Source organism: Camelus bactrianus, chromosome 34 (assembly GCF_048773025.1).
Source record: "Camelus bactrianus isolate YW-2024 breed Bactrian camel chromosome 34, ASM4877302v1, whole genome shotgun sequence".
Classification (NCBI taxonomy): domain Eukaryota; kingdom Metazoa; phylum Chordata; class Mammalia; order Artiodactyla; family Camelidae; genus Camelus; species Camelus bactrianus.
In genome coordinates this window covers 23628741-23772919 of record NC_133572.1, presented here as the reverse complement: position 1 = coordinate 23772919, position 144179 = coordinate 23628741, and positions in this window count along the sequence as shown.

The window sequence follows — 144179 nt, the reverse complement described above, 5'->3', positions numbered from 1 at the left end:
ATGGGGAGGTACTAGCTCCAACTCGGTTTTACAGTGAAAACTGCAGGAACTTCAAACCGGCACTTGGAAACAAATTGAGAAAGCAGAGAAAAAGTGTCCCCTGCAACCCGTTCCCTTGGTGCTAGATGAACGAACGTCTCTCCACTTGCTCAGTTCTGAGAGATAAGTGTGTGTGAAAGCCGTCTTTAACCTAGCTTGTTGGGAACACAAAGTTTCTTTTCAGTTGCAAACTCCATTCCATACATATATATGGGGAGGTACTAGCTCCAACTCGGTTTTACAGTGAAAACGGCAGGAACTTCAAACAGGCACTAGGAAACAGACTGAAAAAGCAGAGAAAAAGTGTCTCCTGCAACCCGTTCCCTTGGTGCTAGATGAACGAACGTCTCTCCACTTGCTCAGTTCTCAGAGATAAGTGTTGTGTGAAAGCCATCCTTCACCTAGCTTGTTGGGAACACAAATTTTTTTTTCAGTTGAAAACTCCATTCCATACATATATATGGGGAGGTACTAGCTCCAACACGGTTTTACAGTGAAAACTGCAGGAACTTCAAATCGGCACTAGGAAACAGACTGAGAAAGCAGAGAAAAAGTGTCTCCTGCAACCCGTTCCCTTAGTGGTAGATGAACGAACGTCTCTCCACTTGCTGAGTTCTGAGAGATAAGTGTGTGTGAAACCCGTCCTTCAACTAGCTTGTTGGGAACACAAAGTTTCTTTTCAGTTGCAAACTCCATTCCATACATATATATGGGGAGGTACTATCCCCAACTCGGTTTTACAGTGAAACGGCAGGAACTTCAAACAGGCACTAGGAAACAGACTGAGAAAGCAGAGAAAAAGTGTCTCCTGCAACCCGTTCCCTTGGTGCTAGATGAACGAACGTCTCTCCACTTGCTCAGTTCTGAGAGATAAGTGTGTGTGAAAGCCCCCCTTCACCTAGCTTGTTGGGAACACAAAGTTTCTTTTCAGTTGCAAACTCCATTCCATACATATATATGGGGAGGTACTAGCTCCAACTCGGTTTTACAGTGAAAACAGCAGGAACTTCAAACCGGCACTAGGAAACAGACTGAGAAAGCAGAGAAAAAGTGTCTCCTGCAACCCGTTCCCTTGGTGCTAGATGAACGAACGTCTCTCCACTTGCTCAGTTCTCAGAGATAAGTGTGTGTGAAAGCCGTCCTTCACCTAGGTTGCTGGGAACACAAATATTCTTTTCAGTTGCAAACTCCATTCCATACATATATATGGGGAGGTACTAGCTCCAACACGGTTTTACAGGGAAAACTGCAGGAACTTCAAATCGGCACTAGGAAACAGACTGAGAAAGCAGAGAAAAAGTGTCCCCTGCAACCCGTTCCCTTGGTGCTAGATGAACGAACGTCTCTCCACTTGCTCAGTTCTGAGAGATAAGTGTGTGTGAAAGCCGTCCTTCACCTAGCTTGTTGGGAACACAAAGTTTCTTTTCAGTTGCAAACTCCATTCCATACATATATATGGGGAGGTACTAGCTCCAACTCGGTTTTACAGTGAAAACGGCAGGAACTTCAAACAGGCACTAGGAAACAGACTGAGAAAGCAGAGAAAAAATGTCTCCTGCAACCCGTTCCCTTGGTGCTAGATGAACGAACGTCTCTCCACTTGCTGAGTTCTGAGAGATAAGTGTGTGTTAAATCTGTCCTTCAACTAGCTTGTTGGGAACACAAAGTTTCTTTTCAGTTGCAAACTCCATTCCATACATATATATGGGTAGGTACTAGCTCCAACACGGTTTGACAGTGAAAACTGCATTAACTTCAAACCGGCACTAAAAAACAGACTGAGAAAGCAGAGAAAAAGTGTCTCCTGCAACCCGATCCCTTGGTGCTAGATGAACGAACGTCTCTCCACTTGCTCAGTTCTGAGAGATAAGTGTGTGTGAAAGCCGTCCTTCACCTAGCTTGTTGGGAACACAAAGTTTCTTTTCAGTTGCAAGCTCCATTCCATACATATATATGGGGAGGTACTAGCCCAAACTCGGTTTGACAGTGAAAACTGCAGGAACTTCAAACCGGCACTAGGAAACAGACTGAGAAAGCAGAGAAAAAATGTCTCCTGCAACCCGTTTCCTTGGTGCTAGATGAACGAACGACTCTCGACTTTCTCAGTTCTCAGAGATAAGTGTGTGTGAAAGCCGTCCTTCACCTAGCTTGTTGGGAACACAAAGTTTCTTTTCAGTTGCAAACTCCATTCCATACATATATATGGGGAGGTACTAGCCCCAACTCGGTTTTACAGTGAAAACTGCAGGAACTTCAAACCGGCACTAGGAAACAGACTGAGAAAGCAGAGAAAAAATGTCTCCTGCAACCCGTTCCCTTGGTGCTAGATGAACGAACGTCTCTCCACTTGCTCAGTTCTCAGAGATAAATGAGTGTGAAAGCCGTCCTTCACCTAGCTTGTTGGGAACACAAATATTCTTTTCAGTTGCAAACTCTATTCCATACATATATAAGGCGAGGTACAAGCCCCAACTCGGTTTTACAGTGAAAACTGCAGGAACTTCAAACCGGCACTAGGAAACAGACTGAGAAAGCAGAGAAAAAATGTCTCCTGCAACCCGTTCCCTTGGTGCTAGATGAACGAACGACTCTCGACTTTCTCAGTTCTGAGAGATAAGTGTGTGTGAAAGCCGTCCTTCACCTAGCTTGTTGGGATCACAAAGTTTCTTTTCAGTTGCAAACTCCATTCCATACATATATATGGGGAAGTACTAGCTCCAACTCGGTTTTACAGTGAAAACTGCAGGAACTTCAAACCGGCACTAGGAAACAGACTGAGAAAGCAGAGAAAAAGTGTCTCCTGCAACCCGTTCCCTTGGTGCTAGATGAACGAACGTCTCTCCACTTGCTCAGTTCTGAGAGATAAGTGTGTGTGAAAGCCGTCCTTCACCTAGCTTGTTGGGAACACAAAGTTTCTTTTCAGTTGCAAACTCCATTCCATACATATATATGGGGAGGTACTAGCCCTAACTCGGTTTTAAAGTGAAAACTGCAGGAACTTCAAACCGGCACTAGGAAACAGACTGAGAAAGCAGAGAAAAAGTGTCTCCTGCAACCCGTTCCCTAGGTGCTAGATGAACGAACGTCTCTCCACTTGCTCAGTTCTGAGAGATAAGTGTGTGTGAAAGCCATCCTTCATCTAGCTTGTTGGGAACACAAAGTTTCTTTTCAGTTGCAAACTCCATTCCATACATATATATGGGGAGGTACTAACTCCAACACGGTTTGACAGTGAAAACTGCAGGAACTTCAAACCGGCACTAGGAAACAGACTGAGAAAGCAGAGAAAAAGTGTCTCCTGCAACCCGTTCCCTTGGTGCTAGATGAACGAACGACTCTCGACTTTCTCAGTTCTGAGAGATAAGTGTGTGTGAAAGCCCTCCTTCAAATAGCTTGTTGGGAACACAAAGTTTCTTTTCAGTTGCAAACTCCATTCCATACATATATATGGGTAGGTACTAGCTCCAACACGGTTTGACAGTGAAAACTGCATTAAATTCAAACCGGCACTAAGAAACAGACTGAGAAAGCAGAGAAAAAGTGTCTCCTGCAACCCGTTCCCTTTGTGCTAGATGAACGAACGACTCTCGACTTTCTCAGTTCTGAGAGATAAGTGTGTGTGAAAGCCGTCCTTCACCTAGCTTGTTGGGAACACAAATTTTCTTTTCAGTTGCAAACTCCATTCCATACATATATATGGGGAGGTACTATCTCCAATACGGTTTTACAGTGAAAACTGCAGGAACTTCAAACCGGCACTAGGAAACAGACTGAGAAAGCACAGAAAAAGTGTCTCCTGCAACCCGTTCCCTTGGTGCTAGATGAACGAACGTCTCTCGACTTGCTCAGTTCTGAGAGAAAAGTGTGTGTGAAAGCCGTCCTTCACCTAGCTTGTTGGGAACACAAAGTTTCTTTTCAGTTGCAAACTCCATTCCATACATATATATGGGGAGGTACTAGCCCCAACTCGGTTTTACAGTGAAAACGGCAGGAACTTCAAACCGGCACTAGGAAACAGACTGAGAAAGCAGAGAATATATGTCTCCTGCAACCCTTTCCCTTGGTGCTAGATGAACGAACGTCTCTCCACTTGCTCAGTTCTCAGAGTTAAGTGTGTGTGAAAGCCGTCCTTCACCTAGCTTGTTGGGAACACAAAGTTTCTTTTCAGTTGCAAACTCCATTCCATACATATATATGGGGAGGTACTAGCTCCAACACGGTTTTACAGTGAAAACGGCAGGAACTTCAAACCGGCACTAGGAAACAGACTGAGAAAGCAGAGAAAAAGTGTCTCCTGCAACCCGTTCCCTTGGTGCTAGATGAACGAACGTCTCTCGACTTTCTCAGTTCTGAGAGATAAGTGTGTGTGAAATCCTTCCTTCAACTAGCTTGTTGGGAACACAAAGTTTCTTTTCAGTTGCAAACTCCATTCCATTCATATATATGGGTAGGTACTAGCTCCAACACGGTTTGAATTGAAAACTGCATTATCTTCAAACCGGCACTAAGAAACAGACTGAGAAAGCAGAGAAAAAGTGTCCCTGCAACCCGTTCCCTTGGTGCTAGATGAACGAACGTCTCTCGACTTGCTCAGTTCTGAGAGATAAGTGTGTGTGAAAGCCGTCCTTCACCTAGCTTGTTGGGAACACAAAGTTTCTTTTCAGTTGCAAACTCCATTCCATACATATATATGGGGAGGTACTAGCCCCAACTCGGTTTTACAGTGAAAACTGCAGGAACTTCAAACCGGCACTAGGAAACAAACTGAGAAAGCAGAGAAAAAATGTCTCCTGCAACCCGTTCCATTGGAGCTAGATGAACGAACGACTCTCGACTTTCTCAGTTCTGAGAGATAAGTGTGTGTGAAAGCCGTCCTTCAACTAGCTTGTTGGGAACACAAAGTTTCTTTTCAATTGCAAACTCCATTCCATACATATATATGGGGAGGTACTAGCTCCAACTCGGTTTTACAGTGAAAACTGCAGGAACTTCAAACCGGCACTAGGAAACAGACTGAGAAAGCAGAGAAAAAGTGTCTCCTGCAACCCGTTCCCTTGGTGCTAGATGAACGAACGTCTCTCCACTTGCTCAGTTCTGAGAGATAAGTGTGTGTGAAAGCCGTCCTTCACCTAGCTTGTTGGGAACACAAAGTTTCTTTTCACTTGCAAACTCCATTCCATACATATATATGGGGAGGTACTAGCTCCAACTCGGTTTTACAGTGAAAACTGCAGGAACTTCAAACCGGCACTAGGAAACAGACTGAGAAAGCAGAGAAAAAGTGTCTCCTGCAACCCGTTCCCTTGGTGCTAGATGAACGAACGTCTCTCCACTTGCTCAGTTCTGAGAGATAAGTGTGTGTGAAAGCCGTCCTTCACCTAGCTTGTTGGGAACACAAAGTTTCTTTTCAGTTGCAAACTCCATTCCATACATATATATGGGGAGGTACTAGCCCCAACTCGGTTTTACAGTGAAAACTGCAGGAACTTCAAACCGGCACTAGGAAACAGACTGAGAAAGTAGAGAAAAATTGTCTAATGCAACCCGTTTCCTTGGTGCTAGATGAACGAACGTCTCTCAACTTGCTCAGTTCTGAGAGATAAGTGTGTGTGAAAGCCGTACTTCACCTAGCTTGTTGGGAACACAAAGTTTCTTTTCAGTTGCAAACTCCATTCCATATATATATATGGGGAGGTACTAGCCCCAACTCGATTTTACAGTGAAAACTGCAGGAACTTGAAACCGGCACTAGGAAACAGACTGAGAAAGCAGAGAAATTATGTCTCCTGCAACCCGTTCCCTTGGTGCTAGATGAACGAACGACTCTCGACTTTCTCAGCTCTAAGAGATATGTGTGTGTGAAAGCCGTCCTTCACCTAGCTTGTTGGGAACACAAAGTTTCTTTTCAGTTGCAAACTCCATTCCAAACATATATATGGGGAGGTACTAGCTCCAACTCGGTTTTACAGTGAAAACTGCAGGAATTTCAAACCGGCACTAGGAAACAGACTGAGAAAGCAGAGAAAAAGTGTCTCCTGCAACCCGTTCCCTTGGTGCTAGATGAACGAACGTCTCTCCACTTGCTCAGTTCTGAGAGATAAGTGTGTGTGAAAGCCGTCCTTCACCTAGCTTGTTGGGAACACAAAGTTTCTTTTCAGTTGCAAACTCCATTCCATACATATATATGGGGAGGTACTAGCCCCAACTCGGTTTTACAGTGAAAACTGCATTAACTTCAAAACGGCACTAGGAAACAGACTGAGAATGCAGAGAAAAAGTGTCTCTTGCTACCCGTTCCCTTGGTGCTAGATGAACGAACGACTCTCGACTTTCTCAGCTCTGAGAGATAAGTGTGTGTGAAAGCAGTCCTTCACCTAGCTTGTTGGGAACACAAAGTTTCTATTCAGTTGCAAACTCCATTCCATATATATATATGGGGAGGTACTAGCTCCAACTCGGTTTGACAGTGAAAACTGCAGGAACTTCAAACCGGCACTAGGAAACAGACTGAGAAAGCAGAGAAATTATGTCCCCTGCAACCCGTTCCCTTGGTTCTTGATGAAAGAACGACTCTCGACTTTCTCAGTTCTGAGAGATAAGTGTGTGTGAAAGCCGTCCTTCACCTAGCTTGTTGGGAACACAAAGTTTCTTTTCAGTTGCAAACTCCATTCCAAACATATATATGGGGAGGTACTAGCTCCAACTCGGTTTTACAGTGAAAACTGCAGGAATTTCAAACCGGCACTAGGAAAGAGACTGAGAAAGCAGAGAAAAGTGTCTCCTGCAACCCGTTCCCTTGGTGCTAGATGAACGAACGTCTCTCCACTTGCTCAGTTCTGAGAGATAAGTGTGTGTGAAAGCCGTCCTTCACCTAGCTTGTTGGGAACACAAAGTTTCTTTTCAGTTGCAAACTCCATTCCATACATATATATGGGGAGGTACTAGCCCCAACTCGGTTTTACAGTGAAAACTGCATTAACTTCAAACCGGCACTAGGAAACAGACTGAGAATGCAGAGAAAAAGTGTCTCTTGCAACCCGTTCCCTTGGTGCTAAATGAACGAACGACTCTCGACTTTCTCAGCTCTGAGAGATAAGTGTGTGTGAAAGCAGTCCTTCACCTAGCTTGTTGGGAACACAAAGTTTCTATTCAGTTGCAAACTCCATTCCATACATATATATGGGGAGGTACTAGCTCCAACTCGGTTTTACAGTGAAAACTGCAGGAACTTCAAACCGGCACTAGGAAACAGACTGAGAAAGCAGAGAAAATGTGTCTCCTGCAACCCGTTCCCTTGGTGCTTGATGAACGAACGTCTCTCCACTTGCTCAGTTCTGAGAGATAAATGTGTGTGAAATCCGTCCTTCAACTAGCTTCTTGGGAACACAAAGTTTCTTTTCAGTTGCAAACTCCATTCCATACATATATATGTGTAGGTACTAGCTCCAACACGTTTTGACAGTGAAAACTGCGTTAACTTCAAACCGGCACTAAGAAACAGACTGAGAAAGCAGAGAAAAAGTGTCCCCTGCAACCCGTTCCCTTGGTGCTAGATGAACGAACGTCTCTCCACTTGCTCAGTTCTGAGAGATAATTGTGTGTGAAAGCCGTCCTTCACCTAGCTTGTTGGGAACACTAAGTTTCTATTCAATTGCAAACTCCAATCCATACATATATATGGGGAGGTACTAGCTCCAACCCGGTTTTACAGTGAAAACTGCATTAACTTCAAACCGGCACTAGGAAACAGACTGAGAAAGCAGAGAAAAAGTGTCTCCTGCAACCCGTTCCCTTGGTGCTAGATGAACGAACGTCTCTCCACTTGCACAGTTCTGAGAGATAAATGTGTGTGAAATCCGTCCTTCAACTAGCTTGTTGGGAACACAAAGTTTCTTTTCAGTTGCAAACTCCATTCCATACATATATAAAGGGAGGTACTAGCCCCAACTCGGTTTTACAGTGAAAACTGCAGGAACTTCAAACCGGCACTAGGAAACAGACTGAGAAAGCAGAGAAAAAATGTCTCCTGTAACCCGTTCCCTTGGTGCTAGATGAACGAACGACTCTCGACTTTCTCAGTTCTGGGAGATAAGTGTGTGTGAAAGCCGTCCTTCACCTAGCTTGTTGGGAACACAAAGTTTCTTTTCAGTTGCAAACTCCATTCCATACATATATATGGGGAGGTGCTAGCCCCAACTCGGTCTTACAGTGAAAATTGCAGGAACTTCAAACCGGCACTAGGAAACAGACTGAGAAAGCAGAGAAAAAGTGTCCCCTGCAACCCGTTCCCTTGGTGCTAGATAAACGAACGTCTCTCCACTTGCTCAGTTCTGAGAGATAATTGTGTGTGAAAGCCGTCCTTCACCTAGCTTGTTGGGAACACAAAGTTTCTATTCAATTGCAAACTACATTCCATACATATATATGGGGAGGTACTAGCTCCAACTCGGTTTTACAGTGAAAACTGCATTAACTTCAAACCGGCACTAGGAAACAGACTGAGAAAGCAGAGAAAAAGTGTCTCCTGCAACCCGTTCCCTTGGTGCTAGATGAACGAACGTCTCTCCACTTGCACAGTTCTGAGAGATAAATGTGTGTGAAATCCGTCCTTCAACTAGCTTGTTGGGAACACAAAGTTTCTTTTCAGTTGCAAACTCCATTCCATACATATATAAAGGGAGGTACTAGCCCCAACTCGGTTTTACAGTGAAAACTGCAGGAACTTCAAACCGGCACTAGGAAACAGACTGAGAAAGCAGAGAAATAATGTCTCCTGTAACCCGTTCAATTGGTGCTAGATGAACGAACGACTCTCGACTTCCTCAGTTCTGAGAGATATGTGTGTGAAAGCCGTCCTTCACCTAGCTTTTTGGGAACACAAAGTTTCTTTTCTGTTGCAAACTCCATTCCATACATATATATGGGGAGGTACTAGCCCCAACTCGGTTTTACAGTGAAAACTGCAGGAACTTCAAACCGGCACTAGGAAACAGACTGAGAAAGCAGAGAAAAAATGTCTCCTGCAACCCGTTCCCTTGGTGCTAGACGAACGAACTACTCTCGATTTTCTCAGTTCTGAGAGATAAGTGTGTGTGAAAGCCGTCCTTCACCTAGCTTGTTGGGAACACAAAGTTTCTTTTCAGTTGCAAACTCCATTCCATACATATATATGGGGAGGTACTAGCTCCAACTCGGTTTTACAGTGAAAACTGCAGGAACTTCAAACCGGCACTTGGAAACAAATTGAGAAAGCAGAGAAAAAGTGTCCCCTGCAACCCGTTCCCTTGGTGCTAGATGAACGAACGTCTCTCCACTTGCTCAGTTCTGAGAGATAAGTGTGTGTGAAAGCCGTCTTTAACCTAGCTTGTTGGGAACACAAAGTTTCTTTTCAGTTGCAAACTCCATTCCATACATATATATGGGGAGGTACTAGCTCCAACTCGGTTTTACAGTGAAAACGGCAGGAACTTCAAACAGGCACTAGGAAACAGACTGAAAAAGCAGAGAAAAAGTGTCTCCTGCAACCCGTTCCCTTGGTGCTAGATGAACGAACGTCTCTCCACTTGCTCAGTTCTCAGAGATAAGTGTTGTGTGAAAGCCATCCTTCACCTAGCTTGTTGGGAACACAAATTTTTTTTTCAGTTGAAAACTCCATTCCATACATATATATGGGGAGGTACTAGCTCCAACACGGTTTTACAGTGAAAACTGCAGGAACTTCAAATCGGCACTAGGAAACAGACTGAGAAAGCAGAGAAAAAGTGTCTCCTGCAACCCGTTCCCTTAGTGGTAGATGAACGAACGTCTCTCCACTTGCTGAGTTCTGAGAGATAAGTGTGTGTGAAACCCGTCCTTCAACTAGCTTGTTGGGAACACAAAGTTTCTTTTCAGTTGCAAACTCCATTCCATACATATATATGGGGAGGTACTATCCCCAACTCGGTTTTACAGTGAAACGGCAGGAACTTCAAACAGGCACTAGGAAACAGACTGAGAAAGCAGAGAAAAAGTGTCTCCTGCAACCCGTTCCCTTGGTGCTAGATGAACGAACGTCTCTCCACTTGCTCAGTTCTGAGAGATAAGTGTGTGTGAAAGCCCCCCTTCACCTAGCTTGTTGGGAACACAAAGTTTCTTTTCAGTTGCAAACTCCATTCCATACATATATATGGGGAGGTACTAGCTCCAACTCGGTTTTACAGTGAAAACAGCAGGAACTTCAAACCGGCACTAGGAAACAGACTGAGAAAGCAGAGAAAAAGTGTCTCCTGCAACCCGTTCCCTTGGTGCTAGATGAACGAACGTCTCTCCACTTGCTCAGTTCTCAGAGATAAGTGTGTGTGAAAGCCGTCCTTCACCTAGGTTGCTGGGAACACAAATATTCTTTTCAGTTGCAAACTCCATTCCATACATATATATGGGGAGGTACTAGCTCCAACACGGTTTTACAGGGAAAACTGCAGGAACTTCAAATCGGCACTAGGAAACAGACTGAGAAAGCAGAGAAAAAGTGTCCCCTGCAACCCGTTCCCTTGGTGCTAGATGAACGAACGTCTCTCCACTTGCTCAGTTCTGAGAGATAAGTGTGTGTGAAAGCCGTCCTTCACCTAGCTTGTTGGGAACACAAAGTTTCTTTTCAGTTGCAAACTCCATTCCATACATATATATGGGGAGGTACTAGCTCCAACTCGGTTTTACAGTGAAAACGGCAGGAACTTCAAACAGGCACTAGGAAACAGACTGAGAAAGCAGAGAAAAAATGTCTCCTGCAACCCGTTCCCTTGGTGCTAGATGAACGAACGTCTCTCCACTTGCTGAGTTCTGAGAGATAAGTGTGTGTTAAATCTGTCCTTCAACTAGCTTGTTGGGAACACAAAGTTTCTTTTCAGTTGCAAACTCCATTCCATACATATATATGGGGAGGTACTAGCTCCAACTCGGTTTTACAGTGAAAACTGCAGGAACTTCAAACCGGCACTAGGAAACAGACTGAGAAAGCAGAGAAAATGTGTCTCCTGCAACCCGTTCCCTTGGTGCTTGATGAACGAACGTCTCTCCACTTGCTCAGTTCTGAGAGATAAATGTGTGTGAAATCCGTCCTTCAACTAGCTTCTTGGGAACACAAAGTTTCTTTTCAGTTGCAAACTCCATTCCATACATATATATGTGTAGGTACTAGCTCCAACACGTTTTGACAGTGAAAACTGCGTTAACTTCAAACCGGCACTAAGAAACAGACTGAGAAAGCAGAGAAAAAGTGTCCCCTGCAACCCGTTCCCTTGGTGCTAGATGAACGAACGTCTCTCCACTTGCTCAGTTCTGAGAGATAATTGTGTGTGAAAGCCGTCCTTCACCTAGCTTGTTGGGAACACTAAGTTTCTATTCAATTGCAAACTCCAATCCATACATATATATGGGGAGGTACTAGCTCCAACCCGGTTTTACAGTGAAAACTGCATTAACTTCAAACCGGCACTAGGAAACAGACTGAGAAAGCAGAGAAAAAGTGTCTCCTGCAACCCGTTCCCTTGGTGCTAGATGAACGAACGTCTCTCCACTTGCACAGTTCTGAGAGATAAATGTGTGTGAAATCCGTCCTTCAACTAGCTTGTTGGGAACACAAAGTTTCTTTTCAGTTGCAAACTCCATTCCATACATATATAAAGGGAGGTACTAGCCCCAACTCGGTTTTACAGTGAAAACTGCAGGAACTTCAAACCGGCACTAGGAAACAGACTGAGAAAGCAGAGAAAAAATGTCTCCTGTAACCCGTTCCCTTGGTGCTAGATGAACGAACGACTCTCGACTTTCTCAGTTCTGGGAGATAAGTGTGTGTGAAAGCCGTCCTTCACCTAGCTTGTTGGGAACACAAAGTTTCTTTTCAGTTGCAAACTCCATTCCATACATATATATGGGGAGGTGCTAGCCCCAACTCGGTCTTACAGTGAAAATTGCAGGAACTTCAAACCGGCACTAGGAAACAGACTGAGAAAGCAGAGAAAAAGTGTCCCCTGCAACCCGTTCCCTTGGTGCTAGATAAACGAACGTCTCTCCACTTGCTCAGTTCTGAGAGATAATTGTGTGTGAAAGCCGTCCTTCACCTAGCTTGTTGGGAACACAAAGTTTCTATTCAATTGCAAACTACATTCCATACATATATAAAGGGAGGTACTAGCCCCAACTCGGTTTTACAGTGAAAACTGCAGGAACTTCAAACCGGCACTAGGAAACAGACTGAGAAAGCAGAGAAATAATGTCTCCTGTAACCCGTTCAATTGGTGCTAGATGAACGAACGACTCTCGACTTCCTCAGTTCTGAGAGATATGTGTGTGAAAGCCGTCCTTCACCTAGCTTTTTGGGAACACAAAGTTTCTTTTCTGTTGCAAACTCCATTCCATACATATATATGGGGAGGTACTAGCCCCAACTCGGTTTTACAGTGAAAACTGCAGGAACTTCAAACCGGCACTAGGAAACAGACTGAGAAAGCAGAGAAAAAATGTCTCCTGCAACCCGTTCCCTTGGTGCTAGACGAACGAACTACTCTCGATTTTCTCAGTTCTGAGAGATAAGTGTGTGTGAAAGCCGTCCTTCACCTAGCTTGTTGGGAACACAAAGTTTCTTTTCAGTTGCAAACTCCATTCCATACATATATATGGGGAGGTACTAGCTCCAACTCGGTTTTACAGTGAAAACTGCAGGAACTTCAAACCGGCACTTGGAAACAAATTGAGAAAGCAGAGAAAAAGTGTCCCCTGCAACCCGTTCCCTTGGTGCTAGATGAACGAACGTCTCTCCACTTGCTCAGTTCTGAGAGATAAGTGTGTGTGAAAGCCGTCTTTAACCTAGCTTGTTGGGAACACAAAGTTTCTTTTCAGTTGCAAACTCCATTCCATACATATATATGGGGAGGTACTAGCTCCAACTCGGTTTTACAGTGAAAACGGCAGGAACTTCAAACAGGCACTAGGAAACAGACTGAAAAAGCAGAGAAAAAGTGTCTCCTGCAACCCGTTCCCTTGGTGCTAGATGAACGAACGTCTCTCCACTTGCTCAGTTCTCAGAGATAAGTGTTGTGTGAAAGCCATCCTTCACCTAGCTTGTTGGGAACACAAATTTTTTTTTCAGTTGAAAACTCCATTCCATACATATATATGGGGAGGTACTAGCTCCAACACGGTTTTACAGTGAAAACTGCAGGAACTTCAAATCGGCACTAGGAAACAGACTGAGAAAGCAGAGAAAAAGTGTCTCCTGCAACCCGTTCCCTTAGTGGTAGATGAACGAACGTCTCTCCACTTGCTGAGTTCTGAGAGATAAGTGTGTGTGAAACCCGTCCTTCAACTAGCTTGTTGGGAACACAAAGTTTCTTTTCAGTTGCAAACTCCATTCCATACATATATATGGGGAGGTACTATCCCCAACTCGGTTTTACAGTGAAACGGCAGGAACTTCAAACAGGCACTAGGAAACAGACTGAGAAAGCAGAGAAAAAGTGTCTCCTGCAACCCGTTCCCTTGGTGCTAGATGAACGAACGTCTCTCCACTTGCTCAGTTCTGAGAGATAAGTGTGTGTGAAAGCCCCCCTTCACCTAGCTTGTTGGGAACACAAAGTTTCTTTTCAGTTGCAAACTCCATTCCATACATATATATGGGGAGGTACTAGCTCCAACTCGGTTTTACAGTGAAAACAGCAGGAACTTCAAACCGGCACTAGGAAACAGACTGAGAAAGCAGAGAAAAAGTGTCTCCTGCAACCCGTTCCCTTGGTGCTAGATGAACGAACGTCTCTCCACTTGCTCAGTTCTCAGAGATAAGTGTGTGTGAAAGCCGTCCTTCACCTAGGTTGCTGGGAACACAAATATTCTTTTCAGTTGCAAACTCCATTCCATACATATATATGGGGAGGTACTAGCTCCAACACGGTTTTACAGGGAAAACTGCAGGAACTTCAAATCGGCACTAGGAAACAGACTGAGAAAGCAGAGAAAAAGTGTCCCCTGCAACCCGTTCCCTTGGTGCTAGATGAACGAACGTCTCTCCACTTGCTCAGTTCTGAGAGATAAGTGTGTGTGAAAGCCGTCCTTCACCTAGCTTGTTGGGAACACAAAGTTTCTTTTCAGTTGCAAACTCCATTCCATACATATATATGGGGAGGTACTAGCTCCAACTCGGTTTTACAGTGAAAACGGCAGGAACTTCAAACAGGCACTAGGAAACAGACTGAGAAAGCAGAGAAAAAATGTCTCCTGCAACCCGTTCCCTTGGTGCTAGATGAACGAACGTCTCTCCACTTGCTGAGTTCTGAGAGATAAGTGTGTGTTAAATCTGTCCTTCAACTAGCTTGTTGGGAACACAAAGTTTCTTTTCAGTTGCAAACTCCATTCCATACATATATATGGGTAGGTACTAGCTCCAACACGGTTTGACAGTGAAAACTGCATTAACTTCAAACCGGCACTAAAAAACAGACTGAGAAAGCAGAGAAAAAGTGTCTCCTGCAACCCGATCCCTTGGTGCTAGATGAACGAACGTCTCTCCACTTGCTCAGTTCTGAGAGATAAGTGTGTGTGAAAGCCGTCCTTCACCTAGCTTGTTGGGAACACAAAGTTTCTTTTCAGTTGCAAGCTCCATTCCATACATATATATGGGGAGGTACTAGCCCAAACTCGGTTTGACAGTGAAAACTGCAGGAACTTCAAACCGGCACTAGGAAACAGACTGAGAAAGCAGAGAAAAAATGTCTCCTGCAACCCGTTTCCTTGGTGCTAGATGAACGAACGACTCTCGACTTTCTCAGTTCTCAGAGATAAGTGTGTGTGAAAGCCGTCCTTCACCTAGCTTGTTGGGAACACAAAGTTTCTTTTCAGTTGCAAACTCCATTCCATACATATATATGGGGAGGTACTAGCCCCAACTCGGTTTTACAGTGAAAACTGCAGGAACTTCAAACCGGCACTAGGAAACAGACTGAGAAAGCAGAGAAAAAATGTCTCCTGCAACCCGTTCCCTTGGTGCTAGATGAACGAACGTCTCTCCACTTGCTCAGTTCTCAGAGATAAATGAGTGTGAAAGCCGTCCTTCACCTAGCTTGTTGGGAACACAAATATTCTTTTCAGTTGCAAACTCTATTCCATACATATATAAGGCGAGGTACAAGCCCCAACTCGGTTTTACAGTGAAAACTGCAGGAACTTCAAACCGGCACTAGGAAACAGACTGAGAAAGCAGAGAAAAAATGTCTCCTGCAACCCGTTCCCTTGGTGCTAGATGAACGAACGACTCTCGACTTTCTCAGTTCTGAGAGATAAGTGTGTGTGAAAGCCGTCCTTCACCTAGCTTGTTGGGATCACAAAGTTTCTTTTCAGTTGCAAACTCCATTCCATACATATATATGGGGAAGTACTAGCCCCAACTCGGTTTTACAGTGAAAACTGCAGGAACTTCAAACCGGCACTAGGAAACAGACTGAGAAAGCAGAGAAAAAGTGTCTCCTGCAACCCGTTCCCTTGGTGCTAGATGAACGAACGTCTCTCCACTTGCTCAGTTCTGAGAGATAAGTGTGTGTGAAAGCCGTCCTTCACCTAGCTTGTTGGGAACACAAAGTTTCTTTTCAGTTGCAAACTCCATTCCATACATATATATGGGGAGGTACTAGCCCTAACTCGGTTTTAAAGTGAAAACTGCAGGAACTTCAAACCGGCACTAGGAAACAGACTGAGAAAGCAGAGAAAAAGTGTCTCCTGCAACCCGTTCCCTAGGTGCTAGATGAACGAACGTCTCTCCACTTGCTCAGTTCTGAGAGATAAGTGTGTGTGAAAGCCATCCTTCATCTAGCTTGTTGGGAACACAAAGTTTCTTTTCAGTTGCAAACTCCATTCCATACATATATATGGGGAGGTACTAACTCCAACACGGTTTGACAGTGAAAACTGCAGGAACTTCAAACCGGCACTAGGAAACAGACTGAGAAAGCAGAGAAAAAGTGTCTCCTGCAACCCGTTCCCTTGGTGCTAGATGAACGAACGACTCTCGACTTTCTCAGTTCTGAGAGATAAGTGTGTGTGAAAGCCCTCCTTCAAATAGCTTGTTGGGAACACAAAGTTTCTTTTCAGTTGCAAACTCCATTCCATACATATATATGGGTAGGTACTAGCTCCAACACGGTTTGACAGTGAAAACTGCATTAAATTCAAACCGGCACTAAGAAACAGACTGAGAAAGCAGAGAAAAAGTGTCTCCTGCAACCCGTTCCCTTTGTGCTAGATGAACGAACGACTCTCGACTTTCTCAGTTCTGAGAGATAAGTGTGTGTGAAAGCCGTCCTTCACCTAGCTTGTTGGGAACACAAAGTTTGTTTTCAGTTGCAAACTCCATTCCATACATATATATGGGGAAGTACTAGCTCCAACCCTGTTTTACAGTGAAAACTGCAGGAATTTCAAACCGGCACTAGGAAACAGACTGAGAAAGCAGAGAAAATGTGTCTCCTGCAACCCGTTCCCTTGGTGCTAGATGAACGAACGTCTCTCCACTTGCTCAGTTCTGAGAGATAAGTGTGTGTGAAAGCCGTCCTTCACCTAGCTTGTTGGGAACACAAAGTTTCTTTTCAGTTGCAAACTCCATTCCATACATATATATGGGGAGGTACTAGTCCCAACTCGGTTTTACAGTGAAAACTGCAGGAACTTCAAACCATCACTAGGAAACAGACTGAGAAAGCAGAGAAAAAGTGTCTCCTGCAACCCGTTCCCTTGGTGCTAGATGAACGAACGTCTCTCCACTTGCTCAGTTCTGAGAGATAAGTGTGTGTGAAAGCCGTCCTTCATCTAGCTTGTTGGGAACACAAAGATTCTTTTCAGTTGCAAACTCCATTCCATACATATATATGGGGAGGTACTAGCTACAACACGGTTTGACAGTGAAAACTGCAGGAACTTCAAACCGGCACTAGGAAACAGACTGAGAAAGCAGAGAAAAAATGTCTCCTGAAACCCGTTCCCTTGGTGCTAGATGAACGAACGACTCTCGACTTTCTCAGTTCTGAGAGATAAGTGTGTGTGAAAGCCGTCCTTCACCTAGCTTGTTGGGAACACAAAGTTTCTTTTCAGTTGCAAACTCCATTCCATACATATATATGGGAAGGTACTAGCTCCAACTCGGTTTTACAGTGAAAACTGCAGGAACTTCAATCCGGCACTAGGAAACAGACTGAGAAAGCAGAGAAAAAGTGTCTCCTGCAACCCGTTCCCTTGGTGCTAGATGAACGAACGTCTCTCCACTTGCTCAGTTCTGAGAGATAAGTGTGTGTGAAAGCCCTCCTTCACCTAGCTTGTTGGGAACACAAAGTTTCTTTTCAGTTGCAAACTCCATTCCATACATATATATGGGGAGGTACTAGCCCCAACTCGGTTTGACAGTGAAACTGCAGGAACTTCAAACCGGCACTAGGAAACAGACTGAGAAAGCAGAGAAAAAATGTCTCCTGCAACCCGTTCCCTTGGTGCTAGATGAACGAACGACTCTCGAATTTCTCAGTTCTGAGAGATAAGTGTGTGTGAAAGCCGTCCTTCACCTAGCTTGTTGGGAACACAAAGTTTCTTTTCAGTTGCAAACTCCATTCCATACATATATATGGGGAAGTACTAGCTCCAACTAGGTTTTACAGTGAAAACTGCAGGAATTTCAAACCGGCACTAGGAAACAGACTGAGAAAGCAGAGAAAAAGTGTCTCCTGCAACCCTTTCCATTGGTGCTAGATGAACGAACGTCTCTCCACTTGCTCAGTTCTCAGAGATAAGTGTGTGTGAAAGCCGTCCTTCACCTAGCTTGTTGGGTACACAAAGTTTCTTTTCAGTTGCAAACTCCATTCCATACATATATATGGGGAGGTACTAGCCCCAACTCGGTTTTACAGTGAAAACTGCAGGAACTTCAAACCGGCACTAGGAAACAGACTGAGAAAGCAGAGAAAAAGTGTCTCCTGCAACCCGTTCCCTTGGTGCTAGATGAACGAACGTCTCTCCACTTGCTCAGTTCTGAGAGATAAGTGTGTGTGAAAGCCGTCCTTCATCTAGCTTGTTGGGAACACAAAGATTCTTTTCAGTTGCAAACTCCATTCCATACATATATATGGGGAGGTACTAGCTCCAACACGGTTTGACAGTGAAAACTGCAGGAACTTCAAACCGGCACTAGGAAACAGACTGAGAAAGCAGAGAAAAAGTGTCTCCTGCATCCCGTTCCCTTGGTGCTAGATGAACGAAAGACTCTCGACTTTCTCAGTTCTGAGAGATTAGTGTGTGTGAAAGCCGTCCTTCACCTAGCTTGTTGGGAACACAAAGTTTCTTTTCAGTTGCAAACTCCATTCCATACATATATATGGGAAGGTACTAGCTCCAACTCTGTTTTACAGTGAAAACTGCAGGAACTTCAAACCGGCACTAGGAAACAGACTGAGAAAGCAGAGAAAAAGTGTCCCCTGCAACCCGTTCCCTTGGTGCTAGATGAACGAACGTCTCTCCACTTGCTCAGTTCTGAGAGATAAGTGTGTGTGAAAGCCGTCCTTCATCTTGCTTGTTGGGAATCACAAAGTTTCTTTTCAGTTGCAAACTCCATTCCATACATATATATGGGGAGGTACTAGCTCCAACACGGTTTGACAGTGAAAACTGCAGGAACTTCAAACCGGCACTAGGAAACAGACTGAGAAAGCAGAGAAAAAATGTCTCCTGAAACCCGTTCCCTTGGTGCTAGATGAACGAACGACTCTCGACTTTCTCAGTTCTGAGAGATAAGTGTGTGTGAAAGCCGTCCTTCACCTAGCTTGTTGGGAAAACAAAGATTCTTTTCAGTTGCAAACTCCATTCCATACATATATATGGGAAGGTACTAGCTCCAACTCGGTTTTACAGTGAAAACTGCAGGAACTTCAATCAGGCACTAGGAAACAAACTGAGAAACAGAGAAAAAGTGTCCCCTGCAACCCGTTCCCTTTGTGCTAGATGAACGAACGTCTCTCCACTTGCTCAGTTCTGAGAGATAAGTGTATGTGAATGCCCTCCTTCACCTAGCTTGTTGGGAACACAAAGTTTCTTTTCAGTTGCAAACTCCATTCCATACATATATATGGGGAGGTACTAGCTCCAACTCGGTTTTACAGTGAAAACTGCATTAACTTCAAACCGGCACTAAGAAACAGACTGAGAAAGGAGAGAAAAAGTGTCCCCTGCAAACCGTTCCCTTGGTGCTAGATGAACGAACTTCTCTCCACTTGCTCAGTTCTCAGAGATAAGTGTGTGTGAAAGCCGTACTTCACCTAGCTTGTTGGGAACACAAAGTTTCTTTTCAGTTGCAAACTCCATTCCATACATATATATGGGGAGTTACTAGCCCCAACTCGGTTTGACAGTGAAACTGCAGGAACTTCAAACCGGCACTAGGAAACAGACTGAGAAAGCAGAGAAATAATGTCCCCTGCAACCCGTTCCCTTGGTGCTAGATGAACGAACGACTCTCGACTTTCTCAGTTCTGAGAGATAAGTGTGTGTGAAAGCCGTCCTTCACCTAGCTTGTTGGGAAGACAAAGTTTCTTTACAGTTGCAAACTCCATTCCATACATATATATGGGGAAGTACTAGCTCCAACTCGGTTTTACAGTGAAAACTGCAGGAATTTCAAACCGGCACTAGGAAACAGACTGCGAAAGCAGAGAAAAAGTGCTTCCTGCAACCCGTTCCCTTGGTGCTAGATGAACGAACGTCTCTCCACTTGCTCAGTTCTGAGAGATAAGTGTGTGTGAAAGCCGTCCTTCACCTAGCTTGTTGGGAACACAAAGTTTCTTTTCAGTTGCAAACTCCATTCCATACATATATATGGGGAGGTACTAGCCCCAACTCGGTTTTACAGTGAAAACTGCAGGAACTTCAAACCGGCACTAGGAAACAGACTGAGAAAGCAGAGAAAAAGTGTCTCCTGCAACCCGTTCCCTTGGTGCTAGATGAACGAACGTCTCTCCACTTGCTCAGTTCTGAGAGATAAGTGTGTGTGAAAGCCGTCCTTCATCTAGCTTGTTGGGAACACAAAGATTCTTTTCAGTTGCAAACTCCATTCCATACATATATATGGGGAGGTACTAGCTCCAACACCGTTTGACAGTGAAAACTGCAGGAACTTCAAACCGGCACTAGGAAACAGACTGAGAAAGATGAGAAAAAATGTCTCCTGCAACCCGTTCCCTTGGTGCTAGATGAACGAACGACTCTCGACTTTCTCAGTTCTGAGAGATAAGTGTGTGTGAAAGCCGTCCTTCACCTAGCTTGTTGGGAACACAAAGTTTCTTTTCAGTTGCAAACTCCATTCCATACATATATATGGGAAGGTACTAGCTCCAACTCGGTTTTACAGTGAAAACTGCAGGAACTTCAAACCGGCACTAGGAAACAGACTGAGAAAGCAGAGAAAAAGTGTCCCCTGCAACCCGTTCCCTTGGTGCTAGATGAACGAACGTCTCTCCATTTGCTCAGTTCTGAGAGATAAGTGTGTGTGAAAGCCGTCCTTCAACTAGCTTGTTGGGAACACAAAGTTTCTTTTCAGTTGCAAACTCCATTCCATACATATATATGGGGAGGTACTAGCTCCAACTCGGTTTTACAGTGAAAACTGCAGGAACTTCAAACCGGCACTAGGAAACAGACTGAGAAAGCAGAGAAAAAGTGTCTCCTGCAACCCGTTCCCTTGGTGCTAGATGAACGAACGTCTCTCCACTTGCTCAGTTCTGAGAGATAAATGTGTGTGAAATCCGTCCTTCAACTAGCTTGTTGGGAACACAAAGTTTCTTTTCAGTTGCAAACTCCATTCCATACATATATATGGGTAGGTACTAGCTCCAACACGGTTTGACAGTGAAAACTGCATTAACTTCAAACCGGCACTAAGAAACAGACTGAGAAAGGAGAGAAAAAGTGTCCCCTGCAAACCGTTCCCTTGGTGCTAGATGTACGAACGTCTCTCCACTTGCTCAGTTCTCAGAGATAAGTGTGTGTGAAAGCCGTCCTTCACTTTGCTTGTTGGGAACACAAAGTTTCTTTTCACTTGCAAACTCCATTCCATACATATATATGGGGAGGTACTAGCCCCAACTCGGTTTGACAGTGAAACTGCAGGAACTTCAAACCGGCACTAGGAAACAGACTGAGAAAGCAGAGAAAAATGTCTCCTGCAACCCGTTCCCTTGGTGCTAGATGAACGAACGACTCTCGACTTTCTCAGTTCTGAGAGATAAGTGTGTGAGAAAGCCGTCCTTCACCTTGCTTGTTGAGAACACAAAGTTTCTTTTCAGTTGCCAACTCCATTCCATACATATATATGGGGAGGTACTAGCCCCAACTCGGTTTTACAGTGAAAACTGCATTAACTTCAAACCGGCACTAGGAAACAGACTGAGAAAGCAGAGAAAAAGTGTCTCCTGCAACCTGTTCCCTTGGTGCTAGATGAACGAACGTCTATCCACTTGCTCAGTTCTGAGAGATAAGTGTGTGTGAAAGCCGTCCTTCACCTAGCTTGTTGGGAACAGAAAGTTTTTTTTCAGTTGCAAACTCCATTCCATACATATACATGGGGAGGTACTAGCCCCAACTCGGTTTTACAGTGAAAACTGCAGGAACATCAAACCGGCACTAGGAAACAGACTGAGAAAGCAGAGAAAAAATGTCTCCTGCAACCCGTTCCATTGGTGCTAGATGAACGAACGACTCTCGACTTTCTCAGTTCTGAGGGATAAGTGTGTGTGAAAGCCCTCCTTCACCTAGCTTGTTGGGAACACAAAGCTTCTTTTCAGTTGCAAACTCCATTCCATACATATATATGGGGAGGTACTAGCTCCAACTCGGTTTTACAGTGAAAATTGCAGGAACTTCAAACCGGCACTAGGAAACAGACTGAGAAAGCAGAGAAAAAGTGTCTCCTGCAACCCGTTCCCTTGGTGCTAGATGAACGAACGTCTCTCCACTTGCTCGGTTCTGAGAGATAAATGTGTGTGAAAGCCGTCCTTCAACTAGCTTGTTGGGAACACAAAGTTTCTTTTCAGTTGCAAACTCCATTCCATACATATATATGGGTAGGTACGAGCTCTAACACGGTTTGACAGTGAAAACTGCAGGAACTTCAAACCGGCACTAGGAAACAGACTGAAAATGCAGAGAAAAAATGTCTCCTGCAACCCGTTCCCTTGGTGCTAGATGAACGAACGTCTCTCCACTTGCTCAGTTCTCAGAGATAAGTGTGTGTGAAAGCCGTCCTTCACCTAGCTTGTTGGGAACACAAATATTCTTTTCAGTTGCAAACTCCATTCCATACATATATAAGGGGAGGTACAAGCCCCAACTCGGTTTTACAGTGAAAACTGCAGGAACTTGAAACCGGCACTAGGAAACAGACTGAGAAAGCAGAGAAAAAATGTCTCCTGCAACCCGTTCCCTTGGTGCTAGATGAACGAACGACTCTCGACTTTCTCAGTTCTGAGAGATAAGTGTGTGTGAAAGCCGTCCTTCACCTAGCTTGTTGGGATCACAAAGTTTCTTTTCAGTTGCAAACTCCATTCCATACATATATATGGGGAAGTACTAGCTCCAACTCGATTTTACAGTGAAAAATGCAGGAACTTCAAACCGGCACTAGGAAACAGACTGAGAAAGCAGAGAAAAAATGTCTCCTGCAAACCGTTCCCTTGGTGCTAGATGAACGAACGTCTCTCGACTTGCTCAGTTCTGAGAGATAAGTGTGTGTGAAAGCCGTCCTTCACCTAGCTTGTTGGGAACACAAAGTTTCTTTTCAGTTGCAAACTCCATTCCATACATATATATGGGGAGGTACTAGCCCCAACTCAGTTTTACAGTGAAAACTGCATTAACTTCAAACCGGCACTAGGAAACAGACTGAGAAAGCAGAGAAAAAGTGTCTCCTGCAACCCGTTCCCTTGGTGCTAGATGAACGAACGTCTCTCCACTTGCTCAGTTCTGAGAGATAAGTGTGTGTGAAAGCCGTCCTTCATCTAGCTTGTTGGGAACACAAAGTTTCTTTTCAGTTGCAAACTCCATTCCATACATATATATGGGGAGGTACTAGCTCCAACACGGTTTGACAGTGAAAACTGCAGGAACTTCAAACCGGCACTAGGAAACAGACTGAGAAAGCAGAGAAAAAGTGTCTCCTGCAACCCGTTCCCTTGGTGCTAGATGAACGAACGTCTATCCACTTGCTCAGTTCTGAGAGATAATTGTGTGTGAAAGCCGTCCTTCACCTAGCTTGTTGGGAACACAAAGTTTCTTTTCAGTTGCAAACTCCATTCCATACATATATATGGGGAGGTACTAGCCCCAACTCGGTTTTACAGTGAAAACTGCAGGAACATCAAACCGGCACTAGGAAACAGACTGAGAAAGCAGAGAAAAAATGTCTCCTGCTACCCGTTCCATTGGTGCTAGATGAACGAACGACTCTCGACTTTCTCAGTTCTGAGGGATAAGTGTGTGTGAAAGCCCTCCTTCACCTAGCTTGTTGGGAACACAAAGCTTCTTTTCAGTTGCAAACTCCATTCCATACATATATATGGGGAGGTACTAGCTCCAACTCGGTTTTACAGTGAAAATTGCAGGAACTTCAAACCGGCACTAGGAAACAGACTGAGAAAGCAGAGAAAAAGTGTCTCCTGCAACCCGTTCCCTTGGTGCTAGATGAACGAACGTCTCTCCACTTGCTCAGTTCTGAGAGATAAATGTGTGTGAAATCCGTCCTTCAACTAGCTTGTTGGGAACACAAAGTTTCTTTTCAGTTGCAAACTCCATTCCATACATATATATGGGTAGGTACGAGCTCCAACACGGTTTGACAGTGAAAACTGCAGGAACTTCAAACCGGCACTAGGAAACAGACTGAAAATGCAGAGAAAAAATGTCTCCTGCAACCCGTTCCCTTGGTGCTAGATGAACGAACGTCTCTCCACTTGCTCAGTTCTCAGAGATAAGTGTGTGTGAAAGCCGTCCTTCACCTAGCTTGTTGGGAACACAAATATTCTTTTCAGTTGCAAACTCCATTCCATACATATATAAGGGGAGGTACAAGCCCCAACTCGGTTTTACAGTGAAAACTGCAGGAACTTGAAACCGGCACTAGGAAAGAGACTGAGAAAGCAGAGAAAAAATGTCTCCTGCAACCCGTTCCCTTGGTGCTAGATGAACGAACGACTCTCGACTTTCTCAGTTCTGAGAGATAAGTGTGTGTGAAAGCCGTCCTTCACCTAGCTTGTTGGGATCACAAAGTTTCTTTTCAGTTGCAAACTCCATTCCATACATATATATGGGGAAGTACTAGCTCCAACTCGGTTTTACAGTGAAAAATGCAGGAACTTCAAACCGGCACTAGGAAACAGACTGAGAAAGCAGAGAAAAAGTGTCTCCTGCAACCCGTTCCCTTGGTGCTAGATGAACGAACGTCTCTCGACTTGCTCAGTTCTGAGAGATAAGTGTGTGTGAAAGCCGTCCTTCACCTAGCTTGTTGGGAACACAAAGTTTCTTTTCAGTTGCAAACTCCATTCCATACATATATATGGGGAGGTACTAGCCCCAACTCAGTTTTACAGTGAAAACTGCATTAACTTCAAACCGGCACTAGGAAACAGACTGAGAAAGCAGAGAAAAAGTGTCTCCTGCAACCCGTTCCCTTGGTGCTAGATGAACGAACGTCTCTCCACTTGCTCAGTTCTGAGAGATAAGTGTGTGTGAAAGCCGTCCTTCATCTAGCTTGTTGGGAACACAAAGTTTCTTTTCAGTTGCAAACTCCATTCCATACATATATATGGGGAGGTACTAGCTCCAACACGGTTTGACAGTGAAAACTGCAGGAACTTCAAACCGGCACTAGGAAACAGACTGAGAAAGCAGAGAAAAAGTGTCTCCTGCAACCCGTTCCCTTGGTGCTAGATGAACGAACGTCTATCCACTTGCTCAGTTCTGAGAGATAATTGTGTGTGAAAGCCGTCCTTCACCTAGCTTGTTGGGAACACAAAGTTTCTTTTCAGTTGCAAACTCCATTCCATACATATATATGGGGAGGTACTAGCCCCAACTCGGTTTTACAGTGAAAACTGCAGGAACATCAAACCGGCACTAGGAAACAGACTGAGAAAGCAGAGAAAAAATGTCTCCTGCTACCCGTTCCATTGGTGCTAGATGAACGAACGTCTCTCCACTTGCTCAGTTCTCAGAGATAAGTGTGTGTGAAAGCCGTCCTTCACCTAGCTTGTTGGGAACACAAATATTCTTTTCAGTTGCAAACTCCATTCCATACATATATAAGGGGAGGTACAAGCCCCAACTCGGTTTTACAGTGAAAACTGCAGGAACTTGAAACCGGCACTAGGAAAGAGACTGAGAAAGCAGAGAAAAAATGTCTCCTGCAACCCGTTCCCTTGGTGCTAGATGAACGAACGACTCTCGACTTTCTCAGTTCTGAGAGATAAGTGTGTGTGAAAGCCGTCCTTCACCTAGCTTGTTGGGATCACAAAGTTTCTTTTCAGTTGCAAACTCCATTCCATACATATATATGGGGAAGTACTAGCTCCAACTCGGTTTTACAGTGAAAAATGCAGGAACTTCAAACCGGCACTAGGAAACAGACTGAGAAAGCAGAGAAAAAGTGTCTCCTGCAACCCGTTCCCTTGGTGCTAGATGAACGAACGTCTCTCGACTTGCTCAGTTCTGAGAGATAAGTGTGTGTGAAAGCCGTCCTTCACCTAGCTTGTTGGGAACACAAAGTTTCTTTTCAGTTGCAAACTCCATTCCATACATATATATGGGGAGGTACTAGCCCCAACTCGGTTTTACAGTGAAAACTGCATTAACTTCAAACCGGCACTAGGAAACAGACTGAGAAAGCAGAGAAAAAGTGTCTCCTGCAACCCGTTCCCTTGGTGCTAGATGAACGAACGTCTCTCCACTTGTTCAGTTCTGAGAGATAAGTGTGTGTGAAAGCCGTCCTTCATCTAGCTTGTTGGGAACACAAAGTTTCTTTTCAGTTGCAAACTCCATTCCATACATATATATGGGGAGGTACTAGCTCCAACACGGTTTGACAGTGAAAACTGCAGGAACTTCAAACCGGCACTAGGAAACAGACTGAGAAAGCAGAGAAAAAGTGTCTCCTGCAACCCGTTCCCTTGGTGCTAGATGAACGAACGACTCTCGACTTTCTCAGTTCTGAGAGATAAGTGTGTGTGAAAGCCGTCCTTCACCTAGCTTGTTGGGAACACAAAGTTTCTTTTCAGTTGCAAACTCCATTCCATACATATATATGGGGAAGTACTAGCTCCAACTCGGTTTTACAGTGAAAACTGCAGGAACTTCAAACCGGCACTAGGAAACAGACTGAGAAAGCAGAGAAAAAGTGTCTCCTGCAACCCGTTCCCTTGGTGCTAGATGAACGAACGTCTCTCCACTTGCTCAGTTCTGAGAGATAATTGTGTGTGAAAGCCCTCCTTCAAATAGCTTGTTGGGAACACAAAGTTTGTTTTCAGTTGCAAACTCCATTCCATACATATATATGGGTAGGTACGAGCTCCAACACGGTTTGACAGTGAAAACTGCATTAACTTCAAACCGGCACTAAGAAACAGACTGAGAAAGCAGAGAAAAAGTGTCCCCTGCAACCCGTTCCCTTGGTGCTAGATGAACGAACGTCTCTCCACTTGCTCAGTTCTCAGAGATAAGTGTGTATGAAAGCCGTCCTTCAACTAGCTTGTTGGGAACACCAATATTCTTTTCAGTTGCAAACTCCATTCCATACATATATATGGGGAGGTACAAGCCCCAACTCGGTTTTACAGTGAAAACTGCAGGAACATGAAACCGGCACCAGGAAACAGACTGAGAAAGCAGAGAAAAAAGGTATCCTGCAACCCGTTCCCTTGGTGCTAGATGAACGAACGACTCTCGACTTTCTCAGTTCTGAGAGATAAGTGTGTGTGAAAGCCGTCCTTCACCTAGCTTGTTGGGAACACAAAGTTTCTTTTCAGTTGCAAACTCCATTCCATACATATATATGGGGAGGTACTAGCTCCAACTCGGTTTTACAGTGAAAATTGCAGGAACTTCAAACCGGCACTAGGAAACAGACTGAGAAAGCAGAGAAAAAGTGTCTCCTGCAACCCGTTCCCTTGGTGCTAGATGAACGAACGTCTCTCCACTTGCTCAGTTCTGAGAGATAAATGTGTGTGAAATCCGTCCTTCAACTAGCTTGTTGGGAACACAAAGTTTCTTTTCAGTTGCAAACTCCATTCCATAGATATATATGGGTAGGTACGAGCTCCAACACGGTTTGACAGTGAAAACTGCAGGAACTTCAAACCGGCACTAGGAAACAGACTGAAAATGCAGAGAAAAAATGTCTCCTGCAACCCGTTCCCTTGGTGCTAGATGAACGAACGTCTCTCCACTTGCTCAGTTCTCAGAGATAAGTGTGTGTGAAAGCCGTCCTTCACCTAGCTTGTTGGGAACACAAATATTCTTTTCAGTTGCAAACTCCATTCCATACATATATAAGGGGAGGTACAAGCCCCAACTCGGTTTTACAGTGAAAACTGCAGGAATTTGAAACCGGCACTAGGAAACAGACTGAGAAAGCAGAGAAAAAAGTTCTCCTGCAACCCGTTCCCTTGGTGCTAGATGAACGAACGACTCTCGACTTTCTCAGTTCTGAGAGATAAGTGTGTGTGAAAGCCGTCCTTCACCTAGCTTGTTGGGATCACAAAGTTTCTTTTCAGTTGCAAACTCCATTCCATACATATATATGGGGAAGTACTAGCTCCAACTAGGTTTTACAGTGAAAAATGCAGGAACTTCAAACTGGCACTAGGAAACAGACTGAGAAAGCAGAGAAAAAGTGTCTCCTGCAACCCGTTCCCTTCGTGCTAGATGAACGAACGTCTCTCGACATGCTCAGTTCTGAGAGATAAGTGTGTGTGAAAGCCGTCCTTCACCTAGCTTGTTGGGAACACAAAGTTTCTTTTCAGTTGCAAACTCCATTCCATACATATATATGGGGAGGTACTAGCCCCAACTCGGTTTTACAGTGAAAACTGCATTAACTTCAAACCGTCACTAGGAAACAGACTGAGAAAGCAGAGAAAAAGTGTCTCCTGCAACCAGTTCCCTTGGTGCTAGATGAACGAACGTCTCTCCACTTGCTCAGTTCTGAGAGATAAGTGTGTGTGAAAGCCGTCCTTCATCTAGCTTGTTGGGAACACAAAGTTCTTTTCAGTTGCAAACTCCATTCCATACATATATATGGGGAGGTACTAGCTCCAACACGGTTTGACAGTGAAAACTGCAGGAACTTCAAACCGGCACTAGGAAACAGACTGAGAAAGCAGAGAAAAAGTGTCTCCTGCAACCCGTTCCCTTGGTGCTAGATGAACGAACGTCTATCCACTTGCTCAGTTCTGAGAGATAAGTGTGTGTGAAAGCCGTCCTTCACCTAGCTTGTTGGGAACAGAAAGTTTCTTTTCAGTTGCAAACTCCATTCCATACATATATATGGGGAGGTACTAGCCCCAACTCGGTTTTACAGTGAAAACTGCAGGAACATCAAACCGGCACTAGGAAACAGACTGAGAAAGCAGAGAAAAAATGTCTCCTGCATCCCGTTCCATTGGTGCTAGATGAACGAACGACTCTCGACTTTCTCAGTTCTGAGGGATACTTGTGTGTGAAAGCCCTCCTTCACCTAGCTTGTTGGGAACACAAAGCTTCTTTTCAGTTGCAAACTCCATTCCATACATATATATGGGGAGGTACTAGCTCCAACTCGGTTTTACAGTGAAAATTGCAGGAACATCAAACCGGCACTAGGAAACAGACTGAGAAAGCAGAGAAAAAGTGTCTCCTGCAACCCGTTCCCTTGGTGCTAGATGAACGAACGTCTCTCCACTTGCTCAGTTCTGAGAGATAAATGTGTGTGAAATCCGTCCTTCAACAAGCTTGTTGGGAACACAAAGTTTCTTTTCAGTTGCAAACTCCATTCCATAGATATATATGGGTAGGTACGAGCTCCAACACGGTTTGACAGTGAAAACTGCAGGAACTTCAAACCGGCACTAGGAAACAGACTGAAAATGCAGAGAAAAAATGTCTCCTGCAACCCGTTCCCTTGGTGCTAGATGAACGAACGTCTCTCCACTTGCTCAGTTCTCAGAGATAAGTGTGTGTGAAAGCCGTCCTTCACCTAGCTTGTTGGGAACACAAATATTCTTTTCAGTTGCAAACTCCATTCCATACATGTATAAGGGGAGGTACAAGCCCCAACTCGGTTTTACAGTGAAAACTGCAGGAACTTGTAACCGGCACTAGGAAACAGACTGAGAAAGCAGAGAAAAAAGGTCTCCTGCAACCCGTTCCCTTGGTGCTAGATGAACGAACGACTCTCGACTTTCTCAGTTCTGAGAGATAAGTGTGTGTGAAAGCCGTCCTTCACCTAGCTTGTTGGGATCACAAAGTTTCTTTTCAGTTGCAAACTCCATTCCATACATATATAAGGGGAAGTACTAGCTCCAACTCGGTTTTACAGTGAAAAATGCAGGAACTTCAAACTGGCACTAGGAAACAGACTGAGAAAGCAGAGAAAAAGTGTCTCCTGCAACCCGTTCCCTTGGTGCTAGATGAACGAACGTCTCTCGACATGCTCAGTTCTGAGAGATAAGTGTGTGTGAAAGCCGTCCTTCACCTAGCTTGTTGGGAACACAAAGTTTCTTTTCAGTTGCAAACTCCATTCCATACATATATATGGGGAGGTACTAGCCCCAACTCGGTTTTACAGTGAAAACTGCATTAACTTCAAACCGTCACTAGGAAACAGACTGAGAAAGCAGAGAAAAAGTGTCTCCTGCAACCCGTTCCCTTGGTGCTAGATGAACGAACGTCTCTCGACTTGCTCAGTTCTGAGAGATAAGTGTGTGTGAAAGCCGTCCTTCACCTAGCTTGTTGGGAACACAAAGTTTCTTTTCAGTTGCAAACTCCATTCCATACATATATATGGGGAGGTACTAGCCCCAACTCGGTTTTACAGTGAAAACTGCATTAACTTCAAACCGTCACTAGGAAACAGACTGAGAAAGCAGAGAAAAAGTGTCTCCTGCAACCCGTTCCCTTGGTGCTAGATGAACGAACGTCTCTCCACTTGCTCAGTTCTGAGAGATAAGTGTGTGTGAAAGCCGTCCTTCATCTAGCTTGTTGGGAACACAAAGTTTCTTTTCAGTTGCAAACTCCATTCCATACATATATATGGGGAGGTACTAGCTCCAACACGGGTTGACAGTGAAAACTGCAGGAACTTCAAACCGGCACTAGGAAACAGACTGAGAAAGCAGAGAAAAAGTGTCTCCTGCAACCCGTTCCCTTGGTGCTAGATGAACGAACGACTCTCGACTTTCTCAGTTCTGAGAGATAAGTGTGTGTGAAAGCCGTCCTTCACCTAGCTTGTTGGGAACACAAAGTTTCTTTTCAGTTGCAAACTCCATTCCATACATATATATGGGTAGGTACTAGCTCCAACACGGTTTGACAGTGAAAACTGCATTAACTTCAAACCGGTACTAAGAAACAGACTGAGAAAGGAGAGAAAAAGTGTCCCCTGCCAACCGTTCCCTTGGTGCTAGATGAACGAACGTCTCTCCACTTGCTCAGTTCTCAGAGATAAGTGTGTGTGAAAGCCGTCCTTCACCTAGCTTGTTGGGAACACAAAGTTTCTTTTCAGTTGCAAACTCCATTCCATACATATATATGGGGAGGTACTAGCCCCAACTCTGTTTGACAGTGAAACTGCAGGAACTTCAAACCGGCACTAGGAAACTGACTGAGAAAGCAGAGAAATAATGTCTCCTGCAACCGTTCCCTTGGTGCTAGATGAACGAACGACTCTCGACTTTCTCAGTTCTGAGAGATAAGTGTGTGTGAAAACCGTCCTTCACCTAGCTTGTTGGGAACACAAAGTTTCTTTTCAGTTGCAAACTCCATTCCATACATATATATGGGGAAGTACTAGCTCCAACTCGGTTTTACAGTGAAAACTGCAGGAATTTCAAACCGGCACTAGGAAACAGACTGAGAAAGCAGAGAAAAAGTGTCTCCTGCAACCCGTTCCCTTGGTGCTAGATGAACGAACGTCTCTCCACTTGCTCAGTTCTGAGAGATAAGTGTGTGTGAAAGCCGTCCTTCACCTAGCTTGTTGGGAACACAAAGTTTCTTTTCAGTTGCAAACTCCATTCCATACATATATATGGGGAGGTACTAGCCCCAACTCGGTTTTACAGTGAAAACTGCAGGAACTTCAAACCGGCACTAGGAAACAGACTGAGAAAGCAGAGAAAAAGTGTCTCCTGCAACCCGTTCCCTTGGTGCTAGATGAACGAACGTCTCTCCACTTGTTCAGTTCTGAGAGATAAGTGTGTGTGAAAGCCGTCCTTCATCTAGCTTGTTGGGAACACAAAGATTCTTTTCAGTTGCAAACTCCATTCCATACATATATATGGGGAGGTACTAGCTCCAACACGGTTTGACAGTGAAAACTGCAGGAACTTCAAACCGGCACTAGGAAACAGACTGAGAAAGCAGAGAAAAAATGTCTCCTGCAACCCGTTCCCTTGGTGCTAGATGAACGAACGACTCTCGACTTTCTCAGTTCTGAGAGATAAGTGTGTGTGAAAGCCGTCCTTCACCTAGCTTGTTGGGAACACAAAGTTTCTTTTCAGTTGCAAACTCCATTCCATACATATATATGGGAAGGTACTAGCTCCAACTCGGTTTTACAGTGAAAACTGCAGGAACTTCAAACCGGCACTAGGAAACAGACTGAGAAAGCAGAGAAAAAGTGTCTCCTGCAACCCGTTCCCTTGGTGCTAGATGAACGAACGTCTCTCCACTTGCTCAGTTCTGAGAGATAAATGTGTGTGAAATCCGTCCTTCAACTAGCTTGTTGGGAACACAAAGTTTCTTTTCAGTTGCAAACTCCATTCCATACATATATATGGGTAGGTACTAGCTCCAACACGGTTTGACAGTGAAAACTGCATTAACTTCAAACCGGCACTAAGAAACAGACTGAGAAAGGAGAGAAAAAGTGTCCCCTGCAAACCGTTCCCTTGGTGCTAGATGAACGAACGTCTCTCCACTTGCTCAGTTCTCAGAGATAATTGTGTGTGAAAGCCGTCCTTCACATAGCTTGTTGGGAACACAAAGTTTCTTTTCAGTTGCAAACTCCATTCCATACATATATATGGGGAGGTACTAGCCCCAACTCGGTTTGACAGTGAAACTGCAGGTACTTCAAACCGGCACTAGGAAACAGACTGAGAAAGCAGAGAAAAATGTCTCCTGCAACCCGTTCCCTTGGTGCTAGATGAACGAACGACTCTCGACTTTCTCAGTTCTGAGAGATAAGTGTGTGTGAAAGCCGTCCTTCACCTAGCTTGTTGGGAACACAAAGTTTCTTTTCAGTTGCAAACTCCATTCCATACATATATATGGGGAGGTACTAGCTCCAACTCGGTTTTACAGTGAAAACTGCAGGAACTTCAAACCGGCACTAGGAAACAGACTGAGAAACAGAGAAAAAGTGTCTCCTGCAACCCGTTCCCTTGGTGCTAGATGAACGAACGTCTCTCCACTTGCTCAGTTCTGAGTGATAAGTGTGTGAGAAAGCCGTCCTTCACCTTGCTTGTTGAGAACACAAAGTTTCTTTTCAGTTGCCAACTCCATTCCATACATATATATGGGGAGGTACTAGCCCCAACTCGGTTTTACAGTGAAAACTGCATTAACTTCAACCCGGCACTAGGAAACAGACTGAGAAAGCAGAGAAAAAGTGTCTCCTGCAACCCGTTCCCTTGGTGCTAGATGAACGAACGTCTCTCCACTTGCTCAGTTCTGAGAGATAAGTGTGTGTGAAAGCCGTCCTTCACCTAGCTTGTTGGGAACACAAAGTTTCTTTTCAGTTGCAAACTCCATTCCATACATATATATGGGGAGGTACTAGCCCCAACTCTTTTTGACAGTGAAACTGCAGGAACTTCAAACCGGCACTAGGAAACAGACTGAGAAAGCAGAGAAATAATGTCTCCTGCAACCGTTCCATTGGTGCTAGATGAACGAACGACTCTCGACTTTCTCAGTTCTGAGAGATAAGTGTGTGTGAAAGCCGTCCTTCACCTAGGTTGTTGGGAACACAAAGTTTCTTTTCAGTTGCAAACTCCATTCCATACATATATATGGTTAAGTACTTGCTCCAACTCGGTTTTACAGTGAAAACTGCAGGAATTTCAAACCGGCACTAGGAAACAGACTGAGAAAGCAGAGAAAAAGTGTCTCCTGCAACCCGTTCCCTTGGTGCTAGATGAACGAACGTCTCTCCACTTGTTCAGTTCTGAGAGATAAGTGTGTGTGAAAGCCGTCCTTCATCTAGCTTGTTGGGAACACAAAGATTCTTTTCAGTTGCAAACTCCATTCAATACATATATATGGGGAGGTACTAGCTCCAACACGGTTTGACAGTGAAAACTGCAGGAACTTCAAACCGGCACTAGGAAACAGACTGAGAAAGCAGAGAAAAAATGTCTCCTGCAACCCGTTCCCTTGGTGCTAGATGAACGAACGACTCTCGACTTTCTCAGTTCTGAGAGATATGTGTGTGTGAAAGCCGTCCTTCACCTAGCTTGTTGGGAACACAAAGTTTCTTTTCAGTTGCAAACTCCATTCCATACATATATATGGGAAGGTACTAGCTCCAACTCGGTTTTACAGTGAAAACTGCAGGAACTTCAAACCGGCACTAGGAAACAGACTGAGAAAGCAGAGAAAAAGTGTCCCCTGCAACCCGTTCCCTTGGTGCTAGATGAACGAACGTCTCTCCACTTGCTCAGTTCTGAGAGATAAGTGTGTGTGAAAGCCCTCCTTCACCTAGCTTGTTGGGAACACAAAGTTTCTTTTCAGGTGCAAACTCCATTCCATACATATATATGGGGAGGTACTAGCTCCAACTCGGTTTTACAGTGAAAACTGCAGGAACTTCAAACCGGCACTAGGAAACAGACTGAGAAAGCAGAGAAAAAGTGTCTCCTGCAACCCGTTCCCTTGGTGCTAGATGAACGAACGTCTCTCCACTTGCTCAGTTCTGAGAGATAAATGTGTGTGAAATCCGTCCTTCAACTAGCTTGTTGGGAACACAAAGTTTCTTTTCAGTTGCAAACTCCATTCCATACATATATATGGGTAGGTACTAGCTCCAACACGGTTTGACAGTGAAAACTGCATTAACTTCAAACCGGCACTAAGAAACAGACTGAGAAAGGAGAGAAAAAGTGTCCCCTGCAAACCGTTCCCTTGGTGCTAGATGAACGAACGTCTCTCCACTTGCTCAGTTCTCAGAGATAAGTGTGTGTGAAAGCCGTCCTTCCCATAGCTTGTTGGGAACACAAAGTTTCTTTTCAGTTGCAAACTCCATTCCATACATATATATGGGGAGGTACTAGCCCCAACTCGGTTTGACAGTGAAACTGCAGGAACTTCAAACCGGCACTAGGAAACAGACTGAGAAAGCAGAGAAAAATGTCTCCTGCAACCCGTTCCCTTGGTGCTAGATGAACGAACGACTCTCGACTTTCTCAGTTCTGAGAGATAAGTGTGTGTGAAAGCCGTCCTTCACCTAGCTTGTTGGGAACACAAAGTTTCTTTTCAGTTGCAAACTCCATTCCATACATATATATGGGGAGGTACTAGCTCCAACTCGGTTTTACAGTGAAAACTGCAGGAACTTCAAACCGGCACTAGGAAACAGACTGAGAAACAGAGAAAAAGTGTCTCCTGCAACCCGTTCCCTTGGTGCTAGATGAACGAACGTCTCTCCACTTGCTCAGTTCTGAGAGATAAGTGTGTGAGAAAGCCGTCCTTCACCTTGCTTGTTGAGAACACAAAGTTTCTTTTCAGTTGCCAACTCCATTCCATACATATATATGGGGAGGTACTAGCCCAAACTCGGTTTTACATGAAAACTGCATTAACTTCAACCCGGCACTAGGAAACAGACTGAGAAAGCAGAGAAAAAGTGTCTCCTGCAACCCGTTCCCTTGGTGCTAGATGAACGAACGTCTCTCCACTTGCTCAGTTCTCAGAGATAAGTGTGTATGAAAGCCGTCCTTCACCTAGCTTGTTGGGAACACAAATATTCTTTTCAGTTGCAAACTCCTTTCCATACATATATATGGGGAGGTACAAGCCCCAACTCGGTTTTACAGTGAAAACTGCAGGAACTTGAAACCGGCACTAGGAAACAGACTGAGAAAGCAGAGAAAAAATGTCTCCTGCAACCCGTTCCCTTGGTGCTAGATGAACGAACGAGTCTCGACTCTCTCAGTTCTGAGAGATAAGTGTGTGTGAAAGCCGTCCTTCACCTAGCTTGTTGGGAACACAAAGTTTCTTTTCAGTTGCAAACTCCATTCCATACATATATATGGGGAAGTACTAGCTCCAACTTTGTTTTACAGTGAAAACTGCATGTATTTCAAACCGGCACTAGGAAACAGACTGAGAAAGCAGAGAAAAAGTGTCTCCTGCAACCCGTTCCCTTGGTGCTAGATGAACGAACGTCTCTCCACTTGCTCAGTTCTGAGAGATAAGTGTGTGTGAAAGTTGTCCTTCACCTAGCTTGTTGGAACACAAAGTTTCTTTTCAGTTGCAAACTCCATTCCATACATATATATGGGGAGGTACTAGCCCCAACTCTTTTTGACAGTGAAACTGCAGGAACTTCAAACCGGCACTAGGAAACAGACTGAGAAAGCAGAGAAATAATGTCTCCTGCAACCGTTCCATTGGTGCTAGATGAACGAACGACTCTCGAATTTCTCAGTTCTGAGTGATAAGTGTGTGTGAAAGCCGTCCTTCACCTAGGTTGTTGGGAACACAAAGTTTCTTTTCAGTTGCAAACTCCATTCCATACATATATATGGTTAAGTACTTGCTCCAACTCGGTTTTACAGTGAAAACTGCAGGAATTTCAAACCGGCACTAGGAAACAGACTGAGAAAGCAGAGAAAAAGTGTCTCCTGCAACCCGTTCCCTTGGTGCTAGATGAACGAACGTCTCTCCACTTGTTCAGTTCTGAGAGATAAGTGTGTGTGAAAGCCGTCCTTCATCTAGCTTGTTGGGAACACAAAGATTCTTTTCAGTTGCAAACTCCATTCAATACATATATATGGGGAGGTACTAGCTCCAACACGGTTTGACAGTGAAAACTGCAGGAACTTCAAACCGGCACTAGGAAACAGACTGAGAAAGCAGAGAAAAAATGTCTCCTGCAACCCGTTCCCTTGGTGCTAGATGAACGAACGACTCTCGACTTTCTCAGTTCTGAGAGATAAGTGTGTGTGAAAGCCGTCCTTCACCTAGCTTGTTGGGAACACAAAGTTTCTTTTCAGTTGCAAACTCCATTCCATACATATATATGGGAAGGTACTAGCTCCAACTCGGTTTTACAGTGAAAACTGCAGGAACTTCAAACCGGCACTAGGAAACAGACTGAGAAAGCAGAGAAAAAGTGTCCCCTGCAACCCGTTCCCTTGGTGCTAGATGAACGAACGTCTCTCCACTTGCTCAGTTCTGAGAGATAAGTGTGTGTGAAAGCCCTCCTTCACCTAGCTTGTTGGGAACACAAAGTTTCTTTTCAGGTGCAAACTCCATTCCATACATATATATGGGGAGGTACTAGCTCCAACTCGGTTTTACAGTGAAAACTGCAGGAACTTCAAACCGGCACTAGGAAACAGACTGAGAAAGCAGAGAAAAAGTGTCTCCTGCAACCCGTTCCCTTGGTGCTAGATGAACGAACGTCTCTCCACTTTCTCAGTTCTGAGAGATAAATGTGTGTGAAATCCGTCCTTCAACTAGCTTGTTGGGAACACAAAGTTTCTTTTCAGTTGCAAACTCCATTCCATACATATATATGGGTAGGTACTAGCTCCAACATGGTTTGACAGTGAAAACTGCATTAACTTCAAACCGGCACTAAGAAACAGACTGAGAAAGGAGAGAAAAAGTGTCCCCTGCAAACCGTTCCCTTGGTGCTAGATGAACGAACGTCTCTCCACTTGCTCAGTTCTCAGAGATAAGTGTGTGTGAAAGCCGTCCTTCACATAGCTTGTTGGGAACACAAAGTTTCTTTTCAGTTGCAAACTCCATTCCATACATATATATGGGGAGGTACTAGCCCCAACTCGGTTTGACAGTGAAACTGCAGGAACTTCAAACCGGCACTAGGAAACAGACTGAGAAAGCAGAGAAAAATGTCTCCTGCAACCCGTTCCCTTGGTGCTAGATGAACGAACGACTCTCGACTTTCTCAGTTCTGAGAGATAAGTGTGTGTGAAAGCCGTCCTTCACCTAGCTTGTTGGGAACACAAAGTTTCTTTTCAGTTGCAAACTCCATTCCATACATATATATGGGGAGGTACTAGCTCCAACTCGGTTTTACAGTGAAAACTGCAGGAACTTCAAACCGGCACTAGGAAACAGACTGAGAAACAGAGAAAAAGTGTCTCCTGCAACCCGTTCCCTTGGTGCTAGATGAACGAACGTCTCTCCACTTGCTCAGTTCTGAGAGATAAGTGTGTGAGAAAGCCGTCCTTCACCTTGCTTGTTGAGAACACAAAGTTTCTTTTCAGTTGCCAACTCCATTCCATACATATATATGGGGAGGTACTAGCCCAAACTCGGTTTTACATGAAAACTGCATTAACTTCAACCCGGCACTAGGAAACAGACTGAGAAAGCAGAGAAAAAGTGTCTCCTGCAACCCGTTCCCTTGGTGCTAGATGAACGAACGTCTCTCCACTTGCTCAGTTCTCAGAGATAAGTGTGTATGAAAGCCGTCCTTCACCTAGCTTGTTGGGAACACAAATATTCTTTTCAGTTGCAAACTCCTTTCCATACATATATATGGGGAGGTACAAGCCCCAACTCGGTTTTACAGTGAAAACTGCAGGAACTTGAAACCGGCACTAGGAAACAGACTGAGAAAGCAGAGAAAAAATGTCTCCTGCAACCCGTTCCCTTGGTGCTAGATGAACGAACGAGTCTCGACTCTCTCAGTTCTGAGAGATAAGTGTGTGTGAAAGCCGTCCTTCACCTAGCTTGTTGGGAACACAAAGTTTCTTTTCAGTTGCAAACTCCATTCCATACATATATATGGGGAAGTACTAGCTCCAACTTTGTTTTACAGTGAAAACTGCATGTATTTCAAACCGGCACTAGGAAACAGACTGAGAAAGCAGAGAAAAAGTGTCTCCTGCAACCCGTTCCCTTGGTGCTAGATGAACGAACGTCTCTCCACTTGCTCAGTTCTGAGAGATAAGTGTGTGTGAAAGTTGTCCTTCACCTAGCTTGTTGGAACACAAAGTTTCTTTTCAGTTGCAAACTCCATTCCATACATGTATATGGGGAGGTACTAGCCCCAACTCGTTTTTACAGTGAAAACTGCAGGAACTTCAAACCGGCACTAGGAATCAGACTGAGAAAGCAGAGAAAAAGTGTCTCCTGCAACCCGTTCCCTTGGTGCTAGATGAACGAACGTCTCTCCACTTGCTCAGTTCTGAGAGATAAGTGTGTGTGAAAGCCGTCCTTCATCTAGCTTGTTGGGAACACAAAGATTCTTTTCAGTTGCAAACTCCATTCCATACATATATATGGGGAGGTACTAGCTCCAACACGGTTTTACAGTGAAAACTGCAGGAACTTCAAAGCGGCACTAGGAAACAGACTGAGAAAGCAGAGAAAAAATGTCTCCTGAAACCCGTTCCCTTGGTGCTAGATGAACGAACGACTCTCGACTTTCTCAGTTCTGAGAGATAAGTGTGTGTGAAAGCCGTCCTTCACCTAGCTTGTTGGGAACACAAAGTTTCTTTTCAGTTGCAAACTCCATTCCATACATATATATGGGAAGGTACTAGCTCCAACTCGGTTTTACAGTGAAAACTGCAGGAACTTCAATCCGGCACTAGGAAACAGACTGAGAAAGCAGAGAAAAAGTGTCCCCTGCAACCCGTTCCCTTGGTGCTAGATGAACGAACGTCTCTCCACTTGCTCAGTTCTGAGAGATAAGTGTGTGTGAAAGCCCTACTTCACCTAGCTTGTTGGGAAGACAAAGTTTCTTTTCAGTTGCATACTCCATTCCATACATATATATGGGGAGGTACTAGCTCCAACTCGGTTTTACAGTGAAAACTGCAGGAACTTCAAACCGGCACTAGGAAACAGACTGAGAAAGCAGAGAAAAAGTGTCTCCTGCAACCCGTTCCCTTGGTGCTAGATGAACGAACGTCTCTCCACTTGCTCAGTTCTGAGAGATAAATGTGTGTGAAATCCGTACTTCAACTAGCTTGTTGGGAACACAAAGTTTCTTTTCAGTTGCAAACTCCATTCCATACATATATATGGGTAGGTACTAGCTCCAACACGGTTTGACAGTGAAAACTGCATTAAATTCAAACCGGTACTAAGAAACAGACTGAGAAAGCAGAGAAAAAGTGTCCCCTGCCAACCGTTCCCTTGGTGCTAGATGAACGAACGACTCTCGATTTTCTCAGTTCTGAGAGATAAGTGTGTGTGAAAGCCGTCCTTCACCTAGCTTGTTGGGAACACAAAGTTTCTTTACAGTTGCAAACTCCATTCCATACATATATATGGGAAGGTACTAGCTCCAACTCGGTTTTACAGTGAAAACTGCAGGAACTTCAAACCGGCACTAGGAAACAGACTGAGAAACAGAGAAAAAGTGTCCCCTGCAACCCGTTCCCTTGGTGCTAGATGAACGAACGTCTCTCCACTTGCTCAGTTCTGAGAGATAAGTGTGTGTGAAAGCCGTCCTTCACCTAGCTTGTTGGGAACACAAAGTTTCTTTTCAGTTGCAAACTCCATTCCATACATATATATGGGGAGGTACTAGCCCCAACTCGGTTTGACAGTGAAACTGCAGGAACTTCAAACCGGCACTAGGAAACAGACTGAGAAAGCAGAGAAAAATGTCTCCTGCAACCCGTTCCCTTGGTGCTAGATGAACGAAATACTCTCGACTTTCTCAGTTCTGAGAGATAAGTGTGTGTGAAAGCCGTCCTTCACCTAGCTTGTTGGGAACACAAAGTTTCTTTTCAGTTGCAAACTCCATTCCATACATATATATGGGAAGGTACTAGCTCCAACTCGGTTTTACAGTGAAAACTGCAGGAACTTCAATCCGGCACTAGGAAACAGACTGAGAAAGCAGAGAAAAAGTGTCCCCTGCAACCCGTTCCCTTGGTGCTAGATGAACGAACGTCTCTCCACTTGCTCAGTTCTGAGAGATAAGTGTGTGTGAAAGCCCTACTTCACCTAGCTTGTTGGGAAGACAAAGTTTCTTTTCAGTTGCATACTCCATTCCATACATATATATGGGGAGGTACTAGCTCCAACTCGGTTTTACAGTGAAAACTGCAGGAACTTCAAACCGGCACTAGGAAACAGACTGAGAAAGCAGAGAAAAAGTGTCTCCTGCAACCCGTTCCCTTGGTGCTAGATGAACGAACGTCTCTCCACTTGCTCAGTTCTGAGAGATAAATGTGTGTGAAATCCGTACTTCAACTAGCTTGTTGGGAACACAAAGTTTCTTTTCAGTTGCAAACTCCATTCCATACATATATATGGGTAGGTACTAGCTCCAACACGGTTTGACAGTGAAAACTGCATTAAATTCAAACCGGTACTAAGAAACAGACTGAGAAAGGAGAGAAAAAGTGTCCCCTGCCAACCGTTCCCTTGGTGCTAGATGAACGAACAACTCTCGATTTTCTCAGTTCTGAGAGATAAGTGTGTGTGAAAGCCGTCCTTCACCTAGCTTGTTGGGAACACAAAGTTTCTTTTCAGTTGCAAACTCCATTCCATACATATATATGGGAAGGTACTAGCTCCAACTCGGTTTTACAGTGAAAACTGCAGGAACTTCAAACCGGCACTAGGAAACAGACTGAGAAACAGAGAAAAAGTGTCCCCTGCAACCCGTTCCCTTGGTGCTAGATGAACGAACGTCTCTCCACTTGCTCAGTTCTGAGAGATAAGTGTGTGTGAAAGCCGTCCTTCACCTAGCTTGTTGGGAACACAAAGTTTCTTTTCAGTTGCAAACTCCATTCCATACATATATATGGGGAGGTACTAGCCCCAACTCGGTTTGACAGTGAAACTGCAGGAACTTCAAACCGGCACTAGGAAACAGACTGAGAAAGCAGAGAAAAATGTCTCCTGCAACCCGTTCCCTTGGTGCTAGATGAACGAAATACTCTCGACTTTCTCAGTTCTGAGAGATAAGTGTGTGTGAAAGCCGTCCTTCACCTAGCTTGTTGGGAACACAAAGTTTCTTTTCAGTTGCAAACTCCATTCCATACATATATATGGGGAGGTACTAGCTCCAACTCGGTTTTACAGTGAAAACTGCAGGAACTTCAAACCGGCACTAGGAAACAGACTGAGAAACAGAGAAAAAGTGTCTCCTGCAACCCGTTCCCTTGGTGCTAGATGAACGAACGTCTCTCCACTTGCTCAGTTCTGAGAGATAAGTGTGTGAGAAAGCCGTCCTTCACCTTGCTTGTTGAGAACACAAAGTTTCTTTTCAGTTGCCAACTCCATTCCATACATATATATGGGGAGGTACTAGCCCCAACTCGGTTTTACAGTGAAAACTGCATTAACTTCAACCCGGCACTAGGAAACAGACTGAGAAAGCAGAGAAAAAGTGTCTCCTGCAACCCGTTCCCTTGGTGCTAGATGAACGAACGTCTCTCCACTTGCTCAGTTCTCAGAGATAAGTGTGTATGAAAGCCGTCCTTCACCTAGCTTGTTGGGAACACAAATATTCTTTTCAGTTGCAAACTCCATTCCATACATATATATGGGGAAGTACAAGCCCCAACTCGGTTTTACAGTGAAAACTGCAGGAACTTGAAACCGGCACTAGGAAACAGACTGAGAAAGCAGAGAAAAAATGTCTCCTGCAACCCGTTCCCTTGGTGCTAGATGAACGAACGACTCTCGACTTTCTCAGTTCTGAGAGATAAGTGTGTGTGAAAGCCGTCCTTCACCTAGCTTGTTGGGAACACAAAGTTTCTTTTCAGTTGCAAACTCCATTCCATACATATATATGGGGAAGTACTAGCTCCAACTCTGTTTTACAGTGAAAACTGCAGGTATTTCAAACTGGCACTAGGAAACAGACTGAGAAAGCAGAGAAAAAGTGTCTCCTGCAACCCGTTCCCTTGGTGCTAGATGAACGAACGTCTCTCCACTTACTCAGTTCTGAGAGATAAGTGTGTGTGAAAGTTGTCCTTCACCTAGCTTGTTGGAACACAAAGTTTCTTTTCAGTTGCAAACTCCATTCCATACATGTATATGGGGAGGTACTAGCCCCAACTCGGTTTTACAGTGAAAACTGCAGGAACTTCAAAGCAGCACTAGGAAACAGACTGAGAAAGCAGAGAAAAAGTGTCCCCAGCAACCCGTTCCCTTGGTGCTAGATGAACGAACGTCTCTCCACTTGCTCAGTTCTGAGAGATAAGTGTGTGTGAAAGCCCTCCTTCACCTAGCTTGTTGGGAACACAAAGTTTCTTTTCAGTTGCAAACTCCATTCCATACATATATATGGGGAGGTACTAGCTCCAACTCGGTTTTACAGTGAAAACTGCAGGAACTTCAAACCGGCACTAGGAAACAGACTGAGAAAGCAGAGAAAAAGTGTCTCCTGCAACCCGTTCCCTTGGTGCTAGATGAACGAACGTCTCTCCACTTGCTCAGTTCTGAGAGATAAATGTGTGTGAAATCCGTACTTCAACTAGCTTGTTGGGAACACAAAGTTTCTTTTCAGTTGCAAACTCCATTCCATAAATATATATGGGTTGGTACTAGCTCCAACACGGTTTGACAGTGAAAACTGCATTAACTTCAAACCGGTACTAAGAAACAGACTGAGAAAGCAGAGAAAAAGTGTCTCCTGCAACCCGTTCCCTTGGTGCTAGATGAACGAACGTCTCTCCACTTGCTCAGTTCTGAGAGATAAATGTGTGTGAAATCCGTCCTTCAACTAGCTTGTTGGGAACACAAAGTTTCTTTTCAGTTGCAAACTCCATTCCATACATATATATGGGCAGGTACTAGCTCCAACACGGTTTGACAGTGAAAACTGCATTAACTTCAAACCGGCACTAAGAAACAGACTGAGAAAGGAGAGAAAAAGTGTCCCCTGCAAACCGTTCCCTTGGTGCTAGATGAACGAACGTCTCTCCACTTGCTCAGTTCTCAGAGATAAGTGTGTGTGAAAGCCTTCCTTCACCTAGCTTGTTGGGAACACAAAGTTTCTTTTCAGTTGCAAACTCCATTCCATACATATATATGGGGAGGTACTAGCCCCAACTCGGTTTGACAGTGAAACTGCAGGAACTTCAAACCGGCACTAGGAAACAGACTGAGAAAGCAGAGAAAAATGTCTCCTGCAACCCGTCCCCTTGGTGCTAGATGAACGAACGACTCTCGACTTTCTCAGTTCTGAGAGATAAGTGTGTGTGAAAGCCGTCCTTCACCTAGCTTGTTGGGAACACAAAGTTTCTTTTCAGTTGCAAACTCCATTCCATACATATATATGGGGAGGTACTAGCTCCAACTCGGTTTTACAGTGAAAACTGCATTAACTTCAAACCGGCACTAGGAAACAGACTGAGAAACAGAGAAAAAGTGTCTCCTGCAACCCGTTCCCTTGGTGCTAGATGAACGAACGTCTCTCCACTTGCTCAGTTCTGAGAGATAAGTGTGTGAGAAAGCCGTCCTTCACCTTGCTTGTTGAGAACACAAAGTTTCTTTTCAGTTGCCAACCTCATTCCATACATATATATGGGGAGGTACTAGCCCCAACTCGGTTTTACAGTGAAAACTGCATTAACTTCAAACCGGCACTAGGAAACAGACTGAGAAAGCAGAGAAAAAGTGTCTCCTGCAACCCGTTCCCTTGGTGCTAGATGAACGAACGTCTCTCCACTTGCTCAGTTCTCAGAGATAAGTGTGTATGAAAGCCGTCCTTCAACTAGCTTGTTGGGAACACAAATATTCTTTTCAGTTGCAAACTCCATTCCATACATATATATGGGGAGGTACAAGCCCCAACTCGGTTTTACAGTGAAAACTGCAGGAACTTGAAACCGGCACTAGGAAACAGACTGAGAAAGCAGAGAAAAAATGTCTCCTGCAACCCGTTCCCTTGGTGCTAGATGAACGAACGACTCTCGACTTTCTCAGTTCTGAGAGATAAGTGTGTGTGAAAGCCGTCCTTCACCTAGCTTGTTGGGAACACAAAGTTTCTTTTCAGTTGCAAACTCCATTCCATACATATATATGGGGAAGTACTAGCTCCAACTCTGTTTTACAGTGAAAACTGCAGGTATTTCAAACCGGCACTAGGAAACAGACTGAGAAAGCAGAGAAAAAGTGTCTCCTGCAACCCGTTCCCTTGGTGCTAGATGAACGAACGTCTCTCCACTTGCTCAGTTCTGAGAGATAAGTGTGTGTGAAAGCCGTCCTTCACCTAGCTTGTTGGGAACACAAAGTTTCTTTTCAGTTGCAAACTCCATTCCATACATATATATGGGTAGGTACTAGCTCCAACACGGTTTGACAGTGAAAACTGCATTAACTTCAAACCGGCACTAAGAATCAGACTGAGAAAGAGAGAAAAAGTGTCCCCTGCCAACCGTTCCCTTGGTGCTAGATGAACGAACGTCTCTGAACTTGCTCAGTTCTCAGAGATAAGTGTGTGTGAAAGCCGTCCTTCACATAGCTTGTTGGGAACACAAAGTTTCTTTTCAGTTGCAAACTCCATTCCATACATATATATGGGGAGGTAATAGTCCCAACTCTGTTTGACAGTGAAACTGCAGGAACTTCAAACCGGCACTAGGAAACAGACTGAGAAAGCAGAGAAATAATGTCTCCTGCAACCCGTTCCCTTGGTGCTAGATGAACGAACGACTCTCGACTTTCTCAGTTCTGAGAGATAAGTGTGTGTGAAAGCCGTCCTTCACCTAGCTTGTTGGGAACACAAAGTTTCTTTTCAGTTGCAAACTCCATTCCATACATATATATGGGGAAGTACTAGCTCCAACTCGGTTTTACAGTGAAAACTGCAGGAATTTCAAACCGGCACTAGGAAACAGACTGAGAAAGCAGAGAAAAAGTGTATCCTGCAACCCGTTCCCTTGGTGCTAGATGAACGAACGTCTCTCCACTTGCTCAGTTCTGAGAGATAAGTGTGTGTGAAAGCCGTCCTTCACCTAGCTTGTTGGGAACACAAAGTTTCTTTTCAGTTGCAAACTCCATTCCATACATATATATGGGGAGGTACTAGCCCCAACTCGGTTTTACAGTGAAAACTGCAGGAACTTCAAACCGGCACTAGGAAACAGACTGAGAAAGCAGAGAAAAATTGTCTCCTGCAACCCGTTCCCTTGGTGCTAGATGAACGAACGTCTCTCCACTTGCTCAGTTCTGAGAGATAAGTGTGTGTGAAAGCCGTCCTTCATCTAGCTTGTTGGGAACACAAAGATTCTTTTCAGTTGCAAACTCCATTCCATACATATATATGGGGAGGTACTAGCTCCAACACGGTTTGACAGTGAAAACTGCAGGAACTTCAAACCGGCACTAGGAAACAGACTGAGAAAGCAGAGAAAAAATGTCTCCTGCAACCCGTTCCCTTGGTGCTATATGAACGAACGACTCTCGATTTTCTCAGTTCTGAGAGATAAGTGTGTGTGAAAGCCGTCCTTCACCTAGCTTGTTGGGAACACAAAGTTTCTTTTCAGTTGCAAACTCCATTCCATACATATATATGGGTAGGTACTAGCTCCAACTCGGTTTTACAGTGAAAACGGCAGGAACTTCAAACCGGCACTAGGAAACAGACTGAGAAAGCAGAGAAAAAGTGTCTCCTGCAACCCGTTCCCTTGGTGCTAGATGAACGAACGTCTCTCCACTTGCTCAGTTCTGAGAGATATGTGTGTGTGAAAGCCCTCCTTCACCTAGCTTGTTGGGAACACAAAGTTTCTTTTCAGTTTCAAACTCCATTCCATACATATATATGGGTAGGTACTAGCTCCAACTCGGTTTTACAGTGAAAACTGCAGGAACTTCAATCCGGCACTAGGAAACAGACTGAGAAAGCAGAGAAAAAGTGTCTCCTGCAACCCGTTCCCTTGGTGCTAGATGAACGAACGTCTCTCCACTTGCTCAGTTCTGAGAGATAAGTGTGTGTGAAAGCCCTCCTTCACCTAGCTTGTTGGGAACACAAAGTTTCTTTTCAGTTGCAAACTCCATTCCATACATATATATGGGGAGGTACTAGCTCCAACTCGGTTTTACAGTGAAAACTGCAGGAACTTCAAACCGGCACTAGGAAACAGACTGAGAAAGCAGAGAAAAAGTGTCTCCTGCAACCCGTTCCCTTGGTGCTAGATGAACGAACGTCTCTCCACTTGCTCAGTTCTGAGAGATAAGTGTGTGTGAAAGCCGTCCTTCACCTAGCTTGTTGGGAACACAAAGTTTCTTTTCAGTTGCAAACTCCATTCCATACATATATATGGGGAGGTACTAGCCCCAACTCGGTTTTACAGTGAAAACTGCAGGAACTTCAAACCGGCACTAGGAAACAGACTGAGAAAGCAGAGAAAAATTGTCTCCTGCAACCCGTTCCCTTGGTGCTAGATGAACGAACGTCTCTCCACTTGCTCAGTTCTGAGAGATAAGTGTGTGTGAAAGCCGTCCTTCATCTAGCTTGTTGGGAACACAAAGATTCTTTTCAGTTGCAAACTCCATTCCATACATATATATGGGGAGGTACTAGCTCCAACACGGTTTGACAGTGAAAACTGCAGGAACTTCAAACCGGCACTAGGAAACAGACTGAGAAAGCAGAGAAAAAATGTCTCCTGCAACCCGTTCCCTTGGTGCTATATGAACGAACGACTCTCGATTTTCTCAGTTCTGAGAGATAAGTGTGTGTGAAAGCCGTCCTTCACCTAGCTTGTTGGGAACACAAAGTTTCTTTTCAGTTGCAAACTCCATTCCAGACATATATATGGGTAGGTACTAGCTCCAACTCGGTTTTACAGTGAAAACGGCAGGAACTTCAAACCGGCACTAGGAAACAGACTGAGAAAGCAGAGAAAACGTGTCTCCTGCAACCCGTTCCCTTGGTGCTAGATGAACGAACGTCTCTCCACTTGCTCAGTTCTGAGAGATATGTGTGTGTGAAAGCCCTCCTTCACCTAGCTTGTTGGGAACACAAAGTTTCTTTTCAGTTTCAAACTCCATTCCATACATATATATGGGGAGGTACTAGCTCCAACTCGGTTTTACAGTGAAAACTGCAGGAACTTCAATCCGGCACTAGGAAACAGACTGAGAAAGCAGAGAAAAAGTGTCTCCTGCAACCCGTTCCCTTGGTGCTAGATGAACGAACGTCTCTCCACTTGCTCAGTTCTGAGAGATAAGTGTGTGTGAAAGCCCTCCTTCACCTAGCTTGTTGGGAACACAAAGTTTCTTTTCAGTTGCAAACTCCATTCCATACATATATATGGGGAGGTACTAGCTCCAACTCGGTTTTACAGTGAAAACTGCAGGAACTTCAAACCGGCACTAGGAAACAGACTGAGAAAGCAGAGAAAAAGTGTCTCCTGCAACCCGTTCCCTTGGTGCTAGATGAACGAACGTCTCTCCACTTGCTCAGTTCTGAGAGATAAATGTGTGTGAAATCCGTACTTCAACTAGCTTGTTGGGAACACAAAGTTTCTTTTCAGTTGCAAACTCCATTCCATACATATATATGGGGAGGTACTAGCTCCAACACGGTTTGACAGTGAAAACTGCATTAACTTCAAAACGGTACTAAGAAACAGACTGAGAAAGGAGAGAAAAAGTGTCCCCTGCCAACCGTTCCCTTGGTGCTAGATGAACGAAAGTCTCTCCACTTGCTCAGTTCTCAGAGATAAGTGTGTGTGAAAGCCATCCTTCACCTAGCTTGTTGGGAACACAAAGTTTCTTTTCAGTTGCAAACTCCATTCCATACATATATATGGGGAGGTACTAGCCCCAACTCTGTTTGACAGTGAAACTGCAGGAACTTCAAACCGGCACTAGGAAACAGACTGAGAAACAGAGAAATAATGTCTCCTGCAACCCGTTCCCTTGGTGCTAGATGAACGAACGACTCTCGACTTTCTCAGTTCTGAGAGATAAGTGTGTGTGAAAGCCGTCCTTCACCTAGCTTGTTGGGAACACAAAGTTTCTTTTCAGTTGCAAACTCCATTCCATACATATATATGGGGAAGTACTAGCTCCAACTCGCTTTTACAGTGAAAACTGCAGGAATTTCAAACCGGCACTAGGAAACAGACTGAGAAAGCAGAGAAAAAGTGTCTGATGCAACCCGTTCCCTTGGTGCTAGATGAACGAACGTCTCTCCACTTGCTCAGTTCTGAGAGATAAGTGTGTGTGAAAGCCGTCCTTCACCTAGCTTGTTGGGAACACAAAGTTTCTTTTCAGTTGCAAACTCCATTCCATACATATATATGGGGAGGTACTAGCCCCAACTCGGTTTTACAGTGAAAACTGCATTAACTTCAAACCGGCACTAAGAAACAGACTGAGAAAGGAGAGAAAAAGTGTCCCCTGCAAACCGTTCCCTTGGTGCTAGATGAACGAACGTCTCTCCACTTGCTCAGTTCTCAGAGATAAGTGTGTGTGAAAGCCGTCCTTCACCTAGCTTGTTGGGAACACAAAGTTTCTTTTCAGTTGCAAACTCCATTCCATACATATATATGGGGAGGTACTAGCCCCAACTCGGTTTGACAGTGAAACTGCAGGAACTTCAAACCGGCACTAGGAAACAGACTGAGAAAGCAGAGAAAAATATCTCCTGCAACCCGTTCCTTTGGTGCTAGATGAACGAACGACTCTCGACTTTCTCAGTTCTGAGAGATAAGTGTGTGTGAAAGCCGTCCTTCACCTAGCTTGTTGGGAACACAAAGTTTCTTTTCAGTTGCAAACTCCATTCCATACATATATATGGGGAGGTACTAGCTCCAACTCGGTTTTACAGTGAAAACTGCAGGAACTTCAAACCGGCACTAGGAAACAGACTGAGAAACAGAGAAAAAGTGTCTCCTGCAACCCGTTCCCTTGGTGCTAGATGAACGAACGTCTCTCCACTTGCTCAGTTCTGAGAGATAAGTGTGTGAGAAAGCCGTCCTTCATCTAGCTTGTTGGGAACACAAAGTTTCTTTTCAGTTGCAAACTCCATTCCATACATATATATGGGGAGGTACTAGCTCCAACACGGTTTGACAGTGAAAACTGCAGGAACTTCAAACCGGCACTAGGAAACAGACTGAGAAAGCAGAGAAAATGTGTCTCCTGCAACCCGTTCCCTTGGTGCTAGATGAACGAACGACTCTCGACTTTCTCAGTTCTGAGAGATAAGTGTGTGTGAAAGCCGTCCTTCACCTAGCTTGTTGGGAACACAAAGTTTCTTTTCAGTTGCAAACTCCATTCCATACATATATATGGGAAGGTACTAGCTCCAACTCGGTTTTACAGTGAAAACTGCAGGAACTTCAAACCGGCACTAGGAAACAGACTGAGAAAGCAGAGAAAAAGTGTCTCCTGCAACCCGTTCCCTTGGTGCTAGATGAACGAACGTCTCTCCACTTGCTCAGTTCTGAGAGATAAGTGTGTGTGAAAGCCCTCCTTCAAATAGCTTGTTGGGAACACAAAGTTTCTTTTCAGTTGCAAACTCCATTCCATACATATATATGGGTAGGTACGAGCTCCAACACGGTTTGACAGTGAAAACTGCATTAACTTCAAACCGGCACTAAGAAACAGACTGAGAAAGCAGAGTAAAAGTGTCCCCTGCAACCCGTTCCCTTGGTGCTAGATGAACGAACGTCTCTCCACTTGCTCAGTTCTCAGAGATAAGTGTGTATGAAAGCCGTCCTTCACCTAGCTTGTTGGGAACACAAATATTCTTTTCAGTTGCAAACTCCATTCCATACATATATATGGGGAGGTACAAGCCCCAACTCGGTTTTACAGTGAAAACTGCAGGAACTTGAAACCGGCACTAGGAAACAGACTGAGAAAGCAGAGAAAAAATGTCTCCTGCAACCCGTTCCCTTGGTGCTAGATGAACGAACGACTCTCGACTTTCTCAGTTCTGAGAGATAAGTGTGTGTGAAAGCCGTCCTTCACCTAGCTTGTTGGGAACACAAAGTTTCTTTTCAGTTGCAAACTCCATTCCAAACATATATATGGGGAAGTACTAGCTCCAACTCTGTTTTACAGTGAAAACTGCAGGTATTTCAAACCGGCACTAGGAAACAGACTGAGAAAGCAGAGAAAAAGTGTCTACTGCAACCCGTTCCCTTGGTGCTAGATGAACGAACGTCTCTCCACTTGCTCAGTTCTGAGAGATAAGTGTGTGTGAAAGCCGTCCTTCACCTAGCTTGTTGGGAACACAAAGTTTCTTTTCAGTTGCAAACTCCATTCCATACATGTATATGGGGAGGTACTAGCCCCAACTCGGTTTTACAGTGAAAACTGCAGGAACTTCAAACCGGCACTAGGAATCAGACTGAGAAAGCAGAGAAAAAGTGTCTCCTGCAACCCGTTCCCTTGGTGCTAGATGAACGAACGTCTCTCCACTTGCTCAGTTCTGAGAGATAAGTGTGTGTGAAAGCCGTCCTTCATCTAGCTTGTTGGGAACACAAAGATTCTTTTCAGTTGCAAACTCCATTCCATACATATATATGGGGAGGTACTAGCTCCAACACGGTTTTACAGTGAAAACTGCAGGAACTTCTAAGCGGCACTAGGAAACAGACTGAGAAAGCAGAGAAAAAATGTCTCCTGAAACCCGTTCCCTTCGTGCTAGATGAACGAACGACTCTCGACTTTCTCAGTTCTGAGAGATAAGTGTGTGTGAAAGCCGTCCTTCACCTAGCTTGTTGGGAACACAAAGTTTCTTTTCAGTTGCAAACTCCATTCCATACATATATATGGGAAGGTACTAGCTCCAACTCGGTTTTACAGTGAAAACTGCAGGAAATTCAATCCGGCGCTAGGAAACAGACTGAGAAAGCAGAGGAAAAGTGTCCCCTGCAACCCGTTCCCTTGGTGCTAGATGAACGAACGTCTCTCCACTTGCTCAGTTCTGAGAGATAAATGTGTGTGAAATCCGTACTTCAACTAGCTTGTTGGGAACACAAAGTTTCTTTTCAGTTGCAAACTCCATTCCATACATATATATGGGTAGGTACAAGCTCCAACACGGTTTGACAGTGAAAACTGCATTAACTTCAAACCGGTACTAAGAAACAGACTGAGAAAGGAGAGAAAAAGTGTCCCCTGCCAACCGTTCCCTTGGTGCTAGATGAACGAACGTCTCTCCACTTGCTCAGTTCTCAGAGATAAGTGTGTGTGAAAGCCGTCCTTCACCTAGCTTGTTGGGAACACAAAGTTTCTTTTCAGTTTCAAACTCCATTCCATACATATATATGGGGAGGTACTAGCCCCAACTCTGTTTGACAGTGAAACTGCAGGAACTTCAAACCGGCACTAGGAAACAGACTGAGAAAGCAGAGAAATAATGTCTCCTGCATCCCGTTCCCTTGGTGCTAGATGAACGAACGACTCTCGAGTTTCTCAGTTCTGAGAGATAAGTGTGTGTGAAAGCCGTCCTTCACCTAGCTTGTTGGGAACACAAAGTTTCTTTTCAGTTGCAAACTCCATTCCATACATATATATGGGGAGGTACAAGCCCCAACTCGGTTTTACAGTGAAAACTGCAGGAACTTGAAACCGGCACTAGGAAACAGACTGAGAAAGCAGAGAAAAAATGTCTCCTGCAACCCGTTCCCTTGGTGCTAGATGAACGAACGACTCTCGACTTTCTCAGTTCCGAGAGATAAGTGTGTGTGAAAGCCGTCCTTCACCTAGCTTGTGGGGAACACAAAGTTTCTTTTCAGTTGCAAACTCCATTCCATACATATATATGGGGAAGTACTAGCTCCAACTCTTTTTTACAGTGAAAACTGCAGGTATTTCAAACCGGCACTAGGAAACAGACTGAGAAAGCAGAGAAAAAGTGTCTCCTGCAACCCGTTCCCTTGGTGCTAGATGAACGAACGTCTCTCCACTTGCTCAGTTCTGAGAGATAAGTGTGTGTGAAAGCCGTCCTTCACCTAGCTTGTTGGGAACACAAAGTTTCTTTTCAGTTGCAAACTCCATTCCATACATATATATGGGGAGGTACTAGCCCCAACTCGGTTTTACAGTGAAAACTGCAGGAACTTCAAACCGGCACTAGGAATCAGACTGAGAAAGCAGAGAAAAAGTGTCTCCTGCAACCCGTTCCCTTGGTGCTAGATGAACGAACGTCTCTCCACTTGCTCAGTTCTGAGAGATAAGTGTGTGTGAAAGCCGTCCTTCATCTAGCTTGTTGGGAACACAAAGATTCTTTTCAGTTGCAAACTCCATTCCATAAATATATGTGGGGAGGTACTAGCTCCAACACGGTTTTACAGTGAAAACTGCAGGAACTTCAAAGCGGCACTAGGAAACAGACTGAGAAAGCAGAGAAAAAATGTCTCCTGAAACCCGTTCCCTTGGTGCTAGATGAACGAACGAGTCTCGACTTTCTCAGTTCTGAGAGATATCTGTGTGTGAAAGCCGTCCTTCACCTAGCTTGTTGGGAACACAAAGTTTCTTTTCAGTTGCAAACTCCATTCCATACATATATATGGGAAGGTACTAGCTCCAACTCGGTTTTACAGTGAAAACTGCAGGAACTTCAATACGGCACTAGGAAACAGACTGAGAAAGCAGAGAAAAAGTTTCCCCTGCAACCCGTTCCCTTGGTGCTAGATGAACGAACGTCTCTCCACTTGCTCAGTTCTGAGAGATAAGTGTGTGTGAAAGCCCTCCTTCACCTAGCTTGTTGGGAACACAAAGTTTCTTTTCAGTTGCAAACTCCATTCCATACATATATATGGGGAGGTACTAGCTCCAACTCGGTTTTACAGTGAAAACTGCAGGAACTTCAAACCGGCACTAGGAAACAGACTGAGAAAGCAGAGAAAAAGTGTCTCCTGCAACCCGTTCCCTTGGTGCTAGATGAACGAACGTCTCTCCACTTGCTCAGTTCTGAGAGATAAATGTGTGTGAAATCCGTACTTCAACTAGCTTGTTGGGAACACAAAGTTTCTTTTCAGTTGCAAACTCCATTCCATACATATATATGGGTAGGTACTAGCTCCAACACGGTTTGACAGTGAAAACTGCATTAACTTCAAACCGGTACTAAGAAACAGACTGAGAAAGGAGGGAAAAAGTGTCCCCTGCCAACAGTTCCCTTGGTGCTAGATGAACGAACGTCTCTCCACTTGCTCAGTTCTCAGAGATAAGTGTGTGTGAAAGCCGTCCTTCACCTAGCTTGTTGGGAACACAAAGTTTCTTTTCAGTTGCAAACTCCATTCCATACATATATATGGGGAGGTACAAGCCCCAACTCTGTTTGACAGTGAAACTGCAGGAACTTCAAACCGGCACTAGGAAACAGACTGAGAAAGCAGAGAAATAATGTCTCCTGCAACCCGTTCCCTTGGTGCTAGATGAACGAACGACTCTCGACTTTCTCAGTTCTGAGAGATAAGTGTGTGTGAAAGCCGTCCTTCACCTAGCTTGTTGGGAACACAAAGTTTCTTTTCAGTTGCAAACTCCATTCCATACATATATATGGGGAAGTACTAGCTCCAACAAGGTTTTACAGTGAAAACTGCAGGAATTTAAAAACCGGCACTAGGAAACATACTGAGAAAGCAGAGAAAAAGTGTATCCTGCAACCCGTTCCCTTGGTGCTCGATGAATGAACGTCTCTCCACTTGCTCAGTTCTGAGAGATAAGTGTGTGTGAAAGCCTTCCTTCACCTAGCTTGTTGGGAACACAAAGTTTCTTTTCAGTTGCAAACTCCATTCAAAACATATATATGGGGAGGTACTAGCCCCAACTCGGTTTTACAGTGAAAACTGCAGGAACTTCAAACCGGCACTAGGAAACAGACTGAGAAAGTAGAGAAAAAGTGTCTCCTGCAACCCGTTCCCTTGGTGCTAGATGAACGAACGTCTCTCCACTTGCTGAGTTCTGAGAGATAAGTGTGTGTGAAAGCCGTCCTTCATCTAGCTTGTTGGGAACACAAAGATTCTTTTCAGTTGCAAACTACATTCCATACATATATATGGGGAGGTACTAGCTCCAACACGGTTTGACAGTGAAAACTGCAGGAACTTCAAACCGGCACTAGGAAACAGACTGAGAAAGCAGAGAAAAAATGTCTCCTGCAACCCGTTCCCTTGTTGCTAGATGAGCGAACGACTCTCGATTTTCTCAGTTCTGAGAGATAAGTGTATGTGAAAGCCGTCCTTCACCTAGCTTGTTGGGAACACAAAGTTTCTTTTCAGTTGCAAACTCCATTCCATACATATATATGGGAGGTACTAGCTCCAACTCGGTTTTACAGTGAAAACTGCAGGAACTTCAAACCGGCACTAGGAAACAGACTGAGAAAGCAGAGAAAAAGTGTCCCCTGCAACCCGTTCCCTTGGTGCTAGATGAACGAACGTCTCTCCACTTGCTCAGTTCTGAGAGATAAGTGTGTGTGAAAGCCCTCCTTCACCTAGCTTGTTGGGAACACAAAGTTTCTTTTCAGTTGCAAACTCCATTCCATACATATATATGGGGAGGTACTAGCTCCAACTCGGTTTTACAGTGAAAACTGCAGGAACTTCAAACCGGCACTAGGAAACAGACTGAGAAAGCAGAGAAAAAGTGTCTCCTGCAACCCGTTCCCTTGGTGCTAGATGAACGAACGTCTCTCCACTTGCTCAGTTCTGAGAGATAAATGTGTGTGAAATCCGTCCTTCAACTAGCTTGTTGGAAACACAAAGTTTCTTTTCAGTTGCAAACTCCATTCCATACATATATATGGGGAGGTACTAGCTCCAACACGGTTTGACAGTGAAAACTGCATTAACTTCAAACCGGCACTAAGAAACAGACTGAGAAAGGAGAGAAAAAGTGTCCCCTGCAAACCGTTCCCTTGGTGCTAGATGAACGAACGTCTCTCCACTTGCTCAGTTCTCAGAGATAAGTGTGTGTGAAAGCCGTCCTTCACATAGCTTGTTGGGAACACAAAGTTTCTTTTCAGTTGCAAACTCCATTCCATACGTATATATGGGGAGGTACTAGCCCCAACTCGGTTTTACAGTGAAAACTGCAGGAACTTCAAACCGGCACTAGGAAACAGACTGAGAAAGCAGAGAAAAATGTCTCCTGCAACCCGTTCCCTTGGTGCTTGATGAACGAACGACTCTCGACTTTCTCAGTTCTGAGAGATAAGTGTGTGTGAAAGCCGTCCTTCACCTAGCTTGTTGGGAACACAAAGTTTCTTTTCAGTTGCAAACTCCATTCCATACATATATATGGGGAGGTACTAGCTCCAACTCGGTTTTACAGTGAAAACTGCAGGAACTTCAAACCGGCACTAGGAAACAGACTGAGAAACAGAGAAAAAGTGTCTCCTGCAACCCTTTCCCTTGGTGCTAGATGAACGAACGTCTCTCCACTTGCTCAGTTCTGAGAGATAAGTGTGTGAGAAAGCCGTCCTTCACCTTGCTTGTTGAGAACACAAAGTTTCTTTTCAGTTGCCAACTCCATTCCATACATATATATGGGGAGGTACTAGCCCCAACTCGATTTTACAGTGAAAACTGCATTAACTTCAAACTGGCACTAGGAAACAGACTGAGAAAGCAGAGAAAAAGTGTCTCCTGCAACCCGTTCCCTTGGTGCTAGATGAACGAACGTCTATCCACTTGCTCAGTTCTGAGAGATAAGTGTGTGTGAAAGCCGTCCTTCACCTAGCTTGTTGGGAACACAAAGTTTCTTTTCAGTTGCAAACTCCATTCCATACATATATATGGGGAGGTACTAGCCCCAACTCGGTTTTACAGTGAAAACTGCAGGAAATTCAAACCGGCACTAGGAAACAGACTGAGAAAGCAGAGAAAAAATGTCTCCTGCAACACGTTCCATTGGTGCTAGATGAACGAACGACTCTCGACTTTCTCAGTTCTGAGGGATAAGTGTGTGTGAAAGCCCTCCTTCACCTAGCTTGTTGGGAACACAAAACTTCTTTTCAGTTGCAAACTCCATTCCATACATATATATGGGGAGGTACTAGCTCCAACTCGGTTTTACAGTGAAAACTGCAGGAACTTCAAACCGGCACTAGGAAACAGACTGAGAAAGCAGAGAAAAAGTGCCTCCTGCAACCCGTTCCCTTGGTGCTAGATGAACGAACGTCTCTCCACTTGCTCAGTTGTGAGAGATAAATGTGTGTGACATCCGTCCTTCAACTAGCTTGTTGGGAACACAAAGTTTCTTTTCAGTTGCAAACTCCATTCGATACATATATATGGGTAGGTACGAGCTCCAACACGGTTTGACAGTGAAAACTGCATTAACTTCAAAACGGCACTAAGAAACAGACTGAGAAAGCAGAGAAAAAGTGTCCCCTGCAACCCGTTCCCTTGGTGCTAGATGAACGAACGTCTCTCCACTTGCTCAGTTCTGAGAGATATGTGTGTCTGAAAGCCGTCCTTCACCTAGCTTGTTGGGAACACAAAGTTTCTTTTCAGTAGCAAACTCCATTCCATACATATGTATGGGGAGGTACTATCCCCAACTCGGTTTGACAGTGAAACTGCAGGAACTTCAAACCGGCACTAGGAAACAGACTGAGAAAGCAGAGAAAAAGTGTCCCCTGCAACCCGTTCCCTTGGTGCTAGATGAACGAACGTCTCTCCACTTGCTCAGTTCTGAGAGATAAGTGTGTGTGAAAGCCCTCCTTCACCTAGCTTGTTGGGAACACAAAGTTTCTTTTCAGTTGCAAACTCCATTCCATACATATATATGGGGAGGTACTAGCTCCAACTCGATTTTACAGTGAAAACTGCAGGAACTTCAAACCGGCACTAGGAAACAGACTGAGAAAGCAGAGAAAAAGTGTCTCCTGCAACCCGTTCCCTTGGTGCTAGATGAACGAACGTCTCTCCACTTGCTCAGTTCTGAGAGATAAATGTGTGTGAAATCCGTCCTTCAACTTGCTTGTTGGGAACACAAAGTTTCTTTTCAATTGCAAACTCCATTCCATACATATATATGGGTAGGTACTAGCTCCAACACGGTTTGACAGTGAAAACTGCATTAACTTCAAACCGGCACTAAGAAACAGACTGAGAAAGGAGAGAAAAAGTGTCCCCTGCAAACCGTTCCCTTGGTGCTAGATGAACGAACGTCTCTCCACTTGCTCAGTTCTCAGAGATAAGTGTGTGTGAAAGCCGTCCTTCACCTAGCTTGTTGGGAACACAAAGTTTCTTTTCAGTTGCAAACTCCATTCCATACATATATATGGGGAGGTACTAGCCCCAACTCTGTTTGACAGTGAAACTGCAGGAACTTCAAACCGGCACTAGGAAACAGACTGAGAAAGCAGAGAAATAATGTCTCCTGCAACCCGTTCCCTTGGTGCTAGATGAACGAACGACTCTCGACTTTCTCAGTTCTGAGAGATAAGTGTGTGTGAAAGCCGTCCTTCACCTAGCTTGTTGGGAACACAAAGTTTCTTTTCAGTTGCAAACTCCATTCCATACATATATATGGGGAGGTACTAGCTCCAACTCGGTTTTACAGTGAAAACTGCAGGAACTTCAAACCGGCACTAGGAAACAGACTGAGAAACAGAGAAAAAGTATCTCCTGCAACCCGTTCCCTTGGTGCTAGATGAACGAACGTCTCTCCACTTGCTCAGTTCTGAGAGATAAGTGTGTGAGAAAGCCGTCCTTCACCAAGCTTGTTGAGAACACAAAGTTTCTTTTCAGTTGCCAACTCCATTCCATACATATATATGGGGAGGTACTAGCCCCAACTCGGTTTTACAGTGAAAACTGCATTAACTTCATACCGGCACTAGGAAACAGACTGAGAAAGCAGAGAAAAAGTGTCTCCTGCAACCCGTTCCATTGGTGCTAGATGAACGAACGACTCTCGACTTTCTCAGTTCTGAGGGATAAGTGTGTGTGAAAGCCCTCCTTCACCCAGCTTGTTGGGAACACAAAGCTTCTTTTCAGTTGCAAACTCCATTCCATACATATATATGGGGAGGTACTAGCTCCAACTCGGTTTTACAGTGAAAACTGCAGGAACTTCAAACCGGCACTAGGAAACAGACTGAGAAAGCAGAGAAAAAGTGTCTCCTGCAACCCGTTCCCTTGGTGCTAGATGAACGAACGTCTCTCACTTGCTCAGTTCTGAGAGATAAATGTGTGTGAAAGCCGTCCTTCACCTAGCTTGTTGGGAACACAAAGTTTCTTTTCAGTTGCAAACTCCATTCCATACATATATATGGGTAGGTACGAGCTCCAACACGGTTTGACAGTGAAAACTGCATTAACATCAAACCGGTACTAAGAAACAGACTGAGAAAGGAGAGAAAAAGTGTCCCCTGCCAACCGTTCCCTTGGTGCTAGATGAACGAACGTCTCTCCACTTGCTCAGTTCTCAGAGATAAGTGTGTGTGAAAGCCGTCCTTCACCTAGCTTGTTGGGAACACAAAGTTTCTTTTCAGTTTCAAACTCCATTCCATACATATATATGGGGAGGTACTAGCCCCAAATCTGTTTGACAGTGAAACTGCAGGAACTTCAAACCGGCACTAGGAAACAGACTGAGAAAGCAGAGAAATAATGTCTCCTGCAACCCGTTCCCTTGGTGCTAGATGAACGAACGACTCTCGACTATCTCATTTCTGAGAGATAAGTGTGTGTGAAAGCCGTCCTTCACCTAGCTTGTTGGGAACACAAAGTTTCTTTTCAGTTGCAAACTCCATTCCATACATATATATGGGGAAGTACTAGCTCCAACTCGGTTTTACAGTGAAAACTGCAGGAATTTCAAACCGGCACTAGGAAACAGACTGAGAAAGCAGAGAAAAAGTGTCTCCTGCAACCCGTTCCCTTGGTGCTAGATGAACGAACGTCTCTCCACTTGCTCAGTTCTGAGAGATAAGTGTGTGTGAAAGCCGTCCTTCACCTAGCTTGTTGGGAACACAAAGTTTCTTTTCAGTTGCAAACTCCATTCCATACATATATATGGGGAGGTACTAGCCCCAACTCGGTTTTACAGTGAAAACTGCAGGAACTTCAAACCGGCACTAGGAAACAGACTGAGAAAGCAGAGAAAAAGTGTCTCCTGCAACCCGTTCCCTTGGTGCTAGATGAACGAACGTCTCTCCACTTGCTCAGTTCTGAGAGATAAGTGTGTGTGAAAGCCGTCCTTCATCTAGCTTGTTGGGAACACAAAGATTCTTTTCAGTTGCAAACTCCATTCCATACATATATATGGGGAGGTACTATCTAAAACACGGTTTGACAGTGAAAACTGCAGGAACTTCAAACCGGCACTAGGAAACAGACTGAGAAAGCAGAGAAAAAATGTCTCCTGCAACCCGTTCCCTTGGTGCTAGATGAACGAACGACTCTCGATTTTCTCAGTTCTGAGAGATAAGTGTGTGTGAAAGCCGTCCTTCACCTAGCTTGTTGGGAACACAAAGTTTCTTTTCAGTTGCAAACTCCATTCCATACATATATATGGGAAGGTACTAGCTCCAACTCGGTTTTACAGTGAAAACTGCAGGAACTTCAAACCGGCACTAGGAAACAGACTGAGAAAGCAGAGAAAAAGTGTCCCCTGCAACCCGTTCCCTTGGTGCTAGATGAACGAACGTCTCTCCACTTGCTCAGTTCTGAGAGATAAGTGTGTGTGAAAGCCCTCCTTCACCTAGCTTGTTGGGAATACAAAGTTTCTTTTCAGTTGCAAACTCCATTCCATACATATATATGGGGAGGTACTAGCTCCAACTCGGTTTTACAGTGAAAACTGCAGGAACTTCAAACCGGCACTAGGAAACAGACTGAGAAAGCAGAGAAAAAGTGTCTCCTGCAACCCGTTCCCTTGGTGCTAGATGAACGAACGTCTCTCCACTTGCTCAGTTCTGAGAGATAAATTTGTGTGAAATCCGTCCTTCAAATAGCTTGTTGGGAACACAAAGTTTCTTTTCAGTTGCAAGCTCCATTCCATACATATATATGGGTAGGTACTAGCTCCAACACGGTTTGACAGTGAAAACTGCATTAACTTCAAACCGGCACTAAGAAACAGACTGAGAAAGGAGAGAAAAAGTGTCCCCTGCAAACCGTTCCCTTGGTGCTAGATGAACGAACGTCTCTCCACTTGCTCAGTTCTCAGAGATAAGTGTGTGTGAAAGCCGTCCTTCACCTAGCTTGTTGGGAACACAAAGTTTCTTTTCAGTTGCAAACTCCATTCCATACATATATATGGGGAGGTACTAGCCCCAACTCGGTTTGACAGTGAAACTGCAGGAACTTCAAACCGGCACTAGGAAACAGACTGAGAAAGCAGAGAAAAATGTCTCCTGCAACCCGTTCCCTTGGTGCTAGATGAACGAACGACTCTCGACTTTCTCAGTTCTGAGAGATAAGTGTGTGTGAAAGCCGTCCTTCACCTAGCTTGTTGGGAACACAAAGTTTCTTTTCAGTTGCAAACTCCATTCCATACATATATATGGGGAGGTACTAGCTCCAACTCGGTTTTACAGTGAAAACTGCAGGAACTTCAAACCGGCACTAGGAAACAGACTGAGAAACAGAGAAAAAATGTCTCCTGCAACCCGTTCCCTTGGTGCTAGATGAACGAACGTCTATCCACTTGCTCAGTTCTGAGAGATAAGTGTGTGTGAAAGCCGTACTTCACCTAGCTTGTTGGGAACACAAAGTTTCTTTTCAGTTGCAAACTCCATTCCATACATATATATGGGGAGGTACTAGCCCCAACTCGGTTTTACAGTGAAAACTGCAGGAACTTCAAACCGGCACTAGGAAACAAACTGAGAAAGCAGAGAAAAAATGTCTCCTGCAACCCGTTCCATTGGTGCTAGATGAACGAACGACTCTCGACTTTCTCAGTTCTGAGAGATAAGTGTGTGTGAAAGCCCTCCTTCACCTAGCTTGTTGGGAACACAAAGGTTCTTTTCACTTGCAAACTCCATTCCATACATATATATGGGGAGGTACTAGCTCCAACTCGGTTTTACAGTGAAAACTGCAGGAACTTCAAACCGGCACTAGGAAACAGACTGAGAAAGCAGAGAAAAAGTGTCTCCTGCAACCCGTTCCCTTGGTGCTAGATGAACGAACGTCTCTCCACTTGCTCAGTTGTGAGAGATAAATGTGTGTGAAATCCGTCCTTCAACTAGCTTGTTGGGAACACAAAGTTTCTTTTAAGTTGCAAACTCCATTCCATACATATATATGGGTAGGTACGAGCTCCAACACGGTTTGACAGTGAAAACTGCATTAACTTCAAAACGGCACTAAGAAACAGACTGAGAAATCAGAGAAAAAGTGTCCCCTGCAACCCGTTCCCTTGGTGCTAGATGAACGAACGACTCTCCACTTGCTCAGTTCTCAGAGATAAGTGTGTGTGAAAGCCGTCCTTCACCTAGCTTGTTGGGAACACAAAGTTTCTTTTCAGTTTCAAACTCCATTCCATACATATATATGGGGAGGTACTAGCCCCAAATCTGTTTGACAGTGAAACTGCAGGAACTTCAAACCGGCACTAGGAAACAGACTGAGAAAGCAGAGAAATAATGTCTCCTGCAACCCGTTCCCTTGGTGCTAGATGAACGAACGACTCTCGACTATCTCATTACTGAGAGATAAGTGTGTGTGAAAGCCGTCCTTCACCTAGCTTGTTGGGAACACAAAGTTTCTTTTCAGTTGCAAACTCCATTCCATACATATATATGGGGAAGTACTAGCTCCAACTCGGTTTTACAGTGAAAACTGCAGGAATTTCAAACCGGCACTAGGAAACAGACTGAGAAAGCAGAGAAAAAGTGTCTCCTGCAACCCGTTCCCTTGGTGCTAGATGAACGAACGTCTCTCCACTTGCTCAGTTCTGAGAGATAAGTGTGTGTGAAAGCCGTCCTTCACCTAGCTTGTTGGGAACACAAAGTTTCTTTTCAGTTGCAAACTCCATTCCATACATATATATGGGGAGGTACTAGCCCCAACTCGGTTTTACAGTGAAAACTGCAGGAACTTCAAACCGGCACTAGGAAACAGACTGAGAAAGCAGAGAAAAAGTGTCTCCTGCAACCCGTTCCCTTGGTGCTAGATGAACGAACGTCTCTCCACTTGCTCAGTTCTGAGAGATAAGTGTGTGTGAAAGCCGTCCTTCATCTAGCTTGTTGGGAACACAAAGATTCTTTTCAGTTGCAAACTCCATTCCATACATATATATGGGGAGGTACTATCTCCAACACGGTTTGACAGTGAAAACTGCAGGAACTTCAAACCGGCACTAGGAAACAGACTGAGAAAGCAGAGAAAAAATGTCTCCTGCAACCCGTTCCCTTGGTGCTAGATGAACGAACGACTCTCGATTTTCTCAGTTCTGAGAGATAAGTGTGTGTGAAAGCCGTCCTTCACCTAGCTTGTTGGGAACACAAAGTTTCTTTTCAGTTGCAAACTCCATTCCATACATATATATGGGAAGGTACTAGCTCCAACTCGGTTTTACAGTGAAAACTGCAGGAACTTCAAACCGGCACTAGGAAACAGACTGAGAAAGCAGAGAAAAAGTGTCCCCTGCAACCCGTTCCCTTGGTGCTAGATGAACGAACGTCTCTCCACTTGCTCAGTTCTGAGAGATAAGTGTGTGTGAAAGCCCTCCTTCACCTAGCTTGTTGGGAATACAAAGTTTCTTTTCAGTTGCAAACTCCATTCCATACATATATATGGGGAGGTACTAGCTCCAACTCGGTTTTACAGTGAAAACTGCAGGAACTTCAAACCGGCACTAGGAAACAGACTGAGAAAGCAGAGAAAAAGTGTCTCCTGCAACCCGTTCCCTTGGTGCTAGATGAACGAACGTCTCTCCACTTGCTCAGTTCTGAGAGATAAATTTGTGTGAAATCCGTCCTTCAAATAGCTTGTTGGGAACACAAAGTTTCTTTTCAGTTGCAAGCTCCATTCCATACATATATATGGGTAGGTACTAGCTCCAACACGGTTTGACAGTGAAAACTGCATTAACTTCAAACCGGCACTAAGAAACAGACTGAGAAAGGAGAGAAAAAGTGTCCCCTGCAAACCGTTCCCTTGGTGCTAGATGAACGAACGTCTCTCCACTTGCTCAGTTCTCAGAGATAAGTGTGTGTGAAAGCCGTCCTTCACCTAGCTTGTTGGGAACACAAAGTTTCTTTTCAGTTGCAAACTCCATTCCATACATATATATGGGGAGGTACTAGCCCCAACTCGGTTTGACAGTGAAACTGCAGGAACTTCAAACCGGCACTAGGAAACAGACTGAGAAAGCAGAGAAAAATGTCTCCTGCAACCCGTTCCCTTGGTGCTAGATGAACGAACGACTCTCGACTTTCTCAGTTCTGAGAGATAAGTGTGTGTGAAAGCCGTCCTTCACCTAGCTTGTTGGGAACACAAAGTTTCTTTTCAGTTGCAAACTCCATTCCATACATATATATGGGGAGGTACTAGCTCCAACTCGGTTTTACAGTGAAAACTGCAGGAACTTCAAACCGGCACTAGGAAACAGACTGAGAAACAGAGAAAAAATGTCTCCTGCAACCCGTTCCCTTGGTGCTAGATGAACGAACGTCTATCCACTTGCTCAGTTCTGAGAGATAAGTGTGTGTGAAAGCCGTACTTCACCTAGCTTGTTGGGAACACAAAGTTTCTTTTCAGTTGCAAACTCCATTCCATACATATATATGGGGAGGTACTAGCCCCAACTCGGTATTACAGTGAAAACTGCAGGAACTTCAAACCGGCACTAGGAAACAAACTGAGAAAGCAGAGAAAAAATGTCTCCTGCAACCCGTTCCATTGGTGCTAGATGAACGAACGACTCTCGACTTTCTCAGTTCTGAGAGATAAGTGTGTGTGAAAGCCCTCCTTCACCTAGCTTGTTGGGAACACAAAGGTTCTTTTCACTTGCAAACTCCATTCCATACATATATATGGGGAGGTACTAGCTCCAACTCGGTTTTACAGTGAAAACTGCAGGAACTTCAAACCGGCACTAGGAAACAGACTGAGAAAGCAGATAAAAAGTGTCTCCTGCAACCCGTTCCCTTGGTGCTAGATGAACGAACGTCTCTCCACTTGCTCAGTTGTGAGAGATAAATGTGTGTGAAATCCGTCCTTCAACTAGCTTGTTGGGAACACAAAGTTTCTTTTCAGTTGCAAACTCCATTCCATACATATATATGGGTAGGTACGAGCTCCAACACGGTTTGACAGTGAAAACTGCATTAACTTCAAAACGGCACTAAGAAACAGACTGAGAAATCAGAGAAAAAGTGTCCCCTGCAACCCGTTCCCTTGGTGCTAGATGAACGAACGTCTCTCCACTTGCTCAGTTCTGAGAGATAAGTGTGTCTGAAAGCCGTCCTTCACCTAGCTTGTTGGGAACACAAAGTTTCTTTTCAGTTGCAAACTCCATTCCATACATATATATGGGGAGGTACTAGCCCCAACTCTGTTTGACAGTGAAACTGCAGGAACTTCAAACCGGCACTAGGAAACAGACTGAGAAAGCAGAGAAAAATTGTCCCCTGCAACCCGTTCCCTTGGTGCTAGATGAACGAACGTCTCTCCACTTGCTCAGTTCTGAGAGATAAGTGTGTGTGAAAGCCCTCCTTCACCTAGCTTGTTGGGAACACAAAGTTTCTTTTCAGTTGCAAACTCCATTCCATACATATATATGGGGAGGTACTAGCTCCAACTCGGTTTTACAGTGAAAACTGCAGGAACTTCAAACCGGCACTAGGAAACAGACTGAGAAAGCAGAGAAAAAGTGTCTCCTGCAACCCGTTCCCTTGGTGCTAGATGAACGAACGTCTCTCCACTTGCTCAGTTCCGAGAGATAAATGTGTGTGAAATCCGTCCTTCAACTAGCTTGTTGGGAACACAAAGTTTCTTTTCAATTGCAAACTCCATTCCATACATATATATGGGTAGGTACTAGCTCCAACACGGTTTGACAGTGAAAACTGCATTAACTTCAAACCGGCACTAAGAAACAGACTGAGAAAGGAGAGAAAAAGTGTCCCCTGCAACCCGTTCCCTTGGTGCTAGATGAACGAACGTCTCTCCACTTGCTCAGTTCTCAGAGATAAGTGTGTGTGAAAGCCGTCCTTCACCTAGCTTGTTGGGAACACAAAGTTTCTTTTCAGTTGCAAACTCCATTCCATACATATATATGGGGAGGTACTAGCCCCAACTCTGTTTGACAGTGAAACTGCAGGAACTTCAAACCGGCACTAGGAAACAGACTGAGAAATCAGAGAAATAATGTCTCCTGCAACCCGTTCCCTTGGTGCTAGATGAACGAACGACTCTCGACTTTCTCAGTTCTGAGAGATAAGTGTGTGTGAAAGCCGTCCTTCACCTAGCTTGTTGGGAACACAAAGTTTCTTTTCAGTTGCAAACTCCATTCCATACATATATATGGGGAGGTACTAGCCCCAACTCGGTTTTACAGTGAAAACTGCATTAACTTCATACCGGCACTAGGAAACAGACTGAGAAAGCAGAGAAAAAGTGTCTCCTGCAACCCGTTCCATTGGTGCTAGATGAACGAACGACTCTCGACTTTCTCAGTTCTGAGGGATAAGTGTGTGTGAAAGCCCTCCTTCACCTAGCTTGTTGGGAACACAAAGCTTCTTTTCAGTTGCAAACTCCATTCCATACATATATATGGGGAGGTACTAGCTCCAACTCGGTTTTACAGTGAAAACTGCAGGAACTTCAAACCGGCACTAGGAAACAGACTGAGAAAGCAGAGAAAAAGTGTCTCCTGCAACCCGTTCCCTTGGTGCTAGATGAACGAACGTCTCTCCACTTGCTCAGTTCTGAGAGATAAATGTGTGTGAAATCCGTCTTCAACTAGCTTCTTGGGAACACAAAGTTTCTTTTCAGTTGCAAACTCCATTCCATACATATATATGGGTAGGTACGAGCTCCAACACGGTTTGACAGTGAAAACTGCATTAACTTCAAAACGGCACTAAGAAACAGACTGAGAAAGCAGAGAAAAAGTGTCCCCTGCAACCCGTTCCCTTGGTGCTAGATGAACGAACGACTCTCGACTTTCTCAGTTCTGAGAGATACTTGTGTGTGAAAGCCGTCCTTCACCTAGCTTGTTGGGAACACAAAGTTTCTTTTCAGTTGCAAACTCCATTCCATACATATATATGGGGAAGTACAAGCCCCAACTCTGTTTTACAGTGAAAACTGCAGGAACTTCAAACCGGCACTAGGAAACAGACTGAGAAAGCAGAGAAAAAGTGTCTCCTGCAACCCGTTCCCTTGGTGCTAGATGAACGAACGTCTCTCCACTTGCTCAGTTCTGAGAGATAAGTGTGTGTGAAAGCAGTCCTTCACCTAGCTTGTTGGGAACACAAAGTTTCTTTTCAGTTGCAAACTCCATTCCATACATATATATGGGGAGGTACTAGCCCCAACTCGGTTTTACAGTGAAAACTGCAGGAACTTCAAACCGGCACTAGGAAACAGACTGAGAAAGCAGAGAAAAAGTGTCTATTGCAACCCGTTCCCTTGGTGCTAGATGAACGAACGTCTCTCCACTTGCTCAGTTCTGAGAGATAAGTGTGTGTGAAAGCCGTCCTTCACCTAGCTTGTTGGGAACACAAAGTTTCTTTTCAGTTGCAAACTCCATTCCATACATATATATGGGGCGGTACTAGCCCCAAATCGGTTTGACAGTGAAAACAGCAGGAACTTCAAACCGGCACTAGGAAACAGACTGAGAAAGCAGAGAAAAAATGTCTCCTGCAACCCGTTCCCTTGGTGCTAGATGAACGAACGTCTCTCGACTTGTTCAGTTCTGAGAGATAAGTGTGTTTGAAAGCCGTACTTCACCTAGCTTGTTGGGAACACAAAGTTTCTTTTCAGTTGCAAACTCCATTCCATACATATATATGGGGAGGTACTAGCTCCAACTCGGTTTTACAGTGAAAACTGCAGGAACTTCAAACCGGCACTAGGAAACAGACTGAGAAACAGAGAAAAAGTGTCTCCTGCAACCCGTTCCCTTGGTGCTAGATGAACGAACGTCTCTCCACTTGCTCAGTTCTGAGAGATAAGTGTGTGAGAAAGCCGTCCTTCAACTAGCTTGTTGGGAACACAAAGTTTCTTTTCAGTTGCCAACTCCATTCCATACATATATATGGGGAGGTACTAGCCCCAACTCGGTTTTACAGTGAAAACTGCATTAACTTCAAACCGGCACTAGGAAACAGACTGAGAAAGCAGAGAAAAAGTGTCTCCTGCAACCCGTTCCCTTGGTGCTAGATGAACGAACGTCTCTCCACTTGCTCAGTTCTGAGAGATAAGTGTGTGTGAAAGCCGTCCTTCACCTAGCTTGTTGGGAACACAAAGTTTCTTTTCAGTTGCAAACTCCATTCCATACATATATATGGGGAGGTACTAGCCCCAAATCGGTTTTACAGTGAAAACTGCAGGAACTTCAAACCGGCACTAGGAAACAGACTGAGAAAACAGAGAAAAAATGTCTCCTGCAACCCGTTCCATTGGTGCTAGATGAACGAACGACTCTCGACTTTCTCAGTTCTGAGGGATAAGTGTGTGTGAAAGCCGTCCTTCACCTAGCTTGTTGGGAACACAAAGTTTCTTTTCAGTTGCAAACTCCATTCCATACATATATATGGGGAGGTACTAGCCCCAACTCGGTTTTACAATGAAAACTGCAGGAACTTCAAACCGGCACTAGGAAACAGACTGAGAAAGTACAGAAAAAATGTCTCCTGCAACCCGTTCCCTTGGTGCTAGATGAACGAACGTCTCTCGACTTGCTCAGTTCTGAGAGATAAGTGTGTTTGAAAGCCGTCCTTCACCTAGCTTGTTGGGAACACAAAGTTTCTTTTCAGTTGCCAACTCCATTCCATACATATATATGGGGAGGTACTCACACCAACTCGGTTTTACAGTGAAAACTGCAGGAACTTGAAACCGGCACTAGGAAACAGACTGAGAATGCAGAGAAAAAGTGTCTCCTGCAACCCGTTCCCTTGGTGCTAGATGAACGAACGTCTCTCCACTTGCTCAGTTCTGAGAGATAAGTGTGTGTGAAAGCCGTCCTTCACCTAGCTTGTTGGGAACACAAAGTTTCTTTTCAGTTGCAAACTCCATTCCATACATATATATGGGGAGGTACTAGCCCCAACTCGGTTTTACAGTGAAAACTGCAGGAACTTCAAACCGGCACTAGGAAACAGACTGAGAAAGCAGAGAAAAAGTGTCTATAGCAACACGTTCCCTTGGTGCTAGATGAACGAACGTCTCTCCACTTGCTCAGTTCTGAGAGATAAGTGTGTGTGAAAGCCGTCCTTCACCTAGCTTGTTGGGAACACAAAGTTTCTTTTCAGTTGCAAACTCCATTCCATACATATATATGGGGAGGTACTAGCCCCAACTCGGTTTTACAGTGAAAACTGCAGGAACTTCAAACCGGAACTAGGAAACAGACTGAGAAAGCAGAGAAAAAGTGTCTCCTGCAACCCGTTCCCTTGGTTCTAGATGAACGAACGTCTCTCCACTTGCTCAGTTCTGAGAGATAAGTGTGTGTGAAAGCCGTCCTTCAACTAGCTTGTTGGGAACACAAAGTTTCTTTTCAGTTGCCAACTCCATTCCATACATATATATGGGGAGGTGCTAGCCCCAACTCGGTTTTACAGTGAAAACTGCAGGAATTTCAAACCGGAACTAGGAAACAGACTGAGAAAGCAGAGAAAAAATGTCTCCTGCAACCCGTTCCCTTTGTGCTAGATGAACGAACGTCTCTCGACTTGCTCAGTTCTGAGAGATAAGTGTGTGTGAAAGCCGTCGTTCACCTAGCTTGTTGGGAACACAAAGTTTCTTTTCAGTTGCAAACTCCATTCCATACATATATATGGGGAGGTACTAGCTCCAACTCGGTTTTACAGTGAAAACTGCAGGAACTTCAAACCGACACTAGGAAACAGACTGAGAAACAGAGAAAAAGTGTCCCCTGCAACCCGTTCCCTTGGTTCTAGATGAACGAACGTCTCTCCACTTGCTAGGTTCTGAGAGATAAGTGTGTGTGAAAGCCGTCCTTCACCTAGCTTGTTGGGAACACAAAGTTTCTTTTCAGTTGCAAACTCCATTCCATACATATATATGGAGAGGTACTAACTCCAACTCGGTTTTACAGTGAAAACTGCAGGAACTTCAAACCGGCACTAGGAAACAGACTGAGAAAGCAGAGAAATAATGTCTCCTGCAACCCGTTCCCTTGGTGCTAGATGAACGAATGTCTATCCACTTGCTCAGTTGTGAGAGATAAGTGCGTGTGAAAGCCGTCCTTCACCTAGCTTGTTGGGAACACAAAGTTTCTTTTCAGTTGCAGGCTCCATTCCATACATATATATGGGGAGGTACTAGCTCCAACTCGGTTTTACAGTGAAAACGGCATGAACTTCAAACAGGCACTAGGAAACAGACTGAGAAAGCAGAGAAAAAGTGTCTCCTGCAACCCGTTCCCTTTGTGCTAAATGAACGAACGTCTCTCGACTTGCTCAGTTCTGAGAGATAAGTGTGTGTGAAAGCCGTCCTTCACCTAGCTTGTTGGGAACACAAAGTTTCTTTTCAGTTGCAAACTCCATTCCATACATATATATGGGGAGGTACTAGCTCCAACTCGGTTTTACTGTGAAAAGTGCAGGAACTTCAAACCGGCACTAGGAAACAGACTGAGAAAGCCGAGAAAAAGTGTCTCCTGCAACCCGTTCCCTTGGTGCTAGATGAACGAACGTCTCTCCACTTGCTCAGTTCTGAGAGATAAGTGTGTGTGAAAGCCGTCCTTCACCTAGCTTGTTGGGAACACAAAGTTTCTTTTCAGTTGCAAACTCCATTCCATACATATATATGGGGAGGTACTAGCCCCAACTCGGTTTGACAGTGAAACTGCAGGAACTTCAAAACGGCACTAGGAAACAGATTGAGAAAGCAGAGAAAAAGTGTCTATTGCAACCCGTTCCCTTGGTTCTAGATGAACGAACGACTCTCGACTTTCTCAGTTCTGAGTGATAAGTGTGTGTGAAAGCCGTCCTTCACCTAGCTTGTTGGGAACACAAAGTTTCTTTTCAGTTGCAAACTCCATTCCATACATATATATGGGGAGGTACTAGCCCCAACTCGTTTTTACAGTGAAAACTGCAGGAACTTCAAACCGGCACTAGGAAACAGACTGAGAAAGCAGAGAAAAAGTGTCTCCTGCAACCCGTTCCCTTGTTTCTAGATGAACGAACGTCTCTCCACTTGCTCAGTTCTGAGAGATAAGTGTGTGTGAATACCGTCCTTCACCTAGCTTGTTGGGAACACAAAGATTCTTTTCAGTTGCAAACTCCATTCCATACATATATATGGGGAAGTACAAGCCCCAACTCGGTTTTACAGTGAAAACTGCAGGAACTTCAAACCGGCACTAGGAAACAGACTGAGAAAGCAGAGAAAAAATGTCTCCTGCAACCCGTTCCCTTGGTGCTAGATGAACGAACGTCTCTCCACTTGTTCAGTTCTGAGAGATAAGTGTGTGTGAAAGCCGTACTTCACCTAGCTTGTTGGGAACACAAAGTTTCTTTTCAGTTGCAAACTCCATTCCATACATATATATGGGGAGGTACTTGCTCCAACTCGGTTTTACAGTGAAAACTGCAGGAACTTCAAACCGGCACTAGGAAACAGACTGAGAAAGCAGAGAAAAAGTGTCTCCTGCAACCCGTTCCCTTGGTGCTAGATGAACGAACGTCTCTCCACTTGCTCAGTTCTGAGAGATAAGTGTGTGTGAAAGCCGTCCTTCACCTAGCTTGTTGGGAACTCAAAGTTTCCTTTCAGTTGCAAACTCCATTCCATACATATATATGGGGAGGTACTAGCCCCAACCCTGTTTTACAGTGAAAACTGCAGGAACTTCAAACCGGCACTAGGAAACAGACTGAGAAAGCAGAGAAAAAGTGTCTATTGCAACCCGTTCCCTTGGTGCTAGATGAACGAACGTCTCTCCACTTGCTCAGTTCTGAGAGATACTTGTGTGTGAAAGCCGTCCTTCACCTAGCTTGTTGGGAACACAAAGATTCTTTTCAGTTGCAAACTCCATTCCATACATATATATGGGGAAGTACAAGCCCCAACTCGGTTTTACAGTGAAAACTGCAGGAACTTCAAACCGGCACTAGGAAACAGACTGAGAAAGCAGAGAAAAAATGTCTCCTGCAACCCGTTCCCTTGGTGCTAGATGAACGAACGTCTCTCGACTTGTTCAGTTCTGAGAGATAAGTGTGTGTGAAAGCCGTACTTCACCTAGCTTGTTGGGAACACAAAGTTTCTTTTCAGTTGCAAACTCCATTCCATACATATATATGGGGAGGTACTAGCTCCAACTCGGTTTTACAGTGAAAACTGCAGGAACTTCAAACCGGCACTAGGAAACAGACTGAGAAAGCAGAGAAAAAGTGTCTCCTGCAACCCGTTCCCTTGGTGCTAGATGAACGAACGTCTCTCCACTTGCTCAGTTCTGAGAGATAAGTGTGTGTGAAAGCCGTCCTTCACCTAGCTTGTTGGGAACACAAAGTTTCTTTTCAGTTGCAAACTCCATTCCATACATATATATGGGGAGGTACTAGCCCCAACTCGGTTTTACAGTGAAAACTGCAGGAACTTCAAACCGGCACTAGGAAACAGACTGAGAAAGCAGAGAAAAAGTGTCTCCTGCAACCCGTTCCCTTGGTGCTAGATGAACGAACGTCTCTCCACTTGCTCAGTTCTGAGAGATAAGTGTGTGTGAAAGCCGTCCTTCACATAGCTTGTTGGGAACACAAAGTTTCTTTTCAGTTGCAAACTCCATTCCATACATATATATGGGGAGGTACTAGCCCCAACTCGGTTTTACAGTGAAAACTGCAGGAACTTCAAACCAGAACTAGGAAACAGACTGAGAAAGCAGAGAAAAAATGTCTCCTGCAACCCGTTCCCTTTATGCTAGATGAACGAAAGTCTCTCGACTTGTTCAGTTCTGAGAGATAAGTGTGTGTGAAAGCCCTACTTCACCTAGCTTGTTGGGAACACAAAGATTCTTTTCAGTTGCAAACTCCATTCCATACATATATATGGGGAGGTACTAGCTCCAACTCGGTTTTACTGTGAAAAGTGCAGGAACTTCAAACCGGCACTAGGAAACAGACTGAGAAAGCAGAGAAAAAGTGTCTCCTGCAACCCGTTCCCTTGGTTCTAGATGAACGAACGTCTCTCCACTTGCTCAGTTCTTAGAGATAAGTGTGTGTGAAAGCCGTCCTTCACCTAGCTTGTTGGGAACACAAAGTTTCTTTTCAGTTGCCAACTCCATTCCATACATATATATGGGGAGGTACTAGCCCCAACTCGGTTTTACAGTGAAAACTGCAGGAACTTCAAACCGGCACTAGGAAACAGACTGAGAAAACAGAGAAAAAATGTCTCCAGCAACCCGTTCCATTGGTGCTAGATGAACGAACGACTCTCGACTTTCTCAGTTCTGAGGGATAAGTGTGTGTGAAAGCCGTCCTTCACCTAGCTTGTTGGGAACACAAAGTTTCTTTTCAGTTGCAAACTCCATTCCATACATATATATGGGGAGGTACTAGCCCCAACTCGGTTTTACAATGAAAACTGCAGGAACTTCAAACCGGCACTAGGAAACAGACTGAGAAAGTACAGAAAAAATGTCTCCTGCAACCCGTTCCCTTGGTGCTAGATGAACGAACGTCTCTCGACTTGCTCATTTCTGAGAGATAAGTGTGTTTGAAAGCCGTCCTTCACCTAGCTTGTTGGGAACACAAAGTTTCTTTTCAGTTGCCAACTCCGTTCCATACATATATATGGGGAGGTACTCACACCAACTCGGTTTTACAGTGAAAACTGCAGGAACTTGAAACCGGCACTAGGAAACAGACTGAGAATGCAGAGAAAAAGTGTCTCCTGCAACCCGTTCCCTTGGTGCTAGATGAACGAAAGTCTCTCCACTTGCTCAGTTCTGAGAGATAAGTGTGTGTGAAAGCCGTCCTTCACCTAGCTTGTTGGGAACACAAAGTTTCTTTTCAGTTGCAAACTCCATTCCATACATATATATGGGGAGGTACTAGCCCCAACTCGGTTTTACATTGAAAACTGCAGGAACTTCAAACCGGCACTAGGAAACAGACTGAGAAAGCAGAGAAAAAGTGTCTATAGAAACACGTTCCCTTGGTGCTAGATGAACGAACGTCTCTCCACTTGCTCAGTTCTGAGAGATAAGTGTGTGTGAAAGCCGTCCTTCACATAGCTTGTTGGGAACACAAAGTTTCTTTTCAGTTGCAAACTCCATTCCATACATATATATGGGGAGGTACTAGCCCCAACTCGGTTTTACATTGAAAACTGCAGGAACTTCAAACCGGAACTAGGAAACAGACTGAGAAAGCAGAGAAAAAGTGTCTCCTGCAACCCGTTCCCTTGGTTCTAGATGAACGAACGTCTCTCCACTTGCTCAGTTCTGAGAGATAAGTGTGTGTGAAAGCCGTCCTTCACCTAGCTTGTTGGGAACACAAAGTTTCTTTTCAGTTGCCAACTCCATTCCATACATATATATGGGGAGGTACTAGCCCCAACTCGGTTTTACCGTGAAAACTGCAGGAATTTCAAACCGGAACTAGGAAACAGACTGAGAAAGCAGAGAAAAAATGTCTCCTGCAACCCGTTCCCTTTGTGCTAGATGAACGAACGTCTCTCGACTTGCTCAGTTCTGAGAGATAAGTGTGTGTGAAAGCCGTCGTTCACCTAGCTTGTTGGGAACACAAAGTTTCTTTTCAGTTGCAAACTCCATTCCATACATATATATGGGGAGGTACTAGCTCCAACTCGGTTTTACAGTGAAAACTGCAGGAACTTCAAACCGACACTAGGAAACAGACTGAGAAACAGAGAAAAAGTGTCTCCTGCAACCCGTTCCCTTGGTTCTAGATGAACGAACGTCTCTCCACTTGCTAGGTTCTGAGAGATAAGTGTGTGTGAAAGCCGTCCTTCACCTAGCTTGTTGGGAACACAAAGTTTCTTTTCAGTTGCAAACTCCATTCCATACATATATATGGAGAGGTACTAACTCCAACTCGGTTTTACAGTGAAAACTGCAGGAACTTCAAACCGGCACTAGGAAACAGACTGAGAAAGCAGAGAAATAATGTCTCCTGCAACCCGTTCCCTTGGTGCTAGATGAACGAATGTCTATCCACTTGCTCAGTTGTGAGAGATAAGTGCGTGTGAAAGCCGTCCTTCACCTAGCTTGTTGGGAACACAAAGTTTCTTTTCAGTTGCAGGCTCCATTCCATACATATATATGGGGAGGTACTAGCTCCAACTCGGTTTTACAGTGAAAACGGCAGGAACTTCAAACAGGCACTAGGAAACAGACTGAGAAAGCAGAGAAAAAGTGTCACCTGCAACCCGTTCCCTTTGTGCTAAATGAACGAACGTCTCTCGACTTGCTCAGTTCTGAGAGATAAGTGTGTGTGAAAGCCGTCCTTCACCTAGCTTGTTGGGAACACAAAGTTTCTTTTCAGTTGCAAACTCCATTCCATACATATATATGGGGAGGTACTAGCTCCAACTCGGTTTTACTGTGAAAAGTGCAGGAACTTCAAACCGGCACTAGGAAACAGACTGAGAAAGCCGAGAAAAAGTGTCTCCTGCAACCCGTTCCCTTGGTGCTAGATGAACGAACGTCTCTCCACTTGCTCAGTTCTGAGAGATAAGTGTGTGTGAAAGCCGTCCTTCACCTAGCTTGTTGGGAACACAAAGTTTCTTTTCAGTTGCAAACTCCATTCCATACATATATATGGGGAGGTACTAGCCCCAACTCGGTTTGACAGTGAAACTGCAGGAACTTCAAAACGGCACTAGGAAACAGATTGAGAAAGCAGAGAAAAAGTGTCTATTGCAACCCGTTCCCTTGGTGCTAGATGAACGAACGACTCTCGACTTTCTCAGTTCTGAGTGATAAGTGTGTGTGAAAGCCGTCCTTCACCTAGCTTGTTGGGAACACAAAGTTTCTTTTCAGTTGCAAACTCCATTCCATACATATATATGGGGAGGTACTAGCCCCAACTCGGTTTTACAGTGAAAACTGCAGGAACTTCAAACCGGCACTAGGAAACAGACTGAGAAACAGAGAAAAAGTGTCTCCTGCAACCCGTTCCCTTGTTTCTAGATGAACGAACGTCTCTCCACTTGCTCAGTTCTGAGAGATAAGTGTGTGTGAATACCGTCCTTAACCTAGCTTGTTGGGAACACAAAGATTCTTTTCAGTTGCAAACTCCATTCCATACATATATATGGGGAAGTACAAGCCCCAACTCGGTTTTACAGTGAAAACTGCAGGAACTTCAAACCGGCACTAGGAAACAGACTGAGAAAGCAGAGAAAAAATGTCTCCTGCAACCCGTTCCCTTGGTGCTAGATGAACGAACGTCTCTCCACTTGTTCAGTTCTGAGAGATAAGTGTGTGTGAAAGCCGTACTTCACCTAGCTTGTTGGGAACACAAAGTTTCTTTTCAGTTGCAAACTCCATTCCATACATATATATGGGGAGGTACTAGCTCCAACTCGGTTTTACAGTGAAAACTGCAGGAACTTCAAACCGGCACTAGGAAACAGACTGAGAAAGCAGAGAAAAAGTGTCTCCTGCAACCCGTTCCCTTGGTGCTAGATGAACGAACGTCTCTCCACTTGCTCAGTTCTGAGAGATAAGTGTGTGTGAAAGCCGTCCTTCAACTAGCTTGTTGGGAACACAAAGTTTCTTTTCAGTTGCAAACTCCATTCCATACATATATATGGGGAGGTACTAGCCCCAACCCTGTTTTACAGTGAAAACTGCAGGAACTTCAAACCGGCACTAGGAAACAGACTGAGAAAGCAGAGAAAAAGTGTCTATTGCAACCCGTTCCCTTGGTGCTAGATGAACGAACGTCTCTCCACTTGCTCAGTTCTGAGAGATACTTGTGTGTGAAAGCCGTCCTTCACCTAGCTTGTTGGGAACACAAAGATTCTTTTCAGTTGCAAACTCCATTCCATACATATATATGGGGAAGTACAAGCCCCAACTCGGTTTTACAGTGAAAACTGCAGGAACTTCAAACCGGCACTAGGAAACAGACTGAGAAAGCAGAGAAAAAATGTCTCCTGCAAACCGTTCCCTTGGTGCTAGATGAACGAACGTCTCTCGACTTGTTCAGTTCTGAGAGATAAGTGTGTGTGAAAGCCGTACTTCACCTAGCTTGTTGGGAACACAAAGTTTCTTTTCAGTTGCAAACTCCATTCCATACATATATATGGGGAGGTACTAGCTCCAACTCGGTTTTACAGTGAAAACTGCAGGAACTTCAAACCGGCACTAGGAAACAGACTGAGAAAGCAGAGAAAAAGTGTCTCCTGCAACCCGTTCCCTTGGTGCTAGATGAACGAACGTCTCTCCACTTGCTCAGTTCTGAGAGATAAGTGTGTGTGAAAGCCGTCCTTCACCTAGCTTGTTGGGAACACAAAGTTTCTTTTCAGTTGCAAACTCCATTCCATACATATATATGGGGAGGTACTAGCCCCAACTCGGTTTTACAGTGAAAACTGCAGGAACTTCAAACCGGCACTAGGAAACAGACTGAGAAAGCAGAGAAAAAGTGTCTCCTGCAACCCGTTCCCTTGGTGCTAGATGAACGAACGTCTCTCCACTTGCTCAGTTCTGAGAGATAAGTGTGTGAAAGCCGTCCTTCACATAGCTTGTTGGGAACACAAAGTTTCTTTTCAGTTGCAAACTCCATTCCATACATATATATGGGGAGGTACTAGCTCCAACTCGGTTTTACAGTGAAAACTGCAGGAACTTCAAACCAGAACTAGGAAACAGACTGAGAAAGCAGAGAAAAAATGTCTCCTGCAACCCGTTCCCTTTATGCTAGATGAACGAAAGTCTCTCGACTTGTTCAGTTCTGAGAGATAAGTGTGTGTGAAAGCCCTACTTCACCTAGCTTGTTGGGAACACAAAGATTCTTTTCAGTTGCAAACTCCATTCCATACATATATATGGGGAGGTACTAGCTCCAACTCGGTTTTACTGTGAAAAGTGCAGGAACTTCAAACCGGCACTAGGAAACAGACTGAGAAAGCAGAGAAAAAGTGTCTCCTGCAACCCGTTCCCTTGGTTCTAGATGAACGAACGTCTCTCCACTTGCTCAGTTCTGAGAGATAAGTGTGTGTGAAAGCCGTCCTTCACCAAGCTTGTTGGGAACACAAAGTTTCTTTTCAGTTGCCAACTCCATTCCATACATATATATGGGGAGGTACTAGCCCCAACTCGGTTTTACAGTGAAAACTGCAGGAATTTCAAACCGGCACTAGGAAACAGACTGAGAAAGCAGAGAAAAAATGTCTCCTGCAACCCGTTCCCTTTGTGCTAGATGAACGAACGTCTCTCGACTTGCTCAGTTCTGAGAGATAAGTGTGTGTGAAAGCCGTCCTTCACCTAGCTTGTTGGGAACACAAAGTTTCTTTTCAGTTGCAAACTCCATTCCATACATATATATGGGGAGGTACTAGCTCCAACTCGGTTTTACAGTGAAAACTGCAGGAACTTCAAACCGACACTAGGAAACAGACTGAGAAACAGAGAAAAAGTGTCTCCTGCAACCCGTTCCCTTGGTTCTAGATGAACGAACGTCTCTCCACTTGCTAGGTTCTGAGAGATAAGTGTGTGTGAAATCCGTCCTTCACCTAGCTTGTTGGGAACACAAAGTTTCTTTTCAGTTGCAAACTCCATTCCATACATATATATGGAGAGGTACTAGCTCCAACTCGGTTTGACAGTGAAAACTGCAGGAACTTCAAACCGGCACTAGGAAACAGACTGAGAAAGCAGAGAAATAATGTCTCCTGCAACCCGTTCCCTTGGTGCTAGATGAACGAATGTCTATCCACTTGCTCAGTTGTGAGAGATAAGTGCGTGTGAAAGCCGTCCTTCACCTAGCTTGTTGGGAACACAAAGTTTCTTTTCAGTTGCAGGCTCCATTCCATACATATATATGGGGAGGTACTAGCTCCAACTCGGTTTTACAGTGAAAACGGCAGGAACTTCAAACAGGCACTAGGAAACAGACTGAGAAAGCAGAGAAAAAGTGTCTCCTGCAACCCGTTCCCTTGGTGCTAGATGAACGAACGTCTCTCCACTTGCTCATTTCTGAGAGATAAGTGTGTGTGAAAGCCGTCCTTCACCTAGCTTGTTGGGAACACAAAGTTTCTTTTCAGTTGCAAACTCCATTCCATACATATATATGGGGAGATGCTAGCTCCAACTCGGTTTTACAGTGAAAACTGCAGGAACTTCAAACCGGCACTAGGAAACAGACTGAGAAAGCAGAGAAAAAGTGTCTCCTGCAACCCGTTCCCTTGGTGCTAGATGAACGAACGTCTCTCCACTTGCTGAGTTCTGAGAGATAAGTGTGTGTGAAATCCGTCCTTCACCTAGCTTGTTGGGAACACAAAGTTTCTTTTCAGTTGCAAACTCCATTCCATACATATATATGGGTAGGTACTAGCTCCAACACGGTTTGACAGTGAAAACTGCATTAACTTCAAACAGGCACTAAGAAACAGACTGAGAAAGCAGAGAAAAAGTGTCCCCTGCAACCCGTTCCCTTGGTGCTAGATGAACGAACGTCTCTCCACTTGCTCAGTTCTGAGAGATAAGTGTGTGTGAAAGCCGTCCTTCACCTAGCTTGTTGGGAACACAAAGTTTCTTTTCAGTTGAAAACTCCATTCCATACATATATATGGGGAGGTACTAGCCCCAACTCGGTTTTACAGTGAAAACTGCAGGAACTTCAAACCGGCACTAGGAAACAGACTGAGAAAGCAGAGAAAAAGTGTCTCCTGCAATCCGTTCCCTTGGTGCTAGATGAACGAACGTCTCTCCACTTGCTCAGTTCTCAGAGATAAGTGTGTGTGAAAGCCGTCCTTCACCTAGCTTGTTGGGAACACAAAGTTTCTTTTCAGTTGCAAACTACATTCCATACATATATATGGGGAGGTTCTAGCTCTAACACGGTTTTACAGTGAAAACGGCAGGAACTTCAAACCGGCACTAGGAAACAGACTGAGAAAGCAGAGAAAAAGTGTCTCCTGCAACCCGTTCCCTTGGTGCTAGATGAACGAACGTCTCTCCACTGGCTGAGTTCTGAGAGATAAGTGTGTGTGAAAGACGTTTTTCACCTAGCTTGTTGGGAACACAAAGTTTCTTTTCAGTTGCAAACTCCATTCCATACATATATATGGGTAGGTACTAGCTCCAACACTGTTTGACAGTGAAAACTGCAGGAACTTCAAACCGGCACTAGGAAACAGACTGAGAAACAGAGAAAAAGTGTCTCCTGCAAACCGTTCCCTTGGTGCTAGATGAACGAACGTCTCTCCACTTGCTCAGTTCTGAGAGATAAATGTGTGTGAAAGTCGTCCTTCACCTAGCTTGTTGGGAACACAAAGTTTCTTTTCAGTTGCAAACTCCATTCCATACATATATATGGAGAGGTACTAGCTCCAACTCGGTTTTACAGTGAAAACTGCAGGAACTTCAAACCGGCACTAGGAAACAGACTGAGAAATCAGAGAAAATGTGTCTCCTGCAACCCGTTCCCTTGGTGCTAGATGAACGAACGTCTCTCCACTTGCTCAGTTCTGAGAGATAAGTGTGTGTGAAAGCCGTCCTTCACCTAGCTTGTTGGGAACACAAAGTTTCTTTTCAGTTGCAAACTCCATTCCATACATATATATGGAGAGGTACTAGCTCCAACTCGGTTTTACAGTGAAAACTGCAGGAACTTCAAACCGGCACTAGGAAACAGACTGAGAAAGCAGAGAAAATGTGTCTCCTGCAACCCGTTCCCTTGGTGCTAGATGAACGAACGTCTCTCCACTTGCTCAGTTCTGAGAGATAAGTGTGTGTGAAAGCCGTCCATCACCTAGCTTGTTGGGAACACAAAGTTTCTTTTCAGTTACAAACCCATTCCATATATATATATGGGGAGGTTCAAGCTCCAACACGGTTTGACAGTGAAAACTGCAGGAACTTCAAACCGGCACTAGGAAACAGACTGAGAAAGCAGAGAAAAAGTGTCTCCTGCAACCCGTTCCCTTGGTGCTAGATGAACGAACGTCTCTCCACTTGCTCAGTTCTGAAAGATAAGTGTGTGTGAAAGCCGTCCTTCACCTAGCTTGTTGGGAACACAAAGTTTCTTTTCAGTTGCAAACTCCATTCCATACATATATATGGGGAGGTACTAGCCCCAAATCGGTTTTACAGTGAAAACTGCAGGAACTTCAAACCGGCACTAGGAAACAGACTGAGAAAGCAGAGAAAAAATGTCTCCTGCAACCCGTTCCCTTGGTGCTAGATGAACGAACGACTCTCGAATTTCTCAGTTCTCAGAGATAAATGTGTGTGAAAGCCGTTCTTCACCTAGCTTGTTGGGAACACAAAGTTTCTTTTCAGTTGCAAACTCCATTCCATACATATATATGGGGAGGTACTAGCCCCAACTCGGTTTTACAGTGAAAACTGCAGGAACTTCAAACCGGCACTAGGAAACAGACTGAGAAAGCAGAGAAAAGTGTCTCCTGCAACCCGTTCCCTTGGTGCTAGATGAACGAACGTCTCTCCACTTGCTCAGTTCTGAGAGATAAGTGTGTGTGAAAGCCGTCCTTCACCTAGCTTGTTGGGAACACAAAGTTTCTTTTCAGTTGCAAACTCCATTCCATACATATATATGGGGAGGTACTAGCTCCAACTCGGTTTTACAGTGAAAACTGCAGGAACTTCATACCGGCACTAGGAAACAGACTGAGAAACAGAGAAAAAGTGTCTCCTGCAACCCGTTCCCTTGGTGCTAGATGAACGAACGTCTCTCCACTTGCTGAGTTCTGAGACTTAAGTGTGTGTGAAAGCCGCCTTCAACTAGCTTGTTGGGAACACGAAGTTTCTTTTCAGTTGCAAACTCCATTCCATACATATATATGGAGTGGTACTAGCTCCAACTCGGTATTACAGTGAAAACTGCAGGAACTTCAAACCGGCACTAGGAAACAGACTGAGAAAGCAGAGAAAATGTGTCTCCTGCAATCCGTTCCCTTGGTGCTAGATGAACGAACGTCTCTTCACTTGCTCAGTTCTGAGAGATAAGTGTGTGTGAAAGCCGTCCTTCACCTAGCTTGTTGGGAACACAAAGTTTCTTTTCAGTTGCAAACTCCATTCCATACATATATATGGGGAGGTACTAGCTCCAACTCGGTTTTACAGTGAAAACTGCAGGAATTTCAAACCGGCACTAGGAAACAGCCTGAGAAAGCAGAGAAAATGTGTCTCCTGCAACCCGTTCCCTTGGTGCTAGATGAATGAACGTCTCTCCACTTGCTCAGTTCTGAGAGATAAGTGTGTGTGAAAGTCGTCCTTCATATAGCTTGTTGGGAACACAAAGTTTCTTTTCAGTTGCAAACTCCATTCCATACATATATATGGGGAGGTACTAGCTCCAACTCGGTTTTACAGTGAAAACTGCAGGAACTTCAAACCGGCACTAGGAAACAGACTGAGAAAGCAGAGAAAATGTGTCTCCTGCAACCCGTTCCCTTGGTGCTAGATGAACGAACGTCTCTCCACTTGCTCAGTTCTGAGAGATAAGTGTGTGTGAAAGCCGTCCTTCACCTAGTTTGTTGGGAACACAAAGTTTCTTTTCAGTTGCAAACTCCATTCCATACATATATATGGAGAGGTACTAGCTCCAACTCGGTTTTACAGTGAAAACTGCAGGAACTTCAAACCGGCACTAGGAAACAGACTGAGAAAGCAGAGAAAATGTGTCTCCTGCAACCCGTTCCCTTGGTGCTAGATGAACGAACGTCTCTCCACTTGCTCAGTTCTGAGAGATAAGTGTGTGTGAAAGCCGTCCTTCAACTAGCTTGTTGGGAACACGAAGTTTCTTTTCAGTTGCAAACCCATTCCATATATATATATGGGGAGGTTCAAGCTCCAACACGGTTTGACAGTGAAAACTGCAGGAACTTCAAACCGGCACTAGGAAACAGACTGAGAAAGCAGAGAAAAAGTGTCTCCTGCAACCCGTTCCCTTGGTTCTAGATGAACGAACGTCTCTCCACTTGCTCAGTTCTGAGAGATAAGTGTGTGTGAAAGCCGTCCTTCACCTAGCTTGTTGGGAACACAAAGTTTCTTTTCAGTTGCAAACTCCATTCCATACATATATATGGGGAGGTACTAGCCCCAAATCGGTTTTACAGTGAAAACTGCAGGAATTTCAAACCGGCACTAGGAAACAGACTGAGAAAGCAGAGAAAAAATGTCTCCTGCAACCCGTTCCCTTGGTGCAAGATGAACGAACGACTCTCGACTTTCTCAGTTCTCAGAGATAAGTGTGTGTGAAAGCCGTCCTTCACCTAGCTTGTTGGGAACACAAAGTTTCTTTTCAGTTGCAAACTCAATTGCATACATATATATGGGGAGGTACTAGCCCCAACTCGGTTTTACAGTGAAAACTGCAGGAACTTCAAACCGGCACTAGGAAACAGACTGAGAAAGCAGAGAAAAATGTTCCTGCAACCCGTTCCCTTGGTGCTAGATGAACGAACGACTCTCGACTTTCTCAGTTCTGAGAGATAATTGTGTGTGATAGCCGTCCTTCACCTAGCTTGTTGGGAACACAAAGTTTCTTTTCAGTTGCAAACTCCATTCCATACATATATATGGGGAGGTACTAGCCTCAACTCGGTTTTACAGTGAAAACTGCAGTAACTTCAAACCGGCACTAGGAAACAAACTTAGAAAGCAGAGAAAAAGTGTCTCCTGCAACCCGTTCCCTTGGTGCTAGATGAAAGAAAGTCTCTCCACTTGCTGAGTTCTGAGACTTAAGTGTGAGTGAAAGCCGCCCTTCACCTAGCTTGTTGGGAACACGAAGTTTCTTTTCAGTTGCAAACTCCATTCCATACATATATATGGAGAGGTAGTAGCTCCAACTCGGTATTACAGTGAAAACTGCAGGAACTTCAAACCGGCACTAGGAAACAGACTGAGAAAGCATGGAAAAAGTGTCTCCTGCAACCCGTTCCCTTGGTGCTAGATGAACGAACGTCTCTCCACTTGCTCAGTTCTGAGAGATAAGTGTGTTAAATCCGTCCTTCAACTAGCTTGTTGGGAACACAAAGTTTCTTTTCAGTTGAAAACTCCATACCATACATATATATGGGTAGGTACTAGCTCCAACACGGTTTGACAGTGAAAACTGCATTAATTTCAAACCGTCACTAAGAAACAGACTGAGAAAGCAGAGAAAAAGTGTCTCCTGCAACCCGTTCCCTTGGTGCTAGATGAACGAACGTCTCTCCACTTGCTCAGTTTTGAGAGTTATGTGTGTGTGAAAGCCGTCCTTCACCTAGCTTGTTGGGAACACAAAGTTTCTTTTCAGTTGCAAACTCCATTCCATACATATATATGGGGAGGTACTAGCCCCAACTCAGTTTTACAGTGAAAACTGCAGGAACTTCAAACCGGCACTAGGAAACAGACTGAGAAAGCAGGGAAAAAATGTCCCTGCAACCCGTTCCCTTGGTGCTAGATGAACGAAAGTCTCTGTACATGCTCATTTCTGAGAGATAAGTGTGTGTGAAAGCCGTCCTTCACCTAGCTTGTTGGGAACACAAAGTTTCTTTTCAGTTGCAAACACCATTCCATACATATATATGGGAAGGTACCAGCTCCAACTCGGTTTTACAGTGAAAACTGCAGGAACTTCAAACCGGCACTAGGAAACAGACTGAGAAAGCAGAGGAAAAGTGTCTCCTGCAACCCGTTCCCTTGGTGCTAGATGAAGGAACGACTCTCGACTTTCTCAGTTCTGAGAGATAAGTGTGTGTGAAAGCCGTCCTTCACCTAGCTTGTTGGGAACACAAAGTTTCTTTTCAGTTGCAAACTCCATTCCATACATATATATGGGTAGGTACTAGCTCCAACACGGTTTGACAGTGAAAACTGCATTAACTTCAAACCGGCACTAAGAAACAGACTGAGAAAGCAGAGAAAAAGTGTCTCCTGCAACCCGTTCCCTTGGTGCTAGATGAACGAACGTCTCTCCACTTGCTCAGTTCTGAGAGATAAGTGTGTGTGAAAGCCGTCCTTCACCTAGCTTGTTGGGAACACAAAGTTTCTTTTCAGTTGCAAACTCCATTCCATACATATATATGGGGAGGTACTAGCCCCAACTCGGTTTTACAGTGAAAACTGCAGGAACTTCAAACCGGCACTAGGAAACAGACTGAGAAAGCAGAGAAATAATGTCTCCTGCAACCCTTCCCTTGGTGCTAGATGAACGAACGTCTCTCGACTTGCTCAGTTCTCAGAGATAAGTGTGTGTGAAAGCCGTCCTTCACCTAGCTTGTTGGGAACACAAAGTTTCTTTTCAGTTGCAAACTCCATTCCATACATATATATGGGGAGGTACTAGCTCCAACTCGGTTTTACAGTGAAAACTGCAGGAACTTCAAACCGGCACTAGGAAACAGACTGAGAAAGCAGAGAAAAAGTGTCTCCTGCAACCAGTTCCCTTGGTGATAGATGAACGAACGTCTCTGTACATGCTCATTTCTGAGAGATAAGTGTGTGTGAAAGCAGTCCTTCACCTAGCTTGTTGGGAACACAAAGTTTCTTTTCAGTTGCAAACTCCATTCCATACATATATATGAGGAGGTACTAGCTCCAACTCGGTTTTACAGTGAAAACTGCAGGAACTTCAAACCGGCACTAGGAAACAGACTGAGAAAGCAGAGAAAAAGTGTCTCCTGCAACCCGTTCCCTTGGTGCTAGATGAAAGAAAGTCTCTCCACTTGCTGAGTTCTGAGACTTAAGTGTGTGTGAAAGCCGCCCTTCACCTAGCTTGTTGGGAACACGAAGTTTCTTTTCAGTTGCAAACTCCATTCCATACATATATATGGAGAGGTAGTAGCTCCAACTCGGTATTTCAGTGAAAACTGCAGGAACTTCAAACCGGCACTAGGAAACAGACTGAGAAAGCAGAGAAAATGTGTCTCCTGCAATCCGTTCCCTTGGTGCTAGATGAACGAACGTCTCTTCACTTGCTCAGTTCTGAGAGATTAGTGTGTGTGAAAGCCGTCCTTCACCTAGCTTGTTGGGAACACAAAGATTCTTTTCAGTTGCAAACTCCATTGCATACATATATATGGGGAGGTACTAGCCCCAACTCGGTTTTACAGTGAGAACTGCAGGAATTTCAAACCGGCACTATGAAACAGACTGAGAAAGCAGAGAAAAAGTGTCTCCTGCAACCCGTTCCCTTGGTGCTAGATGAACGAACGTCTCTCCACTTGCTCAGTTCTGAGAGATAAGTGTGTTAAATCCGTCCTTCAACTAGCTTGTTGGGAACACAAAGTTTCTTTTCAGTTGAAAACTCCATACCATACATATATATGGGTAGGTACTAGCTCCAACACGGTTTGACAGTGAAAACTGCATTAATTTCAAACCGTCACTAAGAAACAGACTGAGAAAGCAGAGAAAAAGTGTCTCCTGCAACCCGTTCCCTTGGTGCTAGATGAACGAACGTCTCTCCACTTGCTCAGTTCTGAGAGTTATGTGTGTGTGAAAGCCGTCCTTCACCTAGCTTGTTGGGAACACAAAGTTTCTTTTCAGTTGCAAACTCCATTCCATACATATATATGGGGAGGTACTAGCCCCAACTCGGTTTTACAGTGAAAACTGCAGGAACTTCAAACCGGCACTAGGAAACAGACTGAGAAAGCAGAGAAAAAATGTCCCCTGCAACCCTTTCCCTTGGTGCTAGATGAACGAAAGTCTCTGTACATGCTCATTTCTGAGAGATAAGTGTGTGTGAAAGCCGTCCTTCACCTAGCTTGTTGGGAACACAAAGTTTCTTTTCAGTTGCAAACTCCATTCCATACATATATATGGGAAGGTACTAGCTCCAACTCGGTTTTACAGTGAAAACTGCATGAACTTCAAACCGGCACTAGGAAACAGACTGAGAAAGCAGAGGAAAAGTGTCTCCTGCAACCCGTTTTCTTGGTGCTAGATGAACGAACGTCTCTCGACTTGCTCATTTCTGAGAGATAAGTGTGAGTGAAAGCCGTACTTCAACTTGCTTGTTGGGAACACAAAGTTTCCTTTCAGTTGCAAACTCCATTCCATTTATATATATGGGGAGGTACTAGCTCCAACTCGGTTTTACAGTGAAAACTGCATTAACTTCAAACCGGCACTAGGAAACAGACTGAGAAAGCAGAGAAATAATGTCTCCTGCAAACCGTTCCCTTGGTGCTAGATGAACGAACGACTCTCGACTTTCTCAGTTCTGAGAGATAAGTGTGTGTGAAAGCCGTCCTTCACCTAGCTTGTTGGGAACACAAAGTTTCTTTTCAGTTGCAAACTCCATTCCATACATATATATGGGTAGGTACTAGCTCCAACACGGTTTGACAGTGAAAACTGCATTAACTTCAAACGGGCACTAAGAAACAGACTGAGAAAGCAGAGAAAAATTGTCTCCTGCAACCCGTTCCCTTGGTGCTAGATGAACGAACGTCTCTCCACTTGCTCAGTTCTGAGAGATAAGTGTGTGTGAAAGCCGTCCTTCAACTAGCTTGTTGGGAACACAAAGTTTCTTTTCAGTTGCAAACTCCATTCCATACATATATATGGGGAGGTACTAGCCCCAACTCGGTTTTACAGTGAAAACTGCAGGAACTTCAAACCGGCACTAGGAAACAGACTGAGAAAGCAGAGAAAAAATGTCTCCTGCAACCCTTCCCTTGGTGCTAGATGAACGAACGTCTCTCGACTTGCTCAGTTCTCAGAGATAAGTGTGTGTGAAAGCCGTCCTTCACCTAGCTTGTTGGGAACACAAAGTTTCTTTTCAGTTGCAAACTCCATTCCATACATATATATGGGGAGGTACTAGCTCCAACTCGGTTTTACAGTGAAAACTGCAGGAACTTCAAACCGGCACTAGGAAACAGACTGAGAAAGCAGAGAAAAAGTGTCTCCTGCAACCAGTTCCCTTGGTGATAGATGAACGAACGTCTCTGTACATGCTCATTTCTGAGAGTTAAGTGTGTGTGAAAGCAGTCCTTCACCTAGCTTGTTGGGAACACAAAGTTTCTTTTCAGTTGCAAACTCCATTCCATACATATATATGAGGAGGTACTAGCTCCAACTCGGTTTTACAGTGAAAACTGCAGGAACTTCAAACCGGCACTAGGAAACAGACTGAGAAAGCAGAGAAAATGTGTCTCGTGCAACCCGTTCCCATGGTGCTAGATGAACGAACGTCTCTCCACTTGCTCAGTTCTGAGAGATAAGTGTGTGTGAAAGCCGTCCTTCACCTAGCTTGTTGGGAACACAAAGTTTCTTTTCAGTTGCAAACTCCATTCCATACATATATATGGGGAGGTACTAGCCCCAACTCGGTTTTACAGTGAAAACTGCAGGAACTTCAAACCGGCACTAGGAAACAGACTGAGAAAGCAGAGAAAAAGTGTCTCCTGCAACCCGTTCCCTTGGTGCTAGATGAACGAACGTCTCTCCACTTGCTGAGTTCTGAGAGATACGTGTGTGTGAAATCCGTCCTTCAATTAGCTTGCTGGGAACACAAAGTTTCTTTTCAGTTGCAAACACCATTCCATACATATATATGGGTAGGTACTAGCTTCAACACGGTTTGACAGTGAAAACTGCATTAACTTCAAACCGGCACTAAGAAACAGACTGAGAAAGTAGAGAAATAGTTTCTCCTGCAAACCGTTCCATTGGTGCTAGATGAACGAACGTCTCTCCACTTGCTCAGTTCTGAGAGATAAGTGTGTGTGAAAGCCGTCCTTCACCTAGCTTGTTGGGAACACAAAGTTTCTTTTCAGTTGCAAACTCCATTCCATACATATATATGGGGAGGTACTAGCCCCAACTCGGTTTTACAGTGAAAACTGCAGGAACTTCAAACCGGCACTAGGAAACAGACTGAGAAAGCAGAGAAAAAATGTCTCCTGCAACGCGTTCCCTTGGTGCTAGATGAACGAACGACTCTCGACTTTCTCAGTTCTCAGAGATATGTGTGTGTGAAAGCCGTCCTTCACCTAGCTTGTTGGGAACACAAAGTTTCTTTTCAGTTGCAAACTCCATTCCATACATATATATGGGGAGGTACAAGCTCCAACTCGGTTTTACAGTGAAAACTGCAGGAACTTCAAACCGGCACTAGGAAACAGACTGAGATAGCAGAGAAAAAGTGTCTCCTCAACCCGTTCCCTTGGTGCTAGATGAACGAACGTCTCTCCACTTGCTCAGTTCTGAGAGATACGTGTGTGTGAAAGCCGTCCTTCAACTAGCTTGTTGGGAACACAAAGTTTCTTTTCAGTTGCAAACTCCATTCAATACATCTATATGGGGAGGTACTAGCCCCAACTCGGTTTTACAGTGAAAACTGCAGGAACTTCAATCGGGCACTAGGAAACAGACTGAGAAAGCAGAGAAAAAATGTCTCCTGCCACCCGTTCCCTTGGTGCTAGATGAACGAACGTCTCTCGACTTGCTCAGTTCTGAGAGATAAGTGTGTGTGAAAGCCGTCCTTCACCTAGCTTGTTGGGAACACAAAGTTTCTTTTCAGTTGCAAACTCCATTCCATACATATATATGGGGAGGTACTAGCTCCAACTCGGTTTTACAGTGAAAACTGCAGGAACTTCAAACCGGCACTAGGAAACAGACTGAGAAAGCAGAGAAAAAGTATCTCCTGCAACCCGTTCCCTTGGTGCTAGATGAACGAACGTCTCTCCACTTGCTCAGTTCTGAGAGATAAGTGTGTGTGAAAGCCGTCCTTCACCTAGCTTGTTGGGAACACAAAGTTTCTTTTCAGTTGCAAACTCCATTCCATACATATATATGGGGAGGTACTAGCCCCAACTCGGTTTTACAGTGAAAACTGCAGGAACTTCAAACCGGCACTAGGAAACAGACTAAGAAAGCAGAGAAAAAGTGTCTCCTGCAACCCGTTCCCTTGGTGCTAGATGAACGAACGTCTCTCCACTAGCTGAGTTCTGAGAGATATGTGTGTGTGAAAGCCGTCCTTCACCTAGCTTGTTGGGAACACAAAGTTTCTTTTCAGTTGCAAACACCATTCCATACATATATATGGGGAGGTACTAGCTCCAACTCGGTTTTACAGTGAAAACTGCAGGAAATTCATACCGGCACTAGGAAACAGACTGAGAAAGCAGAGAAAAAATGTCTCCTGCAACCCGTTCCCTTGGTGCTAGATGAACGAACGTCTCTCGACTTGCTCAGTTCTGAGAGATAAGTGTGTGTGAAAGCCGTCCTTCAACTTGCTTGTTGGGAACACAAAGTTTCTTTTCAGTTGCAAACTCCATTCCATACATATATATGGGGAGGTACTAGCTCCAACTCGGTTTTACAGTGAAAACTGCAGGAACTTCAAACCGGCACTAGGAAACAGACTGAGAAACAGAGAAAAAGTGTCTCCTGCAACCCGTTCCCTTGGTGCTAGATGAACGAACGTCTCTGTACATGCTCATTTCTGAGAGATAAGTGTGGGTGAAAGCCGTCCTTCACCTAGCTTGTTGGGAACACAAAGATTCTTTTCAGTTGCAAACTCCATTGCATACATATATATGGGGAGGTACTAGCCCCAACTCGGTTTTACAGTGAAAACTGCAGGAACTTCAAACCGGCACTAGGAAACAGCCTGAGAAAGCAGAGAAATAATGACTCCTGCAACCCGTTCCCTTGGTGCTAGATGAACGAACGACTCTCGACTTTCTCAGTTCTGAGAGATAATTCTGTGTGAAAGCCGTCCTTCACCTAGCTTGTTGGGAACACAAAGTTTCTTTTCAGTTGCAAACTCCATTCCATACATATATATATGGGGAGGTACTAGCCTCAACTCGGTTTTACAGTGAAAACTGCAGGAACTTCAAACCGGCACTAGGAAACAGACTGAGAAAGCAGAGAAAAAATGTCTCCTGCAACCCGTTCCCTTGGTGCTAGATGAACGAACGTCTCTCCACTTGCTCAGTTCTGAGAGATAAGTGTGTTAAATCCGTCCTTCAACTAGCTTGTTGGGAACACAAAGTTTCTTTTCAGTTGCAAACTCCATTCCATACATATATATGGGTAGGTACAAGCTCCAACTCGGTTTTACAGTGAAAACTGCAGGAACTTCAAACCGGCACTAGGAAACAGACTGAGAATGCAGAGAAAAAATGTCTCCTGCAACCCGTTCCCTTGGTGCTAGATGAACGAACGTCTCTCCACTTGCTCCGTTCTGAGAGATAATTGTGTGTGAAAGTCGTCCTTCACCTAGCTTGTTGGGAACACAAAGTTTCTTTTCAGTTGCAAACTCCATTCCATACATATATATGGGGAGGTACTAGCTCCAACTCGGTTTTACAGTGAAAACTGCAGGAACTTCAAACCGGCACTAGGAAACAGACTGAGAAAGCAGAGAAAATGTGTCTCCTGCAACCCGTTCCCTTGGTGCTAGATGAACGAACGTCTCTCGACTTGCTCAGTTCTGAGAGATAATTGTGTGTGAAAGCCGTCCTTCACCTAGCTTGTTGGGAACACAAAGTTTCTTTTCAGTTGCAAACTCCATTCCATACATATATATGGAGAGGTACTAGCTCCAACTCTGTTTTACAGTGAAAACTGCAGGAACTTCAAACCGGCACTAGGAAACAGACTGAGAAAGCAGAGAAAATGTGTCTCCTGCAACCCGTTCCCTTGGTGCTAGATGAACGAACGTCTCTCCACTTGCTCAGTTCTGAGAGATAAGTGTGTTAAATACGTCCTTCTACTAGCTTGTTGGGAACACAAAGTTTCTTTTCAGTTGGAAACTCCATTCCATACATATATATGGGTAGGTTCTAGCTCCAACACGGTTTGACAGTGAAAACTGCATTAATTTCAAACCGTCACTAAGAAACAGACTGAGAAAGCAGAGAAAAAGTGTCTCCTGCAACCCGTTCCCATGGTGCTAGATGAACGAACGTCTCTCCACTTGCTCAGTTCTGAGAGATATGTGTGTGTGAAAGCCGTCCTTCACATAGCTTGTTGGGAACACAAAGTTTCTTTTCAGTTGCAAACTCCATTCCATACATATATATGGGGAGGTACTAGCCCCAACTCGGTTTTACAGTGAAAACTGCAGGAACTTCAAACCGGCACTAGGAAACAGACTGAGAAAGCAGAGAAAAAATGTCTCCTGCAACCCGTTCCCTTGGTGCTAGATGAACGAACGTCTCTGTACATGCTCATTTCTGAGAGATAAGTGTGTGTGAAAGCCGTCCTTCATCTAGCTTGTTGGGAACACAAAGTTTCTTTTCAGTTGCAAACTCCATTCCATACATATATATGGGGAGGTACTAGCCCCAACTCGGTTTTACAGTGAAAACTGCAGGAACTTCAAAACGGCACTAGGAAACAGAATGAGAAAGCAGAGAAAAAGTGTCTCCTGCAACCCGTTCCCTTGGTGCTAGATAAACGAACGTCTCTCTTCTTGCTCAGTTCTGAGAGATAAGTGTGTGTGAAAGCCGTCCTTCACCTAGCTTGTTGGGAACACAAAGTTTCTTTTCAGTTGCAAACTCCATTCCATACATATATATGGGGAGGTACTACCCCCAAGTCGGTTTTACAGTGAAAACTGCAGGAACTTCAAACCGGCACTAGGAAACAGACTGAGAAACAGAGAAAAAGTGTCCACTTCAAACGGTTCCCTTGGTGCTAGATGAACGAACGTCTCTCCACTTGCTCAGTTCTGAGAGATAACTGTGTGTAAAAGCCGTCCTTCACCTATCTTGTTGGGAACACAAAGTTTCTTTTCAGTTGCAAGCTCCATTCCATACATATATATGGAGAGGTACTAGCTCCAACACGGTTTTACAGTGAAAACTGCAGGAACTTCAAACCGGCACTAGGAAACAGACTGAGAAAGCAGAGAAAATGTGTCTCCTGCAACCCGTTCCCTTGGTGCTAGATGAACGAACGTCTCTCCACTTGCTCAGTTCTGAGAGATAAGTGTGAGTGAAAGCCGTACTTCAACTTGCTTGTTGGGAACACAAAGATTCTTTTCAGTTGCAAACTCCATTCCATATATATATATGGGGAGGTACTAGCTCCAACACGGTTTGACAGTGAAAACTGCATTAACTTCAAACCGGCACTAGGAAACAGACTGAGAAAGCAGAGAAATAATGTCTCCTGCAACCCGTTCCCTTGGTGCTAGATGAACGAACGACTCTCGACTTTCTCAGTTCTGAGAGATAAGTGTGTGTGAAAGCCGTCCTTCACCTAGCTTGTTGGGAACACAAAGTTTCTTTTCAGTTGCAAACTCCATTCCATACATATATATGGGTAGGTACTAGCTCCAACACGGTTTGACAGTGAAAACTGCATTAACTTCAAACCGGCACTAAGAAACAGACTGAGAAAGCAGAGAAAAAGTGTCTCCTGCAACCCGTTCCCTTGGTGCTAGATGAACGAACGTCTCTCCACTTGCTCAGTTCTGAGAGATAAGTGTGTGTGAAAGCCGTCCTTCACCTAGCTTGTTGGGAACACAAAGTTTCTTTTCAGTTGCAAACTCCATTCCATACATATATATGGGGAGGTACTAGCCCCAACTCGGTTTTACAGTGAAAACTGCAGGAACTTCAAACCGGCACTAGGAAACAGACTGAGAAAGCAGAGAAAAAATGTCTCCTGCAACACTTCCCTTGGTGCTAGATGAACGAACGTCTCTCGACTTGCTCAGTTCTGAGAGATAAGTGTGTGTGAAAGCCGTCCTTCACCTAGCATGTTGGGAACACAAAGTTTCTTTTAAGTTGCAAACTCCATTCCATACATATATATGGGGAGGTACTAGCTCCAACTCGGTTTTACAGTGAAAACTGCAGGAACTTCAAACCGGCACTAGGAAACAGACTGAGAAAGCAGAGAAAAAGTGTCTCCTGCAACCCATTCCCTTGGTGCTAGATGAACGAACGTCTCTCCACTTGCTCAGTTCTGAGAGATAAGTGTGTGTGAAAGCCGTTCTTCACCTAGCTTGTTGGGAACACAAAGTTTCTTTTCAGTTGCAAACTCCATTCCATACATATATATGGGGAGGTACTAGCCCCAACTCGGTTTTACAGTGAAAACTGCAGGAACTTCAAACCGGCACTAGGAAACAGACTGAGAAAGCAGAGAAAAAGTGTCTCCTGCAACCCGTTCCCTTGGTGCTAGATGAACGAACGTCTCTCCACTTGCTGAGTTCTGAGACTTAAGTGTGTGTGAAAGCCGCCTTCACCTAGCTTGTTGGGAACACGAAGTTTCTTTTCAGTTGCAAACTCCATTCCATACATATATATGGAGTGGTACTAGCTCCAACTCGGTATTACAGTGAAAACTGCAGGAACTTCAAACCGGCACTAGGAAACAGACTGAGAAAGCAGAGAAAATGTGTCTCCTGCAATCCGTTCCCTTGGTGCTAGAAGAACGAACGTCTCTTCACTTGCTCAGTTCTGAGAGATAAGTGTGTGTGAAAGCCGTCCTTCACCTAGCTTGTTGGGAACACAAAGTTTCTTTTCAGTTGCAAACTCCATTCCATACATATATATGGGGAGGTACTAGCTCCAACTCGGTTTTACAGTGAAAACTGCAGGAATTTCAAACCGGCACTAGGAAACAGCCTGAGAAAGCTGAGAAAATGTGTCTCCTGCAACCCGTTCCCTTGGTGCTAGATGAACGAACGTCTCTCCACTTGCTCAGTTCTGAGAGATAAGTGTGTGTGAAAGTCGTCCTTCACATAGCTTGTTGGGAACACAAAGTTTCTTTTCAGTTGCAAACTCCATTCCATACATATATATGGGGAGGTACTAGCTCCAACTCGGTTTTACAGTGAAAACTGCAGGAACTTCAAACCGGCACTAGGAAACAGACTGAGAAAGCAGAGAAAATGTGTCTCCTGCAACCCGTTCCCTTGGTGCTAGATGAACGAACGTCTCTCCACTTGCTCAGTTCTGAGAGATAAGTGTGTGTGAAAGCCGTCCTTCAACTAGCTTGTTGGGAACACAAAGTTTCTTTTCAGTTACAAACCCATTCCATATATATATATGGGGAGGTTCAAGCTCCAACACGGTTTGACAGTGAAAACTGCAGGAACTTCAAACCGGCACTAGGAAACAGACTGAGAAAGCAGAGAAAAAGTGTCTCCTGCAACCCGTTCCCTTGGTTCTAGATGAACGAACGTCTCTCCACTTGCTCAGTTCTGAGAGATAAGTGTGTGTGAAAGCCGTCCTTCACCTAGCTTGTTGGGAACACAAAGTTTCTTTTCAGTTGCAAACTCCATTCCATACATATATATGGGGAGGTACTAGCCCCAAATCGGTTTTACAGTGAAAACTGCAGGAATTTCAAACCGGCACTAGGAAACAGACTGAGAAAGCAGAGAAAAAATGTCTCCTGCAACCCGTTCCCTTGGTGCAAGATGAACGAACGACTCTCGACTTTCTCAGTTCTGAGAGATAATTCTGTGTGAAAGCCGTCCTTCACCTAGCTTGTTGGGAACACAAAGTTTCTTTTCAGTTGCAAACTCAATTGCATACATATATATGGGGAGGTACTAGCCCCAACTCGGTTTTACAGTGAAAACTGCAGGAACTTCAAACCGGCACTAGGAAACAGACTGAGAAAGCAGAGAAAAAATGTCTCCTGCAACCCGTTCCCTTGGTGCTAGATGAACGAACGACTCTCGACTTTCTCAGTTCTGAGAGATAATTGTGTGTGAAAGCCGTCCTTCACCTAGCTTGTTGGGAACACAAAGTTTCTTTTCAGTTGCAAACTCCATTCCATACATATATATGGGGAGGTACTAGCCTCAACTCGGTTTTACAGTGAAAACTGCAGTAACTTCAAACCGGCACTAGGAAACAAACTGAGAAATCAGAGAAAAAGTGTCTCCTGCAACCCGTTCCCTTGGTGCTAGATGAAAGAACGTCTCTCCACTTGCTGAGTTCTGAGACTTAAGTGTGTGTGAAAGCCGCCCTTCACCTAGCTTGTTGGGAACACAAAGTTTCTTTTCAGTTGCAAACTCCATTCCATACATATATATGGAGAGGTAGTAGCTCCAACTCGGTATTACAGTGAAAACTGCAGGAACTTCAAACCGGCACTAGGAAACAGACTGAGAAAGCAGAGAAAAAGTGTCTCCTGCAACCCGTTCCCTTGGTGCTAGATGAACGAACGTCTCTCCACTTGCTCAGTTCTGAGAGTTATGTGTGTGTGAAAGCCGTCCTTCACCTAGCTTGTTGGGAACACAAAGTTTCTTTTCAGTTGCAAACTCCATTCCATACATATATATGGGGAGGTACTAGCCCCAACTCGGTTTTACAGTGAAAACTGCAGGAACTTCAAAACGGCACTAGGAAACAGAATGAGAAAGCAGAGAAAAAGTGTCTCCTGCAACCCGTTCCCTTGGTGCTAGATAAACGAACGTCTCTCTTCTTGCTCAGTTCTGAGAGATAAGTGTGTGTGAAAGCCGTCCTTCACCTAGCTTGTTGGGAACACAAAGTTTCTTTTCAGTTGCAAACTCCATTCCATACATATATATGGGGAGGTACTACCCCCAAGTCGGTTTTACAGTGAAAACTGCAGGAACTTCAAACCGGCACTAGGAAACAGACTGAGAAACAGAGAAAAAGTGTCCACTTCAAACGGTTCCCTTGGTGCTAGATGAACGAACGTCTCTCCACTTGCTCAGTTCTGAGAGATAACTGTGTGTAAAAGCCGTCCTTCACCTATCTTGTTGGGAACACAAAGTTTCTTTTCAGTTGCAAGCTCCATTCCATACATATATATGGAGAGGTACTAGCTCCAACACGGTTTTACAGTGAAAACTGCAGGAACTTCAAACCGGCACTAGGAAACAGACTGAGAAAGCAGAGAAAATGTGTCTCCTGCAACCCGTTCCCTTGGTGCTAGATGAACGAACGTCTCTCCACTTGCTCAGTTCTGAGAGATAAGTGTGAGTGAAAGCCGTACTTCAACTTGCTTGTTGGGAACACAAAGATTCTTTTCAGTTGCAAACTCCATTCCATATATATATATGGGGAGGTACTAGCTCCAACACGGTTTGACAGTGAAAACTGCATTAACTTCAAACCGGCACTAGGAAACAGACTGAGAAAGCAGAGAAATAATGTCTCCTGCAACCCGTTCCCTTGGTGCTAGATGAACGAACGACTCTCGACTTTCTCAGTTCTGAGAGATAAGTGTGTGTGAAAGCCGTCCTTCACCTAGCTTGTTGGGAACACAAAGTTTCTTTTCAGTTGCAAACTCCATTCCATACATATATATGGGTAGGTACTAGCTCCAACACGGTTTGACAGTGAAAACTGCATTAACTTCAAACCGGCACTAAGAAACAGACTGAGAAAGCAGAGAAAAAGTGTCTCCTGCAACCCGTTCCCTTGGTGCTAGATGAACGAACGTCTCTCCACTTGCTCAGTTCTGAGAGATAAGTGTGTGTGAAAGCCGTCCTTCACCTAGCTTGTTGGGAACACAAAGTTTCTTTTCAGTTGCAAACTCCATTCCATACATATATATGGGGAGGTACTAGCCCCAACTCGGTTTTACAGTGAAAACTGCAGGAACTTCAAACCGGCACTAGGAAACAGACTGAGAAAGCAGAGAAAAAATGTCTCCTGCAACACTTCCCTTGGTGCTAGATGAACGAACGTCTCTCGACTTGCTCAGTTCTGAGAGATAAGTGTGTGTGAAAGCCGTCCTTCACCTAGCATGTTGGGAACACAAAGTTTCTTTTAAGTTGCAAACTCCATTCCATACATATATATGGGGAGGTACTAGCTCCAACTCGGTTTTACAGTGAAAACTGCAGGAACTTCAAACCGGCACTAGGAAACAGACTGAGAAAGCAGAGAAAAAGTGTCTCCTGCAACCCATTCCCTTGGTGCTAGATGAACGAACGTCTCTCCACTTGCTCAGTTCTGAGAGATAAGTGTGTGTGAAAGCCGTTCTTCACCTAGCTTGTTGGGAACACAAAGTTTCTTTTCAGTTGCAAACTCCATTCCATACATATATATGGGGAGGTACTAGCCCCAACTCGGTTTTACAGTGAAAACTGCAGGAACTTCAAACCGGCACTAGGAAACAGACTGAGAAAGCAGAGAAAAAGTGTCTCCTGCAACCCGTTCCCTTGGTGCTAGATGAACGAACGTCTCTCCACTTGCTGAGTTCTGAGACTTAAGTGTGTGTGAAAGCCGCCTTCACCTAGCTTGTTGGGAACACGAAGTTTCTTTTCAGTTGCAAACTCCATTCCATACATATATATGGAGTGGTACTAGCTCCAACTCGGTATTACAGTGAAAACTGCAGGAACTTCAAACCGGCACTAGGAAACAGACTGAGAAAGCAGAGAAAATGTGTCTCCTGCAATCCGTTCCCTTGGTGCTAGAAGAACGAACGTCTCTTCACTTGCTCAGTTCTGAGAGATAAGTGTGTGTGAAAGCCGTCCTTCACCTAGCTTGTTGGGAACACAAAGTTTCTTTTCAGTTGCAAACTCCATTCCATACATATATATGGGGAGGTACTAGCTCCAACTCGGTTTTACAGTGAAAACTGCAGGAATTTCAAACCGGCACTAGGAAACAGCCTGAGAAAGCTGAGAAAATGTGTCTCCTGCAACCCGTTCCCTTGGTGCTAGATGAACGAACGTCTCTCCACTTGCTCAGTTCTGAGAGATAAGTGTGTGTGAAAGTCGTCCTTCACATAGCTTGTTGGGAACACAAAGTTTCTTTTCAGTTGCAAACTCCATTCCATACATATATATGGGGAGGTACTAGCTCCAACTCGGTTTTACAGTGAAAACTGCAGGAACTTCAAACCGGCACTAGGAAACAGACTGAGAAAGCAGAGAAAATGTGTCTCCTGCAACCCGTTCCCTTGGTGCTAGATGAACGAACGTCTCTCCACTTGCTCAGTTCTGAGAGATAAGTGTGTGTGAAAGCCGTCCTTCAACTAGCTTGTTGGGAACACAAAGTTTCTTTTCAGTTACAAACCCATTCCATATATATATATGGGGAGGTTCAAGCTCCAACACGGTTTGACAGTGAAAACTGCAGGAACTTCAAACCGGCACTAGGAAACAGACTGAGAAAGCAGAGAAAAAGTGTCTCCTGCAACCCGTTCCCTTGGTTCTAGATGAACGAACGTCTCTCCACTTGCTCAGTTCTGAGAGATAAGTGTGTGTGAAAGCCGTCCTTCACCTAGCTTGTTGGGAACACAAAGTTTCTTTTCAGTTGCAAACTCCATTCCATACATATATATGGGGAGGTACTAGCCCCAAATCGGTTTTACAGTGAAAACTGCAGGAATTTCAAACCGGCACTAGGAAACAGACTGAGAAAGCAGAGAAAAAATGTCTCCTGCAACCCGTTCCCTTGGTGCAAGATGAACGAACGACTCTCGACTTTCTCAGTTCTGAGAGATAATTCTGTGTGAAAGCCGTCCTTCACCTAGCTTGTTGGGAACACAAAGTTTCTTTTCAGTTGCAAACTCAATTGCATACATATATATGGGGAGGTACTAGCCCCAACTCGGTTTTACAGTGAAAACTGCAGGAACTTCAAACCGGCACTAGGAAACAGACTGAGAAAGCAGAGAAAAAATGTCTCCTGCAACCCGTTCCCTTGGTGCTAGATGAACGAACGACTCTCGACTTTCTCAGTTCTGAGAGATAATTGTGTGTGAAAGCCGTCCTTCACCTAGCTTGTTGGGAACACAAAGTTTCTTTTCAGTTGCAAACTCCATTCCATACATATATATGGGGAGGTACTAGCCTCAACTCGGTTTTACAGTGAAAACTGCAGTAACTTCAAACCGGCACTAGGAAACAAACTGAGAAATCAGAGAAAAAGTGTCTCCTGCAACCCGTTCCCTTGGTGCTAGATGAAAGAACGTCTCTCCACTTGCTGAGTTCTGAGACTTAAGTGTGTGTGAAAGCCGCCCTTCACCTAGCTTGTTGGGAACACAAAGTTTCTTTTCAGTTGCAAACTCCATTCCATACATATATATGGAGAGGTAGTAGCTCCAACTCGGTATTACAGTGAAAACTGCAGGAACTTCAAACCGGCACTAGGAAACAGACTGAGAAAGCAGAGAAAAAGTGTCTCCTGCAACCCGTTCCCTTGGTGCTAGATGAACGAACGTCTCTCCACTTGCTCAGTTCTGAGAGTTATGTGTGTGTGAAAGCCGTCCTTCACCTAGCTTGTTGGGAACACAAAGTTTCTTTTCAGTTGCAAACTCCATTCCATACATATATATGGGGAGGTACTAGCCCCAACTCGGTTTTACAGTGAAAACTGCAGGAACTTCAAACCGGCACTAGGAAACAGACTGAGAAAGAAGAGAAAATGTGTCTCCTGCAACCCGTTCCCTTGGTGCTAGATGAACGAACGTCTCTGTACATGCTCATTTCTGAGAGATAAGTGTGTGTGAAAGCCGTCCTTCACCTAGCTTGTTGGGAACACAAAGTTTCTTTTCAGTTGCAAACTCCATTCCATATATATATATGGGGAGGTACTACCCCCAAGTCTGTTTTACAGTGAAAACTGCAGGAACTTCAAACCGGCACTAGGAAACAGTCTGAGAAAGCAGAGAAAAAATGTCTCCTGCAACCGGTTCCATTGCTGCTAGATGAACGAACGAGTCTCGACTTGCTCAGTTCTGAGAGATAAGTGTGTGAGAAAGCCGTCCTTCAAGTAGCTTGTTGGGAACACAAAGTTTCTTTTCAGTTGCAAACTCCATTCCATACATATATATGGGGAGGTACTAGCTCCAACTCGGTTTTACAGTGAAAACTGATGGAACTTTAAACCGGCACTAGGAAACAGACTGAGAAACAGAGAAAAAGTGTCCCCTGCAAACGGTTCCCTTGGTGCTAGATGAACGAACGTCTCTCCACTTGCTCAGTTCTGAGAGATAACTGTGTGTGAAAGCCGTCCTTCACCTAGCTTGTTGGGAACACAAAGTTTCTTTTCAGTTGCAAGCTCCATTCCATACATATATATGGAGAGGTACTAGCTCCAACACGGTTTTACAGTGAAAACTGCAGGAACTTCAAACCGGCACTAGGAAACAGACTGAGAAAGAAGAGAAAATGTGTCTCCTGCAACCCGTTCCCTTGGTGCTAGATGAACGAACGTCTCTCCACTTGCTCAGTTCTGAGAGATAAGAGTGTGTGAAAGCCGTCCTTCACCTAGCTTGTTGGGAACACAAATTTTCTTTTCAGTTGCAAACTCCATTCCATACATATATGTGGGAAGGTACTAGCTCCAACTCGGTTTTACAGTGAAAACTGCAGGAACTTCAAACCGGCACTAGGAAACAGACTGAGAATGCAGAGAAAAAATGTCTCCTGCAACCCGTTCCCTTGGTGCTAGATGAACGAACGACTCTCGACTTTCTCAGTTCTGAGAGATAATTGTGTGTGAAAGCCGTCCTTCACCTAGCTTGTTGGGAACACAAAGTTTCTTTTCAGTTGCAAACTCCATTCCATACATATATATGGGGAGGTACTAGCCTCAACTCGGTTTTACAGTGAAAACTGCAGTAACTTCAAACCGGCACTAGGAAACAAACTGAGAAATCAGAGAAAAAGTGTCTCCTGCAACCCGTTCCCTTGGTGCTAGATGAAAGAACGTCTCTCCACTTGCTGAGTTCTGAGACTTAAGTGTGTGTGAAAGCCGCCCTTCACCTAGCTTGTTGGGAACACAAAGTTTCTTTTCAGTTGCAAACTCCATTCCATACATATATATGGAGAGGTAGTAGCTCCAACTCGGTATTACAGTGAAAACTGCAGGAACTTCAAACCGGCACTAGGAAACAGACTGAGAAAGCAGAGAAAATGTGTCTCCTGCAATCCGTTCCCTTGGTGCTAGATGAACGAACGTCTCTTCACTTGCTCAGTTCTGAGAGATAAGTGTGTGTGAAAGCCGTCCTTCACCTAGCTTGTTGGGAACACAAAGATTCTTTTCAGTTTCAAACTCCATTGCATACATTTATATGGGGAGGTACTAGCCCCAACTCGGTTTTACAGTGAGAACTGCAGGAATTTCAAACCGGCACTAGGAAACAGACTGAGAAAGCAGAGAAAAAGTGTCTCCTGCAACCCGTTCCCTTGGTGCTAGATGAACGAACGTCTCTCCACTTGCTCAGTTCTGAGAGATAAGTGTGTTAAATCCGTCCTTCAACTAGCTTGTTGGGAACACAAAGTTTCTTTTCAGTTGAAAACTCCATACCATACATATATATGGGTAGGTACTAGCTCCAACACGGTTTGACAGAGAAAACTGCATTAATTTCAAACCGTCACTAAGAAACAGACTGAGAAAGCAGAGAAAAAGTGTCTCCTGCGACCCGTTCCCTTGGTGCTAGATGAACGAACGTCTCTCCACTTGCTCAGTTCTGAGAGTTATGTGTGTGTGAAAGACGTCCTTCACCTAGCTTGTTGGGAACACAAAGTTTCTTTTCAGTTGCAAACTCCATTCCATACATATATATGGGGAGGTACTAGCCCCAACTCGGTTTTACAGTGAAAACTGCAGGAACTTCAAACCGGCACTAGGAAACAGACTGAGAAAGCAGAGAAAAAATGTCTCCTGCAACCCGTTCCCTTGGTGCTAGATGAACGAACGTCTCTGTACATGCTCATTTCTGAGAGATAAGTGTGTGTGAAAGCCGTCCTTCACCTAGCTTGTTGGGAACACAAAGTTTCTTTTCAGTTGCAAACTCCATTCCATACATATATATGGGGAGGTACTACCCCAAGTCTGTTTTACAGTGAAAACTGCAGGAACTTCAAACCGGCACTAGGAAACAGTCTGAGAAAGCAGAGAAAAAATGTCTCCTGCAACCGGTTCCATTGCTGCTAGATGAACGAACGACTCTCGACTTGCTCAGTTCTGAGAGATAAGTGTGTGAGAAAGCCGTCCTTCAAGTAGCTTGTTGGGAACACAAAGTTTCTTTTCAGTTGCAAACTCCATTCCATACATATATATGGGGAGGTACTAGCTCCAACTCGGTTTTACAGTGAAAACTGATGGAACTTTAAACCGGCACTAGGAAACAGACTGAGAAACAGAGAAAAAGTGTCCCCTGCAAACGGTTCCCTTGGTGCTAGATGAACGAACGTCTCTCCACTTGCTCAGTTCTGAGAGATAACTGTGTGTGAAAGCCGTCCTTCACCTAGCTTGTTGGGAACACAAAGTTTCTTTTCAGTTGCAAGCTCCATTCCATACATATATATGGAGAGGTACTAGCTCCAACACGGTTTTACAGTGAAAACTGCAGGAACTTCAAACCGGCACTAGAAAACAGACTGAGAAAGCAGAGAAAATGTGTCTCCTGCAACCCGTTCCCTTGGTGCTAGATGAACGAACGTCTCTCCACTTGCCCAGTTCTGAGAGATAAGAGTGTGTGAAAGCCGTCCTTCACCTAGCTTGTTGGGAACACAAATTTTCTTTTCAGTTGCAAACTCCATTCCATACATATATGTGGGAAGGTACTAGCTCCAACTCGGTTTTACAGTGAAAACTGCAGGAACTTCAAACCGGCACTAGGAAACAGACTGAGAAAGCAGAGGAAAAGTGTCTCCTGCAACCCGTTTTCATGGTGCTAGATGAACGAACGTCTCTCCACTTGCTCAGTTCTGAGAGATAAGTGTGAGTGAAAGCCGTACTTCAACTTGCTTGTTGGGAACACAAAGTTTCTTTTCAGTTGCAAACTCCATTCCATTTATATATATGGGGAGGTACTAGCTCCAACACGGTTTGACAGTGAAAACTGCATTAACTTCAAACCGGCACTAGGAAACAGACTGAGAAAGCAGAGAAATAATGTCTCCTGCAACCCGTTCCCTTGGTGCTAGATGAACGAACGACTCTCGACTTTCTCAGTTCTGAGAGATAAGTGTGTGTGAAAGCCGTCCTTCACCTAGCTTGTTGGGAACACAAAGTTTCTTTTCAGTTGCAAACTCCATTCCATACATATATATGGGGAGGTACTAGCCCCAACTCGGTTTTACAGTGAAAACTGCAGGAACTTCAAAACGGCACTAGGAAACAGACTGAGAAAGCAGAGAAAAAGTGTCTCCTGCAACCCGTTCCCTTGGTGCTAGATGAACGAACGTCTCTCCACTTGCTGAGTTCTGAGAGATACGTGTGTGTGAAATCCGTCCTTCAACTAGCTTGCTGGGAACACAAAGTTTCTTTTCAGTTGCAAACTCCATTCCATACATATATATGGGTAGGTACTAGCTCCAACACGGTTTGACAGTGAAAACTGCATTAACTTCAAACCGGCACTAAGAAACAGACTGAGAAAGTAGAGAAATAGTTTCTCCTGCAAACCGTTCCCTTGGTGCTAGATGAACGAACGTCTCTCCACTTGCTCAGTTCTGAGAGATAAGTGTGTGTGAAAGCCGTCATTCACCTAGCTTGTTGGGAACACAAAGTTTCTTTTCAGTTGCAAACTCCATTCCATAAATATATATGGGGAGGTACTAGCCCCAACTCGGTTTTACAGTGAAAACTGCAGGAACTTCAAACCGGCACTAGGAAACAGACTGAGAAAGCAGAGAAAAAATGTCTCCTGCAACGCGTTCCCTTGGTGCTAGATGAACGAACGACTCTCGACTTTCTCAGTTCTCAGAGATATGTGTGTGTGAAAGCCGTCCTTCACCTAGCTTGTTGGGAACACAAAGTTTCTTTTCAGTTGCAAACTCCATTCCATACATATATATGGGGAGGTACAAGCTCCAACTCGGTTTTACAGTGAAAACTGCAGGAACTTCAAACCGGCACTAGGAAACAGACTGAGATAGCAGAGAAAAAGTGTCTCCTGCAACCCGTTCCCTTGGTGCTAGATGAACGAACGTCTCTCCACTTGCTCAGTTCTGAGAGATACGTGTGTGTGAAAGCCGTCCTTCAACTAGCTTGTTGGGAACACAAAGTTTCTTTTCAGTTGCAAACTCCATTCAATACATCTATATGGGGAGGTACTAGCCCCAACTCGGTTTTACAGTGAAAACTGCAGGAACTTCAATCGGGCACTAGGAAACAAACTGAGAAAGCAGAGAAAAAATGTCTCCTGCCACCCGTTCCCTTGGTGCTAGATGAACGAACGTCTCTCGACTTGCTCAGTTCTGAGAGATAAGTGTGTGTGAAAGCCGTCCTTCACCTAGCTTGTTGGGAACACAAAGTTTCTTTTCAGTTGCAAACTCCATTCCATACATATATATGGGGAGGTACTAGCTCCAACTCGGTTTTACAGTGAAAACTGCAGGAACTTCAAACCGGCACTAGGAAACAGACTGAGAAAGCAGAGAAAAAGTATCCCCTGCAACCCGTTCCCTTGGTGCTAGATGAACGAACGTCTCTCCACTTGCTCAGTTCTGAGAGATAAGTGTGTGTGAAAGCCGTCCTTCACCTAGCTTGTTGGGAACACAAAGTTTCTTTTCAGTTGCAAACTCCATTCCATACATATATATGGGGAGGTACTAGCCCCAACTCGGTTTTACAGTGAAAACTGCAGGAACTTCAAACCGGCACTAGGAAACAGACTAAGAAAGCAGAGAAAAAGTGTCTCCTGCAACCCGTTCCCTTGGTGCTAGATGAACGAACGTCTCTCCACTAGCTGAGTTCTGAGAGATATGTGTGTTTGAAAGCCGTCCTTCACCTAGCTTGTTGGGAACACAAAGTTTCTTTTCAGTTGCAAACTCCATTCCATACATATATATGGGGAGGTACTAGCTCCAACTCGGTTTTACAGTGAAAACTGCAGGAACTTCATACCGGCACTAGGAAGCAGACTGAGAAAGCAGAGAAAAAATGTCTCCTGCAACCCGTTCCCTTGGTGCTAGATGAACGAACGTCTCTTCACTTGCTCAGTTCTGAGAGATAAGTGTGTGTGAAAGCCGTCCTTCAACTTGCTTGTTGGGAACACAAAGTTTCTTTTCAGTTGCAAACTCCATTCCATACATATATATGGGGAGGTACTAGCTCCAACTCGGTTTTACAGTGAAAACTGCAGGAACTTCAAACCGGAACTAGGAAACAGACTGAGAAACAGAGAAAAAGTGTCTCCTGCAACCCGTTCCCTTGGTGCTAGATGAACGAACGTCTCTGTACATGCTCATTTCTGAGAGATAAGTGTGGGTGAAAGCCGTCCTTCACCTAGCTTGTTGGGAACACAAAGTTTCTTTTCAGTTGCAAACTCCATTCAATACATATATATGGGGAGGTACTAGCCCCAACTCTGTTTTACAGTGAAAACTGCAGGAACTTCAAACCGGCACTAGAAAACAGACTGAGAAAGCAGAGAAATAATGTCTCCTGCAACCCGTTCCCTTGGTGCTAGATGAACGAACGACTCTCGATTTTCTCAGTTCTCAGAGATAAGTGTGTGTGAAAGCCGTCCTTCACCTAGCTTGTTGGGAACACAAAGTTTCTTTTCAGTTGCAAACTCCATTCCATACATATATATGGGGAGGTACAAGCTCCAACTCGGTTTTACAGTGAAAACTGCAGGAACTTCAAACCGGCACTAGGAAACAGACTGAGATAGCAGAGAAAAAGTGTCTCCTGCAACCCGTTCCCTTGGTGCTAGATGAACGAACGTCTCTCCACTTGCTCAGTTCTGAGAGATACGTGTGTGTGAAAGCCGTCCTTCAACTAGCTTGTTGGGAACACAAAGTTTCTTTTCAGTTGCAAACTCCATTCAATACATCTATATGGGGAGGTACTAGCCCCAACTCGGTTTTACAGTGAAAACTGCAGGAACTTCAATCGGGCACTAGGAAACAAACTGAGAAAGCAGAGAAAAAATGTCTCCTGCCACCCGTTCCCTTGGTGCTAGATGAACGAACGTCTCTCGACTTGCTCAGTTCTGAGAGATAAGTGTGTGTGAAAGCCGTCCTTCACCTAGCTTGTTGGGAACACAAAGTTTCTTTTCAGTTGCAAACTCCATTCCATACATATATATGGGGAGGTACTAGCCCCAACTCGGTTTTACAGTGAAAACTGCAGGAACTTCAAACCGGCACTAGGAAACAGCCTGAGAAAGCAGAGAAATAATGACTCCTGCAACCCATTCCCTTGGTGCTAGATGAACGAACGACTCTCGACTTTCTCAGTTCTGAGAGATAATTCTGTGTGAAAGCCGTCCTTCACCTAGCTTGTTGGGAACACAAAGTTTTTTTTCAGTTGCAAACTCCATTCCATACATATATATGGGTAGGTACTAGCCTCAACTCGGTTTTACAGTGAAAACTGCAGGAACTTCAAACCGGCACTAGGAAACAGACTGAGAAAACAGAGAAAAAATGTCTCCTGCAACCCGTTCCCTTGGTGCTAGATGAACGAACGTCTCTCCACTTGCTCAGTTCTGAGAGATAAGTGTGTTAAATCCGTCCTTCAACTAGCTTGTTGGGAACACAAAGTTTCTTTTCAGTTGCAAACTCCATTCCATACATATATATGGGTAGGTACTAGCTCCAACTCGGTTTTACAGTGAAAACTGCAGGAACTTCAAACCGGCACTAGGAAACAGACTGAGAATGCAGAGAAAAAATGTCTCCTGCAACCCGTTCCCTTGGTGCTAGATGAACGAACGTCTCTCCACTTGCTCAGTTCTGAGAGATAATTGTGTGTGAAAGTCGTCCTTCACCTAGCTTGTTGGGAACACAAAGTTTCTTTTCAGTTGCAAACTCCATTCCATACATATATATGGGGAGGTACTAGCTCCAACTCGGTTTTACAGTGAAAACTGCAGGAACTTCAAACCGGCACTAGGAAACAGACTGAGAAAGCAGAGAAAATGTGTCTCCTGCAACCCGTTCCCTTGGTGCTAGATGAACGAACGTCTCTCGACTTGCTCAGTTCTGAGAGAAAATTGTGTGTGAAAGCCGTCCTTCACCTAGCTTGTTGGGAACACAAAGTTTCTTTTCAGTTGCAAACTCCATTCCATACATATATATGGAGAGGTACTAGCTCCAACTCGGTTTTACAGTGAAAACTGCAGGAACTTCAAACCGGCACTAGGAAACAGACTGAGAAAGCAGAGAAAAAGTGTCCCCTGCAACCCGTTCCCTTGGTGCTAGATGAACGAACGTCTCTCCACTTGCTCAGTTCTGAGAGATAAGTGTGTGTGAAAGCCGTCCTTCACCTAGCTTGTTGGGAACACAAAGTTTCTTTTCAGTTGCAAACTCCATTCCATACATATATAAGGGGAGGTACTAGCCCCAACTCGGTTTTACAGTGAAAACTGCAGGAACTTCAAACCGGCACTAGGAAACAGACTGAGAAAGCAGAGAAAAAGTGTCTCCTGCAACCCGTTCCCTTGGTGCTAGATGAACGAACGTCTCTCCACTTGCTGAGTTCTGAGAGATAAGTGTGTGTGAAATCAGTCATTCAACTAGCTTGTTGGGAACACAAAGTTTCTTTTCAGTTGCAAACTCCATTCCATACATATATATGGGTAGGTACTAGCTCCAACACGGTTTGACAGTGAAAACTGCATTAACTTCAAACCGGCACTAAGAAACAGACTGAGAATGTAGAGAAATAGTTTCTCCTGCAAACCGTTCCCTTGGTGCTAGATGAACGAACGTCTCTCCACTTGCTCAGTTCTGAGAGATAAGTGTGTGTGAAAGCCGTCCTTCAACTAGCTTGTTGGGAACACAAAGTTTCTTTTCAGTTGCAAACTCCATTCCATACATATATATGGGGAGGTAATAGCCCCAACTCGGTTTTACAGTGAAAACTGCAGGAACTTCAAAACGGCACTAGGAAACAGACTGAGAAAGCAGAGAAAAAATGTCTCCTGCAACGCGTTCCCTTGGTGCTAGATGAACGAACGACTCTCGACTTTCTCAGTTCTCAGAGATAAGTGTGTGTGAAAGCCGTCCTTCACCTAGCTTGTTGGGAACACAAAGTTTCTTTTCAGTTGCAAACTCCATTCCATACATATATATGGGGAGGTACAAGCTCCAACTCGGTTTTACAGTGAAAACTGCAGGAACTTCAAACGGGCACTAGGAAACAGACTGAGAAAGCAGAGAAAAAATGTCTCCTGCAACCCGTTCCCTTGGTGCTAGATGAACGAACGTCTCTCGACTTGCTCAGTTCTGAGAGATAAGTGTGTGTGAAAGCCGTCCTTCACCTAGCTTGTTGGGAACACAAAGTTTCTTTTCAGTTGCAAACCCCATTCCATACATATATATGGGGAGGTACTAGCTCCAACTCGATTTTACAGTGAAAACTGCAGGAACTTCAAACCGGCACTAGGAAACAGACTGAGAAAGCAGAGAAAAAGTGTCTCCTGCAACCCGTTCCCTTGGTGCTAGATGAACGAACGTCTCTCCACTTGCTCAGTTCTGAGAGATAAGTGTGTGTGAAAGCCGTCCTTCACCTAGCTTGTTGGGAACACAAAGTTTCTTTTCAGTTGCAAACTCCATTCCATACATATATATGGGGAGGTACTAGCCCCAACTCGGTTTTACAGTGAAAACTGCAGGAACTTCAAACCGGCACTAGGAAACAGACTAAGAAAGCAGAGAAAAAATGTCTCCTGCAACCCGTTCCCTTGGTGCTAGATGAACGAACGTCTCACCACTAGCTGAGTTCTGATAGATAAGTGTGTGTGAAAGCCGTCCTTCATCTAGCTTGTTGGGAACACAAAGTTTCTTTTCAGTTGCAAACTCAATTCCATACATATATACGGGGAGTACAAGCTCCAACTCGGTTTTACAGTGAAAACTGCAGGAACTTCAAACCGGCACTAGGAAACAGACTGAGAAACAGAGAAAAAGTGTCTCCTGCAACCCGTTCCCTTGGTGCTAGATGAACGAACGTCTCTGTACATGCTCATTTCTGAGAGATAAGTGTGGGTGAAAGCCGTCCTTCACCTAGCTTGTTGGGAACACAAAGTTTCTTTTCAGTTGCAAACTCCATTCCATACATATATATGGGGAGGTACTAGCCCCAACTCGGTTTTACAGTGAAAACTGCAGGAACTTCAAACGGGCACTAGGAAACAGACTGAGAAAGCAGAGAAAAAATGTCCCCTGCAACCCGTTCCCTTGGTGCTAGATGAACGAACGTCTCTCGCCTTGCTCAGTTCTGAGAGATAAGTGTGTGTGAAAGCCGTCCTTCACCTAGCTTGTTGGGAACACAAAGTTTCTTTTCAGTTGCAAACTCCATTCCATACATATATATGGGGAGGTACAACTCCAACTCGGTTTTACAGTGAAAACTGCAGGAACTTCAAACCGGCACTAGGAAACAGACTGAGAAAGCAGAGAAAATGTGTCTCCTGCAACCCGTTCCCTTGGTGCTAGATGAACGAACGTCTCTCGACTTGCTCAGTTCTGAGAGATAATTGTGTGTGAAAGTCGTCCTTCACCTAGCTTGTTGGGAACACAAAGTTTCTTTTCAGTTGCAAACTCCATTCCATACATATATATGGAGAGGTACTAGCTCCAACTCGGTTTTACAGTGAAAACTGCAGGAACTTCAAACCGGCACTAGGAAACAGACTGAGAAAGCAGAGAAAAAGTGTCTCCTGCAACCCGTTCCCTTGGTGCTAGATGAACGAACGTCTCTCCACTTGCTCAGTTCTGAGAGATAAGTGTGTGTGAAAGCCGTCCTTCACCTAGCTTGTTGGGAACACAAAGTTTCTTTTCAGTTGCAAACTCCATTCCATACATATATAAGGGGAGGTACTAGCCCCAACTCGGTTTTACAGTGAAAACTGCAGGAACTTCAAACCGGCACTAGGAAACAGACTGAGAAAGCAGAGAAAAAGTGTCTCCTGCAACCCGTTCCCTTGGTGCTAGATGAACGAACGTCTCTCCACTTGCTGAGTTCTGAGAGATAAGTGTGTGTGAAATCAGTCATTCAACTAGCTTGTTGGGAACACAAAGTTTCTTTTCAGTTGCAAACTCCATTCCATACATATATATGGGTAGGTACTAGCTCCAACACGGTTTGACAGTGAAAACTGCATTAACTTCAAACCGGCACTAAGAAACAGACTGAGAATGTAGAGAAATAGTTTCTCCTGCAAACCGTTCCCTTGGTGCTAGATGAACGAACGTCTCTCCACTTGCTCAGTTCTGAGAGATAAGTGTGTGTGAAAGCCGTCCTTCAACTAGCTTGTTGGGAACACAAAGTTTCTTTTCAGTTGCAAACTCCATTCCATACATATATATGGGGAGGTAATAGCCCCAACTCGGTTTTACAGTGAAAATTGCAGGAACTTCAAAACGGCACTAGGAAACAGACTGAGAAAGCAGAGAAAAAATGTCTCCTGCAACGCGTTCCCTTGGTGCTAGATGAACGAACGACTCTCGACTTTCTCAGTTCTCAGAGATAAGTGTGTGTGAAAGCCGTCCTTCACCTAGCTTGTTGGGAACACAAAGTTTCTTTTCAGTTGCAAACTCCATTCCATACATATATATGGGGAGGTACAAGCTCCAACTCGGTTTTACAGTGAAAACTGCAGGAACTTCAAACGGGCACTAGGAAACAGACTGAGAAAGCAGAGAAAAAATGTCTCCTGCAACCCGTTCCCTTGGTGCTAGATGAACGAACGTCTCTCGACTTGCTCAGTTCTGAGAGATAAGTGTGTGTGAAAGCCGTCCTTCACCTAGCTTGTTGGGAACACAAAGTTTCTTTTCAGTTGCAAACCCCATTCCATACATATATATGGGGAGGTACTAGCCCCAACTCGGTTTTACAGTGAAAACTGCAGGAACTTCAAACCGGCACTAGGAAACAGACTGAGAAAGCAGAGAAAAAGTGTCTCCTGCAACCCGTTCCATTGGTGCTAGATGAACGAACGTCTCTCCACTTGCTCAGTTCTGAGAGATAAGTGTGTGTGAAAGCCGTCCTTCACCTAGCTTGTTGGGAACACAAAGTTTCTTTTCAGTTGCAAACTCCATTCCATACATATATATGGGGAGGTACTAGCCCCAACTCGGTTTTACAGTGAAAACTGCAGGAACTTCAAACCGGCACTAGGAAACAGACTAAGAAAGCAGAGAAAAAATGTCTCCTGCAACCCGTTCCCTTGGTGCTAGATGAACGAACGTCTCACCACTAGCTGAGTTCTGATAGATAAGTGTGTGTGAAAGCCGTCCTTCATCTAGCTTGTTGGGAACACAAAGTTTCTTTTCAGTTGCAAACTCAATTCCATACATATATACGGGGAGTACAAGCTCCAACTCGGTTTTACAGTGAAAACTGCAGGAACTTCAAACCGGCACTAGGAAACAGACTGAGAAACAGAGAAAAAGTGTCTCCTGCAACCCGTTCCCTTGGTGCTAGATGAACGAACGTCTCTGTACATGCTCATTTCTGAGAGATAAGTGTGGGTGAAAGCCGTCCTTCACCTAGCTTGTTGGGAACACAAAGTTTCTTTTCAGTTGCAAACTCCATTCCATACATATATATGGGGAGGTACTAGCCCCAACTCGGTTTTACAGTGAAAACTGCAGGAACTTCAAACGGGCACTAGGAAACAGACTGAGAAAGCAGAGAAAAAATGTCCCCTGCAACCCGTTCCCTTGGTGCTAGATGAACGAACGTCTCTCGCCTTGCTCAGTTCTGAGAGATAAGTGTGTGTGAAAGCCGTCCTTCACCTAGCTTGTTGGGAACACAAAGTTTCTTTTCAGTTGCAAACTCCATTCCATACATATATATGGGGAGGTACAACTCCAACTCGGTTTTACAGTGAAAACTGCAGGAACTTCAAACCGACACTAGGAAACAGACTGAGATAGCAGAGAAAAAGTGTCTCCTGCAACCCGTTCCCTTGGTGCTAGATGAACGAACGTCTCTCCACTTGCTCAGTTCTGAGAGATACGTGTGTGTGAAAGCCGTACGTCACCTAGCTTGTTGGGAACACAAAGTTTCTTTTCAGATGCAAACTCCATTCAATACATATATATGGGGAGGTACTAGCCCCAACTCGGTTTTACAGTGAAAACTGCAGGAACTTCAAACGGACACTAGGAAACAGACTGAGAAAGCAGAGAAAAAATGTCTCCTGAAACCCGTTCCCTTGGTGCTAGATGAACGAACGTCTCTCGCCTTGCTCAGTTCTGAGAGATAAGTGTGTGTGAAAGCCGTCCTTCACCTAGCTTGTTGGGAACACAAAGTTTCTTTTCAGTTGCAAACTCCATTCCATACATATATATGGGGAGGTACTAGCTCCAACTCGGTTTTACAGTGAAAACTGCAGGAACTTCAAACCGGCACTAGGAAACAGACTGAGATAGCAGAGAAAAAGTGTCTCCTGCAACCCGTTCCCTTGGTGCTAGATGAACGAACGTCTCTCCACTTGCTCATTTCTGAGAGATACGTGTGTGTGAAAGCCGTTCTTCACCTAGCTTGTTGGGAACACAAAGTTTCTTTTCAGTTGCAAACTCCATTCAATACATATATATGGGGAGGTACTAGCCCCAACTCGGTTTTACAGTGAAAACTGCAGGAACTTCAAACGGACACTAGGAAACAGACTGAGAAAGCAGAGAAAAAATGACTCCTGCAACCCGTTCCCTTGGTGCTAGATGAACGAACGTCTCTCGCCTTGCTCAGTTCTGAGTGATAAGTGTGTGTGAAAGCCGTCCTTCACCTAGCTTGTTGGGAACACAAAGTTTCTTTTCAGTTGCAAACTCCATTCCATACTTATATATGGGGAGGTACTAGCTCCAACTCGGTTTTACAGTGAAAACTGCAGGAACTTCAAACCGACACTAGGAAACAGACTGAGAAAGCAGAGAAACAGTGTCTCCTGCAACCCGTTCCCTTGGTGCTAGATGAACGAACGTCTCTCCACTTGCTCAGTTCTGAGAGATAAGTGTGTGTGAAAGCCGTCCTTCACCTAGCTTGTTGGGAACACAAAGTTTCTTTTCAGTTGCAAACTCCATTCCATACATATATATGGGGAGGTACTAGCCCCAACTCGGTTTTACAGTGAAAACTGCAGGAACTTCAAACCGGCACTAGGAAACAGACTAAGAAAGCAGAGAAAAAGTGTCTCCTGCAACCCGTTCCCTTGGTGCTAGATGAAAGAACGTCTCTCGACTTGCTCAGTTCTGAGAGATAATTGTGTGTGAAAGCCGTCCTTCAACTTGCTTGTTGGGAACACAAAGTTTCTTTTCAGTTGCAAACTCCATTCCATACATATATATGGGGAGGTACTAGCTCCAACTCGGTTTTACAGTGAAAACTGCAGGAACTTCAAACCGGCACTAGGAAACAGACTGAGAAACAGAAAAAGTGTCTCCTGCAACCCGTTCCCTTGGTGCTAGATGAACGAACGTCTCTGTACATGCTCATTTCTGAGAGATAAGTGTGGGTGAAAGCCGTCCTTCACCTAGCTTGTTGGGAACACAAAGTTTCTTTTCAGTTGCAAACTCCATTCCATACATATATATGGGGAGGTACGAGCCCCAACTCGGTTTTACAGTTAAAACTGCAGGAACTTCAAACCGGAACTAGAAAACAGACTGAGAAAGCAGAGAAATAATGTCTCCTGCAACCCGTTCCCTTGGTGCTAGATGAACGAACGACTCTCGACTTTCTCAGTTCTCAGAGATAAGTGTGTGTGAAAGCCGTCCTTCACATAGCTTGTTGGGAACACAAAGATTCTTTTCAGTTGCAAACTCCATTGCATACATATATATGGGGAGGTACTAGCCCCAACTCGGTTTTACAGTGAAAACTGCAGGAACTTCAAACGGGCACTAGGAAACAGACTGAGAAAGCAGAGAAAAAATGTCTCCTGCAACCCGTTCCATGGTGCTAGATGAACGAACGTCTCTCGACTTGCTCAGTTCTGAGAGATAAGTGTGTGTGAAAGCCGTCCTTCACCTAGCTTGTTGGGAACACAAAGTTTCTTTTCAGTTGCAAACCCCATTCCATACATATATATGGGGAGGTACTAGCTCCAACTCGGTTTTACAGTGAAAACTGCAGGAACTTCAAACCGGCACTAGGAAACAGACTGAGAAAGCAGAGAAAAAGTGTCTCCTGCAACCCGTTCCATTGGTGCTAGATGAACGAACGTCTCTCCACTTGCTCAGTTCTGAGAGATAAGTGTGCGTGAAAGCCGTCCTTCACCTAGCTTGTTGGGAACACAAAGTTTCTTTTCAGTTGCAAACTCCATTCCATACATATATATGGGGAGGTACTAGCCCCAACTCGGTTTTACAGTGAAAACTGCAGGAACTTCAAACCGGCACTAGGAAACAGACTAAGAAAGCAGAGAAAAAATGTCTCCTGCAACCCGTTCCCTTGGTGCTAGATGAACGAACGTCTCACCACTAGCTGAGTTCTGATAGATAAGTGTGTGTGAAAGCCGTCCTTCATCTAGCTTGTTGGGAACACAAAGTTTCTTTTCAGTTGCAAACTCAATTCCATACATATATACGGGGAGGTACAAGCTCCAACTCGGTTTTACAGTGAAAACTGCAGGAACTTCAAACCGGCACTAGGAAACAGACTGAGAAACAGAGAAAAAGTGTCTCCTGCAACCCGTTCCCTTGGTGCTAGATGAACGAACGTCTCTGTACATGCTCATTTCTGAGAGATAAGTGTGGGTGAAAGCCGTCCTTCACCTAGCTTGTTGGGAACACAAAGTTTCTTTTCAGTTGCAAACTCCATTCCATACATATATATGGGGAGGTACTAGCCCCAACTCGGTTTTACAGTGAAAACTGCAGGAACTTCAAACGGGCACTAGGAAACAGACTGAGAAAGCAGAGAAAAAATGTCCCCTGCAACCCGTTCCCTTGGTGCTAGATGAACGAACGTCTCTCGCCTTGCTCAGTTCTGAGAGATAAGTGTGTGTGAAAGCCGTCCTTCACCTAGCTTGTTGGGAACACAAAGTTTCTTTTCAGTTGCAAACTCCATTCCATACATATATATGGGGAGGTACAACTCCAACTCGGTTTTACAGTGAAAACTGCAGGAACTTCAAACCGACACTAGGAAACAGACTGAGATAGCAGAGAAAAAGTGTCTCCTGCAACCCGTTCCCTTGGTGCTAGATGAACGAACGTCTCTCCACTTGCTCAGTTCTGAGAGATACGTGTGTGTGAAAGCCGTACGTCACCTAGCTTGTTGGGAACACAAAGTTTCTTTTCAGTTGCAAACTCCATTCAATACATATATATGGGGAGGTACTAGCCCCAACTCGGTTTTACAGTGAAAACTGCAGGAACTTCAAACGGACACTAGGAAACAGACTGAGAAAGCAGAGAAAAAATGTCTCCTGAAACCCGTTCCCTTGGTGCTAGATGAACGAACGTCTCTCGCCTTGCTCAGTTCTGAGAGATAAGTGTGTGTGAAAGCCGTCCTTCACCTAGCTTGTTGGGAACACAAAGTTTCTTTTCAGTTGCAAACTCCATTCCATACATATATATGGGGAGGTACTAGCTCCAACTCGGTTTTACAGTGAAAACTGCAGGAACTTCAAACCGGCACTAGGAAACAGACTGAGATAGCAGAGAAAAAGTGTCTCCTGCAACCCGTTCCCTTGGTGCTAGATGAACGAACGTCTCTCCACTTGCTCAGTTCTGAGAGATACGTGTGTGTGAAAGCCGTACGTCACCTAGCTTGTTGGGAACACAAAGTTTCTTTTCAGTTGCAAACTCCATTCAATACATATATATGGGGAGGTACTAGCCCCAACTCGGTTTTACAGTGAAAACTGCAGGAACTTCAAACGGACACTAGGAAACAGACTGAGAAAGCAGAGAAAAAATGTCTCCTGAAACCCGTTCCCTTGGTGCTAGATGAACGAACGTCTCTCGCCTTGCTCAGTTCTGAGAGATAAGTGTGTGTGAAAGCCGTCCTTCACCTAGCTTGTTGGGAACACAAAGTTTCTTTTCAGTTGCAAACTCCATTCCATACATATATATGGGGAGGTACTAGCTCCAACTCGGTTTTACAGTGAAAACTGCAGGAACTTCAAACCGGCACTAGGAAACAGACTGAGATAGCAGAGAAAAAGTGTCTCCTGCAACCCGTTCCCTTGGTGCTAGATGAACGAACGTCTCTCCACTTGCTCAGTTCTGAGAGATACGTGTGTGTGAAAGCCGTCCTTCAACTTGCTTGTTGGGAACACAAAGTTTCTTTTCAGTTGCAAACTCCATTCCATACATATATATGGGGAGGTACTAGCTCCAACTCGGTTTTACAGTGAAAACTGCAGGAACTTCAAACCGGCACTAGGAAACAGACTGAGAAACAGAAAAAGTGTCTCCTGCAACCCGTTCCCTTGGTGCTAGATGAACGAACGTCTCTGTACATGCTCATTTCTGAGAGATAAGTGTGGGTGAAAGCCGTCCTTCACCTAGCTTGTTGGGAACACAAAGTTTCTTTTCAGTTGCAAACTCCATTCCATACATATATATGGGGAGGTACGAGCCCCAACTCGGTTTTACAGTTAAAACTGCAGGAACTTCAAACCGGAACTAGAAAACAGACTGAGAAAGCAGAGAAATAATGTCTCCTGCAACCCGTTCCCTTGGTGCTAGATGAACGAACGACTCTCGACTTTCTCAGTTCTCAGAGATAAGTGTGTGTGAAAGCCGTCCTTCACATAGCTTGTTGGGAACACAAAGATTCTTTTCAGTTGCAAACTCCATTGCATACATATATATGGGGAGGTACTAGCCCCAACTCGGTTTTACAGTGAAAACTGCAGGAACTTCAAACCGGCACTAGGAAACAGCCTGAGAAAGCAGAGAAATAATGTCTCCTGCAACCCGTTCCCTTGGTGCTAGATGAACGAACGACTCTCGACATTTTCAGTTCTGAGAGATAATTCTGTGTGAAAGCCGTCCTTCACATAGCTTGTTGGGAACACAAAGTTTCTTTTCAGTTGCAAACTCCATTCCATACATATATATGGGGAGGTACTAGCCTCAACTCGGTTTTACAGAGAAAACTGCAGGAACTTCAAACCGGCACTAGGAAACAGACTGAGAAAGCAGAGAAAAAATGTCTCCTGCAACCCGTTCCCTTGGTGCTAGATGAACGAACGTCTCTCCACTTGCTCAGTTCTGAGAGATAAGTGTGTTAAATCCGTCCTTCAACTAGCTTGTTGGGAACACAAAGTTTCTTTTCAGTTGCAAACTCCATTCCATACATATATATGGGGAGGTATTAGCCCCAACTCGGTTTTACAGTGAAAACTGCAGGAACTTCAAACCGGCACTAGAAAACAGACTGAGAAAGCAGAGAAAAAATGTCTCCTGCAACCCGTTCCCTTGGTGCTAGATGAACGAACGACTCTCGACTTTCTCAGTTCTGAGAGATAAGTGTGTGTGAAAGCCGTCCTTCACCTAGCTTGTTGGGAACACAAAGTATCTTTTCAGTTGCAAACTCCATTCCATACATATATATGGGGGTTACTAGCTCCAACTCGGTTTTACAGTGAAAACTGCAGGAACTTCAAACCGGCACTAGGAAACAGACTGAGAAAGCAGAGAAAAAGTGTCTCCTGCAACCCGTTCCCTTGGTGCTAGATGAACGAACGTCTCTCCACTTGCTCAGTTCTCAGAGATAAGTGTGTGTGAAAGCCGTCCTTCACCTAGCTTGTTGGGAACACAAAGTTTCTTTTCAGTTGCAAACTCCATTCCATACATATATATGGGGAGGTACTACCCCCAACTCGGTTTTACAGTGAAGACTGCAGGAACTTCAAACCGGCAGTAGGAAACAGACTGAGAAAGCAGAGAAAAAATGTCTCCTGCAACCCGTTCCCTTGGTGCTAGATGAACGAAAGACTCTCGACTTGCTCAGTTCTGAGAGATAAGTGTGTGTGAAAGCCGTACTTCACCTAGCTTGTTGGGAACACAAAGTTTCTTTTCAGTTGCAAACTCCATTCCATACATATATATGGGGAGGTACTAGCTCCAACTAGGTTTTACAGTGAAAACTGCAGGAACTTCAAACCGGCACTAGGAAACAGACTGAGAAAGCAGAGAAAAAGTGTCACGTGCAACCCGTTCCCTTGGTGCTAGATGAACGAACGTCTCTCTACTTGCTAGGTTCTGAGTGATAAGTGTGTGTGAAAGCCGTCCTTCACCTAGCTTGTTGGGAACACAAAGTTTCTTTTCAGTTGCAAGCTCCATTCAATACATATATATGGAGAGGTACTAGCTCCAACTCGGTTTTACAGTGAAAACTGCAGGAACTTCAAACCGGCACAAGGAAACAGACTGAGAAAGCATAGAAAAAGTGTCTCCTGCAACCCGTTCCCTTGGTGCTAGATGAACGAACGTCTCTGTACATGCTCATTTCTGAGAGATAAGTGTGTGTGAAAGCCGTCCTTCACCTAGCTTGTTGGAAACACAAAGTTTCTTTTCAGTTGCAAACTCCATTCCATACATATATATGGGGTGGTACTAGCCCCAAATCGGTTTTACAGTGAAAACTGCAGGAACTTCAAACCGGCACTAGGAAACAGACTGAGAAAGCAGAGAAATAATGTCTCCTGCAACCCGTTCCCTTGGTGCTAGAAGAACGAACGACTCTCGAATTTCTCAGTTCTGAGGGATAAGTGTGTGTGAAAGCCGTCCTTCACCTAGCTTGTTGGGAACACAAAGTTTCTTTTCAGTTGCAAACTCCATTCCATACATATATATGGGGAGGTACTAGCCCCAACTCGGTTTTACAGTGAAAACTGCAGGAACTTCAAACCGGCACTAGGAAACAGACTGAGAAAGCAGAGAAAAAATGTCTCCTGCAACCCGTTCCCTTGGTGCTAGATGAACGAAAGACTCTCGACTTTTTCAGTTCTGAGAGATAATTCTGTGTGAAAGCCGTCCTTCACATAGCTTGTTGGGAACACAAAGTTTCTTTTCAGTTGCAAACTCCATTCCATACATATATATGGGGAGGTACTAGCCTCAACTCGGTTTTACAGTGAAAACTGCAGGAACTTCCAACCGGCACTAGGAAAAAGAATGAGAAAGCAGAGAAAAAATATCTCCTGCAACCCGTTCCCTTGGTGCTAGATGAACGAACGTCTCTCGCCTTGCTCAGTTCTGAGAGATAAGTGTGTGTGAAAGCCGTCCTTCACCTAGCTTGTTGGGAACACAAAGTTTCTTTTCAGTTGCAAACTCCATTCCATACATATATATGGGGAGGTACTAGCTCCAACTCGGTTTTACAGTGAAAACTGCAGGAACTTCAAACCGGCACTAGGAAACAGACTGAGAAAGCAGAGAAAAAGTGTCTCCTGCAACCCGTTCCCTTGGTGCTAGATGAACGAACGTCTCTCCACTTGCTCAGTTCTGAGAGATACGTGTGTGTGAAAGCCGTTCTTCACCTAGCTTGTTGGGAACACAAAGTTTCTTTTCAGTTGCAAACTCCATTCAATACATATATATGGGGAGGTACTAGCCCCAACTCCGTTTTACAGTGAAAACTGCAGGAACTTCAAACGGACACTAGGAAACAGACTGAGAAAGCAGAGAAAAAATGTCTCCTGCAACCCGTTCCCTTGGTGCTAGATGAACGAACGTCTCTCGCCTTGCTCAGTTCTGAGAGATAAGTGTGTGTGAAAGCCGTCCTTCACCTAGCTTGTTGGGAACACAAAGTTTCTTTTCAGTTGCAAACTCCATTCCATACATATATATGGGGAGGTACTAGCTCCAACTCGCTTTTACAGTGAAAACTGCAGGAACTTCAAACCGGCACTAGGAAACAGACTGAGAAAGCAGAGAAAAAGTGTCTCCTGCAACCCGTTCCCTTGGTGCTAGATGAACGAACGTCTCTTCACTTGCTCAGTTCTGAGAGATAAGTGTGTGTGAAAGCCGTCCTTCACCTAGCTTGTTGGGAACACAAAGTTTCTTTTCAGTTGCAAACTCCATTCCATACATATATATGGGGAGGTACTAGCCCCAACTCGGTTTTACAGTGAAAACTGCAGGAACTTCAAACCGGCACTAGGAAACAGACTAAGAAAGCAGAGAAAAAGTGTCTCCTGCAACCCGTTCCCTTGGTGCTAGATGAACGAACGTCTCTCCACTAGCTGAGTTCTGAGAGATAAGTGTGTGTGAAAGCCGTCCTTCACCTAGCTTGTTGGGAACACAAAGTTTCTTTTCAGTTGCAAACTCCATTCCATACATATATATGGGGAGGTACTAGCTCCAACTCGGTTTTACAGTGAAAACTGCAGGAACTTCAAACCGGCACTAGGAAACAGACTGAGAAAGCAGAGAAATAATGTCTCCTGCAACCCGTTCCCTTGGTGCTAGATGAAAGAACGTCTCTCGACTTGCTCAGTTCTGAGAGATAAGTGTGTGTGAAAGCCGTCCTTCAACTTGCTTGTTGGGAACACAAAGTTTCTTTTCAGTTGCAAACTCCATTCCATACATATATATGGGGAGGTACTAGCTCCAACTCGGTTTTACAGTGAAAACTGCAGGAACTTCAAACCGGCACTAGGAAACAGACTGAGAAACAGAAAAAGTGTCTCCTGCAACCCGTTCCCTTGGTGCTAGATGAACGAACGTCTCTGTACATGCTCATTTCTGAGAGATAAGTGTGGGTGAAAGCCGTCCTTCACCTAGCTCGTTGGGAACACAAAGTTTCTTTTCAGTTGCAAACTCCATTCCATACATATATATGGGGAGGTACGAGCCCCAACTCGGTTTTACAGTTAAAACTGCAGGAACTTCAAACCGGAACTAGAAAACAGACTGAGAAAGCAGAGAAATAATGTCTCCTGCAACCCGTTCCCTTGGTGCTAGATGAACGAACGACTCTCGACTTTCTCAGTTCTCAGAGATAAGTGTGTGTGAAAGCCGTCCTTCACATAGCTTGTTGGGAACACAAAGATTCTTTTCAGTTGCAAACTCCATTGCATACATATATATGGGGAGGTACTAGCCCCAACTCGGTTTTACAGTGAAAACTGCAGGAACTTCAAACCGGCACTAGGAAACAGCCTGAGAAAGCAGAGAAATAATGTCTCCTGCAACCCGTTCCCTTGGTGCTAGATGAACGAACGACTCTCGACTTTTTCAGTTCTGAGAGATAATTCTGTGTGAAAGCCGTCCTTCACATAGCTTGTTGTGAACACAAAGTTTCTTTTCAGTTGCAAACTCCATTCCATACATATATATGGGGAGGTACTAGCCTCAACTCGGTTTTACAGAGAAAACTGCAGGAACTTCAAACCGGCACTAGGAATCATACTGAGAAAGCAGAGAAAAAATGTCTCCTGCAACCCGTTCCCTTGGTGCTAGATGAACGAACGTCTCTCCACTTGCTCAGTTCTGAGAGATAAGTGTGTTAAATCCGTCCTTCAACTAGCTTGTTGGGAACACAAAGTTTCTTTTCAGTTGCAAACTCCATTCCATACATATATATGGGGAGGTATTAGCCCCAACTCGGTTTTACAGTGAAAACTGCAGGAACTTCAAACCGGCACTAGAAAACAGACTGAGAAAGCAGAGAAATAATGTCTCCTGCAACCCGTTCCCTTGGTGCTAGATGAACGAACGTCTCTCCACTTGCTCAGTTCTGAGAGATAAGTGTGTTAAATCCGTCCTTCAACTAGCTTGTTGGGAACACAAAGTTTCTTTTCAGCTGCAAACTCCATTCCATACATATATATGGGTAGGTACTAGCTCCAACACGGTTTGACAGTGAAAACTGAATTAACTTCAAACCGTCACTAAGAAACAGACTGAGAAAGCAGAGAAAAAGTGTCTCCTGCAACCCGTTCCCTTGGTGCTAGATGAACGAACGTCTCTCCACTTGCTCAGTTCTGAGAGATATGTGTGTGTGAAAGCCGTCCTTCACCTAGCTTGTTTGGAACACAAATTTTCTTTTCAGTTGCAAACTCCATTCCATACATATATATGGGGAGGTACTAGCCCAAACTCGGTTTTACAGTGAAAACTGCAGGAACTTCAAACCGGCACTAGGAAACAGACTGAGAAAGCAGAGAAAAAATGTCTCCTGCAACCCGTTCCCTTGGTGCTAGATGAACGAACGACTCTCGACTTTCTCAGTTCTGAGAGATAAGTGTGTGTGAAAGCCGTCCTTCACCTAGCTTGTTGGGAACACAAAGTTTCTTTTCAGTTGCAAACTCCATTCCATACATATATATGGGGAGTTACTAGCTCCAACTCGGTTTTACAGTGAAAACTGCAGGAACTTCAAACCGGCACTAGGAAACAGACTGAGAAAGCAGAGAAAAAGTGTCTCCTGCAACCCGTTCCCTTGGTGCTAGATGAACGAACGTCTCTCCACTTGCTCAGTTCTCAGAGATAAGTGTGTGTGAAAGCCGTCCTTCACCTAGCTTGTTGGGAACACAAAGTTTCTTTTCAGTTGCAAACTCCATTCCATACATATATATGGGGAGGTACTACCCCCAACTCGGTATTACAGTGAAGACTGCAGGAACTTCAAACCGGAACTAGAAAACAGACTGAGAAAGCAGAGAAAAAATGTCTCCTGCAACCCGTTCCCTTGGTGCTAGATGAACGAAAGACTCTCGACTTGCTCAGTTCTGAGAGATAAGTGTGTGTGAAAGCCGTCCTTCACCTAGCTTGTTGGGAACACAAAGTTTCTTTTCAGTTGCAAACTCCATTCCATACATATATATGGGGAGGTACTAGCTCCAACTAGGCTTTATAGTGAAAACTGCAGGAACTTCAAACCGGCACTAGGAAACAGACTGAGAAAGCAGAGAAAAAGTGTCACGTGCAACCGGTTCCCTTGGTGCTAGATGAACGAACGTCTCTCTACTTGCTAGGTTCTGAGTGATAAGTGTGTGTGAAAGCCGTCCTTCACCTAGCTTGTTGGGAACACAAAGTTTCTTTTCAGTTGCAAGCTCCATTCAATACATATATATGGAGAGGTACTAGCTCCAACTCGGTTTTACAGTGAAAACTGCAGGAACTTCAAACCGGCACAAGGAAACAGACTGAGAAAGCATAGAAAAAGTGTCTCCTGCAACCCGTTCCCTTGGTGCTAGATGAACGAACGTCTCTGTACATGCTCATTTCTGAGAGATAAGTGTGTGTGAAAGCCGTCCTTCACCTAGCTTGTTGGAAACACAAAGTTTCTTTTCAGTTGCAAACTCCATTCCATACATATATATGGGGTGGTACTAGCCCCAAATCGGTTTTACAGTGAAAACTGCAGGAACTTCAAACCGGCACTAGGAAACAGACTGAGAAAGCAGAGAAATAATGTCTCCTGCAACCCGTTCCCTTGGTGCTAGAAGAACGAACGACTCTCGAATTTCTCAGTTCTGAGAGATAACTGTGTGTGAAAGCCGTCCTTCACCTAGCTTGTTGTGAACACAAAGTTTCTTTTCAGTTGCAAACTCCATTCCATACATATATATGGGGAGGTACTAGCCCCAACTCGGTTTTACAGTGAAAACTGCAGGAACTTCAAACCGGCACTAGGAAACAGACTGAGAAAGCAGAGAAAAAATGTCTCCTGCAACCCGTTCCCTTGGTGCTAGATGAACGAAAGACTCTCGACTTTTTCAGTTCTGAGAGATAATTCTGTGTGAAAGCCGTCCTTCACCTAGCTTGTTGGGAACACAAAGTTTCTTTTCAGTTGCAAACTCCATTCCATACATATATATGGGGAGGTACTAGCCTCAACTCGGTTTTACAGTGAAAACTGCAGGAACTTCAAACCGGCACTAGGAAAAAGAATGAGAAAGCAGAGAAAAAATATCTCCTGCAACCCGTTCCCTTGGTGCTAGATGAACGAACGTCTCTCTACTTGCACAGTTCTGAGAGATAAGTGTGTTAAATCCGTCCTTCAACTAGCTTGTTGGGAACACAAAGTTTCTTTTCAGTTGCAAACTCCATTCCATACATATATATGGGTAGGTACTAGCTCCAACACGGTTTGACAGTGAAAACTGCATTAACTTCAAACCGTCACTAAGAAACAGACTGAGAAAGCAGAGAAAAAGTGTCTCCTGCAACCCGTTCCCTTGGTGTTAGATGAACGAACGTCTCTCCACTTGCTCAGTTCTGAGAGATAAGTGTGTGTGTGAAAGCCATCCTTCACCTAGCTTGTTGGGAACACAAAGTTTCTTTTCAGTTGCAAACTCCATTCCATACATATATATGGGGAGGTACTAGCCCCAACTCGGTTTTACAGTGAAAACTGCAGGAAATTCAAACCGGCACTAGGAAACAGACTGAGAAATCAGAGAAAAAATGTCTCCTGCAACCCGTTCCCTTGGTGCTAGATGAACGAACGACTCTCGACTTTCTCAGTTCTGAGAGATAAGTGTGTGTGAAAGCCGTCCTTCACCTAGCTTGTTGGGAACACAAAGTTTCTTTTCAGTTGCAAACTCCATTCCATACATATATATGGGGAGTTACTAGCTCCAACTCCGTTTTACAGTGAAAAATGCAGGAACTTCAAACCGTCACTAGGAAACAGACTGAGAAAGCAGAGAAAAAGTGTCTCCTGCAACCCGTTTACTTGGTGCTAGATGAACGAACGTCTCTCCACTTGCTCAGTTCTGAGAGATAAGTGTGTTAAATCCGTCCTTCAACTAGCTTGTTGGGAACACAAAGTTTCTTTTCAGTTGCAAACTCCATTCCATACATATATATGGGTAGGTACTAGCTCCAACAAGGTTTGACAGTGAAAACTGCATTAACTTCAAACCGTCACTAAGAAACAGACTGAGGAAGCAGAGAAAAAGTGTCTCCTGCAACCCGTTCCCTTGGTGCTAGATGAACAAACGTCTCTCCACTTGCTCAGTTCTGAGAGATAAGTGTGTGTGAAAGCCGTCCTTCACATAGCTTGTTTGGAACACAAAGTTTCTTTTCAGTTGCAAACTCCATTCCATACATATATATGGGGGGGTACGAGCCCGAACTCGGTTTTACAGAGAAAACTGCAGGAACTTCAAACCGGCACTAGGAAACAGACTGAGAAAGCAGAGAAAAAATGTCTCCTGCAACCCGTTCCCTTGGTGCTAGATGAACGAACGACTCTCGACTTTCTCAGTTCTGAGAGATAAGTGTGTGTGAAAGCCGTCCTTCACCTAGCTTGTTGGGAACACAAAGTTTCTTTTCAGTTGCAAACTCCATTGCATACATATATATGGGGAGTTACTAGCTCCAACTCGGTTTTACAGTGAAAACTGCAGGAACTTCAAACCGGCACTAGGAAACAGACTGAGAAAGCAGAGAAAAAGTGTCTCCTGCAACCCGTTCCCTTGGTGCTAGATGAACGAACGTCTCTCCACTTGCTCAGTTCTGAGAGATAATTGTGTGTGAAAGCCGTCCTTCACCTAGCTTGTTGGGAACACAAAGTTTCTTTTCAGTTGCAAACTCCATTCCATACATATATATGGGGAGGTACTAGCTCCAACTAGGTTTTACAGTAAAAAATGCAGGAACTTCAAACTGGCACTAGGAAACAGACTGAGAAACAGAGAAAAAGTGTCTCCTGCAACCCGTTCCCTTGGTGCTAGATGAACGAACGTCACTGTACATGCTCATTTCTGAGAGATAAGTGTGTGTGAAAGCCGTCCTTCACCTAGCTTGTTGGGAACACAAAGTTTCTTTTCAGTTGCAAACTCCATTCCATACATATATATGGGGAGGTACTAGCCCCAACTCGGTTTTACAGTGAAAACTGCAGGAACTTCAAACCGGCACTAGGAAACAGACTGAGGAAGCAGAGAAAAAATGTCTCCTGCAACCCGTTCCCTTGGTGCTAGATGAACGAACGACTCTCGACTTTCTCAGTTCTGAGAGATAATTCTGTGTGAAAGCCGTCCTTCACCTAGCTTGTTGGGAACACAAAGTTTCTTTTCAGTTGCAAACTCCATTCCATAAATATATATGGGGAGGTACTAGCCTCAACTCGGTTTTACAGTGAAAACTGCAGGAAATTCAAACCGGCACTAGGAAACAGACTGAGAAAGAAGAGAAAAAATGTCTCCTGCAACCCGTTCCCTTGGTGCTAGATGAACGAACGTCTCTCCACTTGCACAGTTCTGAGAGATAAGTGTGTTAAATCCGTCCTTCAACTAGCTTGTTGGGAACACAAAGTTTCTTTTCAGTTGCAAACTCCATTGCATAGATATATATGGGGAGGTACTAGCCCCAACTCGGTTTGACAGTGAAAACTGCATTAACTTCAAACAGTCACTAAGAAACAGACTGAGAAAGCAGAGAAAAAGTGTCTCCTGCAACCCGTTCCCTTGGTGCTAGATGAACGAACGTCTCTGTACATGCTCATTTCTGAGAGATAAGTGTGTGTGAAAGCCGTCCTTCACCTAGCTTGTTGGGAACACAAAGGTTCTTTTCAGTTGCAAACTCCATTCCATACATATATATGGGGTGGTACTAGCCCCAAATCGGTTTTACAGTGAAAACTGCAGGAACTTCAAACCGGCACTAGGAAACAGACTGAGAAAGCAGAGAAATAATGTCTCCTGCAACCCGTTCCCTTGGTGCTAGAAGAACGAACGACTCTCGAATTTCTCAGTTCTGAGAGATAAGTGTGTGTGAAAGCCGTCCTTCACCTAGCTTGTTGGGAACACAAAGTTTCTTTTCAGTTGCAAACTCCATTGCATACATATATATGGGGAGGTACTAGCCCCAACTCGGTTTTACAGTGAAAACTGCAGGAACTTCAAACCGGCACTAGGAAACAGACTGAGAAAGCAGAGAAAAAATGTCTCCTGCAACCCGTTCCCTTGATGCTAGATGAACGAACGACTCTCGACTTTCTCAGTTCTGAGAGATAAGTGTGTGTGAAAGCCGTCCTTCACCTAGCTTGTAGGGAACACAAAGTTTTTTTCAGTTGCAAACTCCATTCCATACATATATATGGGGAGTTACTAGCTCCAACTCGGTTTTACAGTGAAAAATGCAGGAACTTCAAACCGGCACTAGGAAACAGACTGAGAAAGCAGAGAAAAAGTGTCTCCTGCAACCCGTTCCCTTGGTTCTAGATGAACGAACGTCTCTCCACTTGCTCAGTTCTGAGAGATAAGTGTGTTAAATCCGTCCTTCAACTAGCTTGTTGGGAACACAAAGTTTCTTTTCAGTTGCAAACTCCATTCCATACATATATATGGGTAGGTACTAGCTCCAACACGGTTTGACAGTGAAAACTGCATTAACTTCAAACCGTCACTAAGAAACAGACTGAGAAAGCAGAGAAAAAGTGTCTCCTGCAACCCGTTCCCTTGGTGCTAGATGAACAAACGTCTCTCCACTTGCTCAGTTCTGAGAGATAAGTGTGTGTGAAAGCCGTCCTTCACATAGCTTGTTTGGAACACAAAGTTTCTTTTCAGTTGCAAACTCCATTCCATACATATATATGGGGGGGTACTAGCCCGAACTCGGTTTTACAGAGAAAACTGCAGGAACTTCAAACCGGCACTAGGAAACAGACTGAGAAAGCAGAGAAAAATTGTCTCCTGCAACCCGTTCCCTTGGTGCTAGATGAACGAACGACTCTCGACTTTCTCAGTTCTGAGAGATAAGTGTGTGTGAAAGCCGTCCTTCACCTAGCTTGTTGGGAACACAAAGTTTCTTTTCAGTTGCAAACTCCATTCCATACATATATATGGGGAGTTACTAGCTCCAACTCGGTTTTACAGTGAAAACTGCAGGAACTTCAAACCGGCACTAGGAAACAGACTGAGAAAGCAGAGAAAAAGTGTCTCCTGCAACCCGTTCCCTTGGTGCTAGATGAACGAACGTCTCTCCACTTGCTCAGTTCTGAGAGATAAGTGTGTGTGAAAGCCGTCCTTCACCTAGCTTTTTGGGAACACAAAGTTTCTTTTCAGTTGCAAACTTCATTCCATACATATATAAGGGGAGGTACTACCCCCAACTCGGTTTTACAGTGAAAACTGCAGGAACTTCAAACCGGCACTAGGAAACAGACTGAGAAAGCAGAGAAAAACTGTCTCCTGCAACCCGTTCCCTTGGTGCTAGATGAACGAACGACTCTCGACTTGCTCAGTTCTGAGAGATAAGTGTGTGTGAAAGCCGTCCTTCACCTAGCTTGTTGGGAACACAAAGTTTCTTTTCAGTTGCAAACTCCATTCCATACATATATATGGGGAGGTACTAGCTCCAACTAGGTTTTACAGTAAAAAATGCAGGAAATTCAAACTGGCACTAGGAAACAGACTGAGAAACAGAGAAAAAGTGTCTCCTGCAACCCGTTCCCTTGGTGCTAGATGAACGAACGTCACTGTACATGCTCATTTCTGAGAGATAAGTGTGTGTGAAAGCCGTCCTTCAGCTAGCTTGTTGGGAACACAAAGTTTCTTTTCAGTTGCAAACTCCATTCCATACATATATATGGGGAGGTACTAGCCCCAACTCGGTTTTACAGTGAAAACTGCAGGAACTTCAAACCGGCACTAGGAAACAGACTGAGAAAGCAGAGAAATAATGTCTCCTGCAACCCGTTCCCTTGGTGCTAGATGAACGAATGACTCTCGACTTTCTCAGTTCTGAGAGATAAGTGTGTGTGAAAGCCGTCCTTCACCTAGCTTGTTGGGAACACAAAGTTTCTTTTCAGTTGCAAACTCCATTCCATACATATATATGGGGAGGTACTAGCCCCAACTCGGTTTTACAGTGAAAACTGCAGGAACTTCAAACCGGCACTAGGAAACAGACTGAGAAAGCAGAGAAAAAATGTCTCCTTCAACCCGTTCCCTTGGTGCTAGATGAACGAACGTCTCTCCACTTGCTCAGTTCTGAGAGATAATTCTGTGTGAAAGCCGTCCTTCACCTAGCTTGTTGGGAACACAAAGTTTCTTTTCAGTTGCAAACTCCATTCCATACATATATATGGGGAGGTACTAGCCTCAACTCGGTTTTACAGTGAAAACTGCAGGAAATTCAAACCGGCACTAGGAAACAGACTGAGAAAGCAGAGAAAAAATGTCTCCTGCAACCCGTTCCCTTGGTGCTAGATGAATGAACGTCTCTCCACTTGCACAGTTCTGAGAGATAAGTGTGTTAAATCCGTCCTTCACATAGCTTGTTGGGAACACAAAGTTTCTTTTCAGTTGCAAACTCCATTGCATAGATATATATGGGGAGGTACTAGCCCCAACTCGGTTTGACAGTGAAAACTGCATTAACTTCAAACAGTCACTAAGAAACAGACTGAGAAAGCAGAGAAAAAGTGTCTCCTGCAACCCGTTCCCTTGGTGCTAGATGAACGAACGTCTCTGTACATGCTCATTTCTGAGAGATAAGTGTGTGTGAAAGCCGTCCTTCACCTAGCTTGTTGGGAACACAAAGTTTCTTTTCAGTTGCAAACTCCATTCCATACATATATATGGGGTGGTACTAGCCCCAAATCGGTTTTACAGTGAAAACTGCAGGAACTTCAAACCGGCACTAGAAAACAGACTGAGAAAGCAGAGAAATAATGACTCCTGCAACCCGTTCCCTTGGTGCTAGAAGAACGAACGACTCTCGAATTTCTCAGTTCTGAGAGATAAGTGTGTGTGAAAGCCGTCCTTCACCTAGCTTGTTGGGAACACAAAGTTTCTTTTCAGTTGCAAACTCCATTGCATACATATATATGGGGAGGTACTAGCCCCAACTCGGTTTTACAGTGAAAACTGCAGGAACTTCAAACCGGCACTAGGAAACAGAATGAGAAAGCAGAGAAAAAATGTCTCCTGCAACCCGTTCCCTTGGTGCTAGATGAACGAACGACTCTCGACTTTTTCAGTTCTGAGAGATAATTCTGTGTGAAAGCCGTCCTTCACATAGCTTGTTGGGAACACAAAGTTTCTTTTCAGTTGCAAACTCCATTCCATACATATATATGGGGAGGTACTAGCCTCAACTCGGTTTTACAGTGAAAACTGCAGGAACTTCAAACCGGCACTAGGAAAAAGACTGAGAAAGCAGAGAAAAAATATCTCCTGCAAACCGTTCCCTTGGTGCTAGATGAACGAACGTCTCTCTACTTGCACAGTTCTGAGAGATAAGTGTGTTAAATCCGTCCTTCAACTAGCTTGTTGGGAACACAAAGTTTCTTTTCAGTTGCAAACTCCATTCCATACATATATATGGGTAGGTACTAGCTCCAACACGGTTTGACAGTGAAAACTGCATTAACTTCAAACCGTCACTAAGAAACAGACTGAGAAAGCAGAGAAAAAGTGTCTCCTGCATCCCGTTCCCTTGGTGTTAGATGAACGAACGTCTCTCCACTTGCTCAGTTCTGAGAGATAAGTGTGTGTGTGAAAGCCATCCTTCACCTAGCTTGTTGGGAACACAAAGTTTCTTTTCAGTTGCAAACTCCATTCCATACATATATATGGGGAGGTACTAGCTCCAACTCGGTTTTACAGTGAAAAATGCAGGAACTTCAAACCGGCACTAGGAAACAGACTGAGAAACAGAGAAAAAGTGTCTCCTGCAACCCGTTCCCTTGGTGCTAGATGAACGAACGTCTCTCCACTTGCTCAGTTCTGAGAGATAAGTGTGTTAAATCCGTCCTTCAACTAGCTTGTTGGGAACACAAAGTTTCTTTTCAGTTGCAAACACCATTCCATACATATATATGGGTAGGTACTAGCTCCAACACGGTTTGACAGTGAAAACTGCATTAACTTCAAACCGTCACTAAGAAACAGACTGAGGAAGCAGAGAAAAAGTGTCTCCTGCAACCCGTTCCCTTGGTGCTAGATGAACAAACGTCTCTCCACTTTCTCAGTTCTGAGAGATAAGTGTGTGTGAAAGCCGTCCTTCACCTAGCTTGTTGGGAACACAAAGTTTCTTTTCAGTTGCAAACTCCATTCCATACATATATATGGGGAGTTACTAGCTCCAACTCGGTTTTACAGTGAAAACTGCAGGAACTTCAAACCGGCACTAGGAAACAGACTGAGAAAGCACAGAAAAAGTGTCTCCTGCAACCCGTTCCCTTGGTGCTAGATGAACGAACGTCTCTCCACTTGCTCAGTTCTGAGAGATAAGTGTGTGTGAAAGCCGTCCTTCACCTAGCTTTTTGGGAACACAAAGTTTCTTTTCAGTTGCAAACTTCATTCCATACATATATATGGGGAGGTACTACCCCCAACTCGGTTTTACAGTGAAAACTGCAGGAACTTCAAACCGGCACTAGGAAACAGACTGAGAAAGCAGAGAAAAACTGTCTCCTGCAACCCGTTCCCTTGGTGCTAGATGAACGAACGACTCTCGACTTGCTCAGTTCTGAGGGATATGTGTGTGTGAAAGCCGTCCTTCACCTAGCTTGTTGGGAACACAAAGTTTCTTTTCAGTTGCAAACTCCATTCCATACATATATATGGAGAGGTACTAGCTCCAACTAGGTTTTACAGTAAAAAATGCAGGAACTTCAAACTGGCACTAGAAACAGACTGAGAAACAGAGAAAAAGTGTCTCCTGCAACCCGTTCCCTTGGTGCTAGATGAACGAACGTCACTGTACATGCTCATTTCTGAGAGATAAGTGTGTGTGAAAGCCGTCCTTCAGCTAACTTGTTGGGAACACAAAGTTTCTTTTCAGTTGCAAACTCCATTCCATACATATATATGGGGAGGTACTAGCCCCAACTCGGTTTTACAGTGAAAACTGCAGGAACTTCAAACCGGCACTAGGAAACAGACTGAGAAAGCAGAGAAATAATGTCTACTGCAACCCGTTCCCTTGGTGCTAGATGAACGAATGACTCTCGACTTTCTCAGTTCTGAGAGATAAGTGTGTGTGAAAGCCGTCCTTCACCTAGCTTGTTAGGAACACAAAGTTTCTTTTCAGTTGCAAACTCCATTCCATACATATATATGGGGAGGTACTAGCCCCAACTCGGTTTTACAGTGAAAACTGCAGGAACTTCAAACCGGCACTAGGAAACAGACTGAGAAAGCAGAGAAAAAATGTCTCCTGCAACCCGTTCCCTTGGTGCTAGATGAACGAACGACTCTCGACTTGCTCAGTTCTGAGAGATAATTCTGTGTGAAAGCCGTCCTTCACCTAGCTTGTTGGGAACACAAAGTTTCTTTTCAGTTGCAAACTCCATTCCATACATATATATGGGGCGGTACTAGCCTCAACTCGGTTTTACAGTGAAAACTGCAGGAAATTCAAACCGGCACTAGGAAACAGACTGAGAAAGCAGAGAAAAAATGTCTCCTGCAACCCGTTCCCTTGGTGCTAGATGAACGAACGTCTCTCCACTTGCACAGTTCTGAGAGATAAGTGTGTTAAATCCGTCCTTCACCTAGCTTGTTGGGAACACAAAGTTTCTTTTCAGTTGCAAACTCCATTCCATACATATATATGGGGAGGTACTAGCCTCAACTCGGTTTTACAGTGAAAACTGCAGGAACTTCAAACCGGCACTAGGAAACAGACTGAGAAAGCAGAGAAATAATGTCTCCTGCAACCCGTTCCCTTGGTGCTAGAAGAACGAACGACTCTCGAATTTCTCAGTTCTGAGAGATAAGTGTGTGTGAAAGCCGTCCTTCACCTAGCTTGTTGGGAACACAAAGTTTCTTTTCAGTTGCAAACTCCATTGCATACATATATATGGGGAGGTACTAGCCCCAACTCGGTTTTACAGTGAAAACTGCAGGAACTTCAAACCGGCACTAGGAAACAGAATGAGAAAGCAGAGAAAAAATGTCTCATGCAACCCGTTCCCTTGGTGCTAGATGAACGAACGACTCTCGACTTTTTCAGTTCTGAGAGATAATTCTGTGTGAAAGCCGTCCTTCACATAGCTTGTTGGGAACACAAAGTTTCTTTTCAGTTGCAAACTCCATTCCATACATATATATGGGGAGGTACTAGCCTCAACTCGGTTTTACAGTGAAAACTGCAGGAACTTCAAACCGGCACTAGGAAAAAGACTGAGAAAGCAGAGAAAAAATATCTCCTGCAAACCGTTCCCTTGGTGCTAGATGAACGAACGTCTCTCTACTTGCACAGTTCTGAGAGATAAGTGTGTTAAATCCGTCCTTCAACTAGCTTGTTGGGAACACAAAGTTTCTTTTCAGTTGCAAACTCCATTCCATACATATATATGGGTAGGTACTAGCTCCAACACGGTTTGACAGTGAAAACTGCATTAACTTCAAACCGTCTCTAAGAAACAGACTGAGAAAGCAGAGAAAAAGTGTCTCCTGCATCCCGTTCCCTTGGTGTTAGATGAACGAACGTCTCTCCACTTGCTCAGTTCTGAGAGATAAGTGTGTGTGTGAAAGCCATCCTTCACCTAGCTTGTTGGGAACACAAAGTTTCTTTTCAGTTGCAAACTCCATTCCATACATATATATGGGGAGGTACTAGCTCCAACTCGGTTTTACAGTGAAAAATGCAGGAACTTCAAACCGGCACTAGGAAACAGGCTGAGAAAGCAGAGAAAAAGTGTCTCCTGCAACCCGTTCCCTTGGTGCTAGATGAACGAACGTCTCTCCACTTGCTCAGTTCTGAGAGATAAGTGTGTTAAATCCGTCCTTCAACTAGCTTGTTGGGAACACAAAGTTTCTTTTCAGTTGCAAACACCATTCCATACATATATATGGGTAGGTACTAGCTCCAACACGGTTTGACAGTGAAAACTGCATTAACTTCAAACCGTCACTAAGAAACAGACTGAGGAAGCAGAGAAAAAGTGTCTCCTGCAACCCGTTCCCTTGGTGCTAGATGAACAAACGTCTCTCCACTTTCTCAGTTCTGAGAGATAAGTGTGTGTGAAAGCCGTCCTTCACCTAGCTTGTTGGGAACACAAAGTTTCTTTTCAGTTGCAAACTCCATTCCATACATATATATGGGGAGTTACTAGCTCCAACTCGGTTTTACAGTGAAAACTGCAGGAACTTCAAACCGGCACTAGGAAACAGACTGAGAAAGCAGAGAAAAAGTGTCTCCTGCAACCCGTTCCCTTGGTGCTAGATGAACGAACGTCTCTCCACTTGCTCAGTTCTGAGAGATACGTGTGTGTGAAAGCCGTACGTCACCTAGCTTGTTGGGAACACAAAGTTTCTTTTCAGTTGCAAACTTCATTCCATACATATATATGGGGAGGTACTACCCCCAACTCGGTTTTACAGTGAAAACTGCAGGAACTTCAAACCGGCACTAGGAAACAGACTGAGAAAGCAGAGAAAAACTGTCTCCTGCAACCCGTTCCCTTGGTGCTAGATGAACGAACGACTCTCGACTTGCTCAGTTCTGAGAGATATGTGTGTGTGAAAGCCGTCCTTCACCTAGCTTGTTGGGAACACAAAGTTTCTTTTCAGTTGCAAACTCCATTCCATACATATATATGGAGAGGTACTAGCTCCAACTAGGTTTTACAGTAAAAAATGCAGGAACTTCAAACTGGCACTAGGAAACAGACTGAGAAACAGAGAAAAAGTGTCTCCTGCAACCCGTTCCCTTGGTGCTAGATGAACGAACGTCACTGTACATGCTCATTTCTGAGAGATAAGTGTGTGTGAAAGCCGTCCTTCACCTAGCTTGTTGGGAACACAAAGTTTCTTTTCAGTTGCAAACTCCATTCCATACATATATATGGGGAGGTACTAGCCCCAACTCGGATTTACAGTGAAAACTGCAGGAACTTCAAACCGGTAGTAGGAAACAGACTGAGAAATCAGAGAAATAATGTCTCCTGCAACCGGTTCACTTGGTGCTAGATGAACGAATGACTCTCGACTTTCTCAGTTCTGAGAGATAAGTGTGTGTGAAAGCCGTCCTTCACCTAGCTTGTTGGGAACACAAAGTTTCTTTTCAGTTGCAAACTCCATTGCATACATATATATGGGGAGGTACTAGCTCCAACTCGGTTTTACAGTGAAAACTGCAGGAACTTCAAACCGGCACTAGGAAACAGACTGAGAAAGCAGAGAAAAAGTGTCTCCTGCAACCCGTTCCCTTGGTGCTAGATGAACGAACGTCTCTCCACTTGCTCAGTTCTGAGAGATAAGTGTGTGTGAAAGCCGTCCTTCACCTAGCTTTTTGGGAACACAAAGTTTCTTTTCAGTTGCAAACTTCATTCCATACATATATATGGGGAGGTACTACCCCCAACTCGGTTTTACAGTGAAAACTGCAGGAACTTCAAACCGGCACTAGGAAACAGACTGAGAAAGCAGAGAAAAACTGTCTCCTGCAACCCGTTCCCTTGGTGCTAGATGAACGAACTACTCTCGACTTGCTCAGTTCTGAGAGATATGTGTGTGTAAAAGCCGTCCTTCACCTAGCTTGTTGGGAACACAAAGTTTCTTTTCAGTTGCAAACTCCATTCCATACATATATATGGAGAGGTACTAGCTCCAACTAGGTTTTACTGTAAAAAATGCAGGAACTTCAAACTGGCACTAGGAAACAGACTGAGAAACAGAGAAAAAGTGTCTCCTGCAACCCGTTCCCTTGGTGCTAGATGAACGAACGTCACTGTACATGCTCATTTCTGAGAGATAAGTGTGTGTGAAAGCCGTCCTTCAGCTAACTTGTTGGGAACACAAAGTTTCTTTTCAGTTGCAAACTCCATTCCATACATATATATGGGGAGGTACTAGCCCCAACTCGGTTTTACAGTGAAAACTGCAGGAACTTCAAACCGGCACTAGGAAACAGACTGAGAAAGCAGAGAAAAAATGTCTCCTGCAACCCGTTCCCTTGGTGCTAGATGAACGAACGTCTCTCCACTTGCACAGTTCTGAGAGATAAGTGTGTTAAATCCGTCCTTCACCTAGCTTGTTGGGAACACAAAGTTTCTTTTCAGTTGCAAACTCCATTCCATACATATATATGGGGAGGTACTAGCCTCAACTCGGTTTTACAGTGAAAACTGCAGGAACTTCAAACCGGCACTAGGAAACAGACTGAGAAAGCAGAGAAATAATGTCTCCTGCAACCCGTTCCCTTGGTGCTAGAAGAACGAACGACTCTCGAATTTCTCAGTTCTGAGAGATAAGTGTGTGTGAAAGCCGTCCTTCACCTAGCTTGTTGGGAACACAAAGTATCTTTTCAGTTGCAAACTCCATTGCATACATATATATGGGGAGGTACTAGCCCCAACTCGGTTTTACAGTGAAAACTGCAGGAACTTCAAACCGGCACTAGGAAACAGAATGAGAAAGCAGAGAAAAAATGTCTCCTGCAACCCGTTCCCTTGGTGCTAGATGAACGAACGACTCTCGACTTTTTCAGTTCTGAGAGATAATTCTGTGTGAAAGCCGTGCTTCACATAGCTTGTTGGGAACACAAAGTTTATTTTCAGTTGCAAACTCCATTCCATACATATATATGGGGAGGTACTAGCCTCAACTCGGTTTTACAGTGAAAACTGCAGGAACTTCAAACCGGCACTAGGAAAAAGACTGAGAAAGCAGAGAAAAAATATCTCCTGCAAACCGTTCCCTTGGTGCTAGATGAACGAACGTCTCTCTACTTGCACAGTTCTGAGAGATAAGTGTGTTAAATCCGTCCTTCAACTAGCTTGTTGGGAACACAAAGTTTCTTTTCAGTTGCAAACTCCATTCCATACATATATATGGGTAGGTACTAGCTCCAACACGGTTTGACAGTGAAAACTGCATTAACTTCAAACCGTCACTAAGAAACAGACTGAGAAAGCAGAGAAAAAGTGTCTCCTGCATCCCGTTCCCTTGGTGTTAGATGAACGAACGTCTCTCCACTTGCTCAGTTCTGAGAGATAAGTGTGTGTGTGAAAGCCATCCTTCACCTAGCTTGTTGGGAACACAAAGTTTCTTTTCAGTTGCAAACTCCATTCCATACATATATATGGGGAGTTACTAGCTCCAACTCCGTTTTACAGTGAAAAATGCAGGAACTTCAAACCGTCACTAGGAAACAGACTGAGAAAGCAGAGAAAAAGTGTCTCCTGCAACCCGTTTACTTGGTGCTAGATGAACGAACGTCTCTCCACTTGCTCAGTTCTGAGAGATAAGTGTGTTAAATCCGTCCTTCAACTAGCTTGTTGGGAACACAAAGTTTCTTTTCAGTTGCAAACTCCATTCCATACATATATATGGGTAGGTACTAGCTCCAACAAGGTTTGACAGTGAAAACTGCATTAACTTCAAACCGTCACTAAGAAACAGACTGAGGAAGCAGAGAAAAAGTGTCTCCTGCAACCCGTTCCCTTGGTGCTAGATGAACAAACGTCTCTCCACTTGCTCAGTTCTGAGAGATAAGTGTGTGTGAAAGCCGTCCTTCACATAGCTTGTTTGGAACACAAAGTTTCTTTTCAGTTGCAAACTCCATTCCATACATATATATGGGGGGGTACGAGCCCGAACTCGGTTTTACAGAGAAAACTGCAGGAACTTCAAACCGGCACTAGGAAACAGACTGAGAAAGCAGAGAAAAAATGTCTCCTGCAACCCGTTCCCTTGGTGCTAGATGAACGAACGACTCTCGACTTTCTCAGTTCTGAGAGATAAGTGTGTGTGAAAGCCGTCCTTCACCTAGCTTGTTGGGAACACAAAGTTTCTTTTCAGTTGCAAACTCCATTGCATACATATATATGGGGAGTTACTAGCTCCAACTCGGTTTTACAGTGAAAACTGCAGGAACTTCAAACCGGCACTAGGAAACAGACTGAGAAAGCAGAGAAAAAGTGTCTCCTGCAACCCGTTCCCTTGGTGCTAGATGAACGAACGTCTCTCCACTTGCTCAGTTCTGAGAGATAATTGTGTGTGAAAGCCGTCCTTCACCTAGCTTGTTGGGAACACAAAGTTTCTTTTCAGTTGCAAACTCCATTCCATACATATATATGGGGAGGTACTAGCTCCAACTAGGTTTTACAGTAAAAAATGCAGGAACTTCAAACTGGCACTAGGAAACAGACTGAGAAACAGAGAAAAAGTGTCTCCTGCAACCCGTTCCCTTGGTGCTAGATGAACGAACGTCACTGTACATGCTCATTTCTGAGAGATAAGTGTGTGTGAAAGCCGTCCTTCACCTAGCTTGTTGGGAACACAAAGTTTCTTTTCAGTTGCAAACTCCATTCCATACATATATATGGGGAGGTACTAGCCCCAACTCGGTTTTACAGTGAAAACTGCAGGAACTTCAAACCGGCACTAGGAAACAGACTGAGGAAGCAGAGAAAAAATGTCTCCTGCAACCCGTTCCCTTGGTGCTAGATGAACGAACGACTCTCGACTTTCTCAGTTCTGAGAGATAATTCTGTGTGAAAGCCGTCCTTCACCTAGCTTGTTGGGAACACAAAGTTTCTTTTCAGTTGCAAACTCCATTCCATAAATATATATGGGGAGGTACTAGCCTCAACTCGGTTTTACAGTGAAAACTGCAGGAAATTCAAACCGGCACTAGGAAACAGACTGAGAAAGAAGAGAAAAAATGTCTCCTGCAACCCGTTCCCTTGGTGCTAGATGAACGAACGTCTCTCCACTTGCACAGTTCTGAGAGATAAGTGTGTTAAATCCGTCCTTCAACTAGCTTGTTGGGAACACAAAGTTTCTTTTCAGTTGCAAACTCCATTGCATAGATATATATGGGGAGGTACTAGCCCCAACTCGGTTTGACAGTGAAAACTGCATTAACTTCAAACAGTCACTAAGAAACAGACTGAGAAAGCAGAGAAAAAGTGCCTCCTGCAACCCGTTCCCTTGGTGCTAGAGGAACGAACGTCTCTGTACATGCTCATTTCTGAGAGATAAGTGTGTGTGAAAGCCGTCCTTCACCTAGCTTGTTGGGAACACAAAGGTTCTTTTCAGTTGCAAACTCCATTCCATACATATATATGGGGTGGTACTAGCCCCAAATCGGTTTTACAGTGAAAACTGCAGGAACTTCAAACCGGCACTAGGAAACAGACTGAGAAAGCAGAGAAATAATGTCTCCTGCAACCCGTTCCCTTGGTGCTAGAAGAACGAACGACTCTCGAATTTCTCAGTTCTGAGAGATAAGTGTGTGTGAAAGCCGTCCTTCACCTAGCTTGTTGGGAACACAAAGTTTCTTTTCAGTTGCAAACTCCATTGCATACATATATATGGGGAGGTACTAGCCCCAACTCGGTTTTACAGTGAAAACTGCAGGAACTTCAAACCGGCACTAGGAAACAGACTGAGAAAGCAGAGAAAAAATGTCTCCTGCAACCCGTTCCCTTGATGCTAGATGAACGAACGACTCTCGACTTTCTCAGTTCTGAGAGATAAGTGTGTGTGAAAGCCGTCCTTCACCTAGCTTGTAGGGAACACAAAGTTTTTTTCAGTTGCAAACTCCATTCCATACATATATATGGGGAGTTACTAGCTCCAACTCGGTTTTACAGTGAAAAATGCAGGAACTTCAAACCGGCACTAGGAAACAGACTGAGAAAGCAGAGAAAAAGTGTCTCCTGCAACCCGTTCCCTTGGTTCTAGATGAACGAACGTCTCTCCACTTGCTCAGTTCTGAGAGATAAGTGTGTTAAATCCGTCCTTCAACTAGCTTGTTGGGAACACAAAGTTTCTTTTCAGTTGCAAACTCCATTCCATACATATATATGGGTAGGTACTAGCTCCAACACGGTTTGACAGTGAAAACTGCATTAACTTCAAACCGTCACTAAGAAACAGACTGAGAAAGCAGAGAAAAAGTGTCTCCTGCAACCCGTTCCCTTGGTGCTAGATGAACAAACGTCTCTCCACTTGCTCAGTTCTGAGAGATAAGTGTGTGTGAAAGCCGTCCTTCACATAGCTTGTTTGGAACACAAAGTTTCTTTTCAGTTGCAAACACCATTCCATACATATATAGGGGGGGGTACTAGCCCGAACTCGGTTTTACAGAGAAAACTGCAGGAACTTCAAACCGGCACTAGGAAACAGACTGAGAAAGCAGAGAAAAATTGTCTCCTGCAACCCGTTCCCTTGGTGCTAGATGAACGAACGACTCTCGACTTTCTCAGTTCTGAGAGATAAGTGTGTGTGAAAGCCGTCCTTCACCTAGCTTGTTGGGAACACAAAGTTTCTTTTCAGTTGCAAACTCCATTCCATACATATATATGGGGAGTTACTAGCTCCAACTCGGTTTTACAGTGAAAACTGCAGGAACTTCAAACCGGCACTAGGAAAAAGACTGAGAAAGCAGAGAAAAAGTGTCTCCTGCAACCCGTTCCCTTGGTGCTAGATGAACGAACGTCTCTCCACTTGCTCAGTTCTGAGAGATAAGTGTGTGTGAAAGCCGTCCTTCACCTAGCTTTTTGGGAACACAAAGTTTCTTTTCAGTTGCAAACTTCATTCCATACATATATAAGGGGAGGTACTACCCCCAACTCGGTTTTACAGTGAAAACTGCAGGAACTTCAAACCGGCACTAGGAAACAGACTGAGAAAGCAGAGAAAAACTGTCTCCTGCAACCCGTTCCCTTGGTGCTAGATGAACGAACGACTCTCGACTTGCTCAGTTCTGAGAGATAAGTGTGTGTGAAAGCCGTCCTTCACCTAGCTTGTTGGGAACACAAAGTTTCTTTTCAGTTGCAAACTCCATTCCATACATATATATGGGGAGGTACTAGCTCCAACTAGGTTTTACAGTAAAAAATGCAGGAACTTCAAACTGGCACTAGGAAACAGACTGAGAAACAGAGAAAAAGTGTCTCCTGCAACCCGTTCCCTTGGTGCTAGATGAACGAACGTCACTGTACATGCTCATTTCTGAGAGATAAGTGTGTGTTAAATCCGTCCTTCAACTAGCTTGTTGGGAACACAAAGTTTCTTTTCAGTTGCAAACACCATTCCATACATATATATGGGTAGGTACTAGCTCCAACACGGTTTGACAGTGAAAACTGCATTAACTTCAAACCGTCACTAAGAAACAGACTGAGGAAGCAGAGAAAAAGTGTCTCCTGCAACCCGTTCCCTTGGTGCTAGATGAACAAACGTCTCTCCACTTTCTCAGTTCTGAGAGATAAGTGTGTGTGAAAGCCGTCCTTCACCTAGCTTGTTGGGAACACAAAGTTTCTTTTCAGTTGCAAACTCCATTCCATACATATATATGGGGAGTTACTAGCTCCAACTCGGTTTTACAGTGAAAACTGCAGGAACTTCAAACCGGCACTAGGAAACAGACTGAGAAAGCAGAGAAAAAGTGTCTCCTGCAACCCGTTCCCTTGGTGCTAGATGAACGAACGTCTCTCCACTTGCTCAGTTCTGAGAGATAAGTGTGTGTGAAAGCCGTCCTTCACCTAGCTTTTTGGGAACACAAAGTTTCTTTTCAGTTGCAAACTTCATTCCATACATATATATGGGGAGGTACTACCCCCAACTCGGTTTTACAGTGAAAACTGCAGGAACTTCAAACCGGCACTAGGAAACAGACTGAGAAAGCAGAGAAAAACTGTCTCCTGCAACCCGTTCCCTTGGTGCTAGATGAACGAACGACTCTCGACTTGCTCAGTTCTGAGGGATATGTGTGTGTGAAAGCCGTCCTTCACCTAGCTTGTTGGGAACACAAAGTTTCTTTTCAGTTGCAAACTCCATTCCATACATATATATGGAGAGGTACTAGTTCCAACTAGGTTTTACAGTAAAAAATGCAGGAACTTCAAACTGGCACTAGAAACAGACTGAGAAAGAGAGAAAAAGTGTCTCCTGCAACCCGTTCCCTTGGTGCTAGATGAACGAACGTCACTGTACATGCTCATTTCTGAGAGATAAGTGTGTGTGAAAGCCGTCCTTCAGCTAACTTGTTGGGAACACAAAGTTTCTTTTCAGTTGCAAACTCCATTCCATACATATATATGGGGAGGTACTAGCCCCAACTCGGTTTTACAGTGAAAACTGCAGGAACTTCAAACCGGCACTAGGAAACAGACTGAGAAAGCAGAGAAATAATGTCTACTGCAACCCGTTCCCTTGGTGCTAGATGAACGAATGACTCTCGACTTTCTCAGTTCTGAGAGATAAGTGTGTGTGAAAGCCGTCCTTCACCTAGCTTGTTAGGAACACAAAGTTTCTTTTCAGTTGCAAACTCCATTCCATACATATATATGGGGAGGTACTAGCCCCAACTCGGTTTTACAGTGAAAACTGCAGGAACTTCAAACCGGCACTAGGAAACAGACTGAGAAAGCAGAGAAAAAATGTCTCCTGCAACCCGTTCCCTTGGTGCTAGATGAACGAACGACTCTCGACTTGCTCAGTTCTGAGAGATAATTCTGTGTGAAAGCCGTCCTTCACCTAGCTTGTTGGGAACACAAAGTTTCTTTTCAGTTGCAAACTCCATTCCATACATATATATGGGGAGGTACTAGCCTCAACTCGGTTTTACAGTGAAAACTGCAGGAAATTCAAACCGGCACTAGGAAACAGACTGAGAAAGCAGAGAAAAAATGTCTCCTGCAACCCGTTCCCTTGGTGCTAGATGAACGAACGTCTCTCCACTTGCACAGTTCTGAGAGATAAGTGTGTTAAATCCGTCCTTCACCTAGCTTGTTGGGAACACAAAGTTTCTTTTCAGTTGCAAACTCCATTCCATACATATATATGGGGAGGTACTAGCCTCAACTCGGTTTTACAGTGAAAACTGCAGGAACTTCAAACCGGCACTAGGAAACAGACTGAGAAAGCAGAGAAATAATGTCTCCTGCAACCCGTTCCCTTGGTGCTAGAAGAACGAACGACTCTCGAATTTCTCAGTTCTGAGAGATAAGTGTGTGTGAAAGCCGTCCTTCACCTAGCTTGTTGGGAACACAAAGTTTCTTTTCAGTTGCAAACTCCATTGCATACATATATATGGGGAGGTACTAGCCCCAACTCGGTTTTACAGTGAAAACTGCAGGAACTTCAAACCGGCACTAGGAAACAGACTGAGAAAGCAGAGAAAAAATGTCTCCTGCAACCCGTTCCCTTGGTGCTAGATGAACGAACGACTCTCGACTTTTTCAGTTCTGAGAGATAATTCTGTGTGAAAGCCGTCCTTCACATAGCTTGTTGGGAACACAAAGTTTCTTTTCAGTTGCAAACTCCATTCCATACATATATATGGGGAGGTACTAGCCTCAACTCGGTTTTACAGTGAAAACTGCAGGAACTTCAAACCGGCACTAGGAAAAAGACTGAGAAAGCAGAGAAAAAATATCTCCTGCAAACCGTTCCCTTGGTGCTAGATGAACGAACGTCTCTCTACTTGCACAGTTCTGAGAGATAAGTGTGTTAAATCCGTCCTTCAACTAGCTTGTTGGGAACACAAAGTTTCTTTTCAGTTGCAAACTCCATTCCATACATATATATGGGTAGGTACTAGCTCCAACACGGTTTGACAGTGAAAACTGCATTAACTTCAAACCGTCTCTAAGAAACAGACTGAGAAAGCAGAGAAAAAGTGTCTCCTGCATCCCGTTCCCTTGGTGTTAGATGAACGAACGTCTCTCCACTTGCTCAGTTCTGAGAGATAAGTGTGTGTGTGAAAGCCA